This window comes from Bubalus kerabau, chromosome 11 (assembly GCF_029407905.1).
Source record: "Bubalus kerabau isolate K-KA32 ecotype Philippines breed swamp buffalo chromosome 11, PCC_UOA_SB_1v2, whole genome shotgun sequence".
Classification (NCBI taxonomy): Eukaryota; Metazoa; Chordata; class Mammalia; order Artiodactyla; family Bovidae; genus Bubalus; species Bubalus kerabau.
Window position 1 is genome coordinate 80,981,192 of NC_073634.1, and position 125,523 is coordinate 81,106,714.

The following is a 125,523-nucleotide window of genomic DNA, read 5'->3' on the forward strand; positions in this document are numbered from 1 at the left end:
ATGATATACTCTGCATATAAGTTAAATAAGCAGGATGACAATATACAGCCTTGACATACTCCTTTTCTTAACTGTAACCACTCAGTTGTTCCATCCAGTTCTAACTGTTGCTTCCTGACCTGCATATAGGTTTCTCAAGAGGCAGGTCAAGTGCTCTGGTATTTCCATCTCTTTCAGAATTTTCCACAGTTTATTGTGATGCACACAGTCAAAGGCTTTGGCATAGTCAATAAAGCAGAAAGAGATGTTTTTCTGGAACTCTCTTGCTTTTTCCATGATCCAGCGGATGTTGGCCATTTGATCTCTGGTTCCTCTGCCTTTTCTAAAACCAGCTTGAACATCTGAAGTTCACGGTTCACATATTGCTGAAGCCTGGCTTGGAGAATTTTGAGCATTACTTTACTAGCATGTGAGATGAGTGCAATTGTGCAGTAGTTTGAGCATTCTTTGGCATTGCCTTTCTTTGGGATTGGAATGAAAACTGACCTTTTCCAGTCCTGTGGCCACTGCTGAGTGTTCCAAATTTGTTGGCATATAGAGTGCAGCACTTTCACAGCATCATCTTCCAGGATTTGAAATAGCTCAACTGGAATTCCATCACCTGCACTAGCTTTGTTCATAGTGATGCTTTCTAAGGCCCACTTGACTTCACATTCCAGGATGTTTGGCTCTCAGTGAGTGATCACACCATCGTGATTATCTGAGTCATGAAGATCTTTTTTGTACAGTTCTTCTGTGTATTCTTGCCACCTCTTCTTAATATCTTCTGCCTCTGTTAGGTCCATACCATTTCTGTCTATCGATCCCATCTTTGCATGAATTTTGGTATCTCTAATTTTCTTGAAGAGATCTCTAGTCTTTCCCATTCTGTTGTTTTCCTCTATTTCTTTGCATTGATCGCTGAGGAAGGCTTTCTTATCTCTCCTTGCTATTCTTTGGAACTCTGCATTCAGATGCTTTTATCTTTCCTTTTCTCCTTTGCTTTTCTTATATATATTTCTTATATATATTGGCTTAAAACAACACAAATGTACTATCTTTCAGTTCTGGAGGGAAGAACTTGAAAATCAACTTCATTGGGCTAACATCAAGGTGATGGCAGGTCTGCATTCCTGCTGGAGGCCTGGGGGGAATCCATTTCCTTGATTTTTCCAGCTATTGCTGCTGCTGCTAAGTCACTTCAGTTGTGTCCGACTCTGTGCAACCCCATAGATGGCAGCCCACCAGGCTCCCCTGTCCCTGGGATTCTCCAGGCAAGAGTATTGGAGTGGGTTGCCATTTCCAGCTATTGGCTACCTGCATATTGGTTGTGGCCCCTTCCTCTATTCTTAAGACAGCAGTATGCTGCTGCTACTGCTGCTAAGTCGCTTCAGTCGTGTCCGACTTTGTGCGACCCCATAGACGGCAGCCCACCAGCTTCCCCGTCCCTGGGATTCTCCAGACAAGAACACTGGAGTGGGTTGCCATTTCCTTCTCCAATGCATGAAAGTGAAAAGTGAAAGTGAAGACGCTGAGTCATGTCTGACTCTAGCGACCCCATGGACTGCAGCCTACCAGGCTCCTCCGTCCATGGGATTTTCCAGGCAAAAGTACTTGAGTGGGGTGCCATTATAGCATCTTTCAATCTCTGTCTCTCTGACTATGACTATTTCTTCCACCATCACATTTTCTTCCCTCTTTCAGCTTCCATCATCACATATCTTCTCTGACTCTGATTTACCTATTTTCCTCTTCTATGACCCCTTGTGATTACATTGGGTCCACCTGCACAAACCAGGCTACTCTCCCCATCTCAAGATCCATAACACATTTCAATCACATCTGCAAAACCCTTCTTGTCACATAATGGAGAATACTCACAGGCTTAAGGAATTAAGACAAGGACATCTTCAGAGAGCCATTACTCAGTCTATGACAGTTGAACAGTTGGACAATACAGGTAGACATTTTGGTTTATGACAAATTCCATTCTTATTTTCAGTTCAGTTCAGTCACTCAGTCCTGTCCAACTCTTTGGGATCCCATGGACTGCAGCACTCCAGGCCTCCCTGTCCAGCACCAACTCGCTGTGCGTGCTCAAACTCATGTCCATCAAGTCAGTGATGCCATCCAACCATCTCATCCTCTGTCATCTCCTTCTCCTCCCGCCCTCAATCTCTCCCAGCATCAGGGTCTTTCCCAATGAGTCAGTTCTGCTCATTAGGCGGCCAAAGTATTGGAGCTTCAGCTTCAGCATCAGTCCTTCCAATGACTATTCAGGACTAGTTTCCTTTAGGATTGACGGGTTTGATCTCCTTGAAGCTAGTTCCAATCTCTACTTATTTCTTAATTTAGAGAGGTAGTTGAACTACATTTCCCATATTTTTCTTATTCTTAAGATACCCTGCTCTACTACTAAAAGCATCTTTATGGTATAGCTTCATTGAAGGGGACTAATGAATCACATCAGAGGATTACAACAAAACATTTGGAGTTGCAGTTACAGAGCATATGGTGAATGACCTTGAGAGTCCTAAAATAAAAATACTATTCTAGTCTCTCTCATTTATATATATATATATATATATATATTTATTTATATATGTGTGTGAGTATGTGTATGTATTTTTTGATAACCTGAACATCTAAATGTTGATGTTTGTCAGATATTTTTTAGTTCATTTCTTTTACAAGCCAAGTGCCTCCATGAAGGCATTGCTATCAGTGAACAGTCCCATAGTGAGACACTCCAAGTCTCAAAGTTTAAGTATGCTAGCTTTTAGGACCATCCATCTCTTTGCGTTTCTGTGTAATTAAATGCCAAGAGGAACAGTATAACTGTAATATGGGAGTTAAATGTGACTTTGTCAACTTTTAGCTACTGGTTTCTAATTTATGATTAAGATGAATCATTATGTGGATCTATTTTCTTGACCTAAAATGTTTGAGAAAAGATATTTACATGGATCTCTGGATACACCAGAGCCATCTTAAGGAAGCTGCATGAAGCAATGGTATGTTTACATGCATTTAGAATTACTTACACTTAAAGGTTTACAAATGAGAAAATTCACTATTAGAATTAGTGAAAAAACACAATTCAGAATTCATTGATGTTTTTGACTAGTAGTTCTATCTCCAGAATATATACTGAAGACAAATCTTAGTTGTCTCCAACACTTAGAAATAAATCTTTATTTTTCCTATTTCGTTGTTCTTTTTTCTCTTTATCTTGTTCTTTTTTATATAATATGTAATGTACATATCTCAACTTAAAGTCTAAATAAAGAGTTTCAACTTTCTGTGTAGTGGAATAATCAGATAGATGGGAACATATTTTATTATTAAATGAAGGTCCTTCTAACAATCTCACAACATCCACCAGAAATATTCTTTACTATCATAAATATCTAAGTGTTACCCACTTCTCTGTCTCACTCTCAGGAACCACTATAACAGAGTACCTGTTGAGCAGAGAAGTCTCCGTGCAGTGTCCCATGGACACAGAATGATTTAAGGAGACTGTCAACCATATACAGAACTGACAGGGAGGAAGTTGCAGTGGAAATAGTATCTCAGCTTCCTGCCATTTCATGGGCAGTATCATAAAGGGAAAAAAAAAAGCTTGCATTTCTGATATTGTCCAAATTAGGTATGCAGAGATTTTCAAAAGCAACACTTAGAAATGGCAACAGTTGTTGGGGACACTTTGCAGAAGGAATGGAGGACCCATAATAGCGATGAATAGTCATGAAGTCAATCAGAAGACCCTGAATTGCATCTTTTTTGTGGACACTGCTGGATTAATGAAATGTGGAGTCAGCCCTGAATGCTTTTATGAGTCCCCAGGTGCCACTGGAGGAGATCAGCTTCTGGCCAACAGCCAGTGAGGAATAATGGCTAGCCAACAATCACATGGCTGAGCTTAGATGTGGATTTCCCAGCCTCGGTGGAGCTTGAGATGTCTTTAGCCCTGACCAGCCATCTTGGCTGAAATCTTATAAAAGACTTTGAGCTCCAGGTAGGCTCTCTGGCTTTCCTGACCCTCAGAAACTGTGCAATATAATAAATGTTTGCTTTAGGCTGCTATGTTTTGGAGTAATTTGTTAAGCAGCCGTAGGTAATAAATGCACTCCTCACTCTCTGTTACCCCACCTTTTAGTTCCCCTTCCACTGTCCTTATTATATTAATATATTTAAATTTGTTTATTTTCCATGCAGTGGGAGCAAGTGTTTTTCTCTCTAGGCTGCCTTTGTGTCCTCAGTGCCTGGAAGAATGTTTGGAATGTAACAGGTACTCAGTAAACACTGAATGCGGAGAAGGCAATGGCACCCCACTCCAGTACTCTTGCCTAGAAAATCCCATAGACTGAGGAGCCTGGTAGGCTGCAGTCCATGGGGTCGCGAAGAGTCGGACACAACTGAGCAACTTCACTTTCACTTTTCTCTTTCATGCATTGGAGAAGGAAATGGCAACCCACTCCAGTGTTCTTGCCTGGAGAATCCCAGGGACGGGGGAGCCTGGTGGGCTGCTGTCTATGGGGTCGCAGAGTCGGACACGACTGAAGCGACACAGCAGCAGCAGCAGCAGCAGCAAACACTGAATGAGTAATAGCAGTCTAAATTTTTTATGTAAAATGTGAAAATGTTTCAATTCCGTTTATTGTTTTTTAAATCAGTATACAATGGTCTAATTTTATAGCCAAGTGTGCTTGTAGCGGACACCTTTGTGGAACGTTTGCCTGATCACTAAATCCCTTAACTGTAGCAGAGGGTCTTTGTCTACAAGGTACAGTATGACCCCTAATGCTTGTCACTGACGATGAAACAACTACTGACAACCAGACCCAAGCCCAGCCAATCAGAAAGTCTCTCCTGAGTATTTGGAATTTAAATCATGAGAGTGAGGAAAGAGAGCCTCTCTGCTGCAGGCTGTCCCTCTGTATCAACGCAGACAGGCTACATTGTAACAGAACCAAAAATAGCAACAGAGGTTTCTTTCTCCAATAGTCATCACAGGATGGTCAACAGGTTTTATGTAGCAGCAGCTACTCAAAGACACAGGCTGTTGGGACAGACATCATTCAAATGTTGCCATCACCTCGACAAAGGATACAGTGATATTTTGGAGGATTTCACACAAGAAATATCAACTGCTCAGCCTGGAAGTGACACAGTATTTCTCCTCACAATTCATTGGCCAAAAATAGTCACATCCCCTTGGCCGCTCCCTTCCTACAAGTCCCCCACCCCTAGCCTATAAGAGAAGTGCAATCCTAACAAATGCCTTCAAGGTCAAAAGTAGAAACTATTTGTAGAACAGCAAATAATATGGGGATATTGGTGATGGACAGGGAGGCCTGGCATGCTGTGATTCATGGGGTCGCAAAGAGTTAGACACGACTGAGCGACTGAACTGAACTGAACATAGACTGGCCAAAGATTTGGAAAGATAGATTAAAAAAAAAAAAGATGGAACCCCTGTGGTTACTTTTTCTGGCACAGACTTATTTAATGAAATTGGAGACAAAAATCACTTTAGCAATGCACCACAAATGCATATGCAAGAATTGAAAAAACTGCTGCACTTTAACCACACTCACTGGAATTTTGCACACATTGAGCTGTGCATTAGTAATGAGGGACAACAACGCCTTGAACAAGTCATGTTAGTGCCATGCATATGTGCTAAATTGCTACAGTGGTGTCTGACTCTGTGCAACCCTATGGACTGTAGTCCTCCAGGGTCCTCTGTCCATGGGATTCTTCAAGCAAGAATACTGTTGTAGGTTGCCATGCCCTCCTCCAGGGGATCTTCGGACCCAGGGATTGAACCCACATCTCTTAAATCTCTTGCACTGGCAGACAGGTTCTTTAACACCAGTGCCACCTGGGAAGCCCCCATGTAGCGTGATTGCATTGTCATTATTCACTTATTTTGTGCATTTGTCGATTTCCAGACTCTACAGTCATGTATTAATATTGACCTCATTGGGGTTGTGTGAGGATTCAAAATGTTGATCCATGAGAAGCTCTAAGCACAAGCAGTGGCCTTTTCTAAACTCTTTGGGTTAACTATTATATTTAGAAGTAAACCAAAAGCAGAGAAGGTAATGAAGAGGTACCAATCAACTTCCAACTAGCAGCTCGAAGATGGTGCCTCCACTGAGATATTAAATACAAAAGGATCAAGTCTTCTTTTCTATGTGTGGGGGAGATTACAGATTCACCAGTCTACTTGTCTGTTTCTCCCTGGTGCTAGAAAACTATTTCGTTTTCTCTACTGCATTTTTGGACAGACATATGCCACTCACCTATGTGCCAGGTGCTGAGGATATCAACAGTTCACAAAATGAATATGGCTTTTGTCTTCATGAAGTTTAGTTATGTAAGCTCTGTCAACTATAAATTGGCACTTGCCAGGAGCATTTGCCAACAACTGAACATCAATAAGGGAATTGGCCATCTGCCTCCGTGGAGATTGAACCCTGTGCTGTTGAAACAGCACAAGGGAGTTCAGTGTGGAGTGAGGCACTCTGTGCTCCAGGAAATCTGGTGGGACAGGTCTTTAGATGGTTGGATGTTTTTAGGAACGGATTTTATGACCTCAATCCTTGCATCTCCTCATATCTAGAAAAGCACTAAATCCCTTCATGGTGACATTGGAGCCTTGTGACAACAGAAGTGAAAGTGAAAGTAGCTCAGTTTTGTCTGACTCTTTGCAAACCCATGAACTATACAGTTCATGGAATTCTCCAGGCCAGAATACTGGAGTGGGTAGCTTTTCCCTTCTCCACAGGATCTTCCCAACCCAGGGATTGAACCCAGGTCTCCCACATTGCAGGCAGCCTATTTACCACCTGAGCCACAAGAGAAGCCCAAGAATACTGGAGTGGGCAGCCTATCCCTTCTCCAGCAGATCTTCCTGACCCAGGAATCAAACCAGGATCTCCTTCCTACATTGCAGGTGGATTCTTTAACTGAGCTATCTGGCAAGCCCTTAAAAAAGCACTAAATCCCTTCATGGTGAAGTCAGAGGCTCATGACAAGCAGAAAACCTTTTGTAAAAAGGAGTGCCTAATTGTATTGAACTTCCCCCCTTCACCAAAATCTTATATATCGACCTTCCACTACTGACTCTTTGGAGCAGTCTCTCAGAGCTATCTGAGGCCGCTGCCTCCCAAGCTGCAGTCCTCATTTTGCCCCCAAATAAACGTTAACAGGCAACTCTCAAGTTGTGCATCCTTTTTTCAGTCCACAGCTTAAAATATTTCTGAAATAGGGATCTTCATCATTTTGCTACAGGGCCGACTAGCAGAGGCTGGGTATATTAACGCTAACAAACAGGTCAGCTGAGACCCAACTTTCCCGTGAATGTGGGCAAACTACAGAAAAAGATGCAACCAGTAAGGGAGGAAAAGGAAACATGGGCAGAGGAAAACACGGGGAAGACTTGGAGAAAGGGAAGCTTTAAGTGTATCAAGGATGCTTAAAATAAAAGGCAGGTGAAATTCAAATGAAGGAGGAAAGAAAGTTCCAGCACAGATAAAGTTTTCCGGCGCTTTCGCTGGATCCGGGCCACCGGGTCCAAGCCAAAGTCAAGCATCTTGCAAAACTCGCCACACCCCGTGACCTGGAGGGGCCCGGTTCCCCAGCGCGGCGCGCGGCGCGGCTCTATTACGTCGGAGGGGGCGGGACTTCTGGACCCTGTGACGCCTGAGGTTTTGGCAGAAGGTGGTGCCTTCCGGGTGGACAGGTGAGGAGCTTCCTCCCACGTTCTGGGGGTGCCTTCGTAGGCGAAGGATGGTGGGACAGGCACCCGGGAGCTAGAGCCCTTTCTCTTAATGGCTCTCGCAGAGCCCGTGCCGCCCTTAGCCAGACGGCCGGTAGGAGCGTGAATAATGGTGCTACGACCGCTTGGGGGCCCGGAGCCCTTTGGCTGCCGGCCCAGCGGGAACGTACCATGTGGACCGCTAAGGGCAGCCTGTCTATAGGGAGTCTTATGGCGGCCCCTTTGAGGGAGTAGGGGGCCCGGACTTTGGGCGGCTGGTTGGGAACAAGTGACTAGAAGTGGCCACAGTCTGGGCTAGGGAGTCCAAAGGTCTGAGTTCTTGAACCAACTTAAGCTTCTAGCCCTGAGCGAGTCAGCTGTCTTGTCGCCCTGGGTGTCATTTTCCCACCTTGTCCATTGATGGTCTCTTTTGGTTTGGAATCAAGTTTCTCCTCAGGATCAACCGCCTTCCCGCCGCCTCTCTCAAATTTGCTACACCAGGTATCCTTGAGAACTGAATGTTGCACCAATCTCTGAACTTGGCACTCCTCTGAGCCTGGCGTGCTGCAGTCTATGGGGACGCAGCGTCGGACATGACTTAGCGACTGGACAACCGCCACCACCCTTTGTTTGAGGTTCACTCTAGTTGGTCTAATAGTTCTCCGTGACGCCAAGGTCAGAATGGCACTTGCTGCCTTGAACTTAAAGAGTGCAGCATTTTGGGAAAACAGTTGTGACTTTTGTTGCCTCTACCGCGTGTGATGCATCATGGTATTTTTCGGAAATAGTCCGTGTCTCATTTTGTCTAATGTATAAAATGGGGTACATTAGTAGCCACTTGATAAGATTGTTTTCTTAACTGAGATAGTTCATGTAACACTTGGAACAGTACTTTGCACGTAATAAGCACTCAGTAAATGTCAACTCGTAAAGCATGACCTGCCCACACCCCTGCACCGATTTCATAGCTCTCTTGAAGTTCTTTGCTGCAGGCTACTGGGAGTTTTCTTTGAGCCCGTGTTTTGGGGTGGGGAGGTGGGAGGAGGCAAGAATACTGGAGTGGGTTGCCATTCCCTTCGCCAAGAGATCTTTCCGACCCTGGGATCGAACCCGGTTCTCCCGCATTGTAGGCAGACGCTTTACAGTCTGAGCCATCAGGAAGTTTTGGGTTTCCCTGGTGGCTCAGAGAGTAAAGTGTCTGCCTGCGGTGTGGGAGACCTGGGTTCAATCCCTGGGTCGGAAGATCTCCTGGAGAAGGGAATGGCAACCCACTCCAGTATTCTTGCCTGGAGAATCCCATCGACGGAGGAGCCTGGTGGGCTACAGTACACGGGGTCACAAAGAGTCGGACAAGACTGAGCGACTTCACTTTCACTGGGAGTTTACTGTAATCTCTCACCTTTGAGTTTTTTTTTTTCTTTTTTTTAATTTTTGCACACCAGACAGGATGTGTGAGTCCTTTGAGATCCATGCAAACTGTTGAGTGAGTCGATAGTTTGTTCCTTTTTCTTGCTGAGTAGTACTCTATGGTATGGCTTATCATAATTGGTTTGCTGCTGCTGCTGCTGCTAAGTCGCTTCAGTCGTGTCCGACTCTAGGCGACCCCATAGACGGCAGCCTACCAGGCTCCCCAGCCCGGGATTCTCCAGGCAAGAACACTGGAGTGGGCTGCCATTTCCCTTTCCAACGCATGAAAGTGAAAAGCGAAAGGGAAGTCGCTCAGTCGTGTCCGACTCTTAGCGAACCCATGGACTACAGCCTACCAGGCTCCTCCGTCCATGGTACTTTGCAGGCAAGAGTACTGGAGTGGGGTGCCATTGCCTTCTCCATAGTTGGTTTAGCCATTCACTTTTTTGTAGTGTCCAGTTATAGGCTATTACAAATAGAACTGCTGTGAATCTTTGCTTGAATGTTTTTGCATGAATATGTTTTTATACATCTCGGACAAATACCCAGTAATACAATTGTTGGGTAACAGGATGTGCATTTAGTTAACTCATGTGAATATGTGTTTTTTTTCTTTAGTATCTTAATAGGTAAACTACATTGATTGACTTTTGAATGTTAAATATACCTGGAATAGATCCCACATAACTCATCTTCTATGTTGCTAGATTCTATTTATTAATATTTTGTTAAGGTATAGATATGAGAGGTGTTAGTGTGTAGTTTTCTTTTTCTTTCTTTTGACCTAAATAAAGTTAGAATCCAATTAATATAAGCAGATAAACACCTATGCTTACCTGAGTAAAGCTTACCTAAATTGTGCAGATTGTAGCTACACTGTGTACCTGGATTTTAATCCAGAGTAAGTCTTGCTGCTTGCCAAAATTGATCATTAAAAATTGCTTGTAGGTGATGCCTGAGGGCAGGGCCATCAACCTTTAATAATTTATATTAGAACACATTGTCTCCTGATAATCTGCCCATTGTTTGCAGCATTGAATTACCCTGGGTTCTTAGGTAAGGAAGAAAGTAAAATTTTTCTTTACTTTGTTGTTATTTGGCTGTGTAAGATTCAGAAACATAAGAGTGAAGTAAAATAAAAAGATGCTTTACAATATGTACATTAACTCCAGGTTTCTCAGTGGTATTTTACTTGAAGTGTTTAGAGTTATTGTTAGTGTTTTGCTTGTTTTCCAATTTTCATAGACTGTTTGACTTTCATATCTGCTTGCTTTCTTGTTAATTCTGTGGCTAAACTCCTAAGATGTCATTTACTTTGAAATTAAGTGTTTATGAGTTGAATATAGTTAATAACTTTGGATTCTCTTTCTGGTGCAAATCTTAAATTTAGCCAGTGTCCTCTCTGTCAGCACTCTAATTTTTTACTGTGTATAACAGTTAAATCTAATTGTTTCTAACACTTTATAAATGTCATAAGACCTTTATAAATATATTGTATTTTGTGATAGTTTTAGAGATTGGGCTACAGTGACATTTATTAGTGAACCAAAAATCAGTTGAAAAGGTGAGATGATACTTTTGTTTACTTAGTCAGTCAATGTATTTTAATATAATTTTGAAAGGAGTCCCCACTTCATAAGTGAAAATTTTTCATTCCAGACAGTTTTCCACTATTGACCTTTTGGGCTAGTGATTCTTTGTTGTGGGGGCCTGTACTGTACAGTGTAGGGTGTTAAGCAGTATCCCTGGCCTCTACTCACTAGATGCTGGTAGTAATACCTCCGCTGATACCAAGTGACAATAAAAACTGTTTTTATTTTTTGCCATATGTCTTCTGGGGGACAAAATTGTCTCTGCTTGGAAGTCACTGCTCTAGAGAGACCTCACAGCCTGAGCGTGGAAGTGGGAGGGATGAGTCCTCGAGAAATCTCCTGGGAGAGTATACTGAAACCAGGGGGGAAAAATCCCTTCTTCTGCAGTGTCTCTCTTCCAGCCCGTTCTTCAAGGTTAACATCATGTCAGTTGGCAGAGGGAAAATATTTTAAAAACTCAGATCCATTTGTCCAGAGAAGGCAATGAAGAGTGGATTTGGAGGCAGTATATTGATAACTGGCACAAGGAGGAAAGCGTCTGAAAAATGGTGAGGGAGTAAAACATTGGCAAAGCTCTAGGACCAGAAAAGCATGAAGTCAACTGAGGAACTGCAGGGACAAGACAGACCCGAGTGCAAGGTTAATGGTAAAGCAGTAAGAGGAGAAAAAATGAGGGGAATTTATAATCTAGACTCTGGAGGGCTTTGAATGAATGGAAGATAGTTAAAGAGGAGGCTAGAAAGAGCAGTGAAAGTCTGGGACATGGTCCTATTTTAGAGGCAGAGGCAGATTTGGAGGGCTGATAGAAATAATTTGGGACTGCATTTTTGCACGTATCTTAAGTATTCAGAAAATTGTTTTATGGTTATTCAGAAAATTGTTTGTGATGCTATCTGATATTCTGTTTTTTTCTATCTACCCATTTCATAATTTAATAATATAATGCTTTAATATCATAAAAATATAAAATAAAGGAAAAACTCAGAGCTCATCAAGGAGTTCACTGTCCTTCTTTACCTTCTTATCTGGGAGAGTACAAGTGCAGCGAGAGCCTCTGTTTCTTCATCAGACTTCACCAGGTCTCACTGGTAGAGCATATAGCTATAGGAGAATTCCAGCAGAGGGAAAATAAAAGCTAGCCATGGATATTGTCAGTTTAGACTGTAGAAGAGAGTGGCGGGGTTTTTGTTTTGATTCACACTCCTCTATTGTCTTTAATTTCACCAGACGTGTCCCTCTATCTCCATACTCTTGTGGTTTAATTTTTTTTTTAATCCAAAAATCTAGGGTAGCGAAATAGTCATATATTTCCCATAACTCTTTGTGACATTTCCTTCTAGGTATATTGAATTTTGTCTTCTTTATTCTCGAATATTGCCTTTGGCTCAAAGTTTTATATTTTAGTGACTCTTCATATTGTTCTTCTCCCCTTATTTAGAAATGGACTCAGAAATCAAGGAAGAAATTCCTGTGCATGAGGAATTCATTTTATGTTGTGGAGTTGAAACCCAGGTTCTAAAGTGTGGGCCCTGGACTGACCTCATTAATAATCAAAGTGGCACGAGGCCTAAGCTGCTTATTTTCATTATTCCTGGTAAGTTTAAAAAGTTGGATAAGATGACTGTATACAGATACATGTGACTATTTCTGATTTTAAAGAGAATTTGATAAACATAAAAATCCTTGTGGAAGGAAATAGAATCACTCAAACCATTGATAATAACCACCCTTAATACTTTAGTGGCTGGACTTTTTAATCCTCTGTGCATTAATAATATATATAATATACACATTTTAAAAATCATGATGTATACCATACATATCATTTTATAACCTGCTTTAAAATTTCCTCAGCAATACTTAGAATAATTAGAACTTTATCAAGTATTTCTAAATAATTTTTACTGTCTCATTTCAAGATGATTATAAGTTTATGGTAGAACATTTATTCTGGAATTTGTCAACTGGGTAATATGTGATCTTTGGCTGAATCAGTGTCAATAGAATGATAGGGAAAGATACTTTATTGCACTATTTAAAGTTATGAGCTTAAAAAAAAAAAAAAATATATATATATATATATATATATATATATATCAGGCTCAAAGATTAAAAATGAAACTGTAAATATGTATCATTTTATAGCACAACATATCATGTACACAGCTAGGCCTATGGAGTATTGTTACATTTTTTTTCTTGTACATTTTTGTTTTCCCTGTGTTAATAATTCTCTTTTATTTGCTTAGCTATCTGTTTCAATCAGTAATTTATCCTAAAATTATTCTCTAGAAGTGAAAAAATCTTCTCATATTTGGAGTAATCAGTTTTCTGTTTTGTTTTAGTTCATTTTTTGGCACTGTGCCCAGAATTCTATGTTCTTCCATTCCAGTCTAGACTGGTTGCTCTCTGGGCCTCCTACACAAGCCATCCTGAGGACTCGTTTCACTTTTCTCTTGGGTTGTATTCCTTGTTTCCCAATCCCATATTTTTCTTGGTTTATTTCCCTGTTTTCAGTAGACCACACCTGCTAGGAACTTCCTGAGAAGAGGTACATGGGAATTCATCTTTCCCATGCTACATGTATTCATCTTCCCATGTAGCATGGGAAAGATGGTCTAGCCTGTCAGAAAATGTCTTAGAGTTCTAGGTTAGAGATGGTAGTTTCCTTAGAACTTGGAGTAAATTTTCAGTGTCTTCCAGGGTTTTAACTGTTTTTGAGAAGTCTTGGTATTTTTCTGACTTTTTTTTTTTTATCTTTTATGTGTGAAGTTATCCCTCTCTGCTGGGAAAAAAATACTTTAGATCTTTTCTTTGTTCTAAGATTCTGAAATTTTACAACCAAGCCCCAAGGTGTCGGTGTTTTTCATGCATTGTATTTGGATTTCGGTGGACCTTTTTAAACCAGAAATTGTACTTCAATTCTCAAAGCTCTGTGTTCTTTCTTTTTTTCATACTCTTCTGTTTCATGTTTTGTCGGTGCATAACCTTTTTTTTTGGCTTCTTGCATTATTAGTTGTTGCTGCGTTCTGTTTTCTGTTTCCACTAGTGTTTGTTTTTTCTCAAATGTTTGATAATCCTTGACTACTGTTTCATTTTTAAAAGGAAGACATCAACAGTTGATTGGAAGTTTGTATTCAGAGGTGGAGCTTGTCCACAGATGGCCAACCATCCTAGTCTGAGGGGTTTTCTAGAACACACAACTTTCAGTACTAAAACCATGACAACAGGATGGGCAAAATAGAACGGTTGGTCACCCTACGTTGTCCTCACCTTAAGGTAATTTGATAGGGACCTAGCATTCACTGGAGGATTTCTAGCTTTCAGTATCTGTACCTGTTTTTTGAATTGTTCACTTTTCCCAGGAAGGACTCTTCCTAGCATCGCATTTGAGGCATGGATGCCTGGCTGCTGGTGTTAGAGCTGAACAAGGGAAAAGAGGTTAGAATTTCAGCGTTTCTTCTCAGTATAGTGCTTTTGTTCTCAGCTGGGCTATGATTTCTGATCCAGAACCTCTCTTTGGTTTAACCTTTTCTGAAAATAAACTTCCCATGTTCTGCTACAATGTTACAGTATTTTTGAAAAGCAGTATGTCAGCTTTCTATTAAAATTAAAAATACATTTACTCTGCCTGTAGTGAGGGAGAGTTTGAAATTATAGGCATAAGAAGTGTTCTTTTGATGAAGCAGAGGTTTGAGACCATGGTAGAATGTAGGATTGAAAAAATAATCAAAAATATTGTCTTGGACTTTAGAAGGGATATCTTTCTGAGGCTAGAATGAAGGAGGTGAAGTTGGTTACTGAAATGAAGAAGTGTGAAGGCGTGTTCAGAGGAAATGAAGTAGTTCCTGCCTTTTGACCTCTGTTTTCTCTGTTAAGAGTTGAGGTGATCTGTGGGGAGTAAGGATGGCAGAGGGTGATTGTGGCCTTGAGGAAATTGGTCAGCATTAAAAATAGCAAATATGCTGGACTGACACAAATATGCAGAATGAAAGGAATTATTGACCAAAAGCAAGTAGGTAGATTTTGAGTAGGGCTGTGATCAAATACAGGTATATTGGGAGTGAAGTCTAAAAGGGCCAAAGGTCAAGCTGGAAAATGGCTATCAGAGTTGGGATGCTTTGAATGTAAACCATTTCTGGGTAATGAAGAGACACAGACCTGTGATTTTTAAAGTTGTCAGAACAAACAGTATCATCTAATAACTTGTTACAAATGCAAATTTGGGGACCCTGTCCTAAACCTAATGAACCAGAAACTCTGGGAGTGGTACAATTCTTAAGAAGTCCTCTAGTGGATTTTTTAAATTTAATTTTTAGTTGGAGGATAATTGCTTTCAATATTGCAATGGTTTCTGTCATATATCAGCGTGAATCAGCCATAGGTATACATATGTCTTCTCCCTCTTAAACCTCCCTCTCACCTCCCTCCCCACCCCACCCCTCTAGTTGTCACAGAGCATCAGCTTTTAGTTTATGCACACCACCGGTCTAGGCCGAGGCTACTTGAATTGGTTGCTTACGTCAGATATAGGTGAAGTTCTTTGAATATGATCAGGATAATGAATTATGGGACAAAGGTGTTGGCTCAGTTAGTCCACCCAGATTTTGAAATCACTTAAGTCTTTGGAATGACAAGTGAAACTGACATCTCTTTTAAGGGTCAGGGTTTTCAAGGAATGTGTAAGAGTGACTAAAAAGTTGATGGATGGAAGTAGATGGCTTCAACCTTAGAGGAAGAGAGGTTGTTCAGTAGGATAAACTAGTAATGGAGAAACAGCTTACTCTATACTTACCCACTCAGAGATGTTCATTCACTCACTCACTGGTATGAGGTGTCAGGAATACAGTGTTGCAAAAGCCTTTGCTGTTATTGAGGTGTAGGAAGTGTTAGAGAATAGTGAGGTTTCTACTACACATGGACATCACCAGATGGTCAGTACCGAAATCAGATTGCTTATATTCTTTGCAGCCAGAGATGGAGAAGCTCTATACAGTCAGCAAAAACAAGACCAGGAGCTGACTATGGCTCAGATCATGAATTCCTTATTGCTAGATTCAGTCTTAAAATGAAGAAAGTAGGGAAAACCATTAGACCATTCAGGTATGACCTAAATCAAATCCCTTACAATTATACAGTGGAAATGACAAATATATTCAAGGGATTAAATCCAATAGACAGAGTGCCTGAAGAACTACGGACAGAAGTTCATGACATTGTACAGGAGGCAGGGATCAAGACCATCCCCAAGAAAAAGAAATGCAAAAAGGCAAAATGGTTGTCTGAGAAGACCTTACGAATAACTGAGAAAAGAAGGCAGAGGAGAAAAGGAAAGATATACCCATCTGAATGCAGAGTTCCAAAGACTAGCAAGGAAGATAAGAAAGTCTTCTTCAGTGATCAGTGCAAAGAAATAGAGGAAAACAATAGAATGGGAAAGACTAGAGATCTCCTCAAGAAAATTAGAGATACTGAGGGAACATTTCATGCAAAGATGGGCACAGTAAAGGACAGAAATGGTATGGACTTAACAGAGCAGAAGATATTAAGAAGAGATGGCAGGAATACACAGAAGAACTATACAAAAAAGATCTTCATGACCCAGATAACCACAATGGTGTGATCACTCACCTAGAGCCAGACATCCTGGAATGAGAAGTCAAGTGGACCTTAGGAGGCATCACTACAAACAAAGCTAGTGGAGGTGATGGAATTCCAGTTGAGCTATTTCAAATCCTAAAAGATGATGCTGTGAAGGTGCTGCGCTCAATATGCCAGCGAATTTGGAAAACTCAGCAGTGGCCACAGGACTGGAAAAGGTCAGTTTGTTTGTTTTTTTTTATTCCAATCTCAAAGAAAGGCAATGCTAAAGGATGTTCAAACTACCACACAATTACACTCATTTCACATGCTAATAAAGTAATGCTCGAAATTCTCCAAGCTAGTGTTCAACAGTACATGAACCGTGAACTTCCAGATGTTCAAGCTGGTTTTAGAAAAGGCAGAGGAACCACAGATCAAATTGCCAACATCCACTGGATCATTGAAAAAGCAAGAGAGTTCCAGAAAAACATCTCTTTCTGCTTTATTGACTATGCCAAAGCCTTTGACTGTGTGGATAACAACAAACTGTGGAAAATTCTGAAAGATATGGGCATACCAGACCACCTGACCTGCCTCTTGAGAAACCTATATGCAGGTCAGGAAGCAATAGTTAGAACTGGACATGCAACAAGAGACTGGTTCCAAATAGGGAAAGGAGTACGTCAAGGCTGTATATTGTCACTCTGCTCATTTAACTTATATGCAGAGTACATGAGAAACGCTGGGCTGGAGGAAGCACAAGCTGAAATCAAGATTGCTGAGAGAAATAGCAATAACCTCAGATATGCAGATGACAGCACCCTTATGGCAGAAAGTGAAGAGGAACTAAAGAGCCTCTTGATGAAAGTGAAAGAGGAGAGTGAAAAAGTTGGCTTAAGCTCAACATTCAGAAAACTAAGATCATAGCATCTAGTCCCATCACTTCATGGGAAATAGATGGGGAAACAGTGGAAACAGTGACAGACTTTATTTTTCTGGGCTCCAAAATCACTGCAGATGGTGATTGCAGCCATGAAAGTAGAAGACGCTTATTCCTTGGAAGAAAAGTTATGACCAACCTAGACAGCATATTAAAAAGCAGAGACATTGCCAACAAAGGTCCATCTAGTCAAGGCTATGGTTTTTCCAGTGGTCATTTACGGATGTGAGAGTTAGAGTATAAAGAAAGCTGAGCACTAAAGAATTGATGTCTTTGAACTGTGGTGTTGGAGAAGACTCTTGAGAGTCCCTTGGACTGCAAGGAGATCCAAGCAGTCCATCTTAAATGAAATCAGTCCTGAATATTCATTGGAAGGACTGATGCTGAAGCTGAAACTCCAATACTTTGGCCACCTGATGCAAAGAACTGGCTCATTGGAAAAGACCCCGATGCTCAGAAAGATTGAGGGCAGGAGGAGAAGGGTACAACAGAAGATGAGATGGTTTGGATGGCATCACTGACTCAATGGACATGGGTTTGAGTAAACTCCGAGAGTTGGTGATGGACAGAGAGGCCTGGCGTGCTGCAGTCTGTGGCGGTTGCAAAGAGTCAGACACGACTGAATGACTGAACTGAACTGAAAGGAAGAGAGGCCGTTTAGAGAGAGCCAGGTTTAAGATATGGTGAAAAGATAGAAGGAGCATTCATTGAAGACACTGGAAAAAGGGAAGCTTAAAACATTTGTTTCTTAATTGTCTCACCGTTTTCTAGTGCTTTGATCATTTTCATATCGTTTCATTTCCTGGTGTTCTTTTATATTTACCCTTCTATTCTCCTTGCCACCCTTGGCCCTTTTCCTTGGACTTTGTGCAGGCTGTAGACTGGTGCTGCTCTTTAATTTGTGGAGTTCAGAATTGTATTTTATCTGGGGGCTGTCTGTTTGTACTGTGGGGAGAATTAGGATGACAGTTTTTCAAAGATTGTTAAGCCTCTATAGACCTCATGTTTAGTCCATCTCAGGTAGACTGACATAAACCTTTTATTTTAAATCACTTTGCTTACACACATAGCAAAATTTGTCCATGACTTTTAAGTTAGTAATGATGATAATGAGGAATTTTTTATTGGAATCCACAGACTGAGGAGCTTTTAATTTAGTTTCATCTTTTCCAATGAACTTTTGTTGTAGAATTTCTGCTACTAACATACTTGGACTTTAAGTAATGAAATAAGCAAAAGGAGACAGTGTGGGTGTTCACATAGAATATATTGAATCATTATAGTTCTCAAGTGGTCATACGGGGATAGTGGAATCATGTGGCATGTTCTGTGTTGTGAGTACACAGAGTGGAGTTGGAGAAGACAAGACTTTATGGAAAACTCAAAGCCCAAAGTTCTGTCCACATGACAACGTTCTCTAGATGCTATACCACATTAACTTGATATATGGTGGTTTTTGTCCCCTACAAGGTTAACTATTAATAGAAGGCGTAAGTCTACAACTGCAGTGGTAAGCGTTTTTTGGCAATTGGAGTCTAGAGATAATCACCACAGCCTCTGTTATCCGTTGCTCAGGCATTTCACTGTGTATGTTCAAGCCGGTGTTTATAACACATTTTGATATCCTTTGATAAAATTTATGACTTTCATTTCTGTATTGGAATGTTTTTGAGCATTCTTACACCTGGAGATGGATACACACACACACACACACATCTGATTTTAGTTGTATAAACAAGACCCTTTTAATTTTCTCTGTGGTTTCCTAACCAGGAAGTTTAGTTCATGGTTCATAAAGTGTAACATAAGCCATAACATTTAAGTGGTGAAGTATGCAATGACATTTAAACATTTTGCATTATATTTTCTACCTCCGTCTCTAAGTTGGATCTTTGTTACTGGCCATTGTGTACTCTTTAGGAGCCAAGTTCTTTATTGCTTGAGGGCCTTTGCACCTATTCCTACATTCTAGTATTCTTTTCATCAAATCTTTACATGGTGAATTTCTTCTCATGTTTTGAGTTTTAGCTAAATGCCACCTCCTCAGACATTTTTCTCAGGCCATCCTAATCTCCTCTGTCATATGATCCTATGTATTCCCTCATAGAAGTTATCATACTCTTGAGCTATTTTCCTGTTTAGTTATAGGAATATATTTGCCTACTAGAATATAAATTACAAAAAATAACTATAAAAGAATATACAAAAAAGAAACTATGTTCTGAATAGAATGAATGGACATGGAGTGGTTGGCATGATCACTTACTTGCTGGAGATAAAATATTAAATTAGAAAGATTAAGGGGATTTGCTTAAGATCTTACAGTCATTTAGGGAAAGAACTCAGACTTAAACCTGGAGATAGGGAGAAAAAATTGTTTTCTAGTAGTTCAATTATTAGTACTTATTCATTCTGGTATTATCTATCCCGTCATTGTGACTATTGTGTCTAAATCATGTAGTTGTATTTTTGGATTTTCCTTAAAGTTAAACCTGTTTAACATTCTCAGAAAATTTAAAAAGTAATAATAATTGTAGTGATAATAGTAGTAGTAATAAAAATAATAATGACTGTCCATTCATTACCCTTAATGATAATGTCAGCTGCTTTATAGAGCTGTTGTGAGATTAACTAAAACAAGGTATGCAGAAGATCCTAGACTAGGTAATTTTATGTTCTTTTTAAATATCAGTATTATTTTCTTCTGTATATTCTTTCAATTTTCAGATATTTATTTATCTGAGCATTTATCATCTGTGTGATAGATTGCACCGGTAACACCTTGGGCAAGCTATTTAACCTCTCAACTTCAGTTGCCTACATCCCATAACCTTGAAATAATAATAGTACTAAATGAGTTAATGTATGTAAAACGCTTAAATACTGCCTGCCATGTAAACAGTTATAGCACTTTAAAATGTTGGTTATTATTATTGTCTTGCCCTGTGAAGAAACCTATAAAGCTTTGCTTTGTTTGTTTTTTTAAGACTTTTTTGATGTGGACCATTTTCCAAGTCTTTATTGAATTTGTTACAATACTACTTCTGTTTTATATTTTGGTTTTTTTGGCTGCAAGGCATGTGGGATCTTAGCTCCCTGACCAGGGGTTGAACTTGCACCTTCTGTATTAAACGGTTAAGTCTTAATCACTGGACTGTCAGGGAAGTCCAAAACTTTGCTTTCTGAAAGACATAAAATATTTGAATATTATACGTGACATTTCTAGAAGGTTATACTCAGTAATGTAGAAAATATAAAATATTTCTGTTTGTATGTAAATGAGATAAAATTCAATCAGAATTCCAAGAAAAGTTTTAACAATTTAAACTGGTGAAAACAATTCTAAGGACCTACCAGTTACTGAAACATCAAAAAAAAAAAAAAAACCCAATGTGGTAATCAAGACAATATGGTGCTGGCAGAGAAGAAAGTGAAAAAATAAGTGAAATTATTTGAAATTAGAATTAGCTGATGAATGTAATATTAAAATGCAGAAATATCACTTTGCTGACAAAGGTCTTTCTAGTCAAAGCTATGGTTTTTCCAAAAGTCATGTGTGGATGTTGAGTTGGACCATTAAGAAAGCTGAGCACCGAAGAATTGATGCTTTTGGACTGTGGTGTTAGAGAAGACTCTTGAGAGTCCCTTGGACTGCAAGGAGGTTCAACCAGTCCATTCTGAAGGAAATCAGTCCTGAATATTCATTGGAAGGACTGATGCCAAGCTGAAACTCCAATACTTTGGCCACCTGATGCAAAGAACTGACTCATTGGAAAAGACCCTGATGCTGGGAAAGATTGAAGGCAGGAGGAGAAGGGGATTACAGAGGATGAGATGGTTGGATGGCATCACCGACTCTATGGACATAAGTTTGAGCAAGCTCCAGGAGTTGGTGATGTACAGGGAAGCCTGGCGTGCTGCAATCTATGGGGTTGCAAGAGCCAGACACAGCTGAGCAGCTGTACTGACTCACTGAATGAATGTAAGAATTCAGAATGAGTTATGTAATAAATGGTCTTGGGACACTGCCATTCACTTGGAAAGAAGTCGGATTGCTACTTTGTACTTTACATTCAAAAATATTCCAACCTTACTGAAGATTTAAACATAAAACAAGAATAAAACATGAAACAGTGTCATCACATCCAACACTGATGTTACAGTAACTCTGTTCGGATACACCCCTCTTCCCTTCTTTCTCCTCTTGCTGCACAGCAGCAGTTAATCAGCTGACCAAAGAACACAAAGATGACACTAGCACCATCCCAAAAAGGAATTTGGAACTTGAGTCACTAGGTCAGAACGCAACAGTAGCCATGATAAGGCCATCATATGTTACTATCATGGCTGGACACTGATGATGAATTTGAATACCTAACATACAGCGAACAATGTATTGAGCAGTGTTTAAGGACTTTACACATTTTAGTTCATTTAGTTCTCACATGAGGTAGTATGCTTCTTATCCTCACTTTATGTGTGAGGACACCAAGGCCCAGAGAGGTTAAGTAACTTGCCAAAGGTCACACAGTTGGCTAGTGGCAAAGCCAGGATACCATCGCAGTTAATCTGGCTCCAGAGTCTATACCCTTAACCACTTTGCTACACTGCTTGTGTAGGAAACTAAAACATATAATGAAGAAGAAATCAGTAAAATTTGACAAGGATGACAGAGGTTACATCAGTACAGCAAAACCCTGTCATAATCGCAAAGAGGAGAAAACCTAGTAGCATGAAGAAATAGATACATTGAGTGGACAGATATTGATGGAAATGGTCTAGTATTTACAAAGGCATTGTACAGATGATGATTGTTAGATGAAAACCCCATTTCACTCTTTTGCCCCTAAAGATGTATCAGATCGACTTTTTTTTTTAATTACTTATTCTGTTTCTTTATAGCAAACCCATGTCAAAAATACGTTCTGTACATACACAAGAAAAATCTATGTATATTAGTTGGTGGTCTTTCCCTCCAGAGATCAAATCTTTACAATATAAGTACTTGTGATAAAAGACCAGAAAACACTTAGTAGACTCTTTAACATTCTCATTGTGAATGATTCTGACACTGGTTTTTATGCAGCTTGGTAACTGCTCACAGGCAAATGTTGAAGGGGCTTACAGGCAGTATTAATGATTTTAGGCGATGCAAAGACACTCAAAGATGTTTAAGTAGGGTGCTGCTCCGATTCTATTTGAGGTTTGGAGAAATCTATCCAAGCACCCTGAAGCATAGATTCCAGGGGGACAAGAGTAGATAGAATAGCCTTTAGGAGGCTGTCATGAAAAACACAGTGGGAAGTGGTAACACTAACAGAATTGGACAAAATTGAGGTGTATTTTGGAAGCAAAGTCAACAGGACCTCTTGGTGAATTGGATATAAAGAACAGGGAGGAACCAAGAAAGACTTGTGCTGTTAGGACTTGGTTTATGATTGGTGGTTCCACCTATTAAGTAGAGGAACATGGAGGATGAGTTTGTTTGAAGCCACTGGAGAACAGAGCAGTAGGAGAAATTTTCTAAATGATAATTCCCAGACTTAAGGTATAAAGGATATGAAAATTGAGTTGTACAGGTAATTGTTACTAAATTTGTATGGGAAAGTATAAGGAGATACCTTTCTTTTTCAGTCTGTATTTTGTCTTGTGTAAGTTTATTGTTTTGGTTAATCTAAAAGTCTGTGTTTCTTTTCATAGGTAACCCAGGTTTTTCTGCCATGTATGTGCCATTTGCAAAGGCTTTGTATTCTGCAACAAAAAGACGCTTTCCAATTTGGATTATCAGTCATGCTGGGCATGCCTTAGCCCCCAGAGGCAAGAAGATTCTTAAAAGCTCAGAAGGTACGTCTTCGTTAACATTTGCTTTCTTTTACGGTGAATGGGTGTTCATATTTCTAGAAAGCCTGCTGAGGTTAAGAGTTACACCAGTGGAAACCTCTGCTTGTGGCATTGCACCCATGATGCCACATTCCGGTAATTTTAGGATTTGAGGGGTCATTTTAATTATTCTGCAGGTAATTTTTTTAAAGTTTGGGCAAATTAAATAGTTTGTCTAGGACTTACCATCTCTGTTTACCAACTAGTAATCAACTATATATTTATCAGTCATGTACTGTAGTTGCAGGATTGTATTAAGAGGAATGGGGAAGTGTTACAAGACATGGTCCTTAGCCATGGTTCTTACCCTAGAGAAGCTCTCATTCCCACATTTGTAGAGTGACTAAGTGATATTCCCTGGCCTGTGATCATGTGGATACTTAAAGAGTAAACAAAGGAGAGAGTAAACGAGTTTTAACAGTTGAGTAGAATTTGAATTTGAGGGGTGGAGGTGGGTGCAGAGGTGTAATAGGCAGAAGGATTAACATGGGGGCAGGAAGAGACATTTAGTAGGTACTTGAGCGCTGAGCAGGGCCAGATTCAGAGGAGCCTTGAAAGCTGAGGGTAGAACTGTGTGGTAGATTGCTGGAAGCCTTAAATGGAGGAAGTAGATCAGAGAGCTACAAATTACCTGCTTTTAATTCATGAGTATTCTAGCACGTTCACTCTCTTAAAAAAAAAAAAAAAAAATGACTAGAAACAAGATAAACAGTTTCTCTGTAGGCATTCCCTAAGGGTGTGTGTGCGCTCCGTCATTGTGAACCCAGGGACTATATAGAGCAAGCCAGGCCTCTCTGGCCATGGAAATTTTCAGGCAGGAATACTGGAGTCGATAACCATTTCCTCCTCCAGGAGATCTTCCTCACCCAGGGATTGAACCCACATCTCCTGCATTGGCAGGCAGATTCTTTACCACTGAGCTACCTGGAAAGCCTATTCCTAAGGGCACCACTTTGTTAATCTGAACTGGGAGAGAGGTGGCTCTGGCTTCATTGCCTAGTTTGCCCCTATTTCTGGTATGCTGCTTCTATGGTCTGAGCATCTTCTTGTACTTATCAAGCATCTAATGACAGAGGAAACCATGTGTGGTTAGGGGAGGGATGAAGAGATAGGTGATATGGGAACTCGCTGGGCTAATCTGCTTACATTTTCTACAACTCTAAATCATTCAAAAAATAAAATCTCTTAATAAAACAAATAATAGAGTTTTTAATTATTTTAATATTTGCATTATACTTTTTTCATTGTATTAGTTCAGACTCCCATAACAAAACCCATAAACTTAGGTAGCTTAAATAGCAGGAGTTTATTTTCTCATAGTCTGGAGACTGTAAGTCTAAAATTAGAGTTTCAGCATAACTGTGGTCTAATGAGAGCCCTCTCCCTGGCTTTCAGGTGACCACCTTCTCTTTTTGTCCTCACATGACAGAGGGGCAGGGAGGGAGGGAGAGAGAGTGAGAGGAAGGATGAGAAAGCAAGAGTGAGAGCCAGGCAACAAGCTCTCTGGTATCTCTTCTAATAAGGCACCAGTCCCTTCATGAGGGCCCCACCCTCGTAACCTCCTCTAACCCTAGTTACCTCCCAGAGTCCCCATTTCCAAATATCATCACACTGTGGGCATGCAGTTGTTCAGCACAAAAATTTTAGGGGACACAAATATTCAGTCTACACAGTCATGAATAAGAATGTTATGTATCCATGTATTAATTCGATCACAAGTATTGGTCAAGGTATGTATATAATATTATACCAAAGCAATAGCAGGACATAGAAATTATCTCTTAATACATTTTTACTAAATATTTGTTCAAGTTTTAGTAGCTGCCCTTCAGTCCATCCCCAGAAGTATTACCTTATAGGTGTTAGAAGCAGGCCCTTTGAAGTCTCACTCTTGTTGAGTAGCAAAGGATAAGTTTCTCTTATAAGTGGAAATTCTTTCCACATTCATGAACATCTGCAGGCATGCTAAATTGTTTTTATTTGAAGAAGTGAGTGACAGTTAAGAGGTCATTTCTATTTTTATCCATGTCCTATTTTTGGCTTTTAACTGATACATATGGTCAAGACACAAGGTAGTTATTACAGAATTTGAGAAACAAAATTACTCTTGTGCATACAGAGTAGATACTCTGGTTCTGTAGTTAGTATGGGATTTGGTTCTCTTTTCTTTGTTCATAGATCCAACTATTCATGGGTCATCTCACTGTGAACATCACAACTCGCTGGCTCTTGACTTCTCCTCTGGATTCCTACATTTCATAGTATAGATCAGCTTCCTGAAATGTTAGTCTTCCAGAATACTGTCTTAATTTTAAATTGACTTTAGCGTCAGATGCCAACTCTTCCCCGCCCCCCACACTACACTAGTTTATTTGATTTGTTCAAGAACTTGTCTTGCAAGCATGAGCTTTGATTCTAGGAGTCCAGATTCACATACTTAGGAAGATAAAAGCAAACTGTGCTCCACGTACATGAGTGAAAACTAAAGGCTCATGGTTAATCACACTGTAATTTTAGGTTTCTATAGCCTAGCAGCCAGAAGCCACAGGTCCTTTAGGTCCTTCTGGATGCCCGAGAGGGTATCTGCACTTTTCCTGAGTTAGGCAACCTCTTCATCCTTCAGCTGCTGGTTGATAACACTGGTTAACTCCTGAGCGTTCAGGATACATGGAAGACTCAGGAACACTTCATTCTCAAAGCCATACATCCCTTCACAGTTGTTGACACTAGGTGAATCCTGGATAGACTTTTCATCATGGATTCAATAAGATCAGCCACACTTAATCGAATAGCCCAGATGGTGTCGCCTTTGAGCTGATGACTTATAGGCATTTTCAACCACCATCTTATGCACTTCCTTCCAATTTTCTCTGTGATTATCTGTTCCCATTTCTGGATTCAGTTCCTGAAGAGAAATGCCTGCCACATTTACTTCACTCCACACAACCACACTTGAGTCATCATGTTCTCCTAGAATCCATCCGTGGCAGCTGCTGGGATGAATGCCAAGTTTTACAGCCATAAAATAGTGAAGTCTAGCAAAATCCAGATTACATCCACTGCCAACCACACAGTGCTTGGGTAATCCACTTAGTTTCCAGGTAACATACGTGAGAATATCCACTGGGTTGGAACCACCAGTCAGGACTGTACTTGATGATCTGAGGAATGATGAACTTAAAGACATTAATGTTCCTTTGCAGCAGATTCAGACGACTCTCTCCCTCTGTCTGGCGAACTCCTGCAGTTACCACCACAATCTTGAAATTGGCAGTGACAGAGTAATCTTTGTCTGCCACAGTTTTTGGTGTCTGAAGGAATAAGCTTCCGTGCTGCACGTGCAGCATTTCTCCTTTGAGTTTATTTTCCAAAACACCCACAAGAGCAAGCTTATTAAAGACTTGCCCAGAGTGCTGATGCCACATGCAATACCAACTTGTCCAACACTCACTACAGTGATTTATTGTTTGGGACCGTTGCCTCTTCTTCTGCAACTCGTGGCAATCAGTTTTTCTTTAAGGGTTGACATTGTGCCCTGGGGAAAGAAAGTTCTTCAGATGGCTGTCAGGGTTGCAGAAGAAGATAAAGTCAGAAGCCTGCGTTTCCTAGGGTGCAGGATCGGCAAGGAAGGAGGAGGAGGCAGCCTTGGCTGCCTCTGAGCTTCCTCTACTGTGATTCCAACTCTGTTTAAAAAGAATTTTACTTACTTATTTTGGCTGTGCTGGGGCTTCTTCATTGCTGCTCAGGCTTTTCTATAGTTGTGGTGCACGGGCTTCTTATTGTGGCAGGTTCTCTTATTGCAGACCACAGGCTCTAGGATACAAGGGCTCAGTAGTTGTAGCTCCCTGGCTCTAGAGCACAGGCTCAGCAGTTGTGGCACATGAGCTTAGCTGCTCTGTGTCATGTGGAATCTTCTTGGATCAGGGATTGAACTGTATCTCACGCATTGGCAGGTGAATTCTTTACCACTGAGGCACCACGGAAGCCAGATGCCAACTCTTGAGAGTGCAATCTGAGATTTCTTTTTTCCTAATTCAATTTACTCACTAAATCTTTGAGTACCTGCCTTTGAGTATCTTTGAGCCTGTCTCTTTGCTAGCACTTACAGAAAAATACCTCTGTGCTTAATGTACTTTACATTGTTTAGTATTAGTATTATCTCACCACCCAGACTCCCTTTTTAAAGCATTACATGTAAGATTCCCTTATCTTGGCTAATGTCCTCCTCTCTTCAAAAACAGTTTCCACACTGAGTAGTGATCAGGTCCTTGATAAGCAAGAACATCCAAACTGTTTCAGCTCTAAAGTTGCTCATATTTCTTCCATTACCATTTTCATCTACTTTATATTTTTTATTTCCCTAATCATGTTCTGTTTAGAATGATAAATTTATAGATTAAGTGTAGTCCCTCTATAAATTCCTCCAAAAATTCTAATTGCATTTTTTTTCATAGGAACAGAAAAATATCCTAAAATTTGTGTGGAGCCACAAAAGACACCAAATAGGCAAAATAATCTGGAGGAAGAGGATTGAAGTTCAGGTTCAAAGTTAAAGTATCACACTCCCTGATTTCAAGCTATATTACAAAGCTAGTGATCAAAACAGTGTGGCGGTGTCATAAGAACAGAGAGCCCAGGAAAAAACCATGAATAAAGGCTCAACTAATCTTTGACAGGGGCACCAGGAATACACAATAGGAAAAGGATGGTATCTTCAATAAATGGTATTGGGAAAACTGGATATCCACATACAAAAGAATAAAAAGAGACTGTTTATATGCATAAACAGTCTATATGCATATTAAGTCATTACCTTGTACACTTTTAAAAACAGTAATGTTGTACAACCTAACTATATGCAAATTTTGTCAGTCATACTTCAGTAAAGCTGGAAAGAAAAAGAATAATTGTTGAAGCTAGACCATGGATACATAGAGATCTATTATACTATTCTCTGGACTTGTGCACGTTTGAAAACTTCCACTCTTAAAAAAAAGAGTTTAAAGAAAGAAAAAGAAATATAGAATCTTAAAGCTGAAAGTGGGTGCTTATGCTCAGTTGTTCAGGCGTGCCGACTCTTTGTGACCCCATGGACTGTAACCCTCAAGGCTCCTCTGTTCGTGGGATTTTCTAGGCAAGAATACTGGAGTGGGTTGTCGTTTATACCTCTGGAGAATCTTCCCGACCCAGGGATCAAATCCACATCTCTTGAGTCTCCTGCATTGGCAGGCAGATTCTTTGCCATTGCACCACATGGGAAACCCCTAAAGCTAAAAGTATCTTCATTAAATTCCATCTTAAACCCTTATTTTTCAAGGAAGGAAAGTAAGGCCCAACAGGGCTAAATGACCTTGTGTCCGTGAATGGTAGAATCCAGACAGGAAGCCAGCACTGCTGACCCTGAGGCCAGTGCTTTAGTCCTGTGGTAGCTCATCCCAGGTGGCTGGTGCAGCAAATAGCCCTTCGTGGTCACAGATTGTATCCTGGTCTGCCATCCTTTTCCGCTGTGACTTGTAAGGGGGACTGGGTAAATGGAGTATTGATGAGATTATGCAACTCGGCAAATGCTTGCCTAAATCCCTCAAAATGCTATTTTTCATAGTGTCTTTCTCTTTTTACATGTATGTGTGTATATATTTTTCTGTGAATGCAATTTACTTGCGAGCCTTTTACACTTTGCTTAAATACTAGGGTATGCTTTGAAAGGCAAGTAACTATGGATTACCTAGCAATGAGAGATTTTGTGAAGTGAAATTGAATATAAGATTTCATTGCCTTGATTAAAAACTTCTATTTCCACAACTATCACCTTCAAATGTGACTGAAAGTGAATCAAATGTGTGGTATACACTTGCTTTACCTTGAAATAGTTTAAAAGATACGTATTTCATTGTTCTAAGTTATTTCTTCATACATACTCAAAGAAAGTTGGGGGTTTATTACAGCAGTTTTTCCTGTCAGGAAATTTATGTTTGCTTAAAATGTGCTTTGACTATCTTTGTGTTGTGTTGGAACACAGAGGTGTTAAAAGAATTCTTAGGAAACAGGCTTGCTTTACATACTAAATCTCGAAAAGCTGCCAACTGGCCTGTTATCTTAAGTCCAGAATGAGAAGAGATAACCACGGACAGGAGGAGATAGGAAGTAGTGAAAATACCTCACAGTACACTTCTTTCATGGTGTTAAAATTTAATGATGATTAGCTAGTGTGTTATATTCCTACATTCAGACCTCAGTGAGAAATACCATCATAATAGAAACTCTGTACTGAATTACCTATTGAGAAGAGTCCCAGCTCAGCTATCATAATAAGCCCTTAAGTCATACTTGAAGACAAAAACATTGAACAGAACATGAGTAGCAACTTTGAAAGTTGAAAATAGACTCAAAGAATAACCTTCCATCAATGGTTCTCAATCTTTGGCAGTTATCAGAATCCCTTGGAGAATTTATTGGAACACAGATTACTGGGTGCCACCTCCTGAGCTGTTGATTCAGTGTATGTGGGATGGGACCTGAGAATCTTCCGCATTTCTAACAAACTCCTAAGTATTATCTGTCCTGGTAACACATTTTCAGAAGTCCTGCCATAGATCTTCACCAGTAAAGATGTCTTGGTGGGGAAAACCAGTAGAAAGTATCTGTTGTTATGTTTGAATTTCCTTAGCTTATGCTGCTTGTGTGCTCTTGGAGTTAATGACAATAATTAGAGCCTGGGTCCTTTGCTACTAATGAGAACAGTGCCATCTAGAGGCATTAGCCCAAAGGGCCACCACAGGGCCAAAGGAAACTGGTTTCTAGAGGAGGGTGAAAGGGCAGTTCATCCATCCTCAAGGATTTATCAACAGCCTACTAGGTTATTGTGTGTGGTGCTACAGATGTATACGAAGAAATGAGAATGCCGCCTTTTAGTGAATTTCCACCCATGTTGTGAGTACCCCAAAAGTTCTATAAAGGGCAGATGGGGGTCTGAGCTTCACCAGTCACCCCCCCACCCCCACCCCCACCCCCGCATTCAACCAGAGCAGTTGTGCTTTCATCCGTTTTACATACTGGAGGCTGTATTTGTAAACGCACGCTACAGTCGATTGATTTGGACAGATATATTATTCATCATCCAAGATTATTGTTCTAAAGTACAGGTTTTCTGACATGCAAAATATGGTGTGAAAAATACATAACTACTGAGAGAAAAGACATAAGCTCTAACCACACATCAAATGTTGAAAGTATGTTTTGCTTCATATTAGCACATGTTAAAATTATGAACAGTTGGAAATAATATTCTAGTTGCGCCACATTATCACAGTCATAAATTGAGTATAATTGGGAGAACAGATGTTCACCAATGTCAGAAGGAGGTGATTCAAGGGAGAAAAAAAGTGTGAAAAGAAAATTTGAGGAATTAGGAGTATAAACTCTTTCTGGCTTTGATTTAGTATGGAGTCAACTTACTTGATGGCAGATTCATTATCAACTATTTTAAGTCATTTGTTCAAAACGTGTAACATAAAAGCTAGAAATCATGGGTTAGTTTCACCTGATAAAACATGAACTAAAAAAATTACACAGTCTTTCAACGAATGATGAATTTGGGCGATGTTTATCCAGAGAATCATTAAACCACTCCCATTCTAGCACCCAAAACTGAAAGAAACAGAAAAACCAGTAGGCCTTCTCTTGCCAGGACTGATTGGCAGAGGAACATGGAGGTTAGAGGGAACGACTACATGCTCTCAAGGCAGGGACAGTCAGTCAAGTCTCAGGGCTCACAAGAAATAAACAAGTGAGTCAGTGGTAGAAAGAGGCAGAAAACCAAAGGGTAGAGCAAGAAGAAATGTTGAGAATCAAGCAAATTGTTAGATTCTCATGGAAGACAGAAGAAAGCAGCAGACAGGAGCAGGGAGTCCAGCATTGTAGCTGAGGTCCTGTAACGCATATGGCACCTTTGTCCTTCCCTTTGAGGTCCCTGGGTCTCTTCTCACTGCTTATACAGTGGAGTCCAGACTCCTGGGTGATGTTCAGGGTTCTACTTGATCTAGTCTCAACCTTCCTTTCTAGCCTTATACATTCTACCTTTCCCATAACCACAAACAGACACAGAACTCATCGTGGTGTCCAAAATTATACTCACACTTTTATGCCTTTGTGTTATACTATCATGAATTTAGAGTGAATTTCATTTCTCTTTTTAGTTATGTATAGATAATGCTAAGCAACACATGATATTGTTTTGTGTGTTTTTTAAAGCTTGACCTAAAGAGCAAGCTGTACATTCATCTTGCTTAAAGTATTCTTTAAAATATGAAGTGCTGTTTTTAGCCCTTAATCTCCATGTGTAAACTGTTTAATTTAATTAAAGTTATCATTAAGGTGTAGATTTGGAGTAATGATGGGCGCAGGATAGGAGACTTCACTGGTTGAGAAAATTCTGGTGTAAGATTTAGAGAGTTTGTCTGCAGGCTCAGTCCTAGCAGAAGGCTCATGTAGCACTAATCTTTGGGCTTGTTAGTTCTGTGGTCATTGGTGACTTGTAAATACTGTTTGTGTGACAATATATAGTAAAACATATGCATTTAGATTCAGTGCGTATCAAGATAAATATGTATGTGGATGTTTTGTTAAAATATGTATTGTTAAATTTAGACCATTGTGATAGTGTTCAAATGTGTAGTTAAAATTACAGTTATAGTAGTGTGAATATAATAAATGTATTTTCCAGGTATCTCACTTGGTTTACGTGGAGAAAGGCACAGTACTTTTTATGTACTGTGAAAACATGGCAACATTTCTTTCACTTTTTATGAATTCAAGAGGGTGTTACTTTCCTATTGTGATCCAATAAAACTCTATTTTCTTAAGGAAATGCTTGAGCTATACTTACTTCAATATTTTGTAATGGTATTTTCATCTATTTCTGTTTCCTCTTATTAGACTATGAGCTCCTTGAAGACAAGGGAATATATTGTATTTACATCTGTGTTTTCAGTATTTCATAGGCCAGTTAGTCACTGTTTTCTGTCAGAATAGTCAATTTAGTTCATGTGAAATGAAAGAAAATAATAGTTACCGGTGTACCTGAAGATATACAATGTCAATTTTGATCCAAAATTGACAGAATTTTAGTAACTGGATCAATCAGTTTGAACAAATAGATGAAAAGTAAAGGTGAAGTATTGATATTACTTAATTTCTCAAAGAACAGATTTTATATACCTTTTGAAATAAACTCTATAATCAGTAAATGAGCTATGAAGTGGATTTCATTGAGATGGGTCTAAGAAAGAGGCTCAGGTTCTAAAAGGGAGTTGTCAATATCCTATTCAGGGCCATATATTGATAAAGAATTAGTAAATTGGATTCAGTTCAGTTCATTTGCTCAGTCGTATCCAGCTGTTTGCGACCCCATGGACTGCAGCACGCCAGGCCTCTCTGTCCATCACCAACTCCCAGAGTTTACTCAAACTCATGTCCATTGAGTTGGTGATGTCATCCAACCATCTCATCCTCAGTCGTCCCCTTCTCCTCCCGCCTTCAATCTTTCCCAGCATCAGGGTCTTTTCCAATGAGTCAGTTCTTCACATCAGGTGGCCAAAGTATTGGAGTTTCAGCTTCAGCATCAATCCTTCCAATGAATATTCAGGACTGATTTCCTTTAAGATGGACTGGTTGGATCTCCTTGCAGTCCACGGGACTCTCAAGAGTCTTCTCCAACACCACAGTTCAAAAGCATCAATTCATCAGTGCTCAGCTTTCTTTATAGTCCAACTCTCACATCCATACGTGACTACTGGAAAAACCATAGCTTTGACTAGACAGACCTTTGTTGGCAAAGTAATGTCTCTGCTTTTCAATATGCTGTCTAGGTTGGTCATCACTTTTCTTCCAAGGAATAAGCGTCTTTTAATTTCACGGCTGCAGTCACCATCTGCAGTGATTTTGGAGCCCAGAAAAATAATCTGTCACTGTTTCCATTGTTTCCCCATCTATTTGCCATGAAGTGATGGGACCAGATGCCATGTTTTCTGAATGTTGAGTTTTAAGCCAACTTTTTCACTCTCCTCTTTCACTTTCATCAAGAGGCTCTTTAGTTCTTCACTTTCCGCCATAAGGGTGGTATCATCTGCATATCTAAGGTTTTTGATATTTCTCCTGGCAATCTTGATTCCAGCTTGTGCTTCATCCAGCCCAGTGTTTCTCATGATGTACTCTGCTTATAAATTAAATAAGCAGGGTGACAATATACAGCCTTGACGTACTCCTTTTCCTATTTGGAACCAGTCTGTTGTTCCATGTCCAATTCAAACTGTTGCTTCCTAACCTGCCTTCAGATTTCTCAGGCAGTAGGTCAGGTGATCTGGTATTCCCATCTCTTTCAGAATTTTCCACAGTTTATTGTGATCCACACAGTCAAAGGCTTTGGCATAGTCAATAAAGCAGAAAGAGATGCTTTTCTGGAACTCTGTTGCTTTTTCTATGATCCAGCGGATGTTGGCAATTTGATCTCTGGTTCCTCTGCCTTTTCTAAACCCAGCTTGAACATCTGGAAGTTCATGGTTCACGTACTGTCGAAGCCTTTCTTAGAGTATTTTGAGCATTAGTTTGCTAGCGTGTGAGATGAGTGCAGTTGTGCAGTAGTTTGAGCATTCTCTGGCATTGCCTTTCTTTGGGATTGGAATGAAAACTGACCTTTTCCAGTTCTGTGGCCACTGCTGAGTTTTGCAAATTTGCTGGCATATTGAGTGCAGCACATTCACAGCATCATCTTTTAGGATTTGAAATAGCTCCACTGGAATTCCATCACTTCCACTAGCTTTGTTCATAATGATGCTTCCTAAGGCCCACTTGACTTTGCATTCCAGGATGTCTGGCTCTAGGTGAGCGATCCCATCCATTAATTCAGGCAATCTTCAGTTTAGAAACAGTTTGTTCCAAATATACTTAGTTGACTGTAACTTGGAGGACATTTTCCCTATAATAAGAATGCTATAAATCATTTCCATGTTATCCTGATTTTTGATACAATTGGAATGTGATTTTTTTGCAGTGTTTTATGGAGAATAAGCTAATGATTCCTGGAATTTTTTCAGAGTATATTAGTAATAGAGAAAGTATACAGTCAAGTATATAGATACGCTTTTAGCTTTTAGTTTTTGCTAGTAAAGTAATATCCAGAGGGCACATTGAAATTTTTTATTATTGATTGTTTATTTATACAAAGTACTTTCCCCATTAATCTCATTACTTCAGAAAACACTAAATGGTGTGTTTATCTTGCCAATCTACTGAGCAATTCCCAGAGTTAAAGATAGACTTACCTCTGATCATTACTGAAATATTCATTTCAGTAATGATTTGAATTATAATCATCCTTAAATACAGAGAAGGCAATGGCAACCCACTCCAGTACTCTTGCCTGGAAAATCCCATGGACGGAGGAGCCTGGTAGGCTGCAGTCCATGGGGTCGCTAAGAGTTGGATACGACTGAGTGACTTCACTTTCACTTTTCACTTTCATGCATTGGAGAAGGAAATGGCAACCCACTCCAGTGTTCTTGCCTGGAGAATCCCAGGGACGGGGGAGCCTGGTGGGCTGCCATCTATGGGGTCGCCTAGAGTCGGACATGACTGATGCGACTTAGCAGCAGCAGTGGATCCTTAAATATGTTATAGAGCCTTATTTCTAGGATCAATGAAGTTTTTAAATGTTTATTATATTTAGCTCATTTTCTTTCTCTTTGCTCTAACCATGTAAATGTTTTTGGTGTCTATTTGAGGGAGGCCTTAAATGACAGGAATTGGAATGATAGCAATCCTAAATTTCATTTCTGAAATAGTTTATGCCAGACCCTTCCTCTGTGCTTTAAAGTGTTATGCAAGCAACATTCCTCAGAGGCTAAAACTGCTATCTCCTGTTTATATGTAAAGAGACTTCAGCCAGAGGTTGAAGGATTTGCATGAGTCACTTAGTGAGGGGCTTAGCTGGAATTTAGAACCAGATTTATCTTGTCTCTGGTGCTCCTGATCTTTGTACTATACTGTCCCAATGAAAGGACAACTTCAACATTTTCAAAAGTTGTCTATTTTGAAAAATAAAGAACTTGGATGGCACATATTATAGGTATTTGTTTTGGGGTATCAGAACAATGTGATCACTCCTGGGTAGAGTGATCAGAGAAAATTTATGAGCGTAGTGAGTGTAAAGAACTCAAATAGAATATTAACTAAATCAAAATTTGGATTTGGAGACATCAGAGGCCGTATGAAAATCGAATTCTGTCTCTTCCCAATTCTGTTTTATGTTGAACTTCCTTGTTAAATGGAGAATGAATTCTAGACTGACCTGGAAAGAAGGATCAGAGCAGAACTTGGGTCACCGGGGAAATCGCTTATTTCCATAGTACCGATGGAAATCGCCTATTTCCATAGTACCTCTGAAATAGGGAACTAAGCCTCACTGATCCAGCAAAAGGCTTTTCAGTAACTGTATGCCAGGCATTGTAGAAAAAGATAAGCAAGACATGAATAGTACAGCAGTAGTAGATTAGGAATCATGTGGTGAGACAGACATGGGATGTTGCGGAAACTGAAAGAGGGAGGGCTACTTTACTCCTCATGGACTGAACCATAAAAAGGCTTCTCAGAGGAAGTAACACTGGTTGAGAGTTTGAGGGATGAAAAGGAGTTAACTAGATTAAGCGGCCGCTGAGCACTGAAGGAAGAAAAACCAGCATGTACAGATGAAACTGAAGAGCAGTTCTTCAAAATGAGTTTTAGATACTTATAGTTTGCATCAGTACCTTATAGGAGTCATGAAGGCAAGAACTTTAGTATTCCAATGATTCAAATTTTAGAAAGCTATTGACTACCTTGTGAAATTTTGAAATATTCTACACCCTGTCATTGAGGTTAAAACACTGATACATGTTCATTCAGTTCAGTTCAGTTCAGTCACTCAGTCGTGCCCAACTCTTTGTGACCCCATGGACTGCAGCATGCCAGGCCTCCCTGTCCATCACCAACTCCCGGAGTTTACCCAAATTCATGTCCATTGAGTCGCTGATGCCATCCAACCATCTCATCCTCTGTCGTCCCCTTCTCCTGCCCTCAATTACATGTTCATAGGGAAAACCTATTGAAGTTTTCTCTGCTCATAGAGTATCAGAGCTGGCAGCATGCTCTGAGATTGTCTAGTCAGTTCATATTTTCATTCAACAATGATATTTACTGGGTGCTATTCACAGAGGACACAGAAATGAAAGATGGACCTTGCCTTCAAGGAACTCATGGTCTAAAGGAGGAAATGAAAAGACAGTTATACAAGTATAATAAAATGCTAAATAAGAAGGGGATACGAGTTAAACACAAAGGAAGGCTCATTCACTTTTCCTAAAAATTAGCTAGATAAAATTTTGATTAGATCTTGAAGAATAGAAGACAGCTCTTCCTTGTGAAAGGAAGAAAGAATGTTTTCGGTCAGGACTGTGCTGGTTAAAAGGAACAGTTTGAAACATTTCTACTTAAATGTTTTAGTCTTGATTTCTCTAAACAAACAGAGATTATCAAAGCAGTGTCATAGATTTTCTTGGCTGTCTACTAGTCATATAACTGAGCCTAACCAGTGGTTTTCAATGTGTGGTCCTGGGACCAGCAGTATCAGCATTTTCTGGAAACTTAGAAATGCAAAATTTCCAGCTCCAGCCCAGACCCACTGAATCAGAGTCTGGTGATGGGGCCTAGCAATTCGTGTTTTAACAAGTCTTCCAGAGGATCCTGACGCATGCTAAAATTTGAAAACCATTGACCTAAACTACAACAGTTCAGGGAATAATTGAGAGTCACGGGCTTCAAGGACAGAGACCTGCGTTTGAATCTCACTGGTCCCATTTCATAGCTGTGTAACTGCCAATCTATTTCCTAACATCTGAGCTTTGATATTTTCTTCTATAAAATGAAGACAAGAATATTCCTTTCCAGGGTTGTTGTGAAGATTGATAGATATAATTTAAGTAAAACACCAACATTGTGGCTTGCACATGGTAGGCTTTCAATAAATAATAGCTACTACTATTTGTTATTGTTTTTTCTTTTTTTTTCATTAAGATATTTTCCCTGGTGAAATAATTGCTTTCATTTACTGAATGAAGAGTACTTACATATTTCCTTTTAGATCCAAATGCTGAAGAAATTAAGGACATCTATGGAGTCCGTGGTCAAGTAGAACACAAATTAGCTTTCCTGAGAACTCAAGTGCCAAAGGAAATGAAGCTTGTGGTCATTGGCCATTCCATAGGCTCCTATTTTTCCCTTGAGATTCTGAAGCACGCACCTGAGCTCCCAGTAAGTATGCCTCCGAAGGTGACTGTCGGTACTTATTGTGCGCTTGCACAAGTCCTCTCAAATGTCCTTTGCGCTTTTGTCTCTTCTTTAATTAATAAGTAGAACACAGAGAGGGATCCTTGGTGGCTACCTTTACTCTATCTCTGTAGTACTGTGGGCCTGTGTTGAATGTATGTTCATACCTTTCCCACCGTGTTTCAAAAATAATGCTGAACGAGGTAGGAATTTTCTGACTAAATGCCTGTGTTTTAAAAAATTAAAGCATAGTAAATTCATAAAACTAAGATCATGGCATCTGGTCCCATCACTTTGTGGCAAGTAAAAGGGGGAAAAGTGGAAACAGTGACAGATTTTATATCCTTGAGCTCCAGAATCACTGAAGATGGTGACTGCAGCCATGAAATTAAAAGACACTTGCTCCTTGGAAGGTAAACTGTGACAAACCTAGACAGCATATTAAAAGGCAGAGACATAACTTTGCTGACAAAGGTTCATATAGTCAAAGCTATGGTTTTTCCAGTTGCTGCTCCTGCTGCTAAGTCGCTTCAGTCATGTCCGACTCTGTGCGACCCCAGAGACGGCAGCCCAACAGGCTCCCCCGTCCCTGGGATTCTCCAGGCAAGAACACTGGAGTGGGTTGCCATTTCCTTCTCCAGTGCATGAAAGTGAAAAGTGAAAGTGAAGTCGCTCAGTCGTGTCCAACTCCTAGCGACCCCATGGACTGCAGCCCACCAGGCTCCTCCGTCCATGGGATTTTCCAGGCAAGAGTACTGGAGTGGGGTGCCATCGCCTTCTCTGGGTTTTTCCAGTAGTCACGTACAAATGTGAGTTGGATCATAAAGAATGCCGAAGGATTGATGGTTTCAAATTGTGGTGCTGGAGAGACTTGAGAGTCTCATGGACTGCAGGAGATCAAATCAGTCAATCCTAAAGGAAATCAACCTGAATGTTCATTGAAAAGACAGAAGCTGAAGCTCAAATACTTTGGCCACCTGATGCGAAGAGCTGACTCATTGGAAAAGACCCTGATGTTGGGAAAGACTGAGGGCAGGAGGAAAAGGGGGTGAGGATGAGATGGGTTGGATGAGGATGAGATGGTTGAGATGGGATCCCTGACTCAGTGGACATGAGTTTGAGCAAACTCCAGGAAACAGTGAAGGACAGGGAAGCCTGGTGTGCTGCAGTCCATGGGGTTGCAAAGAGTCGGACACGACTGAACGACTAAACAACAGATAGTTAATTTATAGTATTTTAGTTGAGCAAATGTCTTAAACTAGGGTGATCTGGAGTTTTTAAGTTACATATAACCTGCTGTTGTTCATAAAGGATTATTTAAAGGCAGTCACCAACTAAGACTGAGGCAAGAATCTTGTCTAGGAAGAGAATTGTATAAATATTCATTTTTGCTCTTGTTTAGTCACTAAATCGTGTTCGACTCTTTGCGACCCCATGGACTGCAACACGCCAGGCTTCCCTGTCTTCTACTATCTCCTGGAGTTCGCTCAGATTCATGTCCAGTAAATTCTCATATCTCCTCTCAAAAGGAGGAAGATTTATCATCATCCTTGTTGACAGGAAAACAGCTATGCTTAAGGAACACTAGATTGTTATTTAGTCATAAGTCTGCATCCTTATCTGCTTTGTAGCTTGGCAGCCTTTTTGAGATACTCATTCATAAATACTGTGTGCCCCTATGCACCAGATAATAAGTGAGACACTGGAGACATAAAGACCTGTTTAAAGTGCCAGGAAAGCTAGCGAACTATACAACACTTCGAAACAAAACCAAACCTCATACCTTTACTGACATATACCATTGAAATGATGCATTAAATGCGATTCACAACATAAATTATTTCCTCATTCAACAAACTTACATATTCAGCACTTGCCATGTAACAGGCCTCATGCTGCATTTTGATGACATCCCAGTGAATAAAATAGTCTGTGAGGCCAAGAGAGCCTGAAGCCTAGTGGAAAACACAGACTAACCCATAGGTGTGGTACCTACTGTCTTATGTGAATAGAGAGTGTGTGGGAGCATGAAGGAGTGCTATTTAACCTGGTAATCTGAAGGCAAGACAGGAATGATTCTTTCCTGGAACCTCCCTAGCCTGGGAGATTTTCACTCCATGTGAGAAAACATCCTCAGTGGTGTCTCAGTTCAGTTCAGTTCAGTCACTCAGTGGTGTCTGACTCTTTGCAACCCTATGAACGGCAGTCTGCCAGGCCTCCCTGTCCATCACCAACTGCCGGAGTCCACCCAAACCCATGTCCATTGAGTCGGTGATGCCATCCAACCATCTCATCCTCTGTCATCCCCTTCTCCTCCTGCTTTCAATCTTCCCAGCAGCAGGGTCTTTTCAAATGAGTCAGCTCTTTGCATCAGGTGGCTAAAGGATTGAAGTTTCAGCTTCAACATCAGTCCTTCCAATGAACACCCAGGACTGATCTCCTTTAGTCTCAGAGCTCACTAGAAATTTGCTCCTTTTCCCACCGGCTTAACACACTTAACTTCTTACTTATAATTGCCATTGGGAAAATTACAACTGTAACTGCCTGGGGTATGGTGTTTCATACCAAATGGGGGCTGTTAATTTCTCACATTGGGTATAAGAAAGTATATATTTCATTTTAAGTGTGAATTCAATCAATTCTAGATCACATTCCATTCACTGTATTATTGCTTCTACTCTATTTTTACCCCCCTAGATAAGGCATTTCAATCAGAAAGCAGGCTTCCCTTTTTTTTTTTTTTTTTTTTTTTTTTTAGCATTTAGCATGGCTTCTCATCTCTGTTATGCCTCTGAAGCTCCTCTGGTACCATTTTATGAGGTTACTGTTTTCATAATATCCAGTCCGAGCCCTTAGCAGTTCTCTTTGCACGGTTGCTACGACTCCTTGCTCTGGAAACAAGACACCTAGGTTCAGACAGTTGCTGTCGTACTTTGCTTGTGTGACCTTGCGCAAGTTACTGAGTCTCCCTGTACCTTTGTTTCCTCATCTGTAAAAGGGGGATAGTAATATGTTCTTCAAAGGACTTTTGTGAGAAATTATATAAAGAATGGTGGCTCAGAAGGTAAAAGTGTCTGCCTACAAGGCAGGAGACCCAGGTTAGATCCCTGGGCTGGAAAGATCCCCTGGAGAAGGAAATGGCAACCCATTCCAGTACTCTTGCCTGGAAAATCCCATGGACGGAGGAGCCTAGTAGGCTACAGTCCATGGAGTAGCAAAGAGTCGGACACGACTGAGCAACTTCACTTTCACTTTCTTTCATATAAAGAATGATACCTAGAACTTAAAAGTTTTACGTAAGTATTAGCTATTATTATCATAGTGGAGATAACTGGAAGCACTGGCTCAGTCATTAGGTTAACTACTGTGTTAGTAATCTCAGCTCAGAACTTAACAGTATAAAGCACTATACATTTATTCTCTCCCAGTTTCTGTGGATCTGGTCATAACTTGGCTGGGTCCTCTGGTTCAGGGTCTCTCACGAGACTGTAATCAAAGTGTCTTCCAGGGCCGTGGTCTCATGTGAAGAGCTGAATTGAGGAGAATCTGCCTCAGTTTACTCCTTCAAGTTTGTTGGACTGAGGGCCTCGGTTCACCACTGGCAGTTGGGTACAGGCCACCCTCAGTTCGTTAGAATGTGGGCCTCTCTAACTTGCCCCATCAGAGCAAGTCTGGGAGAAGAGCCAGAGAAAGAGTCTGCTGGCAAGATGGAAGTCACAGACCATAACTTTAATTACAGAAATGATATCTCACTATTTTTACAGTATTCTCTTTGTTAGAAACAGATTACTAAATCCAGCCCAAACTCAAGGGGAGTGGAGTATACTAAAGCATGAATATTAAAAGGCGAGGGTCACTGGGGGCCAAGTCAGAGGCTGCCCACCCCACCAGTATCCCAGTTAGTATTTCACTTGTGTCATGTACTGTCAAGCATGTGGATATATAGGCATATATATAAATTAAAATACCGAATACATTTCCTGGTGTAGGAAGTAACTTGGTCCTGTCAAATAAAATGTAGCAAACTGATATGAAGTATAATTTTTGGTTATTAGTTGTTCCAAGTGTTTCAAAAGCTTTAAAACCATTTTTGAAAGTGTGCTTGCATGTTTGAAATAATAATAGCATTATTATTTGTGATGGTTAGTTTTACATGTCAGCCTTATTGGTCTAAGGGGTACTCAGATAGTTAGTGAAACATTTCTAAGTATGTCTGTGAGGACCAGAGAAAATCAGCATTTGAACTGGACTGAGTAAAAAAGATCTGCCCTGACCATGGTGGGTGGGCATCATCCAGTATGTTGAGAGCACAAATAGAGCAAAAACTCCAGGAAGGGCAGATTTTTTCTTTCCCTCTCCTAGAGTTGAGACAGCCATCTTTTCCTGCCCTGTGACCTTGTAGTTCCAGATCTCAAGCCTTCAGCTTCACCTATTCCCCTGGTTCTCAGGTTTTTGAACTCGGACTGAACTATACAACTCACTTTCCTGGTTTCCAGCTTGCAGGTAGCATATGGTGTGGGACCTCTTAGCCTCTCTGAGTGTGTGAGCCAATCCCTATAATAAATGTTTGGAGTCTGTTTCTCTGGGGAACCCTGGCAAATACACCATTCTGTAAACATAGGAAAGAAAAGATCCATTTCTGAGTCCTTCGATTTGTTAACTTAGAGATCTTTCCTTTCAGTTTTTGTTCGTTTGCTCCACATCCATTCTGCATGTACTGTTTAATTTTTCCTGTGCATATTTGAAGATAGTTGTTGAGCACATTTGTTTTGAACTTCTCTCTCTTTTTTGGCTTGTGTTCACATATCTGTTGGGAAAGAAGTAGTCCCATGCATCTTACAATTAATGTAGCTTCTTGCAGCTTCCTCAGCTCTATCACTTTCTCATTAAGGATCTGCTTTCAGGTGTTCCTGCCCTTGCAGGAATAGTGGTGAAAAGAGAAAAGGCAGATGAAACACGAGCTTAACCTAGTCTAATTGTGGAGACATAACTCATGCTGTGATTATAGAGTTTCCAGAGAAACACAAAAGGCTGTGTTTTCTTATAAAGGGTGTACTCTAGAAAATAGCGCATGCAATAAATTGTCCATAAAGTTTACCCGAGGAGGAAGGTGAACATCTGTATGATTTTTTTTTAATTATTATTCAAAAGCTTTATCTGGTTTCAATTAACTGCACTGTTGAAGTCCTCCCCCCAATACACACCCCTCTTTAAACACCTGGCCCAGCTAATATTGGTGGTGTGATCCCTGCTGAAGTGTTGAAATTTCAGTGTCTCTGGCCTAATCTCAGACGGCACAGTGCCTGCATGCCTGAAGTTAGCATGATACGCTCCATTTAAGATGTATTTGACAATCAAATAAGTTTGTATTAGCCAGAGTGTTGCAATCCCTAATCATTTTGCCAAAAATAAGTTAGCTGTTATGTTTTACAACATATGAAGTGTGATAATAAGAAACTTGTGTTTCCATCTCTTATGTTATTTTTACTGGAATATTTGACTCCCATAAGATTTTTGAGGACATATGTGTAGTTTAGTAGCTGGTTTATTTGGTTTTATTTTGGTTCAGTTCTTTATAATATTTTTGTAACTAATGATAGGAAACTATGGTCATAAAATCATTTTAAAAGACTTACTGTATATTTTACACATAATGTCTGACCTATTTTTTAATATACTGAAGGAAATAATTGACTCACTCTTAAAAATCTCGTATTAAAAATTTTGTTTCTTTAAGCAAATTTGGTAGAATTATAAAAAGTCTTCATATATTTTGACATGAATGTCCAGAATAAAGAATTTTTAAAAGAAACTTGAGAAAATAGATAGTTGGAAGATTGTTCAATAACACTGTCATGATTCAAAATAATAAACACAATTTCAGATTAGTAGGATCTTTAGAGACAGTCTAGTCCCATCTTTAATTTTATAGGTAGAAACGGAGAGAAAAGTGCCTTGCCAGGATTCAGCCTTGGCTCTATCTCAATCTAGGGGTAAGATATGATTACAATAATTGTGGATATATTGTTGTTGTTTAGTCGCTAAGTCATGTCCAACTCTTTTGTGACCCCATGGACTGTAGCCCGCCAGGCTCCTCTGTCCATGGGGTTTCCCAGGCAAGAATCCTGGAGTGGGTTACCATTTCCTTCTCCAGGGAATCTTCCTGATCCAAGGATTAAACCCATGTCTCTTGCATTGGCAGGCAGATTCTTACTACTTAGCCACCAGGGAAGCCCAGCTGTGGGTATAAAGAAAGTCTAAAGAAGATATCTGCTACTGCTACTGCTAAGTCACTTCAGTCGTGTCCGACTCTGTGCGACCCCACAGACGGAAGCCCACCAGGCTCCCCCGTCCCTGGGGGATTCTCCAGGCAAGAACACTGGAGTGGGTTGCCATTTCCTTCTCCAAAGCATGAAAGTGAAAACTGAAAGGGAAGTTGCTCAGTCGTGTCCAACTGTTCGCGACCCCATGGACTGCAGCCCACCAGGCTCCTCCGTCCATGGGATTTTCCAGGCTAGAGTACTGGAGTGGGGTGCCATTGCCTTCTGATGGTTCTCTAAATCTTTGGATGGTGGCAGAGCCTCCAGATAGTAAGGAATGTTCCTAGAGTGTACACAACCAGCTCCATGCAATTCATTACATTGTAGCTCATGAAGTAGTAGATTAGACCCCATGAATGAAAAAGAAAAAAGCATTAGTTGCTCAGTCCTGTCTAACTCTTTGTAACCCCATGGATTGTAGCTCACCAGGCTCCTCTGTCCATTACATTCTCCAGGTAAGAATACTGGAGTGGAGTGCCATGCCTTCCTCTAGGGAATCTCAACCCCAGGGATTGAACCCTGGTGTCCTGCATTGTAGGCAGATTCTTTACTATCTGAACCACATGACTACTGCTCTGTCAATGTGGGGCAGAAGGGGTGACATGGGGATAAAAATGTAATCATCTCACTATCTAGAACTTTCCTTTAAATCAGTCTTCTGTATGTTCAAAATGTGCCATCTGATTCTTCCAAAAAAATTGCATAAAGTTCAAGGTTGAGAGTTAAAAGCCCCGGATTCTTAACTGGGCACTAAGTCATAAAGTGAAATTCAAGTAATTTAACTTTTATTTTCCTCTAACAATTTATATGTCATTTAATGATAACACTTCCTCCCTTTCCAAGGGTACCAGATCCTTCAAAACTTAATTTTTTATATTATTTGGCCTTCCTTGGGGAAAATGCACAATACCATAGAGCTTCCTTTGTCTATCTGGTTGGCAAAAATACCTTCTCTCTAAGTGAAATTTCCAGATTACTTAAATTTACTCTTTAAAACCCTAGACTATGGGTAAAAACTTGTCTAAAACATATTTTTAACTTATCTGCCTTCTTCAACAGTGTATGTTGATTATAGAAGAACTTTTCATTCAAGGACATCATTTTGATACTATTATACAATAAAATACAGTTAAAGGGATTTTGCCCATGTCCTGAAATTTCTTAGATGACAGTGCTTTTTTAAAAAAGAATTCTCATGTCTATTTATTTTATAGTTACTCCATCTCCTCTGTCAGTGTTAGGTACCATTTCTCCTCCCTACTTATACTTTGTTGCTCCTGATTTTCTGCAAATAGAGAAAACATAATCATAGAATTTCTTTTCAAGTAAAAAATGGACACATCTTAAATGAAGATATAAGAGTAAAACTGGCAAAATTAAATAAATGGATTTTGACATTTCTTAGAGAAATAATAAAATAGCTTACTTTCTTTGGTTTATTATAAGCACCCCCGTGATGTATGTAGATAATCAAAATTTTAGTATTTTAGTGAGATACTCAAAACACACCACAAGTACAACTAAGAAGCTTGAAAAACTTTACCAGAAGAGTTAAAATAGCATGTTGGATCATCTCATCTATGTGTTGAATCAGAAGTACATCTCATCTACGTTAGGAAAAAAATAAATTCAAATACTCTGAAAGAAATGAGGTCATTGAGCTTGTGGTACACTTACACTATTCTGGTGAACCTGCTTGTCTGCAGAGTTAGACATGCTAGAGAGAAACATTTATATGATTACACTAAATTGTGTTCAACAGTCAAGATAATCCAGAGGTGGGGGAAGAGTAGAAGATAATTCATTTCTCAAAGTAACTGATGTCAAGAGTCCTGTCCCTAGATTAATTGATAAGAAGCAGAAGGCAAAATGAAGTATCATGAGGCTCTGAGTGTTTTGAAAAGAGAGGGGACTTCTAACTGAAAAGATCAGACAAAAGCATCATTGAAGAGCAGGTGTTTGAGCAGAGGAAGGATGAGTCAGTATTTAGAAATAGAATTTGATGGGGATTTTTTTGGGCAAGGTGGGAGTTGCTATCCATTCTAAACAGTAGGAAATGTATAGGGGAAAAAAAAAAGAAACGGTTTTTATCCCTGGGCACTGTAAGGGAACCAGCACAGTGTGCATGAAGGGAGCAATGGGGCAGGAGAACCTAGGCTGATAGAGTGCAAGTACAAGAGAGTTTGGACTCTATTTTCTGGACAGCATGGAGCCACTGAAGGACCTGTGATAATAGTAGTCATGCATTGGGTAAATTAACTTCTCAGTGAAAAGGAAATAGTATAGAATCAAAAGTAAACAACCAAGTGAATAGACAAGTTGGCTAGTTCAGATGAGAAATAATGAAGACAATAGACAGGATTCACCCAGGGACATTGTTAAAGAGAGAAAAGAAACAGGTCATAGATGTGTATTAGGAAAGTGACTTCATTTGATGGAAAGGAGGATGGAGAGAAGGAAGCAGAGAAAAAGGCAAAATTTATAATTTTCCAGACAATTGTCTGCAATCCATTGGTGGGTCCTGAATTCACTTCAGTGGGTTGGAGCCTGTGGATTAGTCAAGATGTGGTATACTATGCCTTGGTAATACAGTGTCAGTGGCTTTTAACAATAAAAATTTGCTTGTCACTCTTTGAGGATAGGCTGCCCTCGTGTAATTCTCTCCATGCACTCTTATTCCAGAACCCAGGTTGATGAAATAGCTTCTCATGGCAGAGAATAAAGAGGAAATAGTGAGCCACACTTTGCATTTTAAAATGTCTGCCTGGAAGTGACATTTGTCACTCCTCATACTACACTGGACAGAGAAAGTCACATGAACAAGTCTGCCAGCAGGGAGGCCATGGAGTATAGTCCTCTTCAGAGAAGGGAAACATATGTTTGTAAACACTAAAACAGCATTTAAAAATGATAAAAGTAAAATAAAGTAAAATAGAATGGAAACTATTAATTTTATTGTTATTAAAGGTATGTATTGTGGAATGTTTTTTGAATATGTGTTTTTACGAGTATGTGTTGAAATCCTAGGTTACAATATAGAATTGTGGGTCAAGGTAAGGAACTTGAAGGTCATTAACCTCGACTAGGGTATGCCACAGAAGTGAAGAAAAGAGAAAAGAGAATGTCTGGAAAGGCAAAGGTATGTGGTAGATTAAAGACGATCACAGGTTCTTTGCCATTCCTTTCTCAGGAGGTTAGTCTCCTTCCCTTCCCCTTTGAATTTGGGCTGGGTATGTGATCTCATTTCACCAATGGGATACAGAGGAGATGATATTCTGGTACTTCCAAGCCCAGGCCTTAAGGGGACTGGGAGCTTCCATTTTCTCCCTCTTGGAAGCCAAATGCCAAATTAGAGTTTAGCAGCCCTGAGACCACCAAACTATGAGGAAGCCCAGGCTAGCCACCCAGAAGGGGATCATGAGGCCCCAGAAGTGAGTGAAACCTTCTTAAACTTTCCATCTGCTATGGGAAGCAGCCAAGTAAGTGACCCAAGTCTATGCCATGTGGAGCCAAAGTCTAGCTGAGCACTGTTTGAATTCCTGACCCACAGAATCAGAAACAATACATTTGAGGATGGTGTGTTAGGTAGGAGTAGATAACTGGGATAAGGTAAAGGAGTTGAAGAGAAGGAAAATTTAAAGCTTATGGTATTGGTAATCGGAAGGTCAATGATAACCTAGAAGAGAACATTTTTAGTGAAATAATGGGAGAAGGAGGTTGAAGAAAGTTAGGTGCTCCAGGAATTGGCCGGTGAAGTGGAGAAGATAAGATAATAACTTAAGGAACAAGTTGGTCTAGGAAACATCTTTTCCCTGTAAGTGGGAGAGAATTTAGCATCTAGCGGGAATAGCCCATGCAGAGAGAGAGGTGCTGAAAATGAAATAGAAATGTTTATTGGAACAGATTTCCTCCTCTTTGTCCTTTAAGCCTACACACTTGAATACTTGGATTTTTCTGAATCTTCATGTCCTTGCAAAAGGGTTTTTGTGCCTTGTGCTTGGTTCTTCATATGAGCCCAGAAACTTGAAACAGTTAAAAATTGAAGTTATTGTCATTACTCATACAGTTTATCCAAAATTCATTTGAAATTTACAAAACATGTTCACGTGTAACAAAGCTATTAACAACCTAATCTTTTCCCATTTTACAGGTAAGGAGAACAAAGTTCCAAGGAGTTATGTCTTATCCATATGTTAGTTAGCTAGTTAATGGCAAAACTAGGACTTTATATTCTGTTCTCTAGCTTTCCTATCGTTGGCCTTCAGGTGAGTTAGTTAGGAAAGTTATGATTATGAATAATTAGAGCAAGTTACTTTGACAAACCGTCAAAACCTATTTGACCTAAACTTAAGGTTTCAACTGTTAATTATTTAAGACTTGAGTTCTTCAAATACACAAGGAGGTTTTAGTGGGAAGTGGGTGAATGCTTTTGAGGGAAGTAAGAGAGAACTGGGAGAAGCAAGAACATGGCTGAATGTCTGAATCATGGAAGATCAGGGGAGTTGGTACTGAGGCACAGGCAAGGGCAGAAATTAAAGACGGTGAACAGAAACCTAGAATTGAGCTGGGGCAAAAGGAAGGATAGAATGTGAAGGGAATTGGAAGATTCTGCAAACACAGTGCACAGTAGTTCTACAGTTGTGTCTGCATGACCCATTAGTGAACCCGGGTGCAAGAAAACCACAGGGGTCAGGCAGTCAACAACTACTCTGGCTTGTGAAAGACTCTCATAAATCCCCTGTTCTAGGGAAGGTTTGTGCAGAGTATGATTAAATGCTATTTTTCTAATCATGTATGTATATTTTAAATACATATTTGTTGTCTGTTTATGTGTGCACACACACGTTGTCTTTTCTGAATTACCCACAGACTGCCTTGTTGAAAACTAGACACGTGGAAAGTTTCAGCTTCAGCCATTTTTCAGTTATCTGCATATGAAAAAAAAAAGATCCTGAAATTGCTTTCAAAGTGGAAAAATTGTGTGGGCTTTTTTCATCTTTTCATAACTCAAAAACTATTTAATATATTTTTCTCAAACTTTGCAAAAAAAAAAAAAAAATCACCTTTGGGCTGAAACCAAGCATGGAAAATTTCACCACAAAGGGCTAATTTTTTGGAAAGCTGCAAGAAAGTGAAAACAGGAGTTTATAATAGAACATTCTTCATGCATGTTAATACTTGGTACTTTATCTAATGCATTTCATCTGAGAATTTCTGAACACTTTTCAGATTTAAAAATTGAGCCATTCTAGTATTTGTGGTCCATAATAAATAGACTATTAGATGTGGAAAATTCTCCGCATCCTCTTAAAAGTTCGGTATGTATTAGGAGTTAGTGAGATATGTTTACTATCTCACTACAGATAGGGCAGATGAAGTGAAGTGGCTATTAGCCAGAGAAAGCCTTACATTTACTGCTTAAACACATTTTATCACCACCTCTTCCTGGGGCTTCCCAGGTGGCTCAGTTGTAAAGAATTGGCCTGCCAATGCAGGAGAGTCAGGAGATACAGTTTTGATCCCTGGGTTGGGAAGATCCTCTGGAGGAGGAAATGGCAAACCACTGCAGTATTCTTACCTGGAAAATTCCATGGAGAGAGGAGCCTGGCTGCTGCAGTCCATAGAGTTGCAAAGAGTCTGATGCTCCTGAGCAACTAAGCACTCTTCTTGGTCCAGGAGTAGTTGTGAGTAGAATATATTTGATGACATAGGTTTTAGATTCATCTATCTGAGCCAGTAGTTCTCAAAGCAGTATCAGTATCATCAGGGATCGGATAGAAATGCAAATTATTCAGCACCACTTAAGAATCTTAAACTCTAGGCCTGGGTCCCACCAATTGGTGTTTTTAACAAGTACTGTAGGTGATTCTGGGGTTTCCCTGGTAGCTCAGATGGTAAAGAATCTGCCTTCAATGCAGGAGACCTGGCTTCAATCCTTGGGTCAGGAAGATCCCGTGGAGAAGGAAATGGCTACCACCGCAGTATTCTTGCCCGGGCAATCCCATGGACAGAGGAACCTGGTGGGCTACAGTCCTTGGGTCACAAACATTTGGACACGACTAAGCACACACGCATGCAGGTGATTCTGGTGCATGCTCTAGTTTGAGAACTAGAACTTTCTCCAAAAGATTGGAATGTAGAATATTCAAGATGTTATGGACAATTAAATCTGTCCTTGGTCTTTTCATGACATGTCATCTCTGTCTTCTCATATCATTCCTTGGAAGCGAGAGGAATATTTATCAAGTTATCTAAAAGAAACATCTTCTTTTCTGTATTTCATGTGTTGTAGTTCTTTGCACCTAGGATCTTATCCATGGGTACAGCTAGTCCCCTTGAGTAAAGGTGTTGATACAGGGAAACAGCATTACCAAGACAGATTTTCTCATTTCAGTGATTCAGGCCTGGGATGGGACTATATTTCATTCTCATTTCTTTGAAGTCAAGTTCCAAGATTTAAGCAACAAGGTGGCAGAGGTCTGTCAGCGGATGCTGATTTAAGCCCTGCTTTTTTGTGTGTAAGTTCTCAGTCATATGCTTCGCAGAGACTTTCTGCATTCCAGCAAACTCCACTGTCTATATTTTTATATGTTTAGGCAATGAAGTAATTATATATGTGGCATTGTAACAAGTTTTGAGAATATTCTCCTAGTGACAGAAGAGGACCTTTATCTAATCACTGGTGCCCCAGCTTGTACGGGTGAAACTTAGGCATAGCCTTGGAGGGGTGTTTAAGCAGTTTAAGGTATATTCTTCAGTTGCAGTCCATTTTGGTAGAAGTGTGAATATTATCATCTAAACTAATAATAATAGAAAGGAAAAAGAGACGTCTTTTAAAATTGATGACTTTAAAGTTTTATTATGAAAAATTTCAAATGAAAAAAAATGTATAATAAATATCCAGATAGCCATTATCTGAAGTAACATAGCTACTAATATTTTCTCTTTACCTATTTTTTTTTCTTCAGATATTTTCAGATAAATTAAAGCCCTCATATCTCACCCTTAAAAACGTCACTGTGCATCTTTTAGAAGGATTTTTTTCTTATATAACTACCATGTCATCACACCTAACAAAATTAATGGTACTATCTAATATAGTTCATATTCAGATTTTCTTAGTCCCTAGAATGTTGTTTTACAGTTGGTTTGTGAGTCCTTTCTCTAAATTAAAGGCTTTTCTTTCCAGTCATAAAAGTTAATATATTTTTAAATTTCAGGAAGGTAAGGAAAAAGTTTTTTTAAAAAGTGTACTGTTATTTATTAGGATGTATTTAAGATATCTAATTTCCTTGTAGATATTGAGTATAATTAAAGATTAAATTATTATTAGCCATTTTACAATAATTATTATTTATTATATTACTATAATTATAATTTAAGGACCTTACTTAATTCTTTCAACAACTCTTGAAGGAGGCTATTCTTTTCCCATTTTATACATGAGGAAACTGAGACTTGGACAGAAGTAACTTGTTCAAGGTTAGACAGCTTATCGGGGGTGTGCTAGAATTTGAACCCACATTTGTTTGACTCCAGAGTCCATGTTCTCAGCCACTAACTAGTCTTATTATTAAAAAAGAATTTTTGGACCTCAGGAAAAAGAATAGCAGCTTCTCAGATAAAGGTGCAAAGGACATGTACAGATAATTCACTGAGGAAGTTAGAATAAAGTCTATCCAGAAATGTGTACTTAGCACAATGTATGACACAGTGCTTAATAAACCGGCGTATGGTAGTAGTTAATAGTGACCCTATTGACTATGGTATTACTTGATGTTGACGAATGTACCTCAACAGTTATCAAAATGAGTTGCTGCTATTGCAGTATTTTAAAGAAAAAGTTCAGTGTTGTGTGTGTCTACCTCTGTATGCATTTTTAGAAAGTCTGAACAGGTAAATACCATGTGGCTTACAGTGGCTGTCTCTGGGGGAGGTAGAAGTAAGGGTGTATAGGAAGTGGAGACTATATTGTTTCTACTTTTTGCAATGATCATGTGTTACCAGAAAAAAGTAATTCCTATGAAAAGTGTTCATAGCCTTTGAGCCTACTAATTCTTTTCTTTGGAATGTATATTAAGAAACTAATCTCAAAAGTAACACATTCATGTACAAATATTATTTGTATCAAAAATTGTAAACATCCTAATGTCCAACTATGAGGGAAAGTTTGAATATGGTATGTGCAATTATTAAAAGTATATTTACAAAAGACATTCTAAGACATGAAAGATAATTGTAGAATATTAAGGTTGCTATAATAATAAAGAGAATACAGAGCACAACTATATATCAAGAGATAACATGCATTTAAAAGCTTGAAAATAAAATGAATACAGAGATTGTGTTTGAATGTTGTGTTTTAGAGTAATTTTCACCCTTAAAATTTTCTTTTAACGGCACGTATTTTTGTAATAATTTACTGGTTATATGTTTCCTTTATATCTTTCCTTTTTTAAAAAGCAGTTTGAATTTATGACTTCATAAGAGAAAGTTGGTTCAGAGAGGTAAAGTTTTTGGTAACTTGTTCCACAGCAAGAGATAACAATCACAGGGGGAAAGAAAGGGTAGCATCAACTTCATGGTTTCTCTGCAGGAAAACCCACCCCTGAAAGCAACAGTGGCTCTCAGTCAGCAGCAGCATCTCAGTAGCAGCCATCCTAGCTTTTTAACTCATCCTACTCCACTCAGTTTGAGCAAGCTCCAGGAGTTGGTGATGGACGGGGAAGCCTGGCGTGCTGCAGTCCTTGGAGTCATAAAGAGTCAGACGCGACAGAGCGACTGAACTGAGCTGAACTGAACTCCACTCAATTAGTTAGGCTTTTTCCATTCCTTGCAATTTTTTTTTTGGTTGTTGTTGTTAATAAACCCTGCTTTCTCCCCCTTCATAAAATAATTTGGGTTGTGGATCGGTGTATATCTTGTTGGCTTGCCTCATGATTGTTATTAGTTTTTGAACGTGATAACAAAATCACAGGTTGGGATCAGCATCATCGTTCAATCCTGCTGCTAGGGTGAAGCAGACCTATTTCAAATCTCATCAGACTGTAAGTTTCATAAGGGCTAGGACTTTAAGAGGCCCTGGGGTGTGAGCGAGCAAGTGGCACATGCTAAGTCAAAGTTGTTGTCTTTGTGAATAAACTGGCAGTTGGATGGATACAGGTCCGAAAAGCGTAGCTCGTACCTTGCTACGTTCAGACCTTATTTTGCCAATGAACTGGATGTTCACAGAAGAACAGATCCTGAGCCCCAGTGGATGGAGCATAGCAGTCAGTGAAGAGATAACATAGAAGAAAGTGGAAACAGATGAGCAAAATTCTGTGAGATTGTTTTTTTGTGGCTATTTTTTATTCCAGCCAGAAGATTCTTTGCAAGTCTGTCAGTTTGTGGAGATGAGAACTATGAATGTGATGGTTAAGAAAGGAAAAGACTCTTTAATATGGTTTCCCTGTGTGCATGAGGCTGGTCTACCCTCCCTTCTTGCTATTATGGAAAATCTGTGAACAATATGCAATGTAGGCCTCAAAAAATTCCCTGAAGTGGAAAAAGCCTAGCAGGCACTAAATGAAAGATGCTTCACAAGAACGAAATGTGGTTGCTTTGAGATCTGACAATACGAGCCAGTTCAGACCAATTGTGTTTGGTTGGGAAGAAGCTAGATTTTATCAGGTATCGGGGAGATATACTGACAAATGGATAAAGACTGAAGGCCAGCATTGTTTCTGACAACCTGTTGCTCGGAAACCAGACAGTAAATAATTTCCCATTGTCAGTCATAAGAGACCAGAGGAAACAACACACGAATGAAGTCTGTAGACAGTCCAGAAGCTCCACTGCAACCAATAATTGTTTCTCTCACCCGCATAGTTATGGGCGCTTCTGTGTAAGTCAAGCTGAGTGTTAGAGAGTCAGCCTTTTCCTCTTTCATAACTTGCTACCCTCAGAAAAGTGCTGAGGAGCTTGTGCCTACTGCAGAGGGCAGTCATGTCGTATGAATGCTGATTGACATGGATTCAGCAGTGATTTCATAAAATCTTGGGGCTGATTCTTGATGATGCCAGGGGAATTCTCCTCAAGGTCCTCAGAGAGGTGGTCTCAACTTGTCCCCTTCAGCCATAGTCCCTACGCCAGCCCTGTACATACCTAGTACTCCTTCCTATTATTATCTCGTATTAACTCATATGTGCACTTCCTTTCTGTTTTTCCTACTACACCTAACAGATGGCTTCTGTCCACCATTTCGAGTCATCTCAATGCAAATTCTTTGTGAACTCTTCCGTGATTCTTCCCAGTCATTTTTACTGTCCTTCCTTTATAAACCCTTTTTCTCAAAATTATTGTGTATTCCAACTTGCATTATAGGTATTACATATTTATATGATTCTCCCTATTAGATTTTTGAGCTTATTTTTAAATTGAGGTATAACTTTCACATAGTAACTTGTTTTCTCTCGCTGCTTCAATCTGGCTGTTCTTTCCTATTTTCTAGTTCAGTAACCCTCTCTTCAGCTATAAATATACTTCTTTTAAATCCATCTGTTGAATTCTCAGTTTCATTCATTCTATTTTTTGCTTATAGAATTTCTATTTTATTGTTTTCATAGTTACCATTTCCTAAAATTCTACATCTTGTCACTTAATTTTGTGATCATGTTAATCATGGTTATTTTGAAGTTCATGTCTGACTTTCTCCTTTGAACTGTCAACAGTGTTTTAAAGTACAATTTTATTCTTAAAAAGTAAAAATTCAGAGATGACATATTTGAAATAAAAAATGAAAACTGTACCTGATAATGCCATTGTCTAAGTGTCTTGTCTATACATTTCTTTTCTGCTTTCTCCTTCTTTGTTTTCAATTATGTTGTCTTGTTCCTCAGTATGTTTGTATGTTAGGGTTCTCCACAGGAACAGAACCAATAGAAAGTGACTAAATATAAGGAATTGGCTAACACAGTTATGGAGGCTGACAAGTCCTAAAAACTGGAGTCAGTAAACTGGAGACTCAGGAGAGCTGGTGGTGGAAGTTTTGAGTCCAAACACAGGCCAACTCAAGACCCAGGAAGAGCCAGTATTTCGGTTCGAGTCCAAAGACAGGAAAAAAACCAATGTCCCAGCTCAAAGACAGTCAGCAAGCCGAAGGAATTCTCTCTTACTCAACGTCTGTTTTCCTCAGACCTTCAACTGATGGGGTGAGGCCCACTAACACTGGGGAGGACAGTCTGCTGTACTAGGTCTTACTGCCACAAATGTTAGTCTCATCCAAAACACCCTCCTAGACACACCCAGAGTAATGTTTGACCAAATATCTGCTAACCCCATGACCCAGACCAGTTGACACTGAAATAAATCATCTCTGCTTGTTAAGTTTTTCTTCAGCTGAATACCTATCATTATATTGATATATGAAAAATTATTAAGATAATATGAGGCTTCTGTCTTCCTCCAGAGAGGATTTACTTGTGCTTTTGACTAGCAGTTATAGTCAGGCTTCCCAGGTGGCGCTAGCAGTAAAGAACCCGCCTGCCAATGCAGGAGACTTAAGAGTTGTGGGTTCAATCCCTGACTCAGGAAGATCCCCTGGAGGAGGGCACAGCACCCCACTCCAGTGTACTTGCCTGGAGAATCCCCTAGATAGAGGAGCCTGGCGGGCTGTGGCCCATAGAGTCACAAAGAGACTGAAGTGACTTAGCACAGCAGTTATAATGAGGATCAGTCACTTTAATACGATGAGGAATGGGGCTGAATCAGGGCCTGGTACACCGCTGCTTGTAAGGGGTAGCCAATTAGTAGTTCCCACTGAGAGCCCAGCATCCCTTTTCTTTAATGGGCACCAAATGCCCAAGTTTTGACCCTTGAGCCACAGAAGATTTCCAGAAACTCTTCAATTTCTTGGCTGTGTAGCCATTGCTTGCAAATTGGTAAATGACTAAAAAGAACTGTTTCAGCACACTTCTCAGAGTTTCCCTTTGTCTCTAGAATTTTGGCCCTCCAGGTCCCTTCTGCCTTTGATACTTCCAAAGACACTTTAAAAAAAAACAAAAACTTTTTCCAGCTTTTCTAATTGTTCTTGGCAGGCAGATGGCTCTGCATCCCCACACCCCATCACCGCCATTACTGCTTCTGCCTAGCTTCCCGTTCTCCAAGCTTTGCCTTGAGAAGTGTGCCATTTCGAGTTCTTTGTTCTTCATGTGACCTGTTTTTTCTCTGGACAGTTTTGGAATCTTCACTTTATCCACATTATTATGCTTTGTGATGACATTCCTTGGGTTGTTTATCCTTTTTAATCCGGAAACTGGCATTCTTACATCCTGAAAACTTTTCTCGTATTTTTTTCCTACTTGTTTTCTGATTGTTCACATGTTAAACCTTCAGAAAAGATTCTGTTGATGGATTTCATTTTCCATTGTTCATCTTTCACTCTTTTTAAAGTTCTATATGATGAGAAATGGATAATTTCCCAGCCTTACCTTAGAATCCATCTAATTAAACTTTTGATTTCAGCCTTCATACAGATAACTTCTTGTTCCTTGTTCTCTTTTTGTGGAGTCTTTTTTAACTTTGTGGGTGTTTCTTTCTCTCTCTGAGGAAAGCAGATTTGGGGGGTTTTGCTGTATCATGCATTGTCTCTATTCATTCTGAATTTTCTTTATCACTTTTTGCTTATGTTGATCTATAATAGAAGCTTCCTCAAGTGTCTGACATTCCTTTGTTATCTGTTCACATTTAGGAATGAAGCACCAGAAATCCTAGGAGGTTTGTGTGGGTGTGGGCCTTGTCAACTAGGCAGCTTCACAGCAGCATGATGGGATAGGTATCCTAACTTTTTTTTGGGGGGGGGTGTTATTTCCCAGCGTCACTATCAGTGCATTCTTTCTCTAGAGCCCTTCAGTATCTCCCCTAAAACCTTCAAATCTCCTGCCCGAAAGCATCATCATTGAAGTGAGACAGTGTGAGAGGCTGGTGAAAGTGTCAGCATTCATGTTGGGCTTTCCCTCAGCCCTCCTTTCCATGAACGGCCCTTTTCCCTGCCTTTCTGCACGCCTGGAAAGCTCTCTCCTTCAACTTGTGTACAGAATAAACCTCCAGCCCTGAACTGTGGCTGGGGAGGGGAGTTGCTCGGGGCTCTTGGATGAGGCAGTGGACCTGGGGGCACCGCCCCTCGGCCTTCCATTTGTTCAGTGTGCTGCGCCCTTGCACTGTCATGGAGTACCTGGTGCGGACTTGAGGCGCCCACGAACCAGGGAAGAAGCCCTGCCCTCTTAGAGGTCATAGTCTGCCAGGGGGAGGTGATAATGAACGCAGAAATTACTATGTTCAAAGGTGAGAGAGACGACCTTGATGAAAACAGTGGAGCAAGATAAAGGAATTAGAAGTGCCACGCCTGGGGGATAGAGGGCAGTGGTGGACTGTACTTCATTTTTTATAACTTTGTGTGGAAATCATTTCAAACTTACCAAAGAGTTACAAGAATAAGAATAGTACATAGAATGCTATATACACTTTATCCTGACTTACTGTTATTATTTTACCTCATTTTCTTTGTTATTTGCTCTCCCTCTCCTGCCCTGCTACACACACACACACACACACACACACACACACACACACGTATATGAGGGGAATGGGGAGAGTCAGTGTATGTGTGTTGTGTGTGCATGTGCGTACATATATATAATGTATATATATCTCTGAACTAGTTGAGAGTTAGTTACATATATTATGGCCCTTTGAAGTGAGCGATTTTTTTTTTAAGCTGGTGACTAAAATTTGCACTTGGTAACAGAGTATGTGATTCCTATTTTCATCGTGCAGTATTTTCAGATACCATGGGGCATTTTTAATTGATAAATTAGTGATATTTGGATGTCAGGTGCAGCATAATAAGAGCTGGCAGGAATGTGTAAAGGCTTGGGAATGCAGGCTGGTAGGGGTGGTAAGGCCTTCCCAGAGGCACTTGGCCTTTCTCTGTGCTCTGCAGGAACAGAGGCCTTAGAAGTGCAGTGAGGCCGAGGTGAGACTCAGGAGCCAGGGTGGGGAGCGACTAAGCCTAGGAGATACTGTGGCTACACGAGGAAGGCTGGTCTGCTCAGGGAGCTGGTGTGTCTGGGTGACAATGGGAGCCGGAGCACCCCCTTCAGAGACCTGTGAGGGAAAAGATAACATGGGTACATCTCTGATACATTGTTATTTTTTCCTGAATTGAAAGGAGGACAGATTCTTACTTATTTTATGATCAAAGCTGGTATTGGGGTTTATGGACTCCCTTCAGTTATTTGGGCCTAACCTTTTGCTGCGTGTTAACAGCTTGTTTTCCTGAGTTTTAATCTCTATCTCATGGGGTCTTAGCTTCCCCAACTGTTGGATCTGCCTGCTGCCAGATAAAATGGGACGTGCTTTGCCATAATCCATGCCTCTCCTTTGACTTCCTAGAAGCTCGGAGGGTTTCCTGAGACAAATTCTGTGGCAGAAATCCCGTGTTGTCTGGTGCTTTGTGCTGCCCCCAGCATGTGCCCTGCCATGGGGCCTTCCCTAGTCTGAAACCCTGTGATGGATACCATTGCTTTGTCTTCATACAAGTATACAGTGGTGTTTTCGTGTGTGGAACTGAAGCGTACACGTTTCACAGCATCTTTCATCAAGGTTAAACGGGGAAGAATCTTTTTTACTGATCTCCCTGGCTGACCCCGAGTTCTTGTCATCAGCACTTTGCTTATGCAGGTATTCAGTGAATGTTTGTCAAATAATTTCTCTTTCCATGGCCCTTTTCAAAGGTTCCTAGGCCATGATGAGGAGGTTTCTTGTGCCCATTTTATGTTTCTCTTGTACCTTTATTTCCGATAGCCTTCTGCCTAGTGTGTGTTTGCCATAAATCTCTCTTCCATTAGACTTCAAGTTCTCTAAAAGTAGAGACTCTTTGTCTTGTTCACTGTTTTGTCTCCAGCTCTCACCACAGCATCTGGTGTATCGTAGGTGCCAATATGTCTTTAATGAATGAACAAATGAACAAGCCAGAAAACAATCAATAAACACAATGAATGACTCCTCCCTCCCTCTCCAGTGATTCAAGCTTTTAAAGACTGGAGTTTCTAATTTAGAAAAGCTCCAACTCCATCGTCAAGTAATTCAGGATTTTACTTCCTGACCTGCTTAGGGTATTCCAACTCCAAGCTTAAGAAATTGCCAAGTAAGATTTTTGGTCAGCAAAGCCATACTTTCAGATCCTGTGTAACTTTGCTGTTATTAACCAATAGAAAGCTGATGTTGCCAGAGGCCAGGATGGTGTTGTGAGAATATCAGAGCTGTAGACGTGAGGGTGGCTTTGCTATTGTCACCATTCACTGAATTCTGGGGCTACCTGGAAAACACTGTTCAGTTCAGAATAACAGGGACTCTGTGATAGATTGCTGGACTCCAGAGCAGCTTGAGCATCATTAGTTTTCTGTTTGAGTTCCTAGTTATTCTGAATCTGAAAGACTCAAAAAGAAGTAGATTCCAAGAGATCTTAAGCTGAGGAGAAGAACGTTTTACATTCAAAATAAAATAAATCTGAAGTGTATAAAATGACAAAAGCTTGAAAAGCATGGATTGTAAGATTTTGAAGCCATGTTTCAAATGTATAAGTGTAATCATATGTAAATATCAATGCAGATATGCAAGTGTTCCTTGTAATTTGCAGCCCTGAAGTGTAGATTAAAAGCATGAAATGACTTTTTTTGTTTGTTTTTTTTTTATATTTGGGTAATTAAAGTGTAGAAAAATCTGTCCTAGAAGATCTGAATATAATTCACATGAATGAAAAATGGTAACAGTGGTCCGTCTCATGAATGTCATCTGTCATATGCAAAACGTTGCAGTGGCGTAATTTTTTTTCAGTATCAACTTTGAAGGGTCTTCTTTCTTAGGATTTAGGGTTATTTCTGAAGTTGAATGATTTGGAACACTTGTAAATATTGGCCTGTCTCTAACAATAATGGTAGCAGTTGTTTCAACCACAGAGTTACATCACCAAACAATAATAATTATTAAGAAATTCTTTTGTCTGCAAGTATATGGTGTAATTAATGGATGGCATAGGCTTCCCAGGTGGCTCAGTGAACCAAAGGAGATGCAGTTTCGATCCCTGGATCAAGAAGATCTCCTGGAGGAGGAAATGATAACCCACTCCAGTATTCTTGCCTGGAAAATGCCATGGACAGAGGAGCCTGGCAGTTTACAGTGCATGGGGTCACACACAGTCAGACACAACTTAGCAACTAAACAATAACAACAGTGTGCTCTGACGTTACCCTGCATGGATTCATCTTTATCACTTTGTAACTAAATCTCAGTTTTCTCATCTATGGAAAAAGAAACTTACTTGATAAGGTTACGCATTAAATGAGATTATGTATATAAAATACATTAGCATAGTTCCTGCTGCTTCTGCTAAGTAGCTTCAGTCGCGTCCGACTCTGTGCAACCCCATAGACGGCAGCCCAAAAGGCTCCCCCATCTCTGGGATTCTCCAGGCAAGAACACTGGAGTGGGTTGCCATTTCCTCCTCCAGGGGATCTTCCTGACCCAGGGATCAAACCTGCATCTCCTGCTTTGGCAAGTGGATGCTTTACCATTGAGCCACCTGAGAAGCCATAAACTGCATACATATGATTCAGTAAGCTGAATAGCCTTATCCTAAAGAGAGGAAAACGTGGCCTTTGGGGAGAAGAGATAAACTAGGATTATTCCTAGGTCTGTGTTTTGACTACTAGCAACTTTATCTTTGAATGCTGCCTGGTTTCTATTGCATGTTCTCTAACATGTCTTAACGACGTTGGCAGTCATATGAAAGGAAAAGCTGTGTGCAATGTGTTCTTGTTTTCAACTTGTAGGAAGTACCCTGCCATTATCACAGCAGGTGGGCTCAGCTGATAAGCAAATAGGGAAAGTAGCAGTGCCATTCTTCTTCTTAAGATGTTGAAGTACCGTTTATCATGGCTTCATTTAGCCATAACAGATAGACATCATTGCTGCACTCCAGAAAAATGGATGCATCTTTCATAAGCTCTCTGAACAGTATAAGTATATTGAAGGTTTCTTTTTTAGATTTTACTCTGTTTAAAAATAAAATGCCTATTTTATGAAACAAATTGTACACAAACCACGCCTGAACTTCATGCTCCTTACCTTATGGCTATACTTCAAATTGTTTCCTAACTTCCTTTCTGGAAGATCATTAATAATAATAATAAATTCAGGAGAAATAAACATCAAAATACTGTCTCCAGTCCCCCAAACATACCCTGTATAAAAAGTCACAGTGTGTATATTTACTTTCCTATACTAGTCAAGAAAATGTGGTTGTGCTTCATTACCAAATGTTGACTCTGTTAGATTTCAAGTGAGAATGTGAAATATATGAAATTGTTTCCTTAGAGTAGAATGAATTGGCCAGCCTAGAAATTATTTCTTTAATAAGACAGTAACATAAGAAAATGTTTTGTCATATACACAAATTTGGAAACTTTCTCTGCACAGCTGTGTTATAAAATCAGGTATATTTCCTTGACCTCAGTGATTTTTTTTTTTTTTTTTTTTGCCAATAGGTTTCTCCATGAATAAAAGAAATTTTTATTACTATGCCTTACCCTATCACATTTGGACTATAAATTTCACTGAAATTATCATCATGATAGGTAGGAAAGTCTAAGTTTCACCCAACAGGTAATAACTGTTGCTCTCCAAAGGCAAGAGAGGAAAACCAGCATAGTCAACTAAATATTAGTTGTGATACACAATCTTTGGTCTTCTTATATTTTTAAGAGGTAATGATGCATTCAGAGTGCACATTAGAACTTCCTTATTGTTTTCGATACATTCCCATGATTTCATAGTGCACTTTAAATCTCAGCTTGTTATTGATACACATCAACAAAATGTAAGCCTGTAGTTACTTGTGTATTTTTAGAGTTTTTCTTTGCAGGTAGTTTTGTTTAACACGGGTCACAGTAATGGATAGTTTATACAAAGTAATGAATTGCTTCCCGTTTCTGCGAGCTGATTTCATCAGTCCCAAGTTCCTTAGGTGCTGTGGGTTACATAACTAGTATGGAATCTGTATGGTACATGTTTCAGTATGACAGTAACTGTATTAACCATTTATATTCTCTGAATCTTTGAGGACATTTTACTAAACACAAGGAAGCCCGTTATTTTGAAGTGAGTAAACTTGAAACTAAAATAAACAATGAGTTAGTTACCTTACAGAGCACATTTACCAGACTTCTTGGAAAAACAGATTATTTTCATTAGTTGATTGTTCTGGCTTACTGTGGATTGGCTGGGGCGGGGAGGGGGGGCGGATTTCTTTCTAACTTTCCCATTTCAAATATTTGTCATGTGTTTTAGCATATTTTCCTGCTTTGATGAGCAGAGTACAATAGAACACAATTTAGTTTTACTTTCCTGAAGAATTTGTAGCACCTGAAAGGACTAGTTCTGAATATTTTCTCTTATCTCTGGTGCCATTATAAATGCAGAAGGTTTAGAGGGTTAGGATTAAATGTACTGACCTCACATTATTCCCTAGAATTATTTTTTTAACCAAATCCCTGATAGTAGTTGGTTTGGTTATTTACTAACATGGTTAAAAGTTACTTGGAGGGAAAAATTAGATTGGAGTTGAGTTGGTAAATTGTAGTTAGTGGGGATTACATTATTCAGTGATGCCTAATTTTCAAACAAAATTACCTTTGTGCGTTCAGGATAAAAAGTTCAGAGAACGTATGAGCCCCAAGGCTTAGAATGTCTCCTTTGCAGCTTGCTAATTCCCTTTTACTCACAATTCCAATCAGTTTATTTCAAAGAATAAACAGAATTAGAACACCCTCATTATTAGCACATACAGATCTACTTAATGTTCATTATACCATAGTATTCCATTAGATAGATATATCATAGTTTATGTAACCAATCATAATTATGGACATCCATCTCCAGTCTTTTGCTATTCTAAATAATTCTGTTCTCCAGTTTTCCCAGCTGCATTTCAGTTCAGTTCAGTCACTCAGTCGTGTCCGACTCTTTGCGACCCCATGGACTACAGCCCGCCAGGCTTCCCTGTCCATCACGAACTCCCAGAATTTACTCAAACTCATGTCCATTGAGTCAGTGATGCCATCCAACCATCTCATCCTCTGTCATCCCCTTCTCCTCTCACCTTCAGTCTTTCCCAGCATCAGTTCTTTGCATCAGGTAGCCAAAGTATTGGAGTTTCAGCTTCAGCATCAGTCCTTCCAATGAATATTCAGGACCGATTTCCTTTAGGATGGACTGTTTGGATCTCCTTGCTGTCCAAGGGACTCTCAAGAGACTTCTCCAACACCATAGTTCAAAAGCATCAGTTCTTCGGCTCTCAGCTTTCTTTATAGTCCAGTTCTCACATCCATATGTGACTACTGGAAAAACCATATCTATGATTGGATGGCCCTTTGTTGGCAAAGTAATGTCTCTGCTTTTTAATATGCTGTCTATGTTGGTCATGGCTTTTCTTCCAAGGAGCAAGCATCTTTTAATTTCATGGCTGCAGTCACCATCTGGAGTGATTTTGGAGACCAAACAAAGTCTGTCACTGTTTTCATTGTTTCCCCATCTATTTGCCTGCATTTATGTATCAGCTTTTTTTTTTTCCTCCTCCACTGATACATTTATCATAAATTTAATTTCCATATATGTTCAGATCTGTTTCTAGACCCATTTCTGTTCCACTGAGCTGTGTGATCCTTTTCTGATCATGCAGTTTTAACTATCATGGCTTCATAATGTGTACTGTCAGTAGAGCTGATCGCCCTCTTTCTCTTCTTTTTCAGAATTCCTAGGTTTGATGTATTTCATTTTCCAGATGAACATTAATATAATTTGTCAAATTTCAAAATAAGGATCATCTTATTTAGTATTTAATTGGGATTGAATGAATTAAATTGATCAGTTAACTTAGTGGCAGAATTTATATCTCCTTTGCCATGGAAGAAGAAATATCCCTTTGGATTTTAAAGTTCTCTTTAGATAAGTGTAGTGGTGTTTAGCTATTATTTTTATACATGAAATTTTGTTAATGTTTTAAACATAAACCAAAAATAGTCATTTTACCTTCCAATATTTCTGTTGTTCAATCGCTGTCATGTCTGACTCTTTGCCACCAATATTTCTAACTCTTACTTTTTTTAATCGTAAAATTTCATTGATACAGTACTTCTAGGACACTAGTAATGATGCAATAGCCAAAGTAATCTTATTAAGATGGAAGTCAAACATATCATCCCTGTTTTCAGAACCCTTCAAAAGCTTTTCGGTGACTCAGAGTGGAAACCAAAGGCCGTTGGACCATCCATCAGCTGCTGCCCCTGTGATTATGACGGTCACAACTGAGCTGCTCTCCTTTCACACACTCTGCTCCAGCTGCACTGCCCTGCCTGCTTCTCTCTTTTTGTAAAATGTTTATTTATTTACTTGGCTGCACTGGGTCTTAGTTGCAGCACCAGTATCTTTAGTTGTGGCATGTGGGATTTAGTTCCCTGACCAGGCCCCCTGCAGTGGGAGCACAGAGTCTCTGCCACTGGACCACCAGAGAAGTCTCTCTTAAACACCAAATTAAGTTCTATCTTATGGCCTATGTACTTGCTCTTCCCTCTCCCAGAAAACCTCTTTTTCCAAATATCTTCTGCTCATTCCATAGCTGCCTTTGCATAAATGTCACCTTTCTCTGAAGCCTTCACTAAAACACCTCGTTTAGAGGTACACCCCCACTTCCAGCAGTTTCCAGTCTTTTTTCATTATCTTCTGTCTTTCCTACCCCACCATAGGACTTGAAACTTACTGGTATCATCTCTTAATTACTTAATAATTATGTTTTTATAAATTAAACTCATATCCATATCCAATGCAGAAAGCCAAATATACTCAAGGCATTTTTGAAGAACAAGAAAATGGGGTTTAACTTACTCTACCAAATACCAAAATCTAAAGCTTTAGTAAATAAGACATTGTGCTCTGGGCACAGAGTTAGAAAAGTAGGTCAATAAAACAGCTTAGAGAGCCCAGGAAAGGACCTTTCACGTACAGGATTTGCTGCAGAAGCGTCACACCAGAAAAGCAGGGGAGGACTGCCTTTGCAGTTAATAGTGCTGTAACAATTGAGTTTCCATATGGAGAAAAATTGTTAGGCCCATATTTCACACGTAAAAATCAGTTTCAGGTAGATTATGGACTGAAAAAGTGAAAGACTAGGCCATCAAACCCTTAGGAGATATTATTGAAGAATATTGCCTGCCAAGGAGCCTGCAGTGACTGTACTTTGGCCAACCTGGCGTCCTTACCAGATCGGGGAACTTTTGCTCCAGGTGGGACTAACAAAAGACAGCCCAGCTGAAGCTCAGAAGTTGGTTTCTTCATCATTGTCTTTGCTGCCACTGCAGCTGCTAAAGAAACCCGCTCTCCAGCGTCAAGGGAGAACTCTTCCTGTGCAATGGGGAAGGAGGTCCTTCGTAGCCCTTCAGCTGAGAGGACCCTGCAGGGCAGTATGAAGCCCTTCCTCTCTCAGTACCAAAGATTGCTCCATATAAACCCACCCCTGTGTGAAATCTCTCAAGTCCTAAGACCAGCCGAACGTTTGTAGCTCTTATAGGAATTAAAGGACTCATGACACTAAAATTACCCAAAAGACAGGGGAAGAAATCTGAATTTGAAGGTGTAAAGTCAGTGGTTAACTGTGTAGCACCTCTCCAATTGCTAAAAGATTTTTTTTATTGTTTCTCCCTCTCAGACTCGTAGAAAAGCATGCTGTTTGGCATCCAAGTGAAATGCTAGAGCCCTGAATCAAACTGCTAACGTTAGACAACTTGATGAAATTTACTTTCTGTGTGGAGCTCCAGACACCCACCAAAGTGACTGTACTTTCAAAAACTGAAGCGGAAAGGCTAGCAATTATGCCATAATAAGTGTTCTTATTGATCCACATCGGTAGTACTTGGTATATTGTTAGATTTCTTAATTTTTGCCACTCTGAAGGATATATTCCACATGTCTAAGAGAGACAGCAGCCCTGTTTGAGCCACTGGGAGCAGTCCTGAAAAATATCTTTGGACAGAAAGGTGAAGGTGAAGCAGTAGCTTGCCTACTATATGTGGACAGTGAGAATAGGGAGGCCTGTTCAGGAGCCCTGGAGATGTCAGAAGGCTGTCAGGTTCTTTACCGATGCTCCCCGAGATTGATGGCACCTGTCGCTGGGATGCTTGTGTCTGTACTCTGCTTACCCTGTGTCCTCAATGTAATCGTCATCACAGGTGGGTCAGGAATGCTGTAGCCCTATGTGAGCTAGAAGGGGACGAAGAAGGTGACCAAACACCCGTAAAGCCCTGCGATTCCGAAGCTGATCTCGTTCCTCCTCTGTTTGTGTTCAAATGCATTGAGTTGGAGTTCACTCTGGAAGTGGCATCCAGGGAGAATGATTCCTTTAACTGACTTTTCTTGTCTAGTCAGATTTCACAGAGACCCCGTAACCCTTGTGTGACTCTTTATATATAACCTTTGTGTAAACCCACTGAGACGCAGGCAGCTGGCTCTGACTGGAGGATTCTGGATCATCCCTGACGTTCTGGAATGACAATGATCTGCATCACAAGCACCCACGAATGTTCCATAAGGCCTTGATTCAATACAGTCCATCCAGCTTCTCCTCTGCTTTGTACTTGAGAAGATGCCAAGGTCGCAGAAACGCAGCGTTCATTCAGAAAGCACATCATGAGCATTTTGCAACGTGTTGTTACCCATCCAGCATTTTAAAAATCATCTGAAAAGGCTGTGGTTCTCAGCTCCCAAAGAACATCTTTTTTTAGTCATCATGCAGGCCGAACAGTATATTCTTACTTACCTGACAGAGAAGGACATGTAGCAGAAATCAGATTATTGTGACTGAAAAAGAAACAATGAAAAGATCTCAGATATTGTTGAGAGAAAAGGAAAAGCCTGCAGGAAATAGCTAAGCCCTTAGCTGCTAGATACGACCAAGGAAGAAGAAGAAGATATTATTAGAAAGAAGGGTCCTCCACAGTTTTTACCCTCAAATCCCTGTTCTCTATCAGTGAGAGAGACATGAAGGCAGAGTGACAGGTGTTACCTGGTCAATGTAACGTTTGGTCAGTGCCATCAGATAGATTATTATGAAAAAGGACCGTCGATGGTAGAAGGTGAAAAAGAGACTGAGTCCACAAAACCCCACCTTTACTATCAGGTCCTACCAGGAGAAATACATCCAGTTCATCCAGAAGGAGGAATGTAAATACTTAAAAGAAATGATAAATCATTGATGCCCGAAATCAAAGGAATAGATTCACAACCAGAGTTAAACCCAGCCCAAGGCTTAAATCCACATGGTAGAACAGATAAGAAGTTACCATTGCCTAATTTCTGAAAAATCTAATTTCTAAAATATTTTTTGAATGAAAAAAATAATATCTTCATGATTTGAGGTTGTAGACGAATTTCTTAAACCAAGGACAGAGAACCATAACTGTAAAAGAAAAGACTGTTAAATTCAGTTGTATCAAACGGAAGAGTTTATCTCCATTAAAAAAAAAATAAGGTTAAGGAAAGAACAGGCAAGTCAAGAACTACAACATGACAAAGGGCTGGTATCTAGACTAAAAAGTAACTTCTACAAATCAATAATTTAAAAAGACCGTCTAATAGAAAAATGTGAGACTTAAATAAGACATTTTCAGAGGATGTATAGAAAATGTTCCCAAAATATAAAAAGACATAAAAACCTTAAGTCAGAGCCATAACGAAATACCTCCAGATAACAGGTTAGTCAATTACAATTATAATTACAAAGTTTGCTAGAACCAAATATGAGGATATATAACACTATGAACCCTAATGGTTGATGGTATGTGTGTATACTTGGCCCCTCAGTCATGTGTGACTCTTTGGTACCCTATGGACTGTATCCTGACAGGTTCCTCTGTCCATGGAATTCTCCAGGCAAGAACACTGGAATGGGTTGCCAGTCCCCTCTCCAGGGGATCTTACCAACCCAGGAATTGATCCTAGGTCTCCTGCACTGCAGACAGATTCTTTACCATCTGAGCTATCAGGGAAGCCCATGTCTGATGGTAGGGAAGTACACTGGTACAAGTTCTTTGGAAAACTATTTGGAACTACCTACTAACACTGCAGCTAACACGTGCAACCATATGTCCACATATTTCTACTTTGAGATGACATAGTCAACAGCAATACATGCACAATAGACATGTGTAAAAATATCAGCATATTTGTAGTAACAACCTAGATATCTATCTATAAAATCAATTGTGTTGTGTTCTTACAATGGAAAACTAGATAGCAACGATAATGAGCTATTTCTGTATGCATCAACAAGGATGGATCTTATAAACAATATTGATTGAAGGAAGTAAAATAAAAACACACTGCATGATTACACTTGTATCAAGTTCATTAACAGACAAAAATTAACTGTGGTATTAAGAGATAGGTGTTAGTCTGCTCGAACTGCCTAACAAAATGTCATAGACTGGGTGGCCTAAACAACTGACATTTATTTTCTTAGTTCTGGAGTTTGGAAGCCCAATATCAGCATGCCAACATGGTCAGTTTCTGGTGATACTTCTTCCTGGCCTATAGATGGCCATCTTCTCTCTGTGTGTTCTCCAGACCTCTTTTCTTTGTGCTCTTGGGAAGAGTGCAAGCTCCGGTGTCTGTCCTTTTAAGGACACTAATCTTATCCTTGTCTTCGCAAGGAGCTCACTGGTAAAGAATCCGCCTGCCAGTGCAGGAGACAAACAGGTTCGATCCCTGGATCAGGAAGATCACCTTGAGAAGGAAATAGCAACCTGCTCCAGTATTCTTGCCTGGAAAATTCCATGGACAGAGGAGTGTGGCAGGCTACAGTCCATGGGGTCACAAAGAGTCAGACATGACTGAGCAACTGAGCATGCATGCTTTATTGAAGTTGAATCAGTTGTTAAAAATATATTTCATCCTGGGCTTCCCTGGTGACTCAGTGGTAAAGAATCAACCTGCCAACACGGGAGACACAGGTTCAGTTCCTGGTCTGGGAAGATCCCACATGCTGTGGAGCATCTGATAAGCCGGTGCTCTAGACCCTGGGAAACCACAGCTGCTGAAACCCTAGTGCCTGTGCTCTGCAACAAGAGAAGCTGCCACAATGAGAAGCCTGTGCATCACAACTAGAGAGTAGCCCCCACTTGCCACAACTAGAGAAAAACCCATGCAATAAGAAGACTCAGCACAGCCCATATATATATACACATATATGTATATACACACATATATGAGCCTGACAGACCACAGTCCATGGGGTTGTGCAGAGTCGGACATAACTGAAGCGATGAAGCAGCAGCAGCATATATACATATGGTCCTGTTAAAGATTATCTTTGGCTAGTAAGGTTACAGAATAGAGGAGCTTTTCAAAAGTGAACTATCTCCAAATATGAATAAAAGAAATTCTGACTAGAAATAGAGTATTTTTTGTAGTTTTAATCTCTTTGGGCATCATTAGTCAAATTGGTAATCCACTAAAATGGTAAATTCATTTCTACTTTCAGCAATCTTTCAAAAGGAGTGGGAATTGCTGTCATAATCAAAAACTTATATATCTGGTTTCCTCTTCATCCTGAAAATTAACCCCTTCAACTTGAGGGACATCCTTATATCCTACCCAGATTGATTGAGGGCTGAGAAGGCAGTGGATGGTACTTCTCAGTCTGAATAGATCATTGCTGCTGCTGCTAAGTCGCTTCAGTCGTGTCCGACTCTGCGTGACCCCATAGACGGCCTCCTACCAGGCTCCTCTGTCCCTGGGATTCTCCAGGCAAGAACACTGGAGTGGGTTGCCATTTCCTTCTCCAATGCATGAAAGTGAAAAGTGAAAGTGAAGTCGCTCAGTTGTCCCCGACTCTTCACGACCCCATGGACTGCAGCTCACTAGGCTCTTCCGTCCATGGGATTTTCCAGGCAAGAGTACTAGAGTGGGTTGCCATTGCCTTCTCCGGAATAGATCATTAGCCATGTTCTAAAACCTAGTCATTTGTGGATACTATATAGAAGAAATGAGAAAGCAGTAACTTATCCCTTAGGAAAACTTCTCATCAAAATTTTTTTTTTCATTATAGGTAATTCGCTCCATTCTGCTGTTTCCAACAATTGAGCGAATGTCTGAGTCACCCACAGGCAGGTTTGCCACACCTCTTTTGTGCTGGCTTCGATATGCTCTCTATGTTCCTTGCTACTTACTGCTTAAACCATGGCCTGAGAAAATCAAGTTCTTGGTGATCAGAATGGTCCTTCAAATGATGGACATACCAAAGGAATATTTGTGTATGAATATGTTGGAACCGTTCTGCCTTGGTAAGCACATTTTAAAATGTATATGTTTATTCTTATATCAGAAAGTGTTAAGAGAATAACCTCAAACAGTGGGTGAGTCTCAAACAAGGAATTATTTGTTATATTTTTCTCCCAAAAGTTTAAAACTTGAAACAAAATGAAAATAGTGAGGGATATTCTAAATGACAGAGAAGCCTCATCAGGCTTTAATTTTAAACCTTATCCTTCTGATTCTGTACTCTAGCTGCAGGACAATGAGAAAGAATTTTTCTCTATCTACTATATATGGAGTCCCTTACAGGAATCCACGGTGTTCCCTGTTAAGCTCAGTGTATAAACTGCAAAAATCAGCGCAAGGAAACCAGGCCTAATATCCTCATAGAGTGAATAAACTATAATTTTGCTTTGCTCTTTAGAAGTTTTTGGAGAAATTTTAAAAAGTAATAAATAGTAGTCATGGTAGTATAACATTGGAGGCTTTAGTAATTATAGTTTCTGAATATGCCAGGGAATGGTTTTGGTACTTTACTTTTTGGCTTCAAATGTTATTTTTAAATGTAATTTATCTTTTAGTTAGTACTAGTTTATACTATATTTACAAATGATTTTAATAATAAAATTATGCTACCTCCATAGTCTATAAAATGGAGATATTAATATCCTGTACCTCAAAAGATTATTACAGGATTAAATGTGATAATTTATGCAAAGTGCCTATCTAGTATTTTATTTATAATAAGCCTCCAATAAATGGTATAACAGCAGTTGCAGCAGCAGCTAATAGCACTGTTCTAAGCTTTTACCTGTAGTCCTCAGAAGAACTAATGAAGTTCGGGTATTCCTGTCCCCATTTTACAGATGAAGATACTGAGGTTCAGAGAAGTTACATAGTTTGCCTGAAGTCACACAACTAGTGGGTAGTGTTCATATTCCAGCAGTAGGCCATTGTGTCAAGCTTCCTTTACTCTAGCTGCTGCCGCTGTCTCTTTGCTCCAGTCAAGCATAAAAGCAGGACTACTGTCTAAAGTTTATAGTGCTCACTTACATTGATTCCAACAATTTCACGTGCATAGTGAATTCAGAAACAAGTCACACCCCTGCCTTTATAGTTATACAGCCACAGATTATGCGGGACGTACGCGGGACGTGTTTTCCTAAATAGCAAGAAGCAGTCATCACAAATACAAAATTCAGTCTATTTTCTGTATTTATGGACTTCCCCCCCACAATGTTCTACCAACACCTATTGTTTATTATAGGCTTAGCAAGGGAGGGGAAGAAGATAAGATAGGGAGAAGGGAAGCCAGGCTTGGAACAGTCATAAAAATCACCAAAGACTGAAGTTGGAGATGTCCCTTGAGGACCTGCTGGTCCAGCCCCTTATTTTTCCCTCATAGAAGAGAAAGAAATAGCCTAGTAAGTGAAAATGGCAATGACTGTAAGTCATACACCCTCAGTGAAATACCTAGAATTACCACTTTAAAATCTACATAAGGAGACATGTTTTAAAAAAACAAAAACACTATAAGTAAATCAAAATAGAATTCTAAAACATTCAGTAACACATAGACAGGCCAGAGAAAGAACATAGAAAAATAGAAAACAGATAGCTATCAGAAAACAAATAATAAAATGGCAAACAAGCTCTAACATTACCAATAGTTACATTAAAGCAAATGGTCAAAATACACCAATTAAAAGATAAGGATTGACAACATGAATTTAAAAACATAACCTGAGTATATGCAATCTTCAGAAAATGTAGTTAAAGCATAATCATATAGGTAGGTTGAAAATAACAGAATGGGAAAAGATATATCATGCAAATATTAATCAAAATGGACCAGGAATGATTATATTACTATCAGATAAAGTAGACTTCAGAGCAAAGAAAATTACCAGGAACAGAGAGGGATATTACATAATGATAATGGTAAAAGAGTTAATCTACTAAGGAGTCATAGTAATTCTAATATATGTATGTACAAACCAAGTGTGCTGCAAAATATATGAAGCAAAAACTGATACAACTGAAAGGATAATGGACAGTTATAGCTGGATACGTAAATATCCCTCTCAACAATCAGTAGAATGATAGGACAGAAAGTTAGCAAGGATATAGGTGAATTCAGCAACAGTATCAACCAACAGGATTTAATTTATAGAAAATGACAACTCACTCCAGTATTCTCGCCTGGGAAATGCCATGGGCAGGGGAGTCTGGTGGGCTACAGTCCATGAGGTTGCAACAAGTTGGACATGACTGACACAATTGAGCTGCTAGGCACGCACCCACATAGAACACTTCACAGAATTATAAATACCCTCTTGAAGACACAGGCTCCATAAGTTGTGCTCAAGAGAAAGGAATCTTCCTTTCAGCTGCAGTGATTGACTCCTCCTGAGTCTTTGGGAGCCCTGAATGCAGGCATCAAGGAGCAAGACAGTTTGGGCATAGGACACGTTTCCCTCCGTGACTCAAGGCAACCAGAGCCTACCATCTGCATTGTTGCTTGGAGGAACTGTGGAATTTCTTTCCCATAGTACAGTGCAAAATAGACTGTAAACCAGACTAAACACTCAGCCACGTTGCTTCATCTCTGTTCCAAACAACCAACTTGCAAACAAACTTTTGGAGCACAGCCCTTGTATTTCTGACATCCTTTCCTTCTCTGATTTTCTGTTCTCTTCCTTCTATTGATAGATCTGGCTTTCTAACATCCAAGTAACCAATACTTTAGTAGTCTCTTTTTTTCCCTCATTACTCACCCCATCTATAATAACTTTGGGTAAAGAGAAAGAAGGCAAGAATTACCTGTGTTCTTTCTGCTTTGTGTTCTTGGTTTATTCTCTACAAGAAGGTTCAATCTTCTACTCATGACAGTAGGCTAATCCTTAACCAAGCGTCTCCATCATCCTAGCCAGCATCTTTTTACCTCTCCACTTTGGATACCAATTCACCCTTGCCTCTTCTCGCAATGGCTACCACAAAATGTACCTTTACCCAGACTTGCCCTAGCCATCCACTAGTGATTCCTGTTACCTTGCTTAGGACAAATGGAAGAAGGTCCCAGCTGAGAGAGGCTGATACTCTTAAATCCCTGACCCTTGAAGATGATTAGTGTATTCCTCCTGAGCTTCTATCCCATGAATGGTGAAGGTTAATCAATATTTCAACCAACCACTTGAGTTGATGACATGATTTTCATTTTACACAAAGAGAGGGCTTATTGGGGGAAAGGAATACCAGATCTGAGATCATTCACAGTGGTGAAATCTATACTCTGCAGACCTCCCTCCTCCAGACCTACTTCTCTGTGGTTTGACTATCATCCAGACAATGACCTCCAGTATACCAGTCTGACCAGTTTACCTCCTAAAAGGAGGACTTGCAGTGTTTGCACATTATGTAATGTCTGCGCTTCAGTAGAAATCTTACGGAAACAAACGGAGGAAATTTGCCAGTCCAAGTGGTGGATAATAAATCCTGACCTATCTGGATAGAAACAGATTTTCTGTATCCTTTAGTTTATACACATATTTTTTTGTGGTAGTAAGGTCTGAAAAGTTCAAGGAACAAAACTATTCAGATATTTCAGATGCTGTTGTCCTTTTGGCAAAAATAGCAGTTCTTATAGGCTGAGAGTCTGTGTATTAGCCCTCTTTACCAGACTGAGTAAAACCTCCTTTCCTATCCAGCATTCAAGATAGAGTAGCCCTAATTCAGTTAGTGTGCTTCATAAACTTCACCAAGTGTTCATCAATTCAATTTATGTAACTAGATTGTCTTGCATATTACTTTTAAAGAAAATGTATGGGTTTTTTTTTTTCCTTTAATTCTGTAATAGTTGCTACTATGTATTTTCTTTATAATAGATGTTCTTCTGTTTCATGAGAAATAGATTTCTCACTGAGACAGCTAAATTGGATTTTCTGATCAAAGCTAAAAGCAAATATATTTTAGCTTAGCAGTATCACAGGTCAAGATAATTAACATTTAAAAATATTCTAGAGTCTTTTTGTTAGTTAGACCAAATTGATGTCTTAATTCCTTTCACTTACCTAATTAGAAAAACATAGTGCAGACAAAGGGCATTCCTAGTGGATTACATTACCTTTGTTGCATGCGTTCTTGTAAGAGACTTTTGTAATCTTTCCTTTCCTTAATCAATATGGAAGTAACTTTTAAAAGCATGTACAGTTATATGAACTGAAAACTATTCAATGAACTGCTGACACATAAGCTTCACTAAAGAATCACAAATTTCTTCTCAGAATATTTTTGACTTAATCCCAGAATAATATTTTGAATAAGACAAAACCAGACTCACATGTTACCTAGTCTCTCATTTTTGTATGTAACTTAGGAAAATCCATTAAAAGCCAACTTCAGCTTTAATTATTCATGGAAGTTTAGCCTTAAATTCAGCAGTGAAGGAAAAAAATTTTGTGTGAGTGTGGTATTAGGATTTAGGCAAAAGGTAATTAGATATGGTATTAGAATATCACCTCTGCTTTAGAATTAAATGACTCAGTGAAGGCTTTATTATTTTTTTCTATAGAAGTTTATGTGTGTGTGTGTGTGTGTGTGTGTGTGTGTATTTAAATTATCTACCCCTCTAAAAAGTTGTATTATTTTTTAAAAATCATATGCCTTGAGTTGTGTGTTTTACTTTGATGAACTCTGTTGCCGGGGTCCAGCCCCGGCTGATCCAGGGTATTCGAAGTGGGGACGGCGTTGGCGACCTATTTAATTATTTATTCATCAAAGATATAAAGAGTAATAGAATGAGGATAGCTCAGTAGAAAAATTCAGTGGAGAAAAGAGGCTGAAATAAAACTTCAAGACAAGAAGTTTGCACCACTTACATAGGCCCCAGGCGTCCTTCCGTTCTCCCGAAGGAGAGGAGACACTGAGGCCTCCCCGGTCGGATCTTAGAAGCCCAGGCATAATTAGTAAGCATGGCGGGTTCCGCGCTCCAGATGGAGACTCAGCCAGAGTAAGAGAGAGAGAGACATGGGGAGACCAGTCTTTTGAGGAACTGATCTCAATTCTTTATTTTCCATGGTCTACTTTTATACACTGAGATGTTATGCAAAAGTCACACGGGGTCAGCAGTCCTGACTTTTATCAAAGTCAGGTGCTTCATACAAATGTAGAGGTCTTAGGGGTGTTACATCATCTTCTGGCCAGGGGGCCTGCTGACAATTTATGACCCTCTCCTTGTGACAGCGGTCAGTCAACCAGGACACTTATTTCTCCAGAGGTGATTATTCTTAAAACAGATGCCACCCAAATAAAGTTACATTCCTATAGGGTGAGGGTGTAGTGGGTTTTAGTTAAGGAAAGAATTTACTTGGCCTAAGGTCTAACGTGATTTATATCAAAGGTTAATACTTATTTCTTCTATATATTCATTAATGTGTATAAGGGCAGGGGATGTGGAGACTTAGCAGTAAACATTGGCTCAACAAATGAAAAACCCTTCACCAATACAATTTCTAATCAGCCCATTATACTTATGCTTTTCTAATTTTCTAAGGAACCTGTTTTTAGAAGGTTTAAAGCATCTTGTGCCTCTCACGGTTGGGAGGCTGTGAGCAATCACATGTGGCCGGACAAGCCTGTCAGGCAGGCTAGAGAACATTCAGAGGAGTTTGTAGGTTAAAACACTCTTGTCACGTCCAGGAGTTTTTATTAACTGGAGCTCTAGGTTAACTCCTTCTCCGAAAGAGGTGGTGGGGGACAGCCCCCCATAAAGTCAGAGGTGTAGGTGAGAGCACAAAGTAGTAAAGTAGGCAGGCTCTGGTTATGGGGGTAGATGCTCGAGGATTTCCAGGGGGACTCCTGAGGCTCGATCCCGCCTTTGCGTATGTCGATCCTCCTTCCTCATGACCTTTGCCATGGGCGGAGTGCCTCACGCTGGCCCCCAACACTCTGTCACATTGATAAGAGTATCTGTTTACAAATCAGATCAACAAATACCTGCCAACTTGGCTTCCCCATGTCAGCGTCTAGACTCCCTTGTGACATCAGCTCTTGCTCTCCCTCAAGGACGGCAGTAGGTTTTTCCTCCTGACCCTCCCCCCAAACCTTCCCCTAAAAAGAAAAACACCAGCTCAGTCCCTACCTATTTATTTTATTTAACAGCCCTTACTGACACTTGCCATGAACCAAGGACCTGGATAATCACTGGAGAGAATAAATGAAATATAGCTGTTGAGATATATATATATATATATAAAATCACCCTAACATTATATTTCTATTTACATTTATATGTATATAGCATGGTAGAGTACATAAGTGTGAGGAATTTTAATATATCACAGTTAAGACTGATATGAACACAGATACAGGGCAGAAATAGTAACGAGAAAGGGAGAAACTAGTTCTACCTAGGTAAATAAGGGAGAAGACAAATGAATTCGGACTTGAAGATGACTTGGGAATTTTCCAGATGGACAAAATGGCATTAAGGTAGGTGATTAGGTTAATTAAACAGAAGGCAGCCTTCTGTTGTAGATCGTGTTTACTTGGAGAATTTAGTGATAGCGTTTAGCCTGTGACACGAATGTCCTATTGGTCTTCCGGTTTTAGCCCGCCTTCATTTCATTCCTTCGCCATTCCACTGTGAGTTGAAGTCCTGTAGTAATATTTAAACACTAAGGTTTCAGAAGATGATGGTAGCAAATAAAATAGAACATTAGACTCAGTGAGGGTTTTTTATACCTGTATTTAGATTTGTTATGAAATGAAAGTAAGTAAGTACCATTCCTCTAAATCATTCTCTTCCCTTCATGTTTTGTTTCCATTACTGCTACTACTAGATATTTCCTTCACTGTGGTGCTTGCAACTCTGATTTCTGCTGGGTTTCCAGGAATGCTGTCGACAGTCATTGCCAGGAGAAATGTGTTTTCCCCTTAGGAAATTACACTTCTATCTGGTATTATTGTTTCTGACCACTGTGTTGTGTTACAAGCATTTCTGAGGGAAGAAAAGGATGGCTTCCTTGGAGCAGTTACTGGAAAGGAAACTTTATTCTACTTTCTAAAAGCAAACAATGAAAAAGTGTACATAGATGGGAAATTACCTGGAAAAACAAAAATGAGAATAAAAGTGAAGTACATCCCCCAATGAAAATTTTGCTTTTTAGAAATATAAGATTCCTTACACGTTTTTTGAATTTTTTTACATTTCACTAATTCAAGAATAACACTGCAGAAAAGTGCCTGAAACATAAAAATGTTTACCTCCATGAATGATCAGAAAGCAAACTCTCATGTAACTTCTACCCAGCTCAAGAATCACCATTGCCTGGATACCACAAGCCTCTTTTATGCCCCCTGCATATCCCAAGTCCACTCCTGAGCTCATTCAGGTTGTCAGCAGAATCTAGTTCACTTGGCATTTTGATTGTAGTCCGTATCTTCTTGCTGGTTGTCAACAAGGGGTCCCTCTCAGCTCCTTGAGGTTAGTTTCATATCCTTCTCACATGGGCTCTGTCGTCAAGCCAACAGCAGTGCGTTTCATCCTCTTGGGACTTTGAATCTGCGACTTTCTCTTCTGCTACTAGCCAGAGAGAACTCAGGTTTTGAAGGACTCATGTGATTAGGTCAGGCCCACTGGGATAATCTCCCTTAAAGTCATCTCCACTTTATAACATAACCTAGTCACGGGAGCAATATGTCATCTTACTCACAGGTTTCACCCACACTCAGAGGGGATTGATTATAAAAGGGCAGGGATTGTCTGTGTCATCTGAGAATTCTGCCTACCAGAGACCACCTGTTTTCTGCTGTTCTGAAATGCCACCTTTGTCAAGAATTGAATAACCATATATGTGTAGTCATTTCTGGAAGAATTTATTTAGAATCAATATTATTTCTTCTTTGAATGTTTCGTAGAATGAACCAATGAACTCATCTTGCCCTGGAGTTTTCTTTATAGAGAGGCTGTTAAGTTACAAATTTAATTTCTTTAATAGATAGGAGAACTATTGAGGTTACCTATTGTCATGAATGCTTAGTCGCTCAGTCGTGTCTGACTCTTTGCAACCCCATGGATTGTAGCCAGCCAGGCTCCTCTGTCCATGGGATTTTTTTTCCAGGCAAGAATACTGGAGCGGGTTGCCATTTTCCCTTCCAAGGGATCTTGCCAACCCAGGGATCGAACCCACATCTCCCGCATTGCAGGTAGATTCTTAACTGCTGAGCCATCAGGGAAGCCCGTCTGTTGTCAAGTGAGCTTCAAATTTGTGTCTGTGTACAGACTGTTTCATCTGAGTTTTTAAATTTCATGGCAAAGTCCACAAAATTACCTGATTATCATTACTTTGCCAGCAAAGGTCCATCTAGCCAAGGCTATGGTTTTTCCAGTAGTCATATTTGGATGTGAGAGTTGGACTATAAAGATAGCTGAGTGCAGAATTGATGCTTTTGAACTGTGGTATTGGTGAAGACTCTTGAGAGTCCCTTGGACTGCAAGGAGATCCAGCCAGTCAATCCTAAAGGAGAACAGTCCTCAGTGTTCATTGGAAGGACTAATATTGAAACTGAAACTCCAAAACTTCAGCCATCTGCTGCGAAGAGCTGACTCATTGAAAAGACCCTGATGCTGGGCAAGATTGAGGGCAGGAGGAGAAGGGGATGACAGAGGATGAGATGGTTGGATGGCATCACCAACTCTGGGAGTTAGTGATGGACAGGGAGGCCTGGCGTGCTGTGGTCCATGGGGTTGCAAAGAGTTGGACACGACTGAGCGACTGAACTGAACTGATCCTTTTGATGTCTGTAGTATCTGAAGGGTTATCATTTCTCATTCCTGATATTGGTAATGTTTTATGTATTCTCACATTTTTTTTTCTGAACAGTCTGGCTATAGAGATTTATCAGTTTTATTGAACTTGTTTTTAGTTCCATTTAGTTTCTAATTTGTTTTTCTGGTCTCAATTTGATTAATTTCTGCTGTGAACTTTATTATTACTTTATTCTGCCTACTGACTGGAGTCAGACCAACTATCTTTTATATCAATATACACAAGTATGTTAAGTCCTATATTTAAGAGAGAGAGACTTTAAACTGTGTTTTTAAAAAGATCCATTTATGATTTCAAGAGACGTACTTAAAATGACAAAAGAGTAAAAGTAAAAGACAAATAGGAGGATGATGCCAAAAAGAAAGCAAACTAACAATAATAACACCAACCAAAGTGGAATTCAGGGCACAGAGAATCAAATGAAAAATTGTGTAGCAGTACCAGAAAGTCTTTACCACTGAGCTACCAGGGAAGCCCACAAATTTGGATTACCGTTGGCTTTCTTCCTCTTTTCCAGATATTTGTTATCTTGAAAATGGGAGTCACTCTACCTATTTTGCATATAATAGGTATAATAGGACTGACCTTCATTAACAACTAACTCTTCAAGATCATTTAAACCTATTTTAAAACAGACATTCTTTATAGTTGTGTCCTTTCTAAAAAAAGGTTACCAAGATGTTTTAATGTTTGCAACTGTGTGTGGTTTCCCTGGTATGCATGATTTAGCTGTTAAAATGTGTGATTCTAATCCTTAAGTCATAAAAATACCTTGATCAGGTACAGTGATACACATCTGCTGTGATATCTGACATTAGGCCATCATACAGCTAAATGTTGCTGCTGAGAAAGCCAGGTGAAGGTAAGAGAGAGCCTTACATAGGGCATGCCCTTGTTTCCAGAGTCAGTGCATGTCACCGACTCACGCCTCTCTCGGCCTCACTGACATCTTCCATCACATAGCACTTGCCAAAAGAAAAGGGTGAAACAGGAATTGACTATAATTAATTTGACATTTGTGTTTGTCTTATATATTCTAAATGTTTGTCTTTTTTTTTTTTTTTTTTTAATGTAGTTAACGCTGCCTACCTTGGGAGCCAAGAAATGAGGGAGGTAGTGAAGAGAGACGACGAAACCATCAAAGAACATTTACCTAAGGTAATCACTTTAGTGCGGCAGTACTTACTGTGGATGAAAGGCTAGAGTTGGTTAGAATTTATAAGACCTCAAGAGTTTGTAAATTTCAGATCATGTTCTAGTTAACGTTAATGTAGTCCTTGAAAGTTGCATAGAAAGTAAGTAAAGCTGACTGCATAGTTACTTAAATATGTTTTACCGCCTGTTTTTGTTGGGTTTATTTTTAGAACTAATACTTTTCTCTAGAGCGCTGTACTGAAAAGACTCACAATAATATTTATGGGGAAAAAAAGTTATTTTAAAATATAAGCGAAACATTGGAAAAGAACTGACATTCCTGTGATCTGATGACTCGGTGAGCCCGTCTTTCTTATTCTCCAATGCACTAGTGTAGGAATGCCCAGTTCTGACATCAAGACCAGTTTTCTATACAAGCAGGTGCAGAAAGGGAACGACTGAAATAGTTAGCACTTTTAAGTTGCTGCTGTAAGTGATAAAACCTTAATACAAGCATATTTGGAAGTACCAGTTTCTGAAACTGAGGGGCCATGGTTTAGGATGTGTCAAGCACCCTAGAATTTAGGTGGCCCTGGTACTCCCATGGCAGCATTTACCTGTCTGTCCATTCTGAATAGGATAGAGTTGTGCCATCTAACATGGTAGCCACTAGCCACATGGGTTTATTCATGGCTCCTCTGAATTGACCTGTGCCATAAGTATAAAATACACATTGGATTTTAGAAACTTAGTACCAAAAAAAAAAGTAAAATATTTCATTAACATTTATGTATTAATTACATGTTGAAAATGGTAATATTTTAGATACATTGGGTTAAATAATATATTGGATTGGCCAAAAATTTTGTTCAGATTTTTCCATGTGATGTCACAGAAAAAGCCAAATGAACATTTTGGCTAATCCAATATATTATTAAAAGTAATTTCATCCATTCCTTTATATGATACTTTTTAAAATGTAGTTATTAGAAAATACACTAAACTTTTTTTTTAATATACTTAACGAGTTTTTTTGGTAATTACCTGCGTGCCTTTGTATTTCTGTTGGACTGTGCTAATATAGAACTTTGTAGTCAGTGCTGAACTGTGACATTTGCTGGATGCAATGAAATGAGCCCCACTGAGTGACCAACTCTTACAGGGCCCAGGAACCTACAATCTGCAAGTAAAATCTTAAATACCCTGCTGTGTTTAGAATCTTTAAGACATTTGACTTAAACTTGCCTACAGTTAATTCATATTTCTATAACCTCCCAATAAAGTTATCTTAAAGCAAGAAATGTGTATATTCTTAAAAAAATATTTTTAGAATATTGATCTATTGTAGCTTCACCCAGAAAGGACTTTTGAAAGTGCCAGTCTGTTTGTCTTACGACCACAGTGGTCATCATATTTCTAAAATAGCAGTTGGCTGGAGATTGAAATTTTGAACACAGAGAATACCCTCACTAGCTGAGTGGGGAGGTTGGGGCCTCATAGGGACCCACTTTCCAGGGCTTGCAACTGTTTCCAGTCCCTGATGTCTGTGAAAATGCAAGAAAAACAGTATTTTATTTTTTAGTTAAATTATAAGTGAATGTGTTTCAAAGCCTCATTTAAGTTCGCAAGGCTGGAAGTTGATAAAAACAGCTCAGTTCCCAGTTAAGAAGATTGGCAGATGCTCATTTGACACTTGCTGAGTGACTCGACCCATCATGTGTCATATTCTGTCTTACCACCTGTGGAAGCCAGCTGCTGCGAAGTACTCATCATGCCTGGATTCTGTTTGTATGTTGTGCTCAGAGAGAGGTCAAAGGAAGGTGCTAACTTATTCCTGTCCCAAGTTAAATCCATATGCAAGTGTAATCATTCCCAGATAGAGGGCGGCTCATGGTAACAGTGTCAGGACTGTACTTTGCAGAAACTTTTGTGGGAGAAATATGGAGGTATATGGTAGATGGCAGGCATTTCAAGGTTAATGTTAACACACAGTCACAGGGCTAAACCTTTCCAGCTAGAGGGAATGGTTTTATTTTGTTTTTAAGATAGCATTGAATGTATTCATGAAACTTGGGAAAGCAAGGCACGTTTAGTTTAATGATGCAAAACTACCCGCAGTTAATTGACTACCCTCACTACCAGCCACATTTGAATTCTCCCCCAGAATAAGACAGTTCCAATTGCTAAGTGAAACAAGGTATAAAAAGACAGGAAGTTTATTGCAATTTTTTGTTTCTGTAATGAAAAAAAAAAAAAGGAAACATGCTGTAATTTAATATTGGTAAAAAGTTGAATCAACATATGTCCCAGTCTGCCTGAGAAAGTAAAGAAATGAAAGGGCACATGGTTCTAGCAAAATAGTGGGCATTTCCCCACGCCTTCCAAATCAGTTCCCAAGACTAGACATATCCCTGTTTTATTTTTTTTAATGTTTGTTTATTTATTTGGCTGCATCAGATCTTAGTTGCAACACTTGGCAGGATCCTTCATTGCAACATGTAGACTCTGTTAGTTATGGCATATGGGCTTTAGTTGCTCCATGGCACGTGGTATCTTAGTTACCTGACCAAGGATCGAACCTGCATCCCCTGCATTGCAAGGTGGATTCCTAAGTGCTGAACCACCAGGGAAGTCCCCATATCCCTGTTTTAGGTCCATCTCAGCCCAAACATAAGCATTCAGAAACATCTTTCCTGTTCAGGACTGCACATTGTGAGGATGTTTTGAGCCACACATTTTGTTGCAAAAATCATTCAATTTATCTGTTATTCAACTTTTAAAACAGTTCTGGAAAATGTATCTTTGTGCCATCCAGGCAGGAAGCCACAGTCCTCTAAAAACAGTCACTCTACTGCCTCATGTGGATGGCCTTTGGATTCTTTCTCCTCTAGAAGACTGTCATAATCAGCAGGCTTTGGATCTAAGTTCAAACTTTTTACCACTGCATTTCCATATGAAGAGAACTTTTTAATCTTCTTGAAGCTAATGGGCCTTTTTAACTCTGAAAGTCTCCAGAGCTGACTGTCTTCCTACTGTCCAAGGTCTGGACACTTTCCACCCAGAGTCAGCAGCACTTCAGCACTACATACAATTGTTTCCTTTTCCTGAAGCAAAGATATCAGACTCAGTTGTCTCCAAAAGAGTGGAGCAGGGCCTGTGGCATCATAGGTTGTGTTCTTTCCTCACCTGACAAAACTCTACCTGCCCTTTAGGACTTGGCTCCACTGTCATCTTTAAGAGGCCTTCCCCAGCCCCAAGTTTTGCTTAGAAGTGCCTCCCCTCAGCACCCCTAGCTCCATATGTAGAGTTATAACATCGCATTTCTTACATGGGATTTTTATGTTCCCACCCCCACACTCCTTGGAGGTTTTTCTCATCTCGGTGTCCGTGTGGCCTAGCACAGTGCATCGTGTTTGGTGAACAATCAGTTGATGTAGACTAGATGGATGGACAGGAAGGCTGTGAGAGTATAGATTCTAAGCCTTGTTTGTGCCATGGATCTCTTTGACTGTGTCATGGATAGACTCCTCAGAATAATATTTTTTTAAGTACATGAAGTATATTTTTTACCACAAAAAGTTATATTGAAGTATCACTATCCAAATACATTAAAAGCATATTTGTGATGTATATTATGTGCATCTTTTCTAACAAAATAAATGAGATATGCCATCAGTCAGAATTACTGTTGTAAATTTGTAGTGATGTACATAAAAACTTTTAGTTTAGCTACAACCAGGGTACTGTAATTTGAAGATTTCAGTAATTTTATAGATGACAAACAATAGATATTTCTAATCCTTCTGAAATCACGCTTAGAGGTTAGTGAAAAAGGATGCATTCTTTTTCCTATCCAAGTTCACATTACCCTCTCCCTACAACTGCCACTGCATCTAACCATGAATGTGTGTGGACCTGTGGACCCCAGGTGAAGAAGCTTTGCTTTGAGGCCCTGGAGAAGGTTAGGCAACATGGTGTTAACTCTGGCTTGGGCACTGGCCTAAGAACAGGAAGCCATGATGTGCTACACTAAAGAGACTATTTTGAGTTGTTGGGGAATTGAAGGGTTTAAGAAGGAGGGTAATCAAGGTGATGTTCAAGAGGTTTAACAACCATATCCCTTAACCACTGACCCATCAGAACATACGCCATCTGTGAACAAACAGTCAGTTCAGAGGTACCGGTTCATATCAGTTAGCCCAAGGAATGTGGCTACATTAACCAGTGAGGGGAATTATTTGGAAAAATGCATATCAGAATGTTGGAAAAGAATGAAATTTGAGGTGGGAAAACCGTTTAGAAGACTTTTATAAGAACTAAGGCAAGGGAGTTGGGGGTAAAGAGGGGGTTAGAATTTGGAAAGATCTGGGAAGTAGAATCAAAGACACTTAGCACTCATAGTTCATGAAAGCATGGAGACGGAGTAAGATTATTTTTCTGCATTTGGATTTTGTAACGAGATAGGGAATATGGGAGGAGAAGTGCCAGCAAGTCGCAGGAGCTGGTTGAGAAAGTAGTTCCTTCCGGTCCTTTTGTTTGATATACCTGTGGGACATCCGGGGGACATGTGTCTGGCAGGTAGCTGGATATATGTGGATAGGAAGCCTAGAAGAGGAATCTGGGCTGAACTTTGATTTGGGAATGATAAGGCTATTTTTAGAGTCATGAGCACGGGTAATAGTAACCCAAGGAAGTACATAGAATGAGGAGAAAAGACATATAAAGGCTCATCCTTGGGGAACACAGCTAAAAAACTGGGAGGAAAGAGAGGAGCTAATGACTAAGATGGGAGTGGAGGGGGGCAGGGACAGGAATGAGAGCCAGGATGGAGTAAACCAAAGCAAGAGCATCAACTGTACATTTTCGCCACCCCAGTCCCAATCTTTCTGGGAGCCCCCGGGGTATGCTCTGCATTATGAGGCACCTGGCGTCTGAGGCAAACAGAGGGTCAGCGTTCCCTCGCTCTGTCATTGTTCTCAACTACAAGGGGATGTATGTCTCGTTCACAGAAAAGTGAATTAGTGTTTGGTTTACAAACTTGAAGTTTTCATTTAAAACTCACTTAGGAGGGAAATTCTAAACTGCCGTGACCATCCTTGGCCTAGGCTCATGGAAACAGCTGGTGTGTGCTACTGCCAGACGGAATTCGAGCATCACTATCAGTCAATAGGGCTCTGAAATCGTTCCCAGCAAGAGCACACGAGACGCTGCTTTCTGACCACGGTGGGCAGCGGTGGGAGGACTGCCTGCAAATGGGGCTGCCCCTGCCTCCAGAGGGCCAGCCTGGGGCCACGGTGTGGTTGGGAAAGGGGCAGAGGGTCCTCAGGAACAGGGACCCGCCTCTGCTACACTCGCCTCCTCCTGCTTAACCCGCCCGACCCCGGAGGCGCATGTTGCCTTTGGGAACGAACAAACCTTGCGCTGGTTCTCTGCGGGCCTGGGCATGCAAATCCTTCGGACACGCCCACGTCCCGCTTAGCCGAGCATAGCACGCGCTCCCTGGACCCCGCTAACTAAGACTGCCTTTCCGCCAGCCTCAGCCTGAAACTGATTGTGTTAGTTCTGCCTGTTCAATCTGAAACCTGTTCAGAATACCATAATCATCCTGGAAATAGATAGTCTGTTTGGGTCTCAGTCATTTGGACCTGGAGACCTCCATCTGAAGCACTTTTGTGTCAGCACACCCTGGACTTTTCTGGTGGAGTTTTCTAGAGGAGCGTGATCCAGAGGAGGATGAGTGTATGGGAAGCAGAGTCCCGAGAGTCACTGCCTGAGGTTCACGCTCCAGCTCCGCCACTTGCTTACTTAGGTGACCTTGGTTAAGTTACTGGACTTCACTGTGTCCCCTTTTTTTCATCAATAAAATGGTTTAATAATAGTATCTATTCTCATACAGTTGTTTCAAACTGTAATGCTACATATAATTCATATAAATACCTTGCAAGAGTATCTAGTATATACTAAGCATTGAACAAAAGTTTATTATTATTATAAAGTTAGTCATATCCTAGGTATGCCTCTGAGTACTTTAAAAAGACTTTGCCTAACTTTTCCTCTCCCTACCCACCCTCTTCAGGGCTTCCCTGATAGCTCAGTTGGTAAGGAATCCTCCTGCAATGCAGGAGACCCCGGTTCAATTCCTGGGTTGGGAAGGTCCCCTGGAGAAAGGATAGGCTACCCACTACAGTATTCTTGGGCTTCCCTTGTGGCTCAGCTGGTAAGAATCCACCTGCAATGCAGGAGACCTGGGTCCAATCCCTGGGTTGGAAAGATGCCCTGGAGGAGGGAAAGGCTACCCACTCCAGTATTCTGACCTAGAAAATTCCATGGACTGTGTATAGTCCATGGGGTCACAGAGTCAGACATGACTGAGCGACTTCTACTTTCACCCACCCCTTCAGATGTTTTCATTCTGTAATGAAAGATTTTCGTGATATTAAATACATAGCCAGTCCCATTCTGGCCACTTCTTCCTATAAGATGGCTAAGGGAGGTATTGTGTGGGAGCAGCAGTGAAGGAGAACACAGTGTTACTTCATCCTCACCAGAACCTCCAGTCCCCTGGCGCCGAGAGTTCAGGTAAGCTGGCCTCGGCCACTCCTCTCCATTAGTTAAGCAAGACCCTTCTCATCTGCCGGTTTCCTGAGGCGTATAACCAGGGAGAAACAGACACACGGGGAGATAAGTTTGCTGCTGGTACCGCAAGCTCTGTTGCTTCACCAGAGGAAGATAGACGCCTTGGGTCAGCTCCTCACTCCAGTCCCACGTAAGGAAGAGATGGAACTAGATATCGATGCCCCAGTGACTTCCACTTGGGAACGAGCAGGTTCTGGCCCTTTACACTTGAGTCGTGCAGAGAGGAGAGAGCCCCACTTTGCAGGGCTTTCGATGTGTGATTTTTCCAGTTTCTTGGACAGTGGCCCAGTCTGTAACCAGCTTGGACCTCCTCCAGTGCCTGCAGGGGGAGTAGGGCTTAGTGCTCCTGAAGGATCGTGTGTTCACCTCTGTCCTCAGCCACATTTCTTCAGGGATTTTAATTCTCATTTTTTTTTAAGAATGATAATTGATCCAGTTCTAGATGAAGGAAAGAAAGGAAACAAGGTAAATTGGTCAATGAATTTTCTAAATTCTCTCCCTTTCTTCGGCAGTTGTTCAGGTTCTTAAAAATGGTTGCTCAGCCTCTTATACAGAGTGAAATAAGTCAGAAAGAGGAAAATAAGAATTGTCTATTAATGCATATATATGGAATCTAAAAAAATGGTACTGATGAACCTAGTAGAGAATAGACTTATGGACACAGCAGGGAAAGGTGAGGGTGGGATGAACTGAGAAAGTAGCATTGACATATATACACTATCACATGTGAAATAGATAGCTGGTGGGAAGCTGCGGTATAACACAGGGAGCCCATCCTGGCACTCTGTGATGACGTAGAGGGGTGAGATGGGGGGAGGGGAGGGAGGCTCAAAAGGGAGGGGTATGTGTGTGTGTGTGTGTGTGTGTGTATATATATATATATATATAAATAATTATGAGTGATTTGCATTCTTGTATGGCAGAAACCAACACAATATTTAAGCAATTTTCCACCAATTAAAAAAAATTTTTTAATGATTGCTCAGAAAGTCTACAGTGAGTTAGTTAAAGTTTTGTGATTGTTATTCCTCTGTTCCCAAGAGGGATGGGATTTTTAAGTAACTGAAAGGAGATGCTTGTATTACAAAATAGGTTTCCTTTAACGTTGCAGGGTCAAGGCTTAGGTGTCTGACTTTGGGGGGAGGATAGAAAGAGGAGCCTGTTGCTCTTGTCCAGCTTAGAAGGAATTTGGATAGATTTTTTTCCTGATTTTATTGAGATAGAATTGACACATAACATTGTATTAAAGTGTACAACATTATGATTTAATATATGTATATATTGCACAATGATTATCACAGGTTTCGTTAACATCCATTACCTCAATTACAATTTTTTTCTTGGGATGAGAACTTTTAATGTCTACTCTATTACTGACTTTCAGATATACAGTATAGTGTGAACTGCAGTCACCATGCTGTACATTACATCCCCACAACTTGTTTGTCTTATAGCTGGAAGTTTATAGCTTTTGACAACCTTCACCCATTTCCTTCACATCCTAACCTTTTCAGACTCCACATATAAGTGAGATCATACAATATTTGTCTTTCTATGTCTGATTTCACTTAGCATAATACTCTCAGGGTCCATCCATATTGTCACAAATGGCAGGATTTCCTTCTTTATTTATAGCTGAATAATATTTATCACCAGATAGAGATTTGTGTGTATGGCTTTTCTTTGTGTTTAATACCTTAACATGTTGATATATCATTGAAAGTGATTTTTGTTAGTTATTAGTTAAATATATAAACTTGTGTCATAAGGTGGTTTTTAGTATGTCTTCTGTTCTTACAGTAACCCCTCTAGTAGTAATGCATAAAAGCCATTAACTCCATGTGTACTAAAAAAAAACTTTGCTGCATCCCTCAGGTCAGAAGTCAGGTTTTCCTCCTACAGCGCTTTGTTTGTGCCTCTTTCTACCTGTTATGTTCAAGGGCAGCTTGTACCTGCCTGCGTTCTTCCCTACTCTGGAGCTTCTCTAAGGCAGAGCTGTCTTACTTCTGAATTTCAACCACTTAGCCAGTGCCAGGCGGAATATAAATTTAGAGTCATTTTGGGTGGAAATGCTGTGAATCTGTCAGATTCAGCAGCAAAAAGTGAAAAGAAAAAAATACATGAGAAAAGACAACTGTGGCTCCTGTATGGGGGCAAAAGCTTCAAAATTCACAGGGACATTATCTCCTTAGGGGCAACAGAAGGGTTAAAGGAAAATATGTCTGTGAGTTCAGAAATGATAGTAACCATAATTCCACCTTATTGTGGAAGGTACCCAGAGAAAAGCAAAAGCACAGTCCTAGACGATCAGAATCTAGAATTGAGAAAATTAAACTTTCTATTTAATAGAGAAATGATTACTTAACATAACAATTTAGAAATGCAATAATTTCCATCTCTAATAATGAAGATGGGAGATAATAATGTATACTCTTGAACAATTCCCATGCATATCAAAGCAAGTGCCAGGGAGAAATACTATAGGAAATATGTGTTTTCTTGTAATCGTTTGATTTAAACATCCTACTGATAGCCTGAGATTCTTAGTTAACAGTTCCAGTATTTTCACAGTGGTAATCACCCCCATGACATGCAGCACCCTAGAAGAACTACATAGACTTAACCATCACATTCAGTTAGTTTTCATAACCAGTTTAAGATTTCTCAGTCTTCAGGTTTGTGTTTTCATACCATTGTTCTGTTTATTCTTAATCGTAAACAGTGATATAAGGTTCTGACCAGTAATGCTCTCTCTGGATTTATAACTGAATTTTTCATTGGGTTATATTCACTAATTGTTTCAACTTAAGCACATTGGCTCACTAAGCCTAAATTTCCTTTTCTGTAAAATAGGATTAAAATACCTTCTTCAGAATATTATTGTAAGAACTCAGCGAACACAAAACTTAACATCAGATCAGATCAGATCAGTCGCTCAGTCGTGTCCGACTCTTTGTGACCCCATGAATCGCAGCACGCCAGGCCTCCCTGTTCATCACCAACTCCCAGAGTTCACCCAGACTCATGTCCATTGAGTAAGTGATGCCATCCAGCCATCTCATCCTCTGTCGTCCCCTTCTTCTCCTGCCCCTAATCCCTCCCAGCATCAGAGTCTTTTCCAATGAGTCAACTCTTCGCATGAGGTGGCCAAAGTACTGGATTTTCAGCTTTAGCATCTCCCAGGGCTGATCTCCTTCAGAATGGACTGGTTGGATCTCCTTGCAGTCCAAGGGCCTGGCAAATTATTCTCAGTTTTCTTCAGGACATCATTACTTGTTGAGATTCATTTTTACATATCAGTGTATTAATAGTAATGGTATACACTCTTAACCACTATGCTTTGGTGTCTGGTTATTTCTTTCTTTCTACTTCACCTGTCCTTCCCCATCCCCCAGTACTACCTTCACACACCCCATACTTTTCCAGTTTCCTGTTTAGGGCTACAGGTGCAGAGTCTTCTGTTCAGATCTATTGCCTGTGACTTAAAATCCAGAGGAAACAGGAAGTATCTTGAGCCAATATATGTAAAGGCATTAGAAATGACCATGTGTTTGACTTATAAGACAAGATTTTCTTACAGAGCCCTTCATTGAATATAGCCTGAAGAAGAACTTAAAAAACAAAAACACCTTGCCCCACTTTCACTTAGAAATGTAACCAGATACAGCCCCCCTCAAAATAATTATAGTCATGGAGGACTGAGAGATAAAATCAAATGAACGTATGAGGTATCTATGATCCTCGTTGTTAACACTGTCTTCAACACTGACATCACTTTGTGTTGAGGTTCCTAGTACATGCCTTGGACAGTGCTTGCTCCATAACTACTTGGCCAGGACTTGTCTCTTGATACCTGAAGGTAGGTGTATGTCCCTGTAATCCGTATTTATTATTCCTGCTCAACTGTCTGACACCTTCATGCATGAGGAAAGAAATGGTGTTTCCCCAGTGCTGGACTTCTCAGTGGAGACATTTCAAGTTATAATTGCCTCACTGAAAAGTAAATGCATCATAGAAATAGTCTTTGAAGAGTTAGTTAGGTGGAAAGCAAATAGCAGGTGCCACTGTGATGCTGTCCTCCTTGTCAGAGACTTCACTGGGAGTGATCTTTTTTGCCTTGCTTTCTTTCTCACTGACCCTTTTGTATTAGGGTTTTTCACACAACCTCACCACCATAGCCTGCATTGGCATTAGGACTCCCAAAGTACTCTTCTTGGTGAGAGAAGAGAACACTCTGGAGCAGAGGAACAGACAGACCTGATGGCCACAAACCCAAGCCTGAATTTTGAATTTCCAGATTTTTTAACACAGTATGTTTCATACTCTGAGGAAGTGCTGAACAACTGTGCATAATGACTGTTCCAGATGCTGTTTCCTGGATATAATTTAAAGGATTCTTGGTGCTAAGAGTAGGGAGTGGTTTAGAGAGAACCTGAAGTTATTAGCTGTATTGGTAGATCATTAATGCCTGCAGACAGCTTGTACTCCCAACAGTATTTCAAGGGGAAGCTATGGTAGGGTGGTTGCTGAGAAATTTTGAGGAACTTATTTGTCCACAGCCGGCCAGAATCATCACCCACTGGTTGTGAAGTTGCAGCATTTTAGAGCCACAGAGAGACCAGCACCAGGGAAAAAGAACCTGGCAACTCTTGTTCTCTAGGAAACAAAAGCAACTTCATACTCTGCTAAGAATCCTGGCAAAATGAATTCTGGTTTTGGTACTTTGGCATGCCCAGAAATGGTCGTAGTGAGAAAAATAGGAGAATAAGAAGAATAAGTGAGAAATCTATGAGCCACAGATCCTTTGCAGCTTTCAAGACTAAATCCCAGGTGACAGCCAGAAGAATCTCTATGAAGTGATTCAGAACAAGTCTACAACTCAAGGTTGAGTTGTTAGTAATTGACTCTCTGGAGTACTACATTAAATATTCTCCCCTTTAAAGTGTTTTTTAATTAACCATCTCTTTGAATGTTGGTTATGTCATAATGTTACTATACTAAGATTGACTTCACCTCTCCTTATTCTGATAATGGATTTAATGGTCCAAGGAGAAAATTAACCCAGTGGGCACTAACACTTATTTCCCGTATCCTCCTCCCATCTCTCCTTGATCCCCTCCAGAGGTAAGTTTCCTACCACACAGACTCAGTCATGTCAGTTCATTGTGTTAAGTCTTTTGTTAGCTCCTGTGGACTTCAGAACAACATGCAACCTCCTTAGTGGGGCTCAGAGGCTGTTCAGGACTTCATTTCTCTCCACCTCCTCTCCCACCACCATTTTCTAACCACTTCTAATTACTTCCAGTTTCCAAGTGTGCCATGCTCCTTCATACTTTTTACTTGCTCGGTATGCTCTGCACAGTGTGCCTCCCTGCCCCAGGCTGAAGACTCAGCTTGGGCATCAGTGCCCTGGGGAACCTTTCCTGCCCACTGGTTCCCACCAGATGCCCTCATCCAGGCTACTCACCTTGTGTGCAGAGACTGCGTCTCGTTATCTGTTTTCCAGGTTCCTAGAACAGAGAAGATGCTCAATCAGTATTTGCCTGACATTTAATGATTAAGCATTTGAATGAGTGAGCAAATTTGGTGTGTTGTGGAAATATAAGTGACTGTAACTAGCCACTTAAGAGCTAGAGGCAGGCATAACTCTTTTTTTTCCGTGATGACAGATGTCAGAGGGGCCAAAAAATTAGGGTGTGTGTGTGTAGAAATTACCTGTCTGTACCTTTCTGAATAAGATTTCACTTTTGTTGCTTTCCCCCCCCCCCCAAAATGCAGAAGTAGAATATAGTTTTTTGGTGAAGAACAGCAGCTTAGAGCTAGATGTTAAGATAAAGATGTATGTGTGTATATATATACTTATAAATGTATATGTGAATATACACATACATACACACATATATATTTATGTGTGTATATATATGATTATGTGCCCGTAAACATATGCACATATGTGTGCATATATACACATACGTATGTGTGCATATATACATATATGTATGTGTATATGCATATGTGTTGGAGAAGGAAACGGCAACCCACTGCAGTATTCTGGAAAATTCTATGGACAGAGGAGCCTGGTGGACTACGGTCCATGGGGTCACAAAGAGTCGGCCACAACTGCACACATGCATATGTGTGCATACATGGATGTGTGTGTGTATGTGTATCAGAGGCTGGGGCAGATCAATAAGCATCCTAAGAATGCATCCTCAAAGGAAGCTCTCTCTCTATCCCACCTGCTTGCTGTCACCTGAAGGGTGGTTGAAACGCCTCCCCCCGAATCAGCATTCTCGCCCTGCTCCATGGAGCCTGTTTGTAGAAATGTCATAGACACCCTCAGGGTTCTGATCAAAGTTGTCTGCTGGACTGAGAAACCTGAGTCCATCTGACTCATCTTTGCGTACATTCAATAAACATGTCCCATGTGCCTAGCATGTGGCTGTATGAAAACTGTTAATGTGTAATGAATGGTTGTAAGTCACTCAGTGTTCACGCATGTCTCAATAACTCTTCCTTGCCCCTCTCGGCACACTTTCCATTGTCCATCCCAACCACAATGTACACTACTTTGCTGGCGAGTCCTTTTAGTGGATCATGGGTGATGTATCACACAGTGCTCTCCCTACATGGGTTTCTTAACATCAGATGCCAAGATTCACTCCCATAAACCATGAAGGCCCACTGCCTTGAGAGAGCCGCTCTCTGCAGCAAGCTTTGGGACTAGCGTACAGGGCCAGGTGCAGGGGCTGTTTTCAAAGCATCGTAGGTGGCTTGTGTCAGATCCATGTTGGGAGGGGAAAGTGTTTTCTAATAAAGTGTTTTTGTCTTGTCTTCTAGCTTATATTTTACTACGGTGCTACAGACAGTTGGTGTCCAAAAGAGTACTATGACGACATGAAGAAAGATTTTCCAGAAGGAGATATTCGACTCTGTGAGAAAAAAATACCTCATGCTTTTATCCTCAATTTTTTCCAGGAAATGGCCGACATGGTAGCCGACTGGCTAAAGGATGATCTGTCCAAAATGGAGATATTGTCATAAGGTGCAAGTGCCGACAGTTGGCACATACAGGCAGTAGGTACACTGCCTCCTAGCAGTAAGCAGCATACTTCATAGGTGACTGTCTAATTTTAATATTTGATGTTAGAAGAGAAAAAAGTGAGACCCTCTTGGCTTAAAAAACTGTCAGTTCCCAGCTCCCCATGCTACAGACTGCAACAAACACAGTTGACCAATATTCCCTGGAGTTAACAACACATTCCCAAGACTCAGGGAACACAGCAATCTAAACAAAGTCTTTCACGTGTGCACAAAATGCCCAGTGGCGCCATCAACTTAATTTTGATAGGCAGGATCATTGCACAAAAGGAAATCTAAATTTTTTATTTTAATTTACAATGTAGAATAGCACCCTCCCCCCAGAGAAAATTATGAAAGAACTACTAGAAAATGTAAAAGACCAGTGAATGTCAAGTGCGTAGTCAGACATGTGAAAAATGAAATTATGAGAAGAATACACTCATCCAGGAAGTGACAAGCAGTGGAGCTTGGCAGTGGACCCGGGTCTCTCTTAAGGACAGAAGCTGAAGGTCAGCCCAACTAACTTTGCAAAGATCTTGGCTGAAATCACCAAAATCCGACTGGATACCAGGACAGCCTGCACACCCTGCCTCTTACTACCTTGCAGCGTGTCTCAGACCACCAGGTCAGCCTTCTGTCTGGCCGCCGGTGCGCAAGCCCCAGCAGAGCCAGTGGCAGGGGACGACGCACTGCCTGTCTCCTTCCCTGAGGCGAGTGACTTCCAGACGTGCCCACAGTAATGAGCGAATAAAGCTCGTCAGACGTTCCTCTGGTCAACTAAGAGCTAATAAGCGTTACTGAAGGATTCCGACTATACCTTCCTCCACAGCCAACCAGTAAGTCCTGATTGTGAGCTCCCTGCAGGCTTCCGTTCTCCAGAGCCAGCATGGGCTGACACTGTGCTGCCCCCGATGAAGCTCATACCTGCCACAGGCAACTGCCCATTCTGTGATTTTTTTCAGTCAAACTCCACTGCAGACCAGCAGTGAGCCAAGTACTATAACAGACATTGAGGATAGACTGTTAGCTACATTAATGATTCTTTTCTTCTGAAAATCTTCTAGGAATTAAATTTTGAAAGGGCATCTTTAAATTGCTGAATAGAGGATCATCATAAATGAGTTATCCAGTTAGTTGGAAAGAAATTGTTTTACTAATGAACAACAACAACAAATACCCATTAAATTATGTGAATTCACCCTCTCCAAACACCTTGAGTTCCAATAACGAAGAAGCTTGTTCTCTGACCTAGAGCTTGCTAACAATATTGCTTCCTTCCCTAAACTGATTCAATCTTGGGACCTTAGGATTTACTTAGCCAGTAAATCCCATTGACTGAGGTAATTGTTGATGATAGATAGAAACATTCCATTTTTGCTCCTGGAGGAAATCCCTCACGGTGTTATCATTTCATAAGGACAAGGGGATGTTGTCCTTCTTCTCAAAACCTAAAGCCCTCTGATGAAAGATTCAGCTCTGATATGCTGCCAACCCAGTGGTGAATGTCAAATGAGATATGATCCTTTGGCCTGGCTTCCACATCAGAGCAAATGACGTCTCAGAGGGGAGGAGCCAAGCTCCAGGCAAACAGTGCTCTCAGCCCCAGAAAGGGACCAGTAGATGTATAAGCCATTGGCAGAAGGCTGCATACATAAAGTCTTTATTGGCAGCTGTGTGGAGAGGCCTTCTAGAAATCTAATGTTAGGAGCTGGGTCTCAGGGCTCTGAAGTACCTTGCATACAGGAGATGCTCAATAAGATGCTGAAGCACTTAAGCAAAAACTAGGTAAATCATGCTACTAGAATCAAGAATAACATGCCCAGTGTTTCTGTTAGCCTTATTTTACAATGTTACTTCATGTTTCAGAAGTCCACATGTATGAAATTATATCTGATAAACCAAAGTTTACCAGAGCTTAAAAAATAATAAGTAAAATGATAAAGTAAAAGATAATGGCTTGTAATTCTGTTAATCATCTAAGCACCAAATGAATTTTCAAAACAAATACTTTACCCACACTTTATGATCTTGCCTGGCCTGACCTCTGTATGTTGGGGAGGAGGGTTACAGTCTTCACGTTCTCCTGAGGTAGACTCAGGTCATAGCCTCTCAATTAAGGGCTTCCCAGGCGGCACTAGTGGTAAAGAAGCCATCTGCCAACACAGGAGACTTAAGAGATGGGGGTCTCCATCTCTTAAGGAAAAGGCAATCCACTCCATTATACTTGCTTGGTGAATCCTGTGGACAGAGTAGCCTGGCGGGCTATAGTCCATGGATCGCAAAGAGTCAGACACGACTGAAGCGACTTAGCACACATGCACACTCTCAGTTAAATTGAAAGCCACTTTTTCGATGTTTCTTTTAGAGAGGGAAGGGTCAGATTTTAGAAGATTGAAGCTCGTTTTATTTCATTAGGAATTAAACAAAAGTGTTCATGCATGTATATGAGGTGATAAGGTATGTGAACTCTGGAGGCCTTACCATCTGTGTGATTTTAGACAGCTTCATCTAATTTCTCCATGTCTGTGTCCTCATTCATAAGATAGGATTAATAATAATACGTACCTCATATTGTTGGAAGAATGGGATGATTAAATGAAAGCATTTAGCACAGTGCCTGACAAAGAGTATCTTCTCAATAAAGATTGGCTGTATTACTGATTATTAAACATCATCATAACATAAAATAAACAAAAGACTAAAGTTGGTAGGCACTAGGTGAAATCCATTTTCCAGAAGCATTTCTGCCTGTGTATGCCAGTGTGCCACTGTGATGGTCCTTGTCAAAAGGTTTAATAACCTCCTCTGGGGTTATCTAGTGCTGAGTGAAAGACCTACACTGGAAATCATGCCTGGTTGTCCCCAGTCTGCTCTGAACCACGAGGGAGAAGCTCCAGAGGCTACCCCTGTGGCTTTTTGTGGCCAGACATTCAAGGCAACAGCCCACTTACCATAGGCCTTTCCAGTCAACCTTTGAAGAGCCAGTGACCTCCAGAGGCTTGATTTTTCTTTATCCTACATTATATTAAATTTAATTCCAGACTTGAGGGAACACAACAACTTAATATAACACCTGATTCTGGATTAGATGTTATATTAAAAAAAAAAAAAAAAAAGAAAAAAACATTGTTGGGACATTTGCAAAACTTCATTGCATGGGATCTAAAGTTTTTAAATGGGAGTAACAGATCAATGGTAATGTTCTGATGTCAGTGGTTTTATTGTGGCTAAGTAGGAGAATGTCCTTATTTTCAGTGAAGACACTGAAATGCCTCGGAGCCATAGGACATTATGTCAGCTCTCAAATAGTTCAGAGGAAAAAAACATTCTCGTTCTAGCAACATTTCTGTATGTTTAAGATGATTTTGAAATGTATACAAATAATTACTTGGAAAAAAAAAAAACATGCTCTCTCCTCCTGCATCTGTCTCTTATTGCTTCTTTTCCAGAAAGTGAATTATTTCTTCTAGGAAGTAAATGAAGACAACGACTGTGTTTCAAATCATGGGTCTTTCATTTATTAGGTGTGTGATGTTCAGAGGCTTCACCTCCCCTCCCCCACTGTCCTCACCCTTGAAAGCACTTGCATTAGCCTTAGGACCTTGGAAGGGTTTTTATTTGTCTTTAATGGGGTCAGGTGAGGTCTTGCGTATGGTATTTAGCACCCTGTCTGGTAGATGTTCTATTAACCGGTACCCAGAGGACGACAGCACACTTGTTTGTCTTGTACTCTCTTCCCTGTGGTGCTGTGCACGACTCTGCGATTCCCCATTTCTGCGTCGTTTCACCCAGCCTGAGACCTTCTAATTGTCTCAGCGTTTCTGATTCCTATTGATAAAGGAGGGGGCCACTCCCCCACCTGACACAGTTTTCTGACCCCAGGCCATACAGACCTCCCACACACAGCCCCAAGCACCCAAATGTCCCCTCGAGGAACTTATAGTCCTTTGGAAAAGATGTAAGAAGCAAAGTATTTTGGTTTTGTTTTTTTTTAATTGTCTGGGGTATAGTTACTTTACAGTGTTGTATTTCTGCTATACAAGGAAGTGAATCAGCTGTATGTATACATATATCCCCTCCCTCTTGGCTCACCCCACCCCCTCATCCCACCCCTCCAGGTCATCACAGAGCACCGAGCTGAGCTCCCTGTGCAGTACAGCAGTGTCCCACTAGCTATCTATTTTATACATGGTAGTGTTTATATATATATGTCAATCCCAATTCATCCCCCGCTGCCCCCCCGACAAGGTCTACATGTCTGTTCTCTCCATCTGCGTCTCTATTCCTGCCCTGCAAATAGGTTCATCTGTACCGTTTTTCTAGATTCCATATGTATGCATTAGTATGATATTTTTCTCTCATTGACTTACTTTACTCTGTATGACAAAGTGTTTCTTAAATGACAAGAGACATCATCTTTGTTCCTGGCCTCCACCTGCTGGAGAGAAGAGATATCCCTGGGCTCTTCCCTTCCTTGGTGGGGTTGAGCTCGGGGAGCGGGCCGTGCCTGGGACCACGTGTGCTCTGTGAACAAATACATCTCTGAGGCCTTGAGGCTGGAGCCCCTCCTGGAGGAGTGCCAAGGACAGAAAAGATTTCCCTTTCCAAGGGGCTGAGTTCCTGCGTCTGCCTGCTGGAGATGCAGGTGAGCCGTCACATTGGCCGAGGTGGGGAGCCGTTGTGGGACGTGGGTGTGTCCTCTTCCAGCAGACCGCAGGCCTCTCACAGGTGGGGGGCCACAGAGGGCTCCAGGTTGCCGCAACTCTGTAAAGAGAAACATTCTGTGGGGGATGGTGGGTGCTGTTCCTGGTGCCAGAAGGACAGGTGGAAAGGCGGACCTTGGGTGGGTTTGGAACATGCTCCTCGCCCTGCATTTAGAGCATCTCACTCAGGCCTCATGACCATGTGTGCCACCACGCAGGTGCCAAGTAGGGGACTCAGTCAAGACCTCAGAGCCGCTGAATGACCCTCAGCCTCTGCCCCAGGGCCACAGCCTCACCCCTTCCTCCCCGCAGCATCCTGCTGCCTCCTGGAGGAAAAGAGCAGGCAGGCAGCCTGGCAAGAGTGGAGGGTTGGGAAAGGGAGTCCCGGAAGGGCATTCGAGGGCCAGGTTGTCAGCGGAAGTATAGAGTAGATGGTTGGTAACGACTGAGTAGCGTTAAAAGATTGGAAGATGAGACAGGGAGGGGTTTGGGGTGGGATGTCTCAGGCACCAGGCGATGGGGGGTAGGGGGGTGGCAGGGGGTCAGAGCTGAGGCTCAGTTCCACATTCTGGTCTCTGCAGCTCTGTCCAGGGCCACCTAGTGCTCCAGAGATGCTCATTTCTATCTGCTCCTCAGAAGTGCCCCGTGCCCTGAACCTCTGGGATCCACACTGCTCCAGCTTTGAGAGTGCCCAGGCCTCAACCCCACCCCCTGGAGGCTTGACCCAAAATATGAGCTGCTTCTGCCTCCCAGAGCCCTCTCCCCCTCTCCCTTCCATCAGAGCCCTCTTGGCCCCCCTGGCCCCATCCCTAGTGAAGCACTTGCTGTTATTGCAGGAACTGGCTTTTTATCCTCCCTGCCCCACTATTAACACTCCTTCCTGCCCCTGAAAGAGAGTCCTAGGAGATGGGCCTTGTATCTAGTTACTCTATGCTCAGGGCTTATAGCAAAAGGCCTGTCACACAGATGAGTCAATAACTTGTTGTTTTCTAAGTTAATAAAAAGTTGTTGCCATACTTAATATGCAAGCTCTCAAGAAATATAGTTCCCTCAGTTGGTCAGACTTGTCAGAGGATCACGTCACTGGGACTCCTTGTCCCTCAGAACTGAGTGTGTAAATGGAATTGTGACAAGGACTTGCTTATTTATCCCTTAAGCACTTCCCCAGCCTCACTATGCACCACTGAGTCAGATTCCAGGACACAGGCTGGCCACTCTCAGCAAGGCCACTGCATGCCGCGGCCCATTCTTTGGCTGTCCGGCTGCAACTGTTACTTCCATTCTTCTGTGATTAGAAAACCTCTGGACTTTGGGTATTAGCAACGACCAAATATGTGGTTATTATGTGTTGTGAGCTAACCCTGTGCAGCACCCCAAGTGGGAATTACAAGCAACAATACACGAGCCCCGGCTCCGAGACAGCAGAGCGTTTTCATTTTGCATTGCATTCCTCAGACGTTCTGGCAGAGGGGCTGTGCTGACCTCCCCACACTGGGACAGACTCCCTTGCTGGGTGAGTCTATGGGAAAATTCCTCTTCCCGGGATGGGAATGTGACCCTGTGACTGGGCGGCCATGACAGCCAGGGGTGTGGGTGCACCTGCAGGGCCTCCCTCCGCATCCACAGGGGGACCAGCACCCCGCCTCTGCAAATCCACGCTGCGCGGGCTTCGCACCACATCTGGGCTTCCTCCCGCTGGCCGCTGCTGCAGGGCCAAGCACCTGCATGTGATTAGGGCTCGGCGGACGCCCCCAGCCTCACGGTCGGTGGCTGCACTCTGGTGACACATCACAACGGACGAGCTTCTCCCCAGATAACTGTTCCTTCTGAGCAGAAGAGAGCTTCCCTGGGGTACAGGAGCACAAGGCATCCACAACCAGATCAGGCAGCTCTGCTCTCAGGGAGGCAGCAGGTGGTGGCATCTTGGCCTCAGCCTGCCTTGAGATGAGCAGGCAGTGGGCACACCAGGGCCGGGGGCCTGGGGGAGTAGAGAAGTCTGTCTTTGCCTCCTTTTAGCATCGGTCATTGCAGGGCCTTTAGACCATCTCTCATCAGTGTTTGGGAAATAGGATAAAATTTTAAATGTGGCACCTGACTTCCCCTTCTCCCTATAACTAGCCCTTCTCAACTGAAAGCGTACTCCTCTAACCACAGAATTCCGGGGTAGGTTAAGTGGAGAGTGAAAAATACTAAAATGAAGAACTGACTGAGGGTTGTTATCATCAAAGTAATACTTTACCTTTTTCAATGACAGAGTCATGAAGCCTATGCGTTTACAACAACCTGCCAAATGAGTTAGTTACAAGGTGAACATTTTTCTGCCAAAGAAACTCCTTGGAACTTACCTGGTGGTCTAGTTCAAACCCTGTGCTTTCAATGTAGGGGGCACAGGTTTGATCCCTGTTTGGGAAACTATTAATAAGATCCCACATGCCCTGCAGTGCAGCCAAAATGTTTTTTGTTTTGTTTTAATTTTTTTAACTTAGAGGCTCCTTTATTTGGTAGTCATGAAAGAAAGAAGCAAAAAGGGAACTTTCTCAATTTACCTTTCACCAGAGAAAGACACATGACATGGGGACAGGCATTAAAATCCCACAAGAACACTGGATTGCAGTGGACATGCGCCCCATTGCTCTGCAAAAAGGTGAGTCACACTGGCCCAATCCATATCCCAGAGAAGGTGATCCTCGTCACAAGTCGGTAGTGAGGCCAAGTCCTCATCCCACAACTGCTGCTTCATCACTAGTTCCCCAGAAATACTTAGGAACGGATGAAATCAACAGCTTTCTCACTCAACTATGGGAAACAGCTGGGAGAGGAAGACTGTGTGGTCCATCCTCTCCTGCCCAATCTAGGGGAGCTGCTGAAGGAGCCGAGACAGCATCACCAAGCACAGATCTCTGTACTTGTCCAGAAGAGTACCGAGAAGCAGTGCCCCGTCAAACTCGCTGCAGGACATTCTGGTTTTCCTGACGCATGTTAACTGGCCTTGCAGAGGAAGCTGCAGCAGTTGGGCTTCTACTGCTAGGATTCACAACTGCGCAGCCTCCAGGGTGGGGGTGCCTGGGTTTCTAGGTCCAGCAGGAGCCTGATACATCTATAAACAGAGAATCTGTCCACTCACTCTGTGCTTGGAATGACAGCGATCACTCATTACCAATGCCAGTGCTTGTTTTCCAAAGAGAAGGTGTTTTCCTCTGTGTTTTGGCCTCCTCCCCTGAACCCAAGCTTGATTCTCCTCCCTTCCCCTGCAATGGCTTCATACCATGTGTGGCTGCACAGTGTCCTCTGCAGGGTCATACCAGCCACAAAGACCCAGGGAGCAGCAGCCCCATGGCTCAAGCCCCCACCCTCCTGGACTCACAGCCTGAGGTGTTTCAAGGGGGAGCAGTCGGTCAGCTTCAAGACTCATGGGCTCAGAACCTCCGGTTCCAATGTACCCACTCCTAAACTCTCAGAGGTTGACTGCTATTCTCAACACGGGAAAACACGGTAACAAGTCAAAAAGTGGTTCTCTAAAGACCAGCCAGGAGCAGTTTTAACAATAAAATATTTAATCAACTTATCTGTACAAAATATTAAGACGGTTAATGAAGAGTACACAAGCACATTTAACAAATATATACTGCTATCTAACTGTCCAGAAAAATAGAGATTGCTGTTTTATAGTTCATTTACATTCCAATATGTACAGTCTATTTAAATTTGAGAATACATATACACAGTGGGTTTGTACCTGCCCTGGAAGAGTTCCCTGCTAGCCTGCCTGGGCACAGGGGTGGCATTCATGACGTCAGCTCGTGCTGCCCAGATAGCCAAGCCGGGCAGCAGGGAGATGAACGGCCCAAGCACCAGCCTCCAAGCCTCAGGCCGAACCAGAGCTAGAAGACAGGTGACAAAGGAAATTTCAGCTTGTGTTAAATGAGTCTAAAAACCTCCCCCAGCTTCCCCATCTCACTCCCAAGCCAAGCTGAGAAACAGTGTCATTGCAAAACAAGAGAGGGGTCTATCCATCCCCCCAGATCGTTAACTGTGTCTTTAGCAGCTGACTGAATGGCATGTCATTCAGCTGTGATGGCATCGCCATCATTTTGAGTTTCGCCCATTTCCTTTAAAATCACTGTATCAGCACTGGAGGGCATGTTTGGCAAAGGGCAGGGTGCCCATCACATCAGACACACTGCCCGCCCAGCGCCTGTGCAAATGTACCACAGGTAAGCTGGTGCCGGACTCCTGCAGAAGCCTTCACAGTGAGAAAAGCTGCTGCTTCATATATTTTAAAAAAAAGAAGAAGAAAGAAAATGCTTTCCAAACTTTTCAGAATCTCCTATTTTCATCTATTGAAGGCAAGTAAAAAAATCATTACAGAAATCTTGCTAACAGAAATCATTAACTTTCCATGTGGGGTGAAATACTTGCAGCTAAAAGACCTGAAGTGACTCGAAGATGATTCTTCCTCATAAAAAACATAAAAGTTCTTCGTGCTACAGCATAAAGTGAAATGCCAAAAAACAAAATGAAACCATTACTCTAAAGATGCTCTCCAGGTGGAGAAAGACAGAGACGTTCCCCCTTTCCAGAGCCTCCGTTCCTGGCTTGGAACTTGAGTACTTCCCAGCCAGAAAACACATTTTATCACGATCTTGCTTTCTCCCTGAACTGTATCATCACCTTCGAAACAGAGTACTACATGGCTGACTTTGCTCTGACTCTCACAGGTCCTGACCCGGAAATATAAGTTGCAAAGAAAATAAGCCCTGCTAATGGGTGCAGCCTTCCTCAAGCCAGCCTGCCCCCCTCAAGCCAAGTTCCTGCTGCCCTGAGCCGCGGGGACACGTGCACCTTTTTCCGCCCTTGGCAGCCTTCGGTCACTCAGAGATAAACATGCAGACAAGGAAGGGCCTCTGACACACCTTGTCACTGCTTTTCAGACTCACTCACCCCCAGAAAAATCTAGGTGAGGGCCGCTCCAGGTTGAGAGGCGTGAGAGAAAACGGGCTCGTCACAAAGAATGTACAACAGGTATGGTTGTGTGTGGCTGCAGCGAACCTCCACCCAGAGATGACTCTTCCCCATCCTGCAGCCCAGGGAGTGGCCTCAAGGGAAGGGCGTGCTTCCGGGGCAGAGATGGGTTTGTATTGACCTCTAACTCAGCAGGACTCCCATAAATAAGCCCCACAGGGTGGGAGTCTTGTCACTGTCCGCCACAAGCACACCTCAGCCCAGGAAGGTCCAGCTGAGGTTCTAGATTCTAGCAGCCAAGTGTCTGAGCGGAGTCGAGGCTGGGAACAGATAAATAATTTGCCCCCGCCTTTGGATGCAGTAACTGCCGGTCAGGTGGAAAAGCACAGAGAAGAAAAGAACCGGCTGCAAAGAAGACCACCACTGGCCCATGCCCACCTGGCCAGATCTCCACACCATCACACTCCTGTTGGCCTACATCTTAAAAGCCAGTGAAAAAGAAACGCAAAAGCAAAAACACCTCGCTGCGTCTGGAAGGTCTTGAACCTCCAGGCCTAAAGGCACCTGGAACTTGCTGTGCAAAGCTTCTTCTTCTTCTTCTAGACAATTTATTTCACATCCCATTACTGACTTAGAAGATTAAAAGCTTCTGCACTGCCCTAAACTAACAGAGGGAAGTTCACCAGGCCAAAAAAGAGTGAAAACTGCTTCATACAGTAAGTAACACGTCAAACTGTCCTACCCACAGGCTCACCTGCCTGCAGAAACACCTCTTGGGAAGGCTCTATGAACACTCCAGCCCTCTTACTCCATAGGGGTGTGTGTGTGAGAGAGAAGCTAGTCCTTTCTTCTGCCAACACAGCACACAGACTAGATACTAGAGGGTACTAGCGGGGGCCAACGGACTGCCACTGGAAGGTCTGTCAAGGCAGAGAAAGCTTACCACCGCCCACTACCTGTGATTCTCTGGGGGTGTATTTGTACTTTTCAACAAGTACAAGCATGACTTGAAATGCAAACTGATTTTGCAATGACCTCACACGCCTTGATTTTACCCTGGGAGGCCCGGGTGGCCCTGCTACAGCTGCTGCCGCAGCCACGAAGCCCCAGCCTCCCAACGCTGCCCGCCGCCAAGCCCCAGGCCCTCTGCACACACAGCAAACAACGTGGAGGCAATTGTGGGGCGGGTGGGAAGAAGCTGAGCTCTGGAAGCACAAATGTTACAAGCAGAGAGCAGCCCTGAATGACGGACCAGAGCCCACGTGGCCAAAATCACCCCCACTGATGGACCAGGCCGACTTCCAACCCTCTCCATGCAGCCACATCCACGTAGCTAGCTGTCTGCAGACTGGGAGTGTGGCCTTCCCAGACAGAACAGGCTTCTCTAACCTAGAGCCTCGGTGGGAGTTAACTGTTTGTGCAGTTAAAACCCTGGGTGCATATTAAAGTCCAGGACAGCACAAAAGGAGGAAGAAACCTGCTGCAATAAAGGGGGCCGCAGGTTCCAGGAGCCAAAGGCTGAGCTGTCTGAAAAGTTAGAAATAACATCTTTTTCTCTCCTCCCTTCTCATGTTCCTTAGTGTTCAACTCTGCTACTGGTGTCCAGAGCTTCAAAAAGAAGAGGAAGCATAGCTTTTATGGCGTCTGCCCCTGGGTCACACCCCCAGTAGCTGGGCCACACACCGGCCCAGCAATGACGTGGCTGAGGGCCAGGTAGGGCCCTGGCGGAGCAGTTCATCCTCAGGTGGGCTTGCCCGCCTTGTCCAGGACTCCACAACAGCCCAGGTCCCTGTCTGGGCTGTAGCAAGGCGCCACCTTTTCTGTCCTCTCCTCCCAGAGGAGTACCCACAGTGTAGGAGCCGCCGCCCAAGACTTGGTCACAGAAAAATCTCAGCCAGGTGTGGCTCTATCCACCCTGGAGCACAGGCAGAATCCAGCGGGGCCGATAGCGCCCCTCAGCTGGGACATGATGTGAGAAAAGCCGTGGCTCTGGTGAGCTGAGCCCGACCTCCAGGACTCTTGACCTACCTTGCCCCGGGAGGATACCAGAGCAACATCCAAGAAGCACCAATGGAGGCCAAGAGTGTAATGAACAGACACACACCCAAACACACACACACACACACACACACACACACACACAAGAAAAAGCTACAGCACCTGTGACAGCCGCTCTGGAGCTGGGTTGGAGGGAACCTTCTCCAGGAAGTCACCTCTGCTCTGCCTTTGAATGACGTGAATGGGCTCTGGGGACGAAGGACAATTCTAAACCACGGGACCCAAGCGCTTCTCATTTTGCTGACGCTCTGAGCAGGGAGGTGAACCACCCATGACTTGCCAGACTTCTCCAGAGATGCCCAGTGGAGTGGCCTTCCTGTGGGCACTTCCATGGTGGGCTCAGCCTCTGCACTACCCACAGCCCTGTGGAGGGGTCCAGCTACTTCCCACCTCACTGCCCTCTATCTTCTGGGGTCACTCAGCCATGACTCTTTCCTCCCCAGTCCAGACCCTTTCTGAGAGCACGATCCAACCTAGGCCCTCTCGGACCCTGCTTTCCAGCACCTAACAGCCCAGCCCACCTGGCGTCCCCCAGAGGTCCTCTGCCCAAGGCCCACTGAGCTGGCCCTGCTTTCTGGACCTGCAGGAAGCTCTGTGTCCCAAGAATCCCCAAGGCCCCCAACAGCATGTTGGTCCAGAGGAGGCTACAGTGCCTTCTGGTCCTCTCATTGGATTCTCTAGAGCCCAAGTTCAAGCAAGAGGAGAGTCGGACTTCGCACGAGCTGCACTTGGAAAGCATTCAGTTTTTTGTCTCTGCTTTAAGGAAAAGGTCAGTCTACAGTCCCTAGTTATTTTCTGCTTTGAGTTTGAATGAGATTGCAAACAGGATAACTGACTTGTAGGGTTTGAGTTACACTGTGATGACATCCACAAGGTAATCAGACTCTCTTGAGCACAAATGGGAGTGAGGTTTCTGCTCCTGCTGACACCTCCTCCGAGAGCTGTGAAGTCCCAGTAGAAGGTTTGACGGGGCAACTCGCCAATCACACTGTCCACCTGTCTTCTCCCTCCCCTGCCATGGCAGCAACAAAACTGGCCAGGACAGGAGGGCGAAGGGGAGCATGTACGGGATGAACGGCGCAGCTCAAGCCTGCTTCTCCAAGCTAAGCTGACAAGGCCTGCCACCCTCTCCAGAGGACCCAGTCCTGCTGCTTGGAAACCCAGAATTCAACTAGGCAAGCACGGCAGCATCGGTGGGCACAGCCACTTGCCAGCGCTGGGGTCACCCTTAATACAGAAGTCTGGCTTCAAGCGGCAGTGACCAGACTGCCTGGGTGTCTGGCAGACCTGGCACCATCCCCGATGGCCCCAGCTGGCCTGCCCTGTGCTCCCCAGGCAGTAATGCCAAACCCTCCTCTCTAGCAAAGAATGGTTTGCAGGATCTCGATTCTCCCCCAGCAATATGGAAAGCTGGGTCTCCTTTGAGAGGAAGAGTTCGGGGACCCCAGGCTAAAGGAGGGCCACCTTCACTCACAGTCCTGACACTCTGTCCATGACTGTCAGCAGCCCGTTCTCCCATCCGTGGGGACCGGAGATTCCAGCTGGCTGATTTGGGCCTGCTCCCCACTGCCTGGAAGACAGACGACAGTACAGGGTACTACTGACCGTGCAGGGAAAACACTTGTGTCCACGTCTTGACAAAGCTATCCTAACCACATCTCCACAGCAAAAATCTGTCTGTCTCCATGTGTGATGGCCCATTTGCTGTCTTTTTTACAAAGCAAAACACATCATCCTCTCTGTTCACCTCCTTTTAACTCTGAGATACAGAGGCCTGAGACGGGACACGGTGGTCCCTGGTGGGTTTGTGCAGCTCCAGACGAAATCTAGGTGGCATTCCTTTTATCCAGTAAACAAAGAACACATTGAGGGCATCAGGGGTCATCGAAGGAACTGTCAGTGACTAAGGACAATGCCCCCCACCATGGGGTGCAGCCTGGACTCAGATGAGGGAGACACCCCACTTCCTCCATCACTTTCATTACATCTTGGTGGAAACAGGTCAACAGGAGGAAACAGAAAATGGACTATTTTTTTTCCCAGTTACAGAAAGCTCAGACTAAATCAAGGCATTTCTTCCCCTCCAATTGTTTCTCCTAGTCATTAACAAAGTATCAAATGTTTGCTTTTGTCCAAAAAGATTAAATATCCTAGAATTTCTTCAAAATAATATTTAGCTATAGTTTTTCAGCTCCCTTTCTAAATCTTCTAATATCATGACTTTTAATACTTTAGTGCCCTTTTAAAAAAAATTCTTCATTGTGACAGGTCTCAGAGTAATCACTATGCAAATACTATTCAAATCATAGTTTAGAAAATGAGAGTGTCACTTCTCTGGCAAAATTTATAGATGTTTGCCCAGTCACTGAAATTGACTGGAAGTGTACTGCAGCAGCCGCTTTGGGATTTTTGTTTTAATGAGAAGAGACTTGCATTTTCTGGTTATGGATAGCTACTTACATAGTCACAGCATATAAATTCACATTATAAATGTGCTTTCTCCTCCTTTGGGGGGATTTTAAAAGATAAAAAGGACTCAGGTGGGGACCCTTAAATAAATGAGTTATATCTAAATCTTTCAAATCTCTCTTTAAGACTGTAATCTCTGAGAATGAAGATTTGTATAAATCGCCCTGGATCTTAGCATCCAAGACAAGAAGAGTAGCAAAGAAGGCCTCTCAGGGACCCTAAAGGAAAAAGCCCAGCACAGCCTTAAGCAGGAGGACCAGGAGGGCTGCAGGGTTTCTCAAGAAAGCCCTCGGAGCCCCAGGCAGGTGGAATCCAACCTGTTTCTTTCCCTTCTCCCAATCATTTACACAGGCCACAGAGGGCCCCCAGGCAGAAATGAACCAAATAAAACAATGAAGGCTAGCATGTTCTGCCTCCCTTTTACAGGGACAGACAATCCTACTATCAGCAAGACTTCTTGGGGCAAAACAGAGAGACCAGGGATAGTCTTCCACTTCTGACCCCCACACCATGGTCCTTCTGAAGGGACCACAGCAGCGAAACTGCAGATGCCCCTCCACGGAGCAAGGAGGGGAGGGACCGACCTTCCTCCTGCCCTGAACCACTGGGCTGTGGGGAGCTGAAATCTCACAAAAGCACTTTTGTGTGGCTTCACTTCCCGTTACTATCACACTGCCAAAAACTACAGCAACAACACAGTGAAAGCGTGCAAAAGCCGACACAGACTTGATAGCTAAGCACAAGCACATGTGGGCCACTCCGAGGGTGCCATTTGGAGGGGGCTGTGCCTACCTGGCAGACAAGCCCCAGTCCTCCATCCTTGGCAGGAACCTGCCCACCCCACCCACCTCGGTGCCTCTTTCCAACCCTAGAAGCCTCCTCCCAGCTCCTTAGAAAAACCTCCTGACAGGTCTTTAGGGAAAGTTATAGCAACCCCCTTTCCCAATCCCCAGACATTGCACCAGCTTCCTCCTGCGTCCCCCCAAGGCCCTAGGACCACCTTGGTCCACCCAGCTTAGGAGCTGCAGGACCTGGAAGACACCACTCTATCCCATGACAAGTTAGATCAGACCCGCAGTTAAAAGCCTATCCCCCATCTCACCTATCCCCTCCTAAACTGTTTTTTCCACTTTCTAGATAATTCCCAATTGGAATTGATTAAAAAAAAAAAAAAAAAAAAAGTGGTGCTGACCTTTGCAGAGATCTGGGAAGCTCCACAATGCAGTCTTTCCGACAAACTCCCCTTTCAAAACTGGGAAATGTTAGACTTTTGGAAGTTAAAGGAAAAAGATGAGGCCTTTTGCAGCGGTTCCTCTCCAGAGTTAATGACGCGGATGCAACGCAAACTTTCAGAAAGGGCATTACTGTCTGCCCCAGGAGCAACACCGGGAACTCTGCCCCCTCCCTCCCAGCCAGCTGTGCCCCACACTTGGCCAGAAACAAAAAGGGAGTGAAATGAGACTTATTCGAGTATCCCGTTAGTTCCCCCCACTCTGAAGACCCCAATTCCCTAACCCGATTCTACTCGATTTAGTGCCAGTTACTGTCACGGCAACGCAGCAACCCCCTACTCTCCCCAAAAGGGGGCAGTGGGCGCAGAAATAGATATCTATTTGCAAAATACACATGACCTGTGACATTCGGTAGCGTCAGATCCTCTCTTCCCAAGGCCTTCAGATGCGTCCACCGTGCACGTGCGCACGAGTGAGGAGTGTGCGGCTGTGCGTGCTGGTATGTGAACGTGCGCGCTCCCTCCTCCATGAGGTGGCCGGGCCAGACTCGGACGCGCACCCCAGCGAGGCGACAGGCTCGGCCCCAAGCTGCTTTTCAGCGGGGAGTCCCTGGGTGGCGCGGCTGCCCCCGCCCTGGCCCGCGGCCCGCATGCTACCTGCAGCCGCACGCCTCCACCACCATGTCCTCGTACTGCTTGTAGACCACGTTGTTGGCGGCGTCAATGTAGAGGATGCTGATCGGGCTGAGGCGCGCGGGCACGCAGCAGGAGGCTGGAGCCGCATCCGGGGCCATGGAGTTCAGCAGCGTCTGAATGATGGCGTGGTTGGTGGGCTCAAGGTGCGAGCGCAGCGGGAAGTCGCACACGCCCTCGCAGTGGTATGCCTCGTAGTCCAGGGGCGCGATGATCCAGTCGTCCCAGCCCAGCTCCTTGAAGTCCACGTGCAAAGGCTTGCGGCTACAGCGGCTCCGGCCCCTGCGCCCGTGGCCCCGGCCCGCGCCCCCGCCGCTGCCCTGAGCTGCCCGCGCCCCGGCCAACGCCGTCCGCCGCCGCCTGCGACCGCCGATGACCGCGGTCGGCGAGCCCACGCCGGGTCCGGAATCGGGCCGCGACTCCACGGCAAGCGCGGCCCCGAGCGCGCGCGCCTGGGAGCGGATCTCTCGGAACAGGCTCTCCTTCCTCTGCGTGCGGGAAGAGACCACCAGCAGCGCGCGTTCCTCCGCCGCCGCGCCGCCGCCGCCCCGTAAACCGAAGCCCAGCGGCCGCAGTGCCAGCGGGACCCGCGCCGAACCCACCACTCCGCGCAGCGAGAGGCAGAACGCGCGGCTGGTGCGCGGTTCCCGGCGGTGGCGCCGTAAGGCGTCTGCCACGTCGAACACCTCCCAGCGCGCGGCGTCCAGGAACTCGGCGGCTCGGGAGTGCAGCAGGCGCGGGGCACGCGCTGCGCTGGGGCACGTGGACAGCAGCAGCAACGGGGGACTCGCGCTGCCGGGGCCCCGCGCCCCGGACTCGCGGCGCAGCACGCGCAGCTCCGCGCCCAACACCTCGTCTGCGTCGGGAAGGCTGGACACGTCGAACAGGAAGTTCAGGCCGGTCTCGGCTGCCGATTCGTCTGCAGGGGATGGGCAGAGACAGATAAAGAACGGCAGTGAGAGCGAAGCGTGCACCCCGTAACTGCAAACAGTCCCAACTTCCCTGGATGTGGGAGCAAGGCTCGCTGGGGCCGGCGCCCACTCGCACATCTCGGCTCCAGTCCGTCAGCCTGGCCCAAAAGAGAGGGAGCCGTCGCTCAGATTATCTGGATGTGAGCTTTATTTCGAGCTAAATGATGTCCGACAACCCAACCAACGTAGCGCGCCTCGTCGGCACCCGAGACCCAAGCCTTACGGCTCCTACAGTTCGGCTGCCTGCCCCAGAGCCATGGGTTTTCGAAGACTAAGGCGGAGGCCAGACTTTCGGCCGGTGGCAGAAAAAGAGGCCTGGTGGGCGCATCAGAAGTCGTGCACCTCTTAAAGACCTGGAGGCCAGGCCAGGCACGGTCCGGGGACTGCTCGTTATGGCCCTCCTTATCCGCCAGGAGAGTCTCAGAGTCTCGGTTGGGCGAAAACCGAAAGTTCTTGTCCCCTGAAACCTGCTTCTGCGGCTTCTCTTCCCTAGCCCTGCCTGGACATTCCAGCCGGACACGATCTCCCGTGCAGGCTGGACCTCCAAGATTCGTCCGGAAGGGGCACGTGTCCGCAGGGCTGCAGACACCCTTTCCCGCATCCAGCCTCCTCGCTCTGCCGGAGGGGAACTGAGGCCCAAATAGGGGCCGGCTCAGCCCCTGGTCACAATGGGAACTCCAGGCTCAAGCTTCTCCCAGTGTTTCCGCCACCTCCGACGGATGGGAAAGGCGGCATGGAGCGCAAGCCACTTTCTGGGAAGGGCTTAAAGCGGCCGGGACGCCTTGCTGCAGGGAAGGCAGAGGACCGACTGGCCTCCCCGCCAGGGCCCGCTGGTCCCCTCGCAGACCTAGCCTTTCCCTCCGTTAGGACTCAACTCGGCCTCTGGGATTTTACTTCTCGTCGTAGACACTTTTTTCCTTTGGGGGCTCAGAAAGGAAGAAAACAGCTGAAAATTCCACCAAGAAGCAGATAAGGAGTTCCCTTTGAAGAAGGTCATATGGTTTCGTTTTGCCCCAAACGCGAAGAGACTGTGCAGACTCCCCCCACTGTTGGAGCGTTGCTCACCAACCACTGGACGCCAAGCCATTGACTCCCCGGGACCGAAGTGTGGGTGTGCTGCCCCGGCCTCTTGAGCCCTCAGGCAGCCCTGCTCTGAGTGGAGGCTCAGGGCAGAAGGCAAGCAGGAGAGGCGCTGGGCCAAGTGCTCCTTCAGTCTCCCCATGCTTTCTCCCCAGGGCTTTGGGAGCGGCAGCACTCTCTCTGAGCTTCCCCTGCAAGCCTCTCCCTGGTTTGAGATTCTGCCGATGCATCCTCTCCGAAATTTCCTGGGATTTAGCTTAGGCTGAGGCCACTGCAGGCCTAACTGGATCTAAGGAAGAGGATCTGGTGCCTCTACAAGCTCAGGGCCATACACATCTCACCTCTCCCACAGCTGGGAGACCCCCTCCCTCCCCAGGGTCTGCACACCAGGATTCAGGCTCCCTAGAAGTACCCTAGCATCCCATCCAGGGGGCACCCCAGGCTCTCAGAGAATGCTTGAAAATTTCCACCAAACTTTAGGGCCATTTGGGCCCAGACTGTCCCTACATTCCAAATAAAGCGGCCTGTGTAGACCCTGTGTGCATGCTGGAGGGAATGAGAAACCTGATTACTGCACCCCCTCTGCCTGCCTTCCCAGGCTAGTGGTGGGCATACGGAACCCCCAGTGGCTCCCAGGCAGGGCCTGGGTGGCAGCAGCACTTACTTCCCAGCCCTATTGCCTTTCTTTCCCTCCTGCCTTCCAGGCTGGGTCTCTGGCTGGATAGAATTAAGGCCGAAATTACTTGCATTTCCGCCTGAAATTAGTTAAATTTTCCCTATCTGTCTGCTCTAATGGCTTCAATAGAGATTAATAAAATCCAGATGACACTCCCCAACCACCACTGCCTCACCCAAGTCCTACCTTTGGAGGGCTCAGGGTGGAGCAAGGTGGGGTGCTTGGTCTCAGAGAGGCCTGTATTCCTGCAGGTTCGCGGGCCCTCCTCTCCTCTCTGCATAACGTCCTCGCCTCTCCCTCTACCTCCCCAAGGATCCAGCCCCAGGCAGGAACCCGCCTCCACCCAGATCAGCCTGCTGAGAAGGGCCCTCCTCGCACCTGGTGATGCCACCAGCCTCTCCGGAGCCCTGTACTTTAGTCTGATGCCCGCTCTGTCCCGCGTTCCCCTCTGTTTCCCCGAGTTTGTACGGCCCTCCCCGCAAGATTGGGAGCTGCAGAGCAATCAAGCAGCCAACGCCGCCACCACTGCTCAATCCCTCTGGGCCGAATCCCCTCCTTGCTTCTCCGGATCTCCAACTTAGCCTGCCTCCTCGAAGGGACCCGCGGGGCTGGCAGGGCCAGGGCACCCCGGGCAGAGAACGGGCATAGCCCTCTGGGGCCGCGGGCCCCCGCCAGCTGCCGCGGCTCTAACCAGAGTCCTGGCGCTGCGAGGTCGGGTTCGTGGGCCTCGGAGAACTTTCTAACACCTGAGCCTGGGATGTGCGGGTACCGAGGTCCCCCCACGCCACACCGAGGGGAATGGTGCTGGGGCGCAAGACAGGATGGACGGGCGCGGTAACGGCAGAGTACCTGGGATCGCCTGGTCCGCGAAGCCGGTGACTGTGTCCGCGCGGCCGTGGCGGCCAGATCCCGAGGTGGAGGCGGCGACTGGCCCGGCCGGAGTCCTCCCGGCCAGGCTCCTGTAAAGCGACATCATGAACTGGTGCGGCACCACCGAGCCGTTCCTGAAGCCGGAGCCCGTGGCGCGGCGCGCACCGCGGGGCCCGGGAGACGCGGCGGCCAGGGCAGCGGAGGTGCCCTCAGCCGCGGCGAGGGTTGTCCCGCTGCCGCCGCCGCCGCCCCCCGGACTCTCGGCCGGCCCTGCCCCCGCCGCCCGCAGCACGGCGGCCGCTTCTAGCCCGTCGCGGGGGCGGCAGGCGCTCAGCAGCCAGAGGCACAGCGCGGCAGCCGCGCTCAGGTCCATGGGCTCCGAGGGCCAGGCGGGCGGGCGGCGCGGGCTCCGTGGCTTCGGGAAGTCCCCCGGCGCCTTTTGAACATAATGTTTAATAATGGGGGAAGTGTGCGCTGCAAGCTGCGCACCCCCCTCCTCTCCCACCCCACCCCACCCCACCCCCGTCCAACGCCCAGAGCAGCGCCCCCTGCTGAACGCTCGAGCCTCAGCGCCGCGCCCCCCTACTCCGGCCTAAAGGCGAGCCCCGGGCCGGAGCCTCCTCGTCCCACCCGAGCTCTTCGTCCCAACTCTTTCCAGGCGAGTGTCACCGACCCGAGGCTCCCGCCACCCACCTGGGCCCCGCCTCGCTTCCCCGGGGCCAGGCGACCAACCCCCCTCCGCCCACGCTGCGCCCGGGGCCAGATGCGCCCTCGGGAGTCAGAGGCTCCGAGGCCTCGTGCGTACCCGCCCAGCTCCTTCCCCACTCCCCTGCGGAGAACCACCCGCCCCCTCCCCGCTCCTATTCCGCCCGAGACGCTGGAGGTGGGGCGGCTGAGGGGCTCGCCCCGCCGGTCAGTGCCACGATTCCGTGGCCAGGGCGCACAAAGAGGCCACGAGGGCGCACAGAGGCCACAGGGCGCGTGGGGTGGCCGCCAAAGTGCATTTTTGCTCATGGGTCCCGCGGGTCCCCACCCTGGCACAGCCTTCAAAGATCGGAGCGGGAGGCGGGAGCAGGAAAGAGGACCGGTAGGGAAGAGAGGGTTAGGGGCCTGAAAGGACTGGCCGGAAAGACAGCTGGACGAGGACCGACGGTCGAACCAGCAAAGGTAGGGGTGCGGAACGCGCGCTTAGACGGGCGCCAGGATCTTAAAGGAGTTCAGAAACTACGAAGGCAATTTCTGGGTGACGAGGGGGTTCCCGCTCGGGAGCGGCTCAACTTCATCTGCGCGTGGACAGTAAGGCCCCCTTCGGCCCGCCCGCCTCCCCGGGAGCCCCGGCGAACGGAAACGGGCTCTCGGGTATGTAGGGGAGCGCCTGGAGCCGGGACGGCGGGCGGCGTAGAGCCTCAGGATAGCGCCTTTGTAATTCCTTCCCGGGCCGCGGTTCTCGAGCTGGGTTGGGGGGTAGCAAGGAGGATGGAGGGGGCGCCCAAGACCGCCGTCGCAAGGGCGGCGGGGTGCTTGAGTGCGCAGCCGGCAGGGGTAGGTCCAGAGGCCGCCATCTCAGGGAGATGAGCCGGGGAGAGAGGTCTGGGTGTCGGCTCAGCTCCACCAGCAGCCGGGACATCGGCCCGTAGAGGGCCGGAAGGCTCAGCGGATGGACGATCTGCTGGTGGCGGACAGAGGGCCGGAGCCTGACGGATCCCCGTAGCAGAGCAAGCGCATCTTTTTCTTTTAACATTGTATTTGCTACCGTGCTCTAAATCTAGACGGGGGCAGCGAGTCACGGTTTCTTTGAGTAGGTGATCAGCGTCAATGTGACGCCTCGGGACCCAAAGTCGCAGGAGTTTCACTCTCTCTCAGCCACCGCGCGCTCTGACCCACGGAGGATTACCCACGTGGAGCTCCTGGGCCGACGGCGGCCCCAGGCTCCCGAGCTCCGCTGTACCCGCTGCTTTGTCCCAAGTGAACTTACCAGTCGTCATCCTGCCGACCACTGCAAAGATGCAGTGCCCGCTCAGCGTGGGACTTTGGGTCACTCACCACTCGGGATTTAGGGGGGCAGGAGAGACAAGGGGTCAGGCCCCAAGCGGATCAGGTGGACAGAGGAGGGGGGGGAAAGCCCGAGGTTCGCATGGGAACGTCTGGGCAGGAAGGGCAGTTGGGGGCTGGGATTACTGGGACTGCATTAACCCAACAGGATTTGGGGGCCAAGGACCCAGAGCTTCGACAAGGCCGTGGTCAGGAATCTTCCTCTCTCGCTGGTGCGGGTACAGAGTGGCCCTGCAGGAATCCAGGCAGGCTGTCTGGCAGAACCAACCCCCTAGAGAGAGACACTGATCAGTCCAAGTAGTGGCCCCTCAGGCACAGCTGTCTCTGTGAAAGCCACGACTGGGTCCCTGCTGTCTTTCTTGGCCTCCTTTCCTCCTGCAGCCACGGTGAACAGTCTTTAGATATTTTGCATATCATCAAGACCCTGATGCAAACACTCTGGCATCTCTGAGCTGGAGTCCAGTAAGACTACTGGTTCTTGTCCTGGTTTTGCTGTTAACAACCAGACCTCGTTGCATTGTCTGGGCTTCAGTTCCTCCAATTGTGTGAAGGCGAGAACCTGAAGGGTCCTGGCACTGGCCTGGCAGAGCAGGTGCCAAGTAAACCTTTGTTGATTGCATGATACCTCCACCTTGAGGTCACTCAGGGGCTTAGGAATGAGGAGTGGGTTGGAATCCCTGGGCCCTTGCTGTCCCTAGGGGAGCAGGGACAGCAAGCTCCTCTGAGACTGAATGTCCTCATCTGTAATACAGGGAGATTCTCAATTCAGGAAGTTGGTGTGGATCCAGGATAACAGGTGGGCACAGAGGGGGTTCAGAGCCTCGCCCCTCCCAGTCTGTTCTGGATCCCTAGGGTGATGATGGCTGAGAAAGAAGCAGCTTCTAGGCACCGGAAGGCTCTAGAGGAGAGTGCTAGGGGTGGGCTGCTGCTGCTGGAGCCCCACCCATCATGTGTGTGCTTGAGCCAGGCCTTAGCCACCGTCACCTGTGTTTCTCGGTCTGTCAAGTCAGACAACAATGCATTTCTTCATCATGTAGCCATTCCTCTATTCATTTATTCTTTCCTGTAAATACTTAACCGTGAGTGGCTCTCCATATATTGTGAATTCAGCAACACGCAGGACAAGTGCATGGAGCTCTCGTAAGGGTAGAAGAGATGGTAAACACTTGCATAAATGCACCTGAATATATGGTACACTGTTAGGTGGTTCCAAGTAAAGTGATGGAGGAATCCCCTGGCAGTCCAGTGGTTAAGAATTTGCCTTGCAGTGCACAGGACACCAATTCACTCCCTGGTTGGGGAACGAAGGTCTCACATGCAGCAGAGCAACTAACCCGAGTGCCACAACTAAGCCCTGATGCTGGCAAAAATAAAAAAAAGTAAACTGATGGGAAGCAGGCCCTGGGGGTCTTTTTGACCAGCAGTGGCCACATTGAGAGGCAGAAGGAAGCTTGGGTCATGCCTGGCTCCCTCTCCTTCCTCTCAAATAATGAGGGTAACCAATGTTTACCATTAACCAAATGATAATTATGGTTCTCCAAGTACCAGCTGCTGCTGCTAAGTCACTTCAGTCTGTCCGACTCTTTGCGACCCCATGGACTGTAGCCCACCAGGCTCTTCTGTCCATGGGATTCTCCAGGCAAGAATACTGGAATGTGTTGCCTTTTCCTTCTCCACCAAGTACCAGGTATGTTGCTAACTGCTTAAGTGACTTCACTGCACTTAAGTCTCACCACTGCTCTGTCCTGTGAGGTGTGTGCACCCATGCTTAATCGCTACGGTGTATCCAACTCTTTGCAACCCCATGGACTGTAGCCCTCCAGGCTCTTCTGTCTATGGGATTTCCCAGGCAAGAATACTGGAGTGGGTTCCCATTTCCTTCTGCAGGGGATCTTCCCAACCCAGGGGTCAAACCTGCATCTCCTATGTCTCCCGCATTACAGGTGGATTCTTTACCCACTGAGCCACCTGGAAAGCCTGTCAGTCATTAGTGTTCCCATTTTATTGACAGAGAAAGTTGAGTCACAGAGAAATGTAACACCTTCCGCAGGTAACCTGGTGAATGGCAGAGCATGGAGTCATCCTGTCTTTGCCCAACCCTTGGCTGCTCACAGCGGAGATGGGATCATAAGGGTGTGACCTGCAACACTCTGCTCAGCTCCAGTGGAGAGGCAGACCTGTCTTGCCTGCAAGCTCTTTGGAAAATTCTTGGCAGAAAAGAACTCTCAGGTCCAGGTGAGGCTTATGAAAGCATCGTCTTGAGGACTCCTTCCTGCCTCTGGCATCAGCTGGGAGCTCGCCAACTGAACATAGTCTGTCATTGGCAGCAGCAGGGCCTGCCCGTGGCTGGAGAAGCCACGGAGCTCAGAGCAGAACCGGCTGGTAGGAGCATGTGGTCTGACAGTTAAGTTTACATGAAGTGACCTGATGGCCTAGCGAGTCAGGCCTGCGGCGAGGGCTTGACTTGGACCAGGTCTCCCATGCCCTGTTCAGGGCTTCCCTGGGAGCCATGACTGAGCATCCGTCTGGAGCGGCTCCCTCCCTGAGGACAGGGGAACGTGACACCAGGAGTTCTTGTCCCCCCATAAGGCCTTCTGCTGAGCGAGTGGCTGGCCTCCTGAGGCCCACAGGGCCAGGCCAACCCCGGGCTCACTTGGGGCTTCCTCCAGGGTCAGGGAGGCCTTTGGTAGGTGGGCCAGGCAGGTGGGAGTGTTCTCTCCTGGCCTGGAGACGTTGTGCCCTACCTGCTGCGTGGCGCACTTTGAAGGTGGCCTCCTGGTCCCGTGTTGTCCAGCAGTCAGAGGGCAGCTGGTGCAGGAAACTTAGAGACAGCTGGGAGAAAACCGGGGGCTGCAAGTTCCAACTTCTGTTCTTTATTAGTCTGAAGGCCACCCCTCAGTGTCCCAAGAACTCCAGACTTCAGCTGTTAACTCCTCAGAGAGCGGAGGTGAGATTGGCTCTGGGGTGGTGGGGGTGAGGAGACAGAGAGGCAGCCTGGTTGGGGGGTGGGTGTTTCTTAGTTGGGGTGGGGAAAAGCGGTCCCCACATTCTCAGTCCCAGAGCCTTGCCTTGGAGAGCACTTGGCCACCCATCTGTCCTCTGCAGAAGCTGTTTGCTTTCTCTGGCCACCATGTTTCTGATTCAGGTCCTAGAATTCAAGGATTTGAAAGAATTTGCTGTTGTTGCTCAGTAGCTAAGTTGTATCTGACTCTTTATGACCCCATGGACTGGCATGCCAGGCTTCCCTGTCCTTCACTGTCTCCCAGAGTTTGCTCAGATTCATGTTCATTGAGTCGGTGATGCCATCCAACTATCTCATCCTCTGTCATCCCCTTCTCCTCCTGCCGTCGATCTTTCCCAGCATCAGGATCTTTCCCAATGAATCAGTTCTTTGCATCAGGTGGCCAAAGTATTGGAGCTTCAGCTTCAGCATCAGTTCTTTCCAATGAATATTCAGGACTGATTTCCTTTACGATTGACTGATTGGATCTCCTTGCAGTCCAAGGGACTCTCAAGAGTCTTCTCCTGCACCACAATTCAAAAGAATCCATTCTTTGGCGCTCAGGCTTCTTTATGGTTCAACTCTCACATTCATACATGACTACTGGAAAAAAAAAAAAACCCATAGCTTTGACTATATGGACCTTTGTCAGCAAAGTAATGTCTTTACTTTTTAATACACTGTCAGGGTTTGTCATAGCCTTCCTTCCAAGAGCAAGCGCCTTTCAATTTTGTGCATGCAATCACCATCTGCAGTTATTTTGGAGCCCAAGAAAATAAAATCCGCCACTGTTTCCACTTTTTCCCTTTCAATTTACCATGAAGTGATGGGACTGGATGCCATGATTTTAGTTTGTTTGAATGTTGAGTTTTAAGCCAAGTTTTTCACTCTCCTCTTTCACCTTCATCAAGAGGCTCTTTAGTTCCTCTTCATGGGTGGTGTCTTCTGCATATCTGAGGTTGTTGATATTTCTCTCAGCAATCTTGATTCCAGCTTGCAATTCATTCAGCCTGGCATTTCACATGATGTACTCTGCATATAAATTAAATAAGCAGAGTCCCAATTTTGAACCAGTCAGTTGTTCCATGTCTGGTTCTAACTGTTGCTTCTTGACCTGCATACTGGTTTCTCAGGAGACAGGTAAGGTGATTTGGTATTCCCATCTCTTTAAGAAATTTCCAGTTTGTTGTGATCCACACAGTCAAAGACTTTAGTGTAGTCAAAGAAGCAGTAGTAGAGGTTTTTCTGAAATTTCTGTGCTTTCTCTATGATCCATCAAAAGTTGGCAATTTGATCTCTGGTTACTGTGCCTTTTCTAAACCTAGCTTGTAAATTTGGAAGTTCTCAGTTCATGTATTGTTGAAGGCTAACTTGAAAGATCTTGAGCATTACCTTGCTAGCATGTGAAATGAGTACAATTGTGTAGTAGTTTGAACATTCTTTGGTGCTGCCCTTCTTGGGATTGAAATAAAAACTGACCTTTTCCAGTCCTGTGGCCTCTGCTGAGTTTTCCAAACTTGCTGACATATTGTATGCAGCACTTTCACAGCATCGTCTTTTAAGATCTGAAGTAGCTCAGCAGGGATTCCATCACCTCCACTAGCTTTGTTCATAGTAATAGTTCCTAAGGCCCACTTGACTTTACACTCCAGGATGTCTAAAAGAATATTGGGATTCTTTGGGCCAACTTTTCATATGATGCATGCCGGACTCTTCACAAACTGCTACCGAGGCTCTGCTTGCATACCTGCAGAACGGGAGCTCCCTCCTAGTCCCGGGTAGTCTCCTGACAGCCCTGAAGGTGAGGCAGTCTGTACCCAGCGCCTGTGAGAGCCACCATACCTCTCAAAGGCACCTCTGCTGACAGAAGTTCACATGTCACCTGGGAACGTGAACTGGCGCACTGGGGTTGATGCCACTTAGGAAGTCAGTCTTGGATTCCACCAGCGGGAGCCACTCTGCTGCAGCCTGGAGCCCCTGATGACAAGACAAGAGAAGGTTCCTTAGAGATGCCTTGCCCTGCGCCTTGCATTGCCCATGCAGGGCAGCCAAGTCCCCAAGGAGGGAAAAGGATCAGCACCCTGGCATTTGGTATCACAGCTGCCAGGGAAGGGGGCGGGGGCCATCTGTGATCCTGTGTCTTTGCTCTCTGTGTGGCTCAGAAGGTCCCAGCCCAGCTCTGCCCTGGGTACCCTGGAGGAGAGGAAGAGGATGGTTGAGGGCTCAGCCCTTGCCCTGCCCATCATTAGTGGTTGTGGGCCCTTGCAGCCCAGCACTATTTTGGAAGTAAAACAGATGCCCCCCTGGGCTATAATGTTGATGGTTCCAGAGAGTCAAGAGACCAGAATGCAAATCTGGCCTCTAACCTCGGACCGCAAGTCCCTTGGCCCTTCCTGGCTTTTGATCCCCAGACGCTGATAACGATCCCCAGTGAGGCTAATAATCAAATGTCCACCAAGGGTCCACCTGTGAGAGGTGGGGAGCAGGTGAGGATGGGGCCCAGTGCCAAGGACCCAGGCAGGGGCCAGCCCCCCAGTTTGGAATGCATTCAGAGCTGGAGAGGGTTAGCTTTGAGGAGGCAGCTTCAGCTTGGGGCTGTACCCCAAAGAAGGTGTCCCTGAGAGGGCTGGGGACGGTGACAACGGTTCACAGAGGACGCCCCCAACCACCGCATCCACGCTGTTGCTTCCTGTTCAGCCGGAGATGTGCTGTAGCCACCTCCCCACGGAAAGACCAGGGGTGGGGCTGTGGATGTGGGACGATCCCCGCAGGCCTCTGGCTCAGCCCCGTCTGATGCCCAGGTCTGGGCTTCCTCTGGCTGCTATGCATTTCCCATGCTCCATGCAGAGCTTGTCTGCCCCCAGGTTACCCCAGGCAACAGCTCCGGCATCCACACCGGGGTGGGCTGCAGCCCGTCCCCGGCCACTGGCATGGCCCCATCCTTCAGTGAGGGGAGGAGATGGGGCTGAGAAGAAGGGAGTGGAATAGTCCCTTCTAGAAATTTCACAGGGGTTTCTCAGGGCCCTTCCTTTAGGGTTGGGACAAATGGCAGAGGGCTGGTGGATAGTGCCATCTGCTGGTCACTGGTTATAACAGCACCACAGTGTGGCTGAACCCCATTCCTGCTCAGATTTACAAAAACCAGTCTAGGAGAAGACTCAGGAAGCTCTGCACGGGGACCCTGAGGTTGAACCAGCTTACCTGGAGCTCTAAGGTATCCTGGGAGTTGAGGGGACAAGGACCACACATCTCCACTGAGGTCAGGAGAGAAACGAGAGGGTGGAGTCATGATAAACACTGGCTTCCAAACCACCTTTATAGTGCACTCGTTTTGTGACCTTAAGTTAATTAACTTGTTATCCTCCACCTTTAAATGGAGACAGAGATTCCTACCTGTCAGGTGTGCCTAAGGACAAAGGAAACAAAGTAGGTAAAAGCTTTACCATAGTGCCTGGCTCAATAAATGCTGGCTTTTACAGTTTTCTGATTAAGTCAGTCCTGGTTTAACCCGTCCAAAGACTGATCAAACCTGTCCATCCAGTCTCTTCTATGTGGTCTTTCAGGCCCATCGTGAACATTAATAGTCTGAAGCTATGCCTCCATTAGATTTTCTTGGAGACCTTTGTCGACACATGAGATTGAAACAAAACAAACTCCTTTTAGAATAAAAACTGGTGGCACTTAGAATGTGCAGTGATTCAGAATGCCGGATCCTCCGATTTGTCAGGTAGGAGCCCTGGTTTCTAGTCTAGTCACATAATGAACAGAGAACCAAACTGTCTTCTTTGCTTCGGAAAATAGGGGTTAACAGAAGTCAAGAACAGGCTTGGAGGATCCAGAAGATGTGTCCCTAATTCTAGAATGTGAGATCTTGCAGACACTCCAGAGGATAAGGACCCTGGGACCAGAATGTCTCGTGTTCCCATAGCAGAGTGTTGGACATCACACAGCTGACCTGGGGACCTGGTGTCCTCAGCCTGGATGGCCTGTCTCAGGTTCTCTGGTCCACATGGCAAAGGCATCTGTGAGCTCTTCAGGAGGCTGGGCTCTAAGGCTGCAAAGGGTGAGGCTGCCTACAAAACTGGGGACTTGGCCTTAGGCCACGGCAGCCCCTTTGTGTGTGTTTCCCACTTCCCTAGGTAGCTGATCCACCTCTGAATAATACCTTAATTTAGGGCAGAGCCCCAGCTGGGTCCTGTCCTCCCAGGCATTTTTTTTCTGGCTTGAATAAAGAGTTGGAGAGCTCTAGTCAAAGGGCTTATCCTGATCGCTGAGGACACAAAGAGTTAGAAAAATATAGGGTGACAACATCAAAATCCCCAAAGTCACCAGCAAATCATTGCAAATGAAAACAATACCATTTTTATTTACTTCTCAGGCTAGTAAAACCGAGAACGTAAAATGCATTCTTGGTGAAAGGAGATACAAGTAGGCATTCTAATATATACCCTTGGTGGGAATTCAAGTTCAGGGAAATTTCCCAAGAGCACTGTGACACAGCAACACTTTTAAAAATATATATTTATTTATTTATTTAATTTGGCTGCACCAGGTCTTAGTTGAGGTATGCAAGATCTAGATCCCTGATCAGGGATGGAACCCCGGGTCCCTTGCATTGGGAGCGTGGAATCTTAGCTACTGGACCATCAGGGAAGTTCCAGACAGACGCAACACTTTAAGGCAGGAAATTCTTTGACTCAGCACCGGAAAGGTACAAAGAGCTTTCTCCGAGCAAGGTAAACCCTCTGCAGGAACTTGCATGTATATGGCCAGAATTATGTCACAAAGCATCTTCTAACTGCAGTTCCTTAGCAGCATGAATGCTATACCTGTCTAGCCTTTATGGTTGTTGTTCAGTCGCTCAGCCGTGTCCGACTGTTTGCGACCCCATGGACTGCAGCCTCTATGGTAGTAAAAGGCAAACAGCAATGACTGGCTTTGGGGTAGCTCACCTAGAGTGTCTGCCATACATCCCCTCTCATTTCAGTCACAGGTGAGCTCATTTAAGTAACAGCAGTGCTATGGATTAAAGATTTCCATCATGTCCATTTCACCAATGAGAAAACCAAGGCTCAAAGAGACAAAACCTACTTTTTCATGTCCTGAGTCTGGCACCGCCTCCTCTTGGAAGAACTCCTGTATGCCCCAACCCCTGGATGAGTTGGCTATGTGCCCTTCTCTGCGCTCTGTGGGCCTGCACTTGCGTTGGCATCTCCAAGGGTCCCTGAGTGGCGTGTGAGCCCTGCCAGGGAGGCCTGTGTCTTCTGCATCCTCTGGGCCTGGTATAAAGTCCCAGCCCCAGAGCGGTGCCCAGGAGCATTTGCTGAGGGCAGATGAGGTGTTGGCCTTGCTCGACTTGGGGTATCCATCTCCCCACTGGAGCGCTAAAGCATCACTACAGAGAACAGAGACAAATCAGCAGGTCCCCAGAAGTCCCACCCCACCAGAAACCAGGGCAAGGTTGACCAGAGCTCAGATAAGACTCCTTGTGGGCTGTGGTGCCTCTAACTTACCCCACTGGCCCTGAGGTCCAGCCACTTCCCTGGGGCAGGGGGTGACTGAGGCCTGAAGCATTCCTCCCAGGGCAGTGGGAAGGGGCAACTGTCAGCTTCCCTGCAATGTGGTTTGCGTTACTACGGCTTCAGCCATGGAAAGGGCTCCCTGAGTCAGGCAGGAAGCAGAAAATATCAGATTTAGATTCCACATTCCATGCATTGTATGCAATTATCCGCTGGAGCCACAGAGGGGCGTGTGGGACCCACAGAGGCAGAAAATGGGATTGCTCTCCGGATGGGCTCACTCTTCCATGGGGAACCAGTGGGATTCTCCGCAGGCGCCGGGTGTGCCAAGTCCCCCCTCAGTGCACACTTGGAAGCCTGGGGCCAGGGGTGAGGTTCCTTTGCCTGCAAAGCACAGGTGACCGACATGCCACCAGCTCCGGTGGGGGTGCGGGGTCCCATTCTTTGCAGCTCCCACCTGTGCTTGCCCTGGGACGTGTGTGCTTCTCTGCACCCTCCTGTGCTGCCTTCTCCGCAGGTTCAGCCTAACTCTCGGCTCCAACAGTTTTGTGACCTTGCCTATCAGGATCTCCAGCTGTGGACCCAAAGGCGGCCATGGGAGCCAGGACAGGGACACCCATCACCCACCAAGCTGTGGCCCTCTGTGGACAAAGGGGAGTCAGCAGACAGTAGGAAGGAGCTAGAACCTTGAAGAGAGGACAGGAAAGGGGAAGCTGGAGGCAGCAAGTCCACAGACGGAGCCCTGGGCCATGGTGTCCTTGTCACGAATAGCTCAGGAGCCTCCACAGGGCCCCAAGCAGAGGCCCAGTCCAGTAGATAGCTGTTGAATGAATGAATGAAAAGGTCATGAGGGAGAGAGGAGAGTGGCTTTGTGAGGAACTCTGACTAGTATCAGAAGCAGTGAGACCTGTCATTTTAGCTGCTGAACATTAGAGCAACACAGGCTTCCCAGGTGGCACTAGTGGTAAAGAACCCACCTACCGATGCGGGAGACGTAAGAGACCTGCATTCCATCCCTGTGTCATGAAGATCCCCTGGAGTAGAAAATGGCAGCCCATTCCAGTATTCTTGCCTGGAAAATCCCATGGACAGAGGAGCCTGGTGGGCTACAGCCCATGGGGTCACAAAGAGTCGGAGCCGACTGAAGTAACTTAGCACTTAGCAACACAAACACTCACACGGATCTGATGTCACTGTGAGCCAGGCCCTGAGCGTCTTACAGGTGGTTGCAAAGAGCTAGGACACTGATGATTAGAGTTTCAGGGTGGTGCAGGAGGGGCAGGAGACTGGCATTTTGGAAGAATACAGTCCAGCAGAAGCCCCGCCTCTTGGC

The 125,523-nt window shown here is 43.2% G+C and overlaps 2 protein-coding genes, 1 long non-coding RNA gene and 1 pseudogene across 12 annotated transcripts; 1 reads left to right on the top strand and 3 right to left on the bottom strand.

The window, feature by feature from the left end:
* The first annotated feature begins 6,924 nt into the window (after positions 1–6,924).
* On the top strand, positions 6,925–97,326 carry LDAH (lipid droplet associated hydrolase). 10 transcript variants are annotated; one of them, XM_055540846.1, is made up of 8 exons: positions 7,700–7,735; positions 8,197–8,251; positions 12,188–12,343; positions 22,973–23,116; positions 37,323–37,492; positions 70,019–70,253; positions 80,128–80,210; positions 93,663–97,326. In XM_055540846.1, exons 3-8 carry the CDS (start codon positions 12,190–12,192, stop codon positions 93,864–93,866), a joined length of 990 nt encoding a protein of 329 aa, XP_055396821.1. In that variant the 5' UTR covers positions 7,700–7,735; positions 8,197–8,251; positions 12,188–12,189; the 3' UTR covers positions 93,867–97,326. The 10 variants fall into 10 exon arrangements, 9 of the variants coding, with proteins under 9 accessions (XP_055396819.1, XP_055396824.1, XP_055396825.1 ...); XM_055540844.1 differs by lacking the exon at positions 8,197–8,251 and having other exon boundaries at positions 6,925–7,735; XM_055540845.1 differs by lacking the exons at positions 7,700–7,735; positions 8,197–8,251 and adding an exon at positions 8,264–8,425.
* On the bottom strand, positions 25,674–26,681 carry LOC129623421 (L-lactate dehydrogenase B chain-like; annotated as a pseudogene).
* Positions 97,327–102,144: 4,818 nt separating the features above from the next.
* LOC129622516 (uncharacterized) lies at positions 102,145–109,704 on the bottom strand. The gene is made up of 2 exons (XR_008700030.1): positions 109,290–109,704; positions 102,145–102,489 (listed from the first exon to the last, which is right to left on the bottom strand). It is a non-coding gene; the product is annotated as an uncharacterized LOC129622516 (long non-coding RNA).
* Positions 109,705–109,981: 277 nt separating this feature from the next.
* Positions 109,982–113,991, bottom strand: GDF7 (growth differentiation factor 7). Its single transcript, XM_055539156.1, has 2 exons — positions 113,598–113,991; positions 109,982–110,940 (listed from the first exon to the last, which is right to left on the bottom strand). Exons 1-2 carry the CDS (start codon positions 113,989–113,991, stop codon positions 109,982–109,984), a joined length of 1,353 nt encoding a protein of 450 aa, XP_055395131.1.
* Between the last annotated feature and the right edge of the window lie 11,532 nt (positions 113,992–125,523).

Bases quoted from the DNA above. Each gene is read 5' to 3' on its own strand.
- LDAH (XM_055540844.1), top strand. From the start codon at position 12,190: ATGGACTCAGAAATCAAGGAAGAAATTCCTGTGCATGAGGAATTCATT. The intron at 70,254-80,127 runs GTAAGCACATTT...TTTTTAATGTAG, and splicing joins GTTGGAACCGTTCTGCCTTG to TTAACGCTGCCTACCTTGGG. The intron at 80,211-93,662 runs GTAATCACTTTA...CTTGTCTTCTAG, and splicing joins TCAAAGAACATTTACCTAAG to CTTATATTTTACTACGGTGC.
- GDF7 (XM_055539156.1), bottom strand. From the start codon at position 113,991: ATGGACCTGAGCGCGGCTGCCGCGCTGTGCCTCTGGCTGCTGAGCGCC. The intron at 110,941-113,597 runs GTACTCTGCCGT...CATCCCCTGCAG, and splicing joins CGCGGACCAGGCGATCCCAG to ACGAATCGGCAGCCGAGACC.